The sequence below is a fragment of the Pristis pectinata genome, chromosome 1, assembly GCF_009764475.1.
Source record: "Pristis pectinata isolate sPriPec2 chromosome 1, sPriPec2.1.pri, whole genome shotgun sequence".
In the NCBI taxonomy this organism is placed as follows: domain Eukaryota; kingdom Metazoa; phylum Chordata; class Chondrichthyes; order Rhinopristiformes; family Pristidae; genus Pristis; species Pristis pectinata.
The window spans coordinates 93,575,384-93,719,562 of NC_067405.1; the positions used below are offsets into that span (position 1 = coordinate 93,575,384).

General features: G+C 41.5%; 2 protein-coding genes across 3 annotated transcripts in view; one reads left to right on the plus strand and one right to left on the minus strand.

The window, feature by feature from the left end:
• Positions 1 to 16,125: 16,125 nt before the first annotated feature.
• Positions 16,126 to 99,015, minus strand: LOC127578038 (tetratricopeptide repeat protein 9A). Its single transcript, XM_052029737.1, has 3 exons — positions 98,434 to 99,015; positions 35,598 to 35,780; positions 16,126 to 22,103 (listed from the first exon to the last, which is right to left on the minus strand). The coding sequence occupies exons 1-3, from the start codon at positions 98,831 to 98,833 to the stop codon at positions 22,024 to 22,026; spliced, it is 663 nt and encodes a 220-aa protein (XP_051885697.1). The 5' UTR covers positions 98,834 to 99,015; the 3' UTR covers positions 16,126 to 22,023.
• A 36,131-nt stretch (positions 99,016 to 135,146) lies between these two features.
• med6 (mediator complex subunit 6) overlaps positions 135,147 to 144,179 on the plus strand; it is a 14,914-nt gene continuing 5,881 nt past the window's right edge. For both annotated transcript variants that reach the window (XM_052018266.1, XM_052018277.1), the window contains exons 1-4: positions 135,147 to 135,280; positions 139,298 to 139,457; positions 141,610 to 141,701; positions 143,882 to 143,964. In XM_052018266.1, the coding sequence (XP_051874226.1) occupies positions 135,259 to 135,280; positions 139,298 to 139,457; positions 141,610 to 141,701; positions 143,882 to 143,964 (357 nt within the window). In that variant the 5' untranslated portion in view covers positions 135,147 to 135,258. The remainder of the gene's footprint in view (positions 135,281 to 139,297; positions 139,458 to 141,609; positions 141,702 to 143,881; positions 143,965 to 144,179) is intronic.

Consider the following 144,179-nt stretch of genomic DNA (forward strand, 5'->3'; position numbering starts at 1 on the left):
CTCTGTTTCCTTAAATAATTCCCTGAAGGCCAATTATGAGATGAGCACAGTTGGAGTGCTTTGAATGGAATTACTGGACTATTGAAAACCTTTTCTGTCAACTCACCCAAATATTTTGCAGTTGCATTCATAATGTGAATAGTTAACTTGCCTCATTTCCAAATTAAAATATTTGGTTTTTCATTTGCTGTTCCAAGTTAAAATAACTGACAATCTTAAGACTTGGAACACTCAGGTGAAATTACAGATTAGAGAGTTATTGTGTTTGATGGTTCAGATAATTGAAGAGGTATTTTAACATGTTGATTCAATTTAATTGAATCTTTTATTTCTCTCTGGCCCTCAAGAGACAAGACCAACAACACAATATGTTCAATGTTCGTTCTGTTGTTCCAGTCCACGATCTACGTAACTAATTCTTGCATGATTCAATTAACTTGAATAGACTAGTTTCTACACTAATGAAACAATTTATTGCCCCTAACATTTCAGATCCCTTCCATCCACCTTCCCTAAAAGTTAATACTAACTTGCTTTTCTCTCTTTCCCAGTTCTGGCAAAGGGTCTTCGACCTGATATATGAACTCTGTTTCTGTTTCTTCAGATGCTGTCTGATCTGCTGAGTGTTACTAGTATATTCTGTGTTTATTTCAGACTTTCATCATCTGCAGGTTTTTTTTTCATTTTTTTTTAATCCTCAGAAACACAAGGGTACTTTGAATGAATATTTGGAGGGTGCCTGAAACAAATTGTGGGTGGATCATTACAAGCAGGGCACTGTGATCTTAAGGAAGCTAAAATGGCATGGGAGGAAGCACAAAATGGGTGGAGGTTAGCATGCTTTCTGCCATTACAAAAAACTTTGTAAATCGAGGACTGGCACTCTAAAGAGTCAGTGGTGTAACAGTGAAAATTTGGAAATTGGACGTTCGTTAAATGAGTAATACTTGCACCAGCTCTTCCATTTTTCCCAAACATACCTTATGCCCCACCATTCTCTGAAACCCATGTTTCTGTTGGGACATCTCACCATCTGTGACTTGGTCCTCTCAGATCTCAGACCACATGGTGACACCATATCTTGGGCTAGAAATTCTGGGGGATGCAAATGAGTGCATTGGATGGGTGTTGCAATGGGGAGCAGCTGAACATGTCTTGCATATTATTGTATGGGAGTTGGAGACTAAGGCTGGATAATGCAGGGGTAGTGACTTTATACCTGTTGTGGGCTTTTCAGTGGTGGGGTGTAAGGAAAAAATGATTGCCATGTGTATTGTAGTTGAGATGGCAGATGGTGGTGTGGGAAGGAATGATTGCAGCCTGTGGTGCAGTGAGGAATGATGAAACAATGTTGATTTGCTGTAACATGAACTGAAGGGAGCATATTTCCAAAATATTCTAAGCTAGTAAATCACAAAGCTGAATGAAATAGACAGGTGTATTAATCATTCTGCACTCACACAACCAGTGAGTGGTTTCAGCTTCTAGCAGCAGTGGTTGATGCATAGGTTTCATTATTGCCCAGACTCTCTTTGGTTTCAGCACAGCAGCACTTGCTGATGGAGCTACATTGTGCTGTGGATGTGTGGTACAGTAGCTGTTGAGCTGAGGTGAAGCTGCAGCCCTGAGATGGTGACATTAGGGAGGAGAATAATAATAGAGAAACGTTCCAAGCCACAAGAAGCAGCCAACGCTGCAATGTGATTTTCCACAAAACAGCAGTTTATTTTGCAGAATCAGTTGTTTTATTGTAATAAATTAGTGCTGCCAGATCATTCAAATTTACAGCAGTTTGGTTTTCTCCATAAGTCATTCTTATCCGTACAAAGCCTCTCACCCCGAAATGCTTTTGTACAGTTATTTTAAAACTTGCATATCGAGCAACTGATAAATATAATAAATCAGAGCATATATTTTTATTAATAGTCAGTATTAGTTGTAAGGGCGGATGTGCTTAAGTTACTTAGAATCCTGGAAAATGTAAATTAGATCCTCAATTAGATTTCACATGCTAAAGACGTATGGGTAGGTTAATTTGGGGTTTAAAATGGGTGACGCAGACTCGTTGGGCCGGAAGGGCCTGTTACCACGCTGTAAATAAAATTTTAAAAAATTTGCTCAAGAAGTGTCTGTTATTTTAAATCTATTTCCAGCTTTTTATCTTACAACATTAAAAGTTGCTGGAAAAACTCAGCAGGTCAGGCAGCATCTGTGGAAGGAGAAACAGTTAGAACCAACTGCCCTCATTAGGCCATTTGGACTCAGTCTATCAGAGACATTCCCCTTGTGCTACACATCCTTCCTGCACCTTCTCTCCATCTGAAAGCTAACTTGCATTTCTCTTTTACCCGGTTCTAGACACAGCCAGCTCCATCACGGACACAACCCTCCCCGCCATTGAAGGGTCGCAGACCCGAAACGTTAACTGTTTCTGTTTCCACAGATGTTGCCGGACCTCAGAATCAGAATCAGGTTTATTATCACTGACACATGTCACGAAATTTGTTGTTTTGTGGCAGCAGTACAGTGCAAGACATAAAGACATAAAAATTACCATATAAGTTACAAAAATAAATAAATAGTGCAAAAGAGGAATAACGAGGTAGTGTTCATGGGTTCATGGACCGTTCAGAAAACTGATGGTGGAGGGGAAGAAGCTGTTCCTAAAACGTTGAGTGTGGGTCTTCAGGCTCCTGTGCCTCCTCCCTGATGGTAGTAACGTGAAGAGGGCATGTCCTGGATGGTGAGGGCCCTTATTGATGGATGCCAACTTTTTGAGGCACCGCCTCTTGGACATGTCCTTGATGGTGGGGAGGGTTGTGTCCGTGATGGAGCTGGCTGCGTCTACAACCCTCTGCAGCCTCTTTTGATCCTGCACATTGGAGCCTCCATACCAGTCAGAATGCTCTCCACTGTACATCCATAGAAATTTGCAAGAGTCCTGATGATTTTGTCCAGCATTTTCTGTTTTTATTTTGGATTTCCAGCTATGGCAGTGTTTTTTTATTTTCAACATCAAAAATTGATTTTATGCATATAATTACCCTCCACTAACTGCATTCTTCTGGGAAAATTACCCTGATTTTATTGGGAGAAGTTGTTTTTGTTTCCACCAATCTTTAAATAGAATTTTTTTACTGCTTAAAAAGTCAGCGTACTATTCAATAGATTACTCTGAGTTACATAGAACGTAGAACATTACAGCACAGTACAGGCCCTTTGGCCCACAAAGTTGGGCCGACATTTTATCCTGTTCTATCTAACCCTTCCCTCCTACGTAGCCCTCCATTTCGCTATCATTCATATGCACCCTACACCACCTCCTAAACAATGGTTGCTCTACTGTTATCTATAAATACTCTGAATAAAGGCAGATTATCCATCAGTTATCCTGATTGTTTCAAGGGCCTTTGGAGGTTTTGCAACAATAACTTCATTCAAACATTTTCTATTAGTTTTAAGTGCTTTAGATCAGTTACAGATATGGGCAGAGAAGGGGCAGAAGGAGTTTAATCCGGGCAAGTGTGAGGTGGTGCCGTTTGGGAGGTCAAATGTAAGGGGAAAGTATACAGTTAATGGCAGGATTCTTAATAGCATTGATGTACAGAGGGATCTTGGGGTCCAAGTCAGTACCTCCCTGAAAGTGCAACACAGGTAGATAGCGTGGTAAAGAAGGCATATGGCATACTTGCCTTTATTGCCAGGAGCATGGGGTATAAGAGTCAGAAAGTCATGACGCAGCAATATAAAATTTTGGTTAGGCCACACTTGGAGTATTGTGTGCGATTCTGGTTGCCCCATTACAGGAAGAATGTGGAAGCTTTGGAAAGGGTGCAGAAGTGGTTTACCAGGAGGCTGCCTGGATGGGAGGGTATGAGCTATAAGGAGAGGTTCGACAAACTTGGATGATGGGAGACCTGATAGAAGTATCAAATTATGAGAGGTATAGATAGGGTAGACAGCCAGAATCTCTTGCCCAGGATAGAAATGTTGAATGCTACAGGGCAAAGCTTTAAGGTGAGAGGGGGAAAGTTTAATGGGGCAAATTTTTTTACACAGAGAGTGGTAGATGCCTGGAATGTGCTGCCAGGGGTAATGGAGGCAGGTAAAAGAGAGATGTTCAAGAGGCTTTTAGATAGGCACATAAAAATACAGGGAATGGAGGGATATGGATCATGTGCAGGCAGAAGGGGTTAGTTTGGCATTATGCTCCACACAGACACTGTGGGCTGCAGGGCCTGTTCCTTTTCTATGTCCTGTGTTCTATGTTTCTTGTTCTGTGAAATAGTGTTGGTTGGTTGATCTGAGAGTAAACAAGCACAGTGATTTTTTCACTGCGGCTGAACTCCCTGTGTTGCTCTACCTTCAAGGCCATTTGGGGGGTGGGGGGTGGAAATGCAACATCTGAAAAGTGCTGTGGAATGAGAATGAGGAAAATAATTTGTTGATGGATGTTAACACGTACAAAATTGCTCTTCTCCAGGTTTAGCTGATTTATTTTCAATTCCACAACATTATTTCCTTTGGAGTCACATGAATAAATTTCTAGCCAATGCTCCCTTGAAGGGGTCTTGTGGATTTTGAGAATGGAGCCCTTTAGTATTTTTGCCCCTTGGTGCTCTGTTTCTTGGTTTCCATTTGGCCATTTGAAGTACCGAACTGATCCCAAGTATTTGCTTGCAAACTTCTGCTTTTGGATTGTGGGCAGGAATAATTATACATCAAAACAGTAAAAGGAAATGTTAGCTGTTTCTCTCTCCACAGATACAGTTGACCTGCTAAGTATTTTCTCTTTCTGTACTGTCAAGGTTGTAGAGCTGGCTGGTAGAAAGCCTCCCTTGTGGCAGGTGGGCCATATTTTGGAACCTCCTGAGAGTAACATCTGCCCATTTACATCAAAGTTCACAGTCTTCTTGTGATTCTTACTGGTGAATTCATCTTCCCATCAAAGAACTTTACTTTTATGAGGAATGGGTGTGTTCACTTCTTGGATACAATTTCAGTTCTAGAGCCCAATTACAGCTGTGACCATTTCCAATTTAAGGATAACTATAAAAAGTTCTTTGATCTGAAACCTGAAATGTTAGCTCTACTTCTCTCTCTATTGATGCTGCCTGACCTGCTGGGTGTTTCCAACTTTTTCGGGTGTTATTATTGAGGATAACGTAGACCGAGTGTCAGTAATGGTTCCAGCCAACAATGCACACCAAATGAAACCACTTGAATGTTCCCTGTTTTGCCAAAATGATGAAACAGGAGTGTTCTTTATATTGTTAGACACAAACCATTTTTTAAAAGAGCAACTTCAAGTATCCTATTTTCTTAATAATTTAACAAAATTTTATTCATCTCTCAACCAATGCAAAATGTTGGTGAGTTAAGAAAATATGGCAGGCTCCCATAGGTTAGATTTGAAAAGAAATGAATCCCCAAAGATGCAAATACCACTAAACTTTACAGGAAAGTCAAATTATTAATTTTTTCCCACTGACTCTGATTTCATGCCAAAGTACAGATCCTTCCTGGATGAATTCTGGAACATACTTTGTTCTAATAGATATTATTCATGTGTGAGCCCACAAAGGTGAGTATTGGTAGGATATTCCACTCTGGAGCATTACAGCCAGGCCTGATCCTGTCCTCTGTCACCTTTAGCAGACTTTCTCCCTCAATGATCACTGCATGGGACCGAACATGTGGACCAGAAGGGTTCCACGCTCATTTCCATCCCACCCAAACCTCCACGTAAATGGGAACACCAAGTCCAAGTTTTATGCTCTATTAATCTTTGCATCTGCAGGAAATGTGTAAGACTTTCCACTCTGTTTAATACCACCCCAAGCATGCATTTAAAGCATAAGCTGTCAGAAAACGATGTTAAAATCTTTGAAAGGAAAGCTGTTTCATTGAGTTTTGCTGATTTCTGATGTTCACTGTTTATATATTCAAATGAAACTAATTCAGCATGTCAAGGGTTAAGTAACAATAACCCACCAGTACAAGCCTTTGCGCTGCATGCGAAATTAGGTTGCATAAGAAATAGAAGCAGAATAGGCCATCATCCCCAGAACTGCTCTGCCATTCAGTAAGATCATGTCTGATCTTTTATCACTGCATCAGTTTCCTGCACTGATCCTTGATTCCCCAAATTTTTAAACATTTATCAATCTCTGTCTTGAATATGCTCAGTGACTGAGCTTCCATGACTCTCTTGGGTAGCGAGCTCTCTGGGTGAAGAAATTTCTTCTCTTGTGTGTCCTGAGATGCCGACCTTTTCTTTGAGATGGGGTCCCCTGGTTAAAGGCAGTCCAGCCAGTTCTGTCAACCCTACATCAGCTCTGTATCTGCCCTGCCAAACCCCAGAATAATCTTGCCTGTTTCAATGAGATCACTTCTCATTCTTGAACTCAAGGGCTTAGGTCCCATCTGTTTAATCTTTCCTCATATGTCAAACGTGCCATTCCAGGAATAAATCAGGGATCTTACCTGTTTATTTAAATCCAGAGAGGTATAAATAAGATGCGGTCTGTGCAGGGGATGGACATAATGAAATGTTTGTTTTAATGTGGAAGGTCTTCCATAGAAGTATCTTGCATCATCAAGTTGCAGGACCTTCCTGTAATGTTAGAATTTCTCTGGCATACAATGACCATCAATAGACCACCTTTTAATAATTGTGCTCTCCTTGCTGCTCTGCCATCATAGCAGCAATCATTCAGTTGCCACACACTTCAGTAGCTGGAAGGGTGTTTCTTGCACTGTGGAATGTCCCTTATAAAAGTTGCTCTGCTGTGTGCAGAGATATTGTAGTATTAAAGGAAGCTCTTGTGAAATGATGCCAAGTACTTTTTATAGAGAATCTCTGGTTTAACATCATAAAATAAATTGGAGCTAAAAAGCTAATTACATATACAAATTCACTTTGTAAATTTTTTATTCTCCCTATAACTAACACATACATGCTTAATGCTTATTTATAATGTATGCCATTGGTCTCCAATTTATCTTTATTATAAGTGCCACCCAATCTGAAATAGGCAAGTTGTGCATCTGATACAGTCAGACCTCTACCCAGGCACGTCTGAGTGAATTGGTCAGTAAGCAAATAGACTCCACTTTGAGGTGACGACTTCCCCATTCACATTGGACAGAAGTACCTAGACCACTTTGCTTTGTGAGCTACTCTGTGCATTGAAGAATTATAGGTAGATTAAGTCAAGTGAATGAGCATGCCCTCCAATGCTTGAGGGTCAGCACCCCTGATCAGGAGTGTCCAATTCAAATTTCAAGTTCCTTCCTGTTAACTCTGGAAGGATTTGGTTTCATGTACCTTCAATCTCCCATTATTTACCGATGAGCCTTCACTTACCTGTTTCCTCCTGTCTCCGGTGTTGCACTGAAGGTCACATTGTAACGGTTCAGCGGTCCATTCTTTCTGCAGAACAAGTGTCCCTTGGGATCCAAGATCAATGCTTCTTTCTGAAAGTCACACAAGGAATGTTCTGCCTGGTTCCATTAGCAATCTCTTGAAGCATGCTCTGCTGCTAATGGAGGTCTAAATCGAACCCTTAGCTTGCATCAAACACTTTTGTACCTGAGTTATTTTGGGGATTATGAATATGAGATGGTGACTGATTAACTCAGCAAGGAATTAAAACAAAACTTTGAGTCATGATACGTGGAACTTGTTATTGCAGAGGTTGAGCGAAATAGCAAAGATGTACTTAAGAGGCAGATAATTACATGAGGGAGAAAGGATGAAGTAAAGAGAGTGGGACTAAGGTCAAGTGGAACCTAATCATTAGCATAGATCAATTCACCCAGATGGTTGGTTTCTGTGCTATAAATTCCATGCAACGATATGAGGCGAAACCATAACCTCAAAACCAAAGTAGCTGACTCCAAAGAAGAATCATTTTGATTACTTTTCAGTTTTAGAGGAGGTTTGAAGATCTGCATGTTCTGCACCATGAGGCCTGGAGAATCCTGTGCAAACTTTATGCAGCAGCAACGCTACAAGAGCAAAAGGAGTTAACTCTAATACGTACAGATGTCTTTGTACAATCTTCTGATCTAAATTTAACTGTCCTTTAAAAATATCAATGAAAACTAATCAAAGACTGCAAGTGGAAATCGACCCAAAATACTAGTCAGTAACCTTTCCTGTCTTTCAATTGACTGCAGCCTAACTCTTACTGACCCTGCATAGTTCTCTGATTACTGCACTGGGATTCAGATTCAAGTTCTATAATCTATTGGATTTCTGCTTGAGAATGTTCATTTGAATGGTTTCTATCTACAGAAACATTTAATTCAGGTCACATTGATGGAGATTGGAAACTTAGGCCAAGAAATTGCACTTGCCATATTGTTTTTTCCTCCGACTAATTGGCTCCAAAATGGATTAGAAAGTGACAAAGTTGAAGTAGCAATGGTTTCTTTTTATGGCACTTAGTGCTGCACTGGAAATTTGACCAATAATTCTGCTCTTGTTTTACAATTCTACCGATCAGCATACTTCAATGATATTTACTTTGTGTGAAACCTTCCTTTTGGGCACAGTTGTTCCAAGGAATGATGATTGACAGTCAGTGGTTACTCCTGACTCAACCATAATTTATTAATGTTATGCTGGAAGGGGTTCCCATAGTAGGTAAACCTTTCTAATCACCTTTGTATTGAGGCCCCGACCTTGAACGGAAAAGACCTGACCCCACCCTCTCCTCACCTGCACCCACAGCCCTATCCCCCCCAGATCAATTGCTTCAGTCGCTGAGCACACATAGCTGCTAATTTCCTGCCCCATCCCCTGAGGTTTGACCCACAGCCCATTCAATAAGATGTCAGTTTTAAACCTTTATTATTCCTCCCTCCCCCCCCTACCCCCACCCCAGCACAACTGGCTTAATCAAAAATACATTTTTCCCCCCCTTGGAAATCCGATCTACTCACCAATGCCTTGGCCAATGATCACAGCCCTTGTCCTCCTTGCTAGTGAAGCCTCTTGGACTTTTGAACAGCAACAATCCCATTTCACAAAACACACTGTCACCATTTAACCTTGAACCCAGGATCCTAAGTCCCTGCTGGTCCTAGGAACACCAGCACAGTCCTGGCAGGTGAGACACCTTAGACTCTGGAAAGAATGTGGTGCCTTTTGGCATCTCAGCATTATCCAATATCATGACAATGGGTTCATGATCTAAAGGTTCAGAGCCCCATCAAGTTACTCTTTACCTAACTGTACTACCATTCTCCAATACCTAGGCCTTTGTTGAGTCAATGAATGGTTGCTGTATTACCTGGTGCTGAAAAAGATGCTAGAGTTATATGTGGAAAAGTGGTTAGACTATGTATACCCATAAATAACCAATACTGAAGTGTGTGGTGAGATCAGGCAATGCACAATCTCCATCGGTTGAAATTGGAAGATGTCCACTCTTCCATATACTGTACTCATGATAAAACAGCTTTCTCATCTTCTGATTGGTACAAGCTGGAAAATGAGGTGGATGTTTATAAAATATTGAACAAACAAATACACACAACTTAATAAAAATAACAGGGTTATTATAATGGGAGACTTCAACTTTCCAAATATTGATTGGCACATACTTAGTGCCAAAGGTTTAGACGGGGTGGAGTTTGTTAAGTGTGTCCAGGACGGATTCCTTACACAGTATGTTGACAGGCCGACTAGAGGGAATGCCATATTAGATCGAGTTTTAGGTAATGAACCGGGACAGGTGACAGATCTATCGGTGGGTGAGCATTTGGGGGACAGTGACCATTGCTCCATAACCTTTAGAATTATCATGGACAGGGATAGGAGCAAAGAGGACAGGAAGATATTTAATTGGAGAAAGGCGAATTATGAGGCTATAAGGCGAGAACTTGGGACCACAAATTGGGATGACATTTTTGAAGGGAAATGTACTATGGAAATGTGGTCAATGTTCAGGGATCTTATGCAGGATGTTAGGGACAAATTTGTCCCTGTGAGGCAGAGAAGGAATGGCAGGGTGAAGGAACCGTGGGTGATGAGAGAGGTGGAACAACTAGTTAGGAAGAAGAAGGCAGCATACATAAGGTGTAAGCAGCAAGGATCAGACAGGGCTCGTGAGGAATATAGAGTAGCAAGGAAGGAACTTAAGAAGGGGCTGTGGAGAGCGAGAAGGGGACATGAAAAGGCTTTGGCGAGTAGGGTTAAGGGGAATCCCAAGGCCTTTTTCTCGTACGTGAAGAGCAGAAGGATGGCTAGAGTAAAGGTAGGTCCGATTAAAGACAAAGATGGGAGGATGTGCCTGGAAGCTGTGGAGGTGGGTGAGGTTCTCAATGAATACTTCTCTTCAGTATTCACCAAGGAGAGGGGTCTTGATGATGCTGAGGACAGTGTTGGTGAGGGTAATGTTCTAGAGTATGTAGATATCAAGAGAGAGGATGTGTTGGAGTTGTTAAATAATATCAAGACAGATAAATCTCCGGGGCCTGACGGGATTTTCCCCAGGCTACTTCGAGAGGCGAAGGAGGAGATTGTTGAACCGCTGGTTAGGATCTTTGGGTCCTCGTTGTCCACGGGGATGGTACCGGAGGATTGGAGGGTGGCAAATGTTGCCCTCTTATTCAAAAAAGGTAGTAGGGATAGTCCAGGGAATTACAGACCAGTGAGCCTTACGTCTGTGGTGGGTAAGCTGTTAGAAAGGATTCTTAGGATCTATGAGCATTTAGAGAATCATGGACTGATTAGGGACAGCCAGCACGGCTTTGTGAAGGGAAGATCTTGCCTCACAAGCCTGATAGGGTTCTTTGAGGAGGTGACCAGGAAGATTGATGAGGGTAGTGCAGTGGATGTGGTCTACATGGATTTTAGTAAGGCATTTGATAAGGTTCCGTGTGGTAGGCTTCTTCAGAAGGTCAGAGGCCAAGGGATCCAAGGAAGCTTGGCTGTGTGGATTAGGAATTGGCTTGCATGTAGAAAGCAGAGGGTTGTGGTGGAAGGAGTGCATTCGGACTGGAGGGCTGTGACTAGTGGTGTCCCACAGGGATTGGTTCTGGGACCTCTACTTTTTGTGATACTTATTAATGACTTAGATGAGGGGGTGGAAGGCTGGGTTGGCAAGTTTTCAGATGACACAAAGATCAGTTGTGTTGTGGATAGTGTGGAGGGCTGTCGAAGCTTACAGAAGGATATTGATAGGATGCAGAGCTGGGCTGACAAGATGGAGTTCAATCCAGAGAAGTGTGAGGTGGTACACTTTGGAAGGACAAACTCCAAGGCGGAGTACAAGGTAAATGGCAGGATTCTGGGCAGTGTAGAGGAGCAGAGGGATCTGGGGGTTCATGTCCACAGATCACTGAAAGTCGCCTCACAGGTAGATAGGGTAGTTAAGAAAGCTCATGGGATGTTAGCTTTCATAAGTTGTGGGATCGAGTTTAAGAGCCGCAAAGTATTGATGCAGCTTTACAAAACTCTGGTTAGACCACACTTAGAGTACTGTGTCCAGTTCTGGTCGCCTCATTATAGGAAGGATGTGAAGGCATTGGAAAGGGTGCAGAGGAGATTTACCAGGATGCTGCCTGGATTAGAGAGTATGGATTATGAGGAGAGACTAAAGGAGCTAGGACTTTACTCATTGGAGAGGAGGAGGATGAGGGGAGACATGATAGAGGTATACAAGATATTAAGAGAAATAGAGTGGACAGCCAGCGCCTCTTCCCCAGGGCGCCAATGCTCAATACGAGAGGACATGGCTTTAAGGTATTGGGTGGGAAGTTCAAGGGTGATGTCAGAGGGAGGTTTTTCACCCAGAGAATGGTTGGTGCATGGAATGCGCTGCCTGGGGTGGGGGTGGAGGCTGATACGTTGGTCAAGTTCAAGAGATTGTTAGATAAGCATATGGAGAAATTTAAGATAGAGGGATATCTGGGAGGAAGGGGTTAGGTAGTCTTAGGTGTGGTTTGAAGGGCGGCACACCATGGTGGACAGAAGGGCCTGTATTGTGCTGTATTGCTCTATGGTTCTGTGGTTAACCTATCTCCATTCTTCTCACCTTTCTTCCTCTTTTGTCAAAGAAATACATCGGAAATAGGAGTAGTGAGCCATCTAACTCCTTAAGCTCACTCCATCTTCAATAAGACATTGTTGACCTGATCTTGACCTTGCCTCCAATTTTCTGCCTGATCCCCATAACCCTTGACTCCCCTTTCGTGCAAAAATCTGTCTCAACCTTGAATATATTGAATTACTCATGCTCTGCAGCTCTCGAGTAAAATATTCGAAATATTCACATCCCTCTGACAGAAGAACTTTCTCCTAATATCAGTCTTGAAATTGGTGGGAAGAACCTTATTCTGAAGCTATTCCCATAGTTTTAGATTCCTCGTTGACTCTTGCTGTTCCATAGATGTGTCCGGATACCTCAATGACCTGTCCTCAACATCAAAGAATAAGATGCATATATTAGAATAAAAACAAAGCACTGAAAATGCTTAGCAGGTCAGCAAGAATCTGTGGAAAGAGTTAAATGTTTCAGATTAATGAACTTTCCGGCATTTATAGTCTTTTGCTGCCTGTGATGCCTTCGCCCCAATTGGTGAATGACTTGCAGAGGCATGCATCTTATTGCACTATGAGACTTATTAGCTAAAGTCACATATGCTGAAGTTTCATTGAGTGAGCCACATCCCAGCATCATTAACAATTATGTTGTGGATATTGGCTTTATGAGGTTATTGCAGACGGAGTAGATGGGCATGGTGGCATGACATTATGATCAAGATTGAACTGAGGTTTGTACTTTGATTGTTTCAACATATTTTTTGTACCTCATACTGATAGTACTATATCCTGCCAACATTTAAGTCACATACACAGACATTCAATATGTTGTAGCTTCTGTTTAGAGTAATATTGCAGAAGTGTTACTACTTATTCCAAGCCAAACTGCATATTGTGTATATTGTTGCCAATATTACTGAGCCAATTTGCTTGAATATAACAGGGAAAGGCTTTGAGGGTGACTCTTATAAGAATAAATCTTTGTAGCATGATGTACAGTTTGTATTATTTCATTGCATTCATTAATATACTGGAAGCATTCTTGAATCAACCATGGATACAGTGCATAAATATACAATGAAAATATAAAATCCAAAATTTATTCTGCTCCCCTGAGTCAAAATATTTTATTGTAGATGCAGCTAGAAGCAGCAATGGGTGAACTTGGAGAGCAGTCCATGAAATCGGATATGATGATATTACCCTTGTCAGAAATTTCTGGTCCCAAATCCTAGGTCCCTTACCTCAGGTACTTAACCAACCAACCTTTAATTGAGAGGAAGCCTGCAGGATAGCCAGCAACTGTAATTGATATTACAAACAAATCCCTACAAGTCCCATATTGTTTTTCTGACTGAGCTTTAAACTCAAATCAGATTTTTTTAAAATTGAAGCCCCCAGCAACTATAACATTAGGAACTCTTCAACAAGATTAACACAATCTCATATTTCCATTTTTGGTTCTCTATTTCCAAAGAACTCAAGTTTAGATTCACTTTGAAACCAGTGGCCATCAACAGAGTTTTGCGTTGTGCTTATTTATGCATAGATATGTAATGACATAAACAATGCATTCAACACATGGTTTAGTAATTTCTTGGGCACATATTATACAAATATAGCTATAGTTTAGAAATGTGGAAAATGTACACTCTTAGTTTGAGTATATTTCATGGTCCCTTTAATGAATACATGCTTTGTCTTACCTTATTGATAATAACACCATGACTTGAACTTCCAGAAAACTATATAGTGTTTTACACTTCTTCAGCCTGATCTCTCTCAGATAGCGCTTCTTTTTGGTTTGATCATCTTTAAACACCTGCATACCTTGTACGTTTAACTGTTTCCATATTCCACATGACTCTAAGACTTGCCAGGAAGAAAAAGAAACCCTCTGGAAAGAAATTAACTCAATTTAATACTGATCCTTACAGGTATAACCTTTTGGCCTCATGGTTGAGTCTAGACATTGACCATGACTTCTGGTTTTATTTGGATTATAGACAGAGGAATAGATTGTGACTGCAGTAATCTTCGGGAAAGGATATGTTATTGGGGTCAAAGTGCATTCGCTTTCACTAATCATTTGACTTAAAATGAGAAAATTTCCGTGTGATTGTCCATTCAAATGTGCACTTAGGTTTTTATTCCTGAGCCTTTGCTTCCTGTTTGTTCCACAATCCCAAAAAAATCTGGTTGAATTTCCTGTTTTTGTCATCTTGCCAGGTGCATCCAGAGATGCACACAATGCGTGACACACTGCGAAATGCAGATGTGTCCCTTTTATTGATATTGTTGTGGCAGAAAATCCTGCCACGTGGAACAAGGAAATGATTCAGAGTAAATGCAAAAACATAACACAGGTTCTGAAGCTGAACAAGCAGAATGTTAACTACAGCTATGTAAAGATGCATAAAAATATACTGACTCAACGTAAACATTTCTCCTTTATTATATTAAAAATGTGCTTATTCACCCTGATCAAATGAGCTTACTGGCAAATGGTAACAAATGGCTGCTGCAAGAGAGAGACAGAAAGCTGAGTGATTCTAATTCAGTTAATCACTTACGCTGTGGCACAAATTGCTCGCACAATTTTTTCTCTGCATTTTCTTCTCCCCTTCACTGACTAATGGGTACATGGCACATCTGTACTGAATGCATCTTCATTTACCGTCTGCTTTTAGTCTGTGCAGCAATTCTGATTTAGTGTCTCATCTTAAAATTAACGTTTTTCTTTGTTGAACAATTTATTTAAATACACAACTCTGTAGAGGAGGGGACTGTGCAGTCGGATTGTTGTCTGGCTTATGGGAGCTGATTTCAAATGCAACCCAGGCAATGTGCCTTGAAATAAGATTACTAGTCATTTTCATTTAGAATGGATGGTGATTGCAGTAATTTCTTGGTTGTGGTTGGCAGATTGAATCAGGCCATCAGTCACCAAAGACAATGCTGATCCTTCCTGGATTCCCACCTTTGCCACAACCACTTCCATTATAATATTGGTCTCATGTTCCCAATGTCCTACCAAACACCACTGCTGGTCCTTCCCAATTGTTGTGGCCCCCCTTCCCCCTCCCCCTCCAGGCTGCTAAACATCATCGACCAGTCCTTCTCCGCCAAACGCAAGCACCAATTGCCAGACATCCCTGATCTTGATCCCATACTCCCAACTCCCAACTATGGACCCCAAATATCCCTCCTTACCCCACTACAGCATAGGTCTCACCTGGGGTGCAACAGAAATTTTCTGGCAGTGGCAGGGAGCAGGCCATGGGGTGCACAAGAATTCCTTGGCAATGATCTCATGTCTGCTAACTGTATGATTGTCAGTGTCATTACAATTTCTGATGGATGTGGTCAAACAGTACAAAACAGGTCCACGTTTGGGAAATGTAATACCCATAGGAAAGTAGGAAAGAAATGCAAAAAGAGTGTAACTTTCTAAGGTTGGTGGAGAACAGGTGTGTTGGTGTAATATTAAGGAAGTCTTAATTCCCAAGTATTCTATACCCTGCCACTGATATTCCTTACCTTGATAATAAACAAAAAAGTACACTGCCCACTCACTGAAACAGCCTCTGAAAATTTATGCTCTCCCATTACAAAGACATGCACCATGCTGAAACAAGAATTCTTATCCACATGCCTATTTTGTGAGCCTTGACAATAAGAGGCAATCTGAAAGTCTTGCAGATGCATTGTTCATCAAGTCAATGGATAATAATGGGGATGTTGTTTCAGCTTGCTCCCAGTTATGATCTGTTACCACCTGGATAACAGACACCACGAACACAATGTGAGGCTCTCCAGATGGTGGCGTTTATCTAGTGAGCCACATGCAGCAATCAGTTTACCCTTCAAGAATGTGAGGTACCCCACACTTACGATTAACAGCCTTGCTAAATATTACATAAAGCATAGCAAGCTAGTTAATTATTGAGGAAATCCATTAGCATTCCAGATTTTTGCAAGTTCTTAATGACTCAAGAAGGCAGCATTCATCATTAAGGACCTTCACCACCCAGGACATGCCCTCCTCACGTTACTACCATGGGGGGGGGGGGGGGGTGAGTTACAGGAGCCTGAAAATCCACACTTAACGTTCCCCTCCGCCATCAGATTTCTGAATGGTCTATGAATGCATAAACACTACCTCATTATTCCTCTTTTGTCCTATTTATTTTGTAACTTATAGTAAATTTTACAACTTTATGTCTTTGCACTGTACTGCTGCCACAAACCAACAAATTTAATGACATATGGCAGTGATAATAAACGTGATTCTGATTATCTGATCTCTAAGCAAATCCCATTTCTCATTGTCAATTTGTGTGTGGCTTATGTTAGGCATGAAAGAGTAAAATGTTTTAGTTACAATGGACCACCAGTGACCAAGAAAAGAAAGTGTCTTTACCTGACTGAGACTTACACAGACTGTTGCTGTAATATTCCCCCGTCTACTGGCACAGGCTACTGAATTGACAGTTGGTTTTCATTTGGCGGTCAGAGTCATAATATTAGACAAATGTTTTAAGCTGACTACACATTGATAAGGCATGACAGCATCTTGAGTAGATTGAGAAATAAGCATCATCTCCAACTTTTTTCTGCCTTCAGTGTGGTGCATCATTATTAGATGTCTATGTCAGTCCTAATAATTCAATATAATCTGCTGTTCCCTGAGAAAAATCTGCAGGGTCAGGATTTGGATAGTCTCTTTTGAGCCTTGCTTTCATTTGTGTTCAATTCCTAATTATCTGGTATTAGCTAACGATGAACTATAACATTGAAACCTGCAAGGTTGTTTTCATTGTTGGCAGTCATTTTGTTTATTAGACCAACACTGAACAACTCCTTTGCACATTATATCCCATTCAAAGCTGATGAACCAAATATTCATATTTGCAAAATAAAATGGACCCTGTTGATAATGGCTGTATAACCACAGCCAGCTCCCATAGCATTGCCAGTGCTGCTAAATTTAGGTTCTCCTCAGAGTGCAGCTAAAAAAATTGGGAAGAACTTATTCCTTGTGATTATTCCTAAAAAGAACTTGTCCTTCTGCAAAGAGCATGGCAATAAACTTACCTTCTTTCAGAACTATAAACAAGCTTTTAAAGGCTTTCATTTAGACTATTTAAAGGATTTTGTAGGATTATAGATGAGAACTGTGGTCTAGAAATACCAAAGGGCTTGTAATGGGCATCAGATTTCTGTCCATGTGGACCTGAGTCCAATTCATGCACCAAGCAACAGCTACAATAACAGCAATACACACAAAGTGCTGGAGGAACTCAGCAGGTCAGGCAGCATCCATGGACGGAAATAAACAGTCAACGATTCGGGCAGAGACCCTTCATCAGGACTGGAAAGGAAGAGGGCAGAAGCCAGAATAAGAAGGTGGGGGGAGGGGGAGCAGCACACGCAGGCAGGGGATAGGTGAGTTCAGGTGATAGGTGACGCCAGGTGAGGGGGGAAGGTAGGTGGGTGGGGGAGGGGGAGAAGATATAATAAACTGAGAGGTGATAGGTAGAAGAGGCAAAGGGCTGAAGAAGAAGGAATTCATAGGAGAGGGCAATGGACGATGGAATAAAGAATGGGGGAGGAGAGGAGAGGAGATGGGCAGGTCATCAAGGGAGCCATAGGAATAAGGGAAGACAGAGGAGAGGGGGAGAAAGAAGAAGAAGGGGTGGGGTTACCGGAAGTTAGAGAAATCGATGTTGAGGCCATCGGATTGGAAGCTCCCAAGGCAGAATATGAGGTGTTGTTCCTCCATCCTGCATCTTGCCTCAACGTGGCAGTAGAGGAGGCCATGGATAGACATGTCAGTGTGGGAGTGGGATGTGGAATTGAAGTGGGTGGCCACCGGGAGGTCCTGGCTGTTGCAGTGGATGGAGCGAAGGTGCTCGACGAAGCAGTCACCCAATCTGCATTGGGTCTCACCAATGTACAGGAGGCCGTACCAGGAGTAACGGATGCAATGAATGACACCCTCGGACTCACAGGTAAAGCACTGTCTCACTTGGAAGGATTGGCTGGGACCCTGAATGGTGGTGAAGGAGAAGGTGTAGGTATAGGTGTAGCACTTGATGCGGTTGCAGGCATGCGGCCAGGGGGGTTATTGATGGGGAGGGACAAGTGGACAAGGGAGTCACAGAGAGAGCTGTGACAAGGGAGTCGTGGAGAGACCGGTGCAGGTTGGGTGATCGCTTCGTCAAGCATGGTTTGAAGGGCGGCACAACATGGTGGGCCGAAGGACCTGTATTGTGCTGTATTGTTCCATGGTTCTAATGGTTCTAATTAAAGAGGGGAATGGGACTTGCAGGACTGCTGTGGTGGGAGCCAGCATTGATGGTAATGGACTGAAAGGCTACCTGTGTTGTTATCAGCAAGTTATTTTTTTGTCGTTGATTTCTTGATGACTGAGTTCATCCAGTGATTAGCCGAGTCTGAACCACCCTAAAGGTTTACAGATCTAATTCCAGGTCTAGGCAGAGTTTGCTTATATCAGCAACTGAATGCTGCAATTGGTTTCCGTGCTCAGAGTTAAAAAGGGAAAATAGATCATGATGTTCTTTCCTCATGGTTGTCTATTTAGGTTATTTTCAGTGTGGGGAGTAGTACAACTGAGACTGATCCCACTCTTATCCACATGCCTGCATTTCTTTCTAAGCTCACTAACTAGTGACAAGCAGAAGTCTCACATATTTGCAATCTCATTCCCAGTTGCTGCTTGGGTGGAAATTGATTAACTCAACACAGACTGGCGAGTGAACTCGGGGTCTTCCTGTTCTGTGCACCTCTGAACAATTAACAACACACAATGGATAAGCACTTTAAAATCGATGCCGGTTTTAAAAAAAAGTTTACATCAGCTTCAATTATTTAAAAGCGAACCGAGTTGAGTAAAGGATTAGAAGAAGATAAATCAACTATCAGCCTCACATTGTTTTGTTAATAGATCAATAACCCTGATAACCAGCTTTTTGTCAAGAATTTACTAATTAAGAAGTTCTACATAAAGTAGGGAGCAGTCAGGTGATACTAATACGTCCCTAGCATGTAGTACATATATGAAATGGTTACTGATGAATCTGTAATGAGAAATCAGTATTCTCTTCAACCTGACCAACTGAGAGCCACCACTTCTGGTTTATAGTCATAAATGGAAATAAACTAACCTGATCTGTAAAAATAGGACTTACAGTGTTTCATTTTGAAATGATTGCATTGTGATCTTCCTGAGCTATCATTCCACCATCAGAGAAGAAAGTTCCTTCCACTACGTTATGGTCCAGCACTTTTAAATATTTTGGTGGTTATGGGGTCAAAGGTTCCACTTTGATGACCAAATAATCCAAATGATAGTAGCCTTGAGGGAACGGTGTACTCTTGGATGGTTGTACTTCAGATGATACCTCAAACAAAGAACCTATCCATCTGTTCCACTGATTCAGATGAATGAAGAACCTGACACTCTTGTACACTTCCTTCTCATCGTCAAATAACCAGACTAAGTATTCAGTCTTCATGTTGTTGCTTATGAGAGCATATTGTGTGGAAAATGGGTATTACATTTGCCTAGATAAAATATGATCAAAATTAGGATAGAAGTACAGTATGCAAGTATAAGATTAAAGGTATAGATAGGGTAGATAGTCAAGATCTTTTCCCCATGGTAAGGGTATCAAAAACAAGAGGGCATAGGTTTAAGGTAAGAGGAAGGGGTTTTAAAGGGGATCTAAGTTTTTTTTTACACAGAGAATGGGTGTTATCTGGAACGCACTGCAGAGGAGGTAGTGGAATCAGATACAATTACTATGTTTAAGAGGTGTTAAGTAGATACTTAAATAGGCAAGGCATAGAAGGATATGGTCTAATGCAGACAAATGGGATCAGTGTAGATGGACAAAAAGGTCAGCATGAATGTGGTTGGCTGAAGGGTCCATTGCTGTGCTGTATGACTCATTAGGTGAAACACAATCAGAGCTTTGAGATATGACTGAGGCATTATGTTAGCATGCTTTATTTTCAGCTAATAATGAGACCCTCTTGAAATAGGAAAATACTTGGGGAAGAAATCAAGTTGCTTACTAATTGTGAATTGAGAGGTTAGGAATGTCTACTTTTGAGGAATACTTTTTCACCTTCAAACCAGTATAAAAGATGAAGTAACTTCTCCTTAATCATATGAATATAGCTTAATTCCTGACACAATTGGTGAAGGTCTTGTAACCACCTAAGGATATTGGTATGTTCAGCTGTGCATTTTGTTTGGAATATACTTTGTAGCACACTCCCCCAAATCACCATAGTGATTATTGCCCTATCTATACACAATTATTAATACTGGGATTATAAAAGGACTGATTAACCCAAAGCATTAGCTTGATTTAATAGAGCAACTGTTGAGTGCTGCAGTTATTTTGCATCTTATTTCTCCCTTTAGCAACACTTATTGTACCACTGATATCAAAATTTGCAAATGTGGACTATCATAAAGTAGAAGAGAAAATAGTGTAAATACTCAGCAATTGTGGCATTACCTTCACCAGGCATTACCAGCACGTCCTGTTCCTATGTCATATTAAAATCATGGCTCACTGTGTACACAACAGACTTTTAAAAGATGAATCCTCTTTCCAATTGTTGGAAAATTGACGTGCAGCATTACAAATACTTGCATTTAAATGATGAGGTCATTTTACACTCATTTGCAATAGAGACAGTCTCGCTGTAAATCATTAAGCAGCTCAAAGTCAATAACATTAATGAAATTGTGACTGTTGGCGAACTCAGGCAGTAGACGTATTAACATCCTCAGGCTGCTAGATTTCCAAGACCTGTTGTGTTAGAACTACCTATCTGTAGTTTGTATGCTGCAACTAATGTGGTCTACTGGTGCAGAAACTAATGTTTATTGGTTAAATCTAAAAATACTTGACTTTCTGCTGTAGCTTTTCTGCCAAAATGCTAGCACCTTCTCTCCTTCTCTCGCTTTCTCTCTCTCATTCCTCCAGCTTCCAAATGCACTCTTTTTTTCTAATGGTTCTCCACGAAAATATTTGGCAGAGGAACTTGAGGCAAGTGCACCACGCATGTATGCAATGATGTTAATTCATGCTTCTTCAGTTCTGCGAACAACTCTTGTGCTCCCCTTCCACTTCGTTTTAACCACTCCACTTAGCACATTCAATGTTCATGTCACATCACATCTAGTTCCACTTCAGGAAAAGTTATACTTTTTAATTTAAAGCACAAATATCAAAACTGATAATAGTAGATACTTGTTTTCTCTTACTGTCTATACAGGTTTTTTTAAATTTTAATATAATAATTCATGTGTATTATTTCAAACAAGACCTATTTAATAAACAGTCGCTCTCAGCCTTTCCCGCCATCCCCAAACCTTTAGCGAGTAAAGGTTACATGACAGTGCAAATGTACAAGAATGCACAAACGTTTTGTATTCTTTCTACAAAACCTATTGTTTTAAGATGGTCTCACTTGCACAGTTTTCAATCAGGATATTTGCTGTTGACCATTTTATGGAATTGTTGTGATGTCATTGCAAAAGCACTTCCTTCCCCATTCTTAAAGAATGATACCATTCCGCCTTTTAAGTTTTCAGTAAATATTTGCCAATTCCCATTATAAATAGGACTTTCTCAGCAGTTAACTTTGCTTAACTAGCAAGACAGGTTAAAACATCCCAACCAAGTTTGCCTAAGGTCTTGTAATGACATCACAGCCTGGGCTTACTTCCAATCCATTTCCGATTCCACAAAGTTGCTGAACTTGGTACGTTGTGCAGTGCTGCAGTTCTTCAGCTGAGGAACCAGAGTCAGTGTTGTGCAGGCAAGCATCCAATCCAGGGAACAAGGTTTTATGCTGAAACATAACCCTCCAGTCAGCATTCCAATTGTCCGCTCACAATCCTGGAGTATTAGATCCTTTTACAGTGCTTCTTTCTCCTTCTGCGAGCTTCTGCTGAGTTTCATCTCCGCTAGCTGGATGTATCTGATCACATTTGTATCTGCATTTGAACAAGAAGAGAACAAGAGTAAAGGTGGCCCAATCTGCACTGTTTGCATGCACAAATAATGTTTAAGTTAACAAAATTTCCCCTTCTCCAGGCACCATAGATAAATGCACCATGCTGGCAGGCTGACTCACATTCTTGACCATAACAACAGAGCATGGTCTACCCTCATTCAACTTCCAATCTTGTGCATGTTCAAAGAGGGAGTGAATGGATTGAGCTCTTCTGCAAACATTGTGCCCGAGTTTCCCCACGTACCTTGTCTATTGCTGAGGCCAATTAGAACAATACAATTATCTCCTGCACTTAAAGTATCTACCTTGTTCATAGATCAAGCATCAAATCTTGAACCATCCTGTTCTTACATCTCCTGGCAAAAAAAGATGCTGCAAAAATATTAAGTATTTATATTATGCTCAAAATTGCCAAATACTTCCTGGTGATAGGCCATCACTAGAATGGATACTGCACACACCACCTCTCCTAGGTTTTCTTTGAATGTTGTTTCAAGTCATTAAAACATAAGAATAAGGGTGGAGAAAGAAACACAAATGAATTTAGAGTTTTCAAGGGAAGAAAGCCAAACAGTTTGAGTACAAGATTAAAGATGTCTTACTATAATTATAGAGCCTTGGTAAGATCATTCTGGAGTAGTATGCACAGTTTTGCTCTCTTTACCAGAAAAAAGGGTACATCTGCTCCAGAGTGAATGCAGCAAATATCATCAGACTGGTGCTGATGGCAAGTCTGTCATATGAGGGGAGATTGAGTAGGTGAGCCCTCTATTCTTCAGTGTTTAGAAGAACGAGAGTTGGACAGATACATGGATAGGAAAGGCTTAGAAGGTTGTGGGTCAAACACTGGCAAATGGGACTAGCTTGGATGGGGCATCTTGATCGGCATGGACCAGTTGGGTCAAAGGGCCTTTTTCCATGTTGAAAGGTGACTTCTTATGTCAGAGGTCTTAACAGGATAGATACTGGATGACATTTCCCCCTGGCTGAAGCGCCTAGAACTGGAGTTCATAGTCTCAAGATTAAGGATTAACCATTTAGAACTGTAAAGAAAAGAAATTTCTTCACTCAGAGAATTGTGAATCTTTATAATTTTCTACCCTGGAGGGCTGTGGAGACTCAGCCACTGATTCATTTCAAAAAGAGACTGATACAAGGAATAAGGTATAGGGCAGGAAAATAGTATTAATGTAGAAGATTAGCCATGATCTTGTTGAGTGGCAGAGCAGACTTCAGGGAATGTTCTGGTAACAGAAGTGGATCATCAGTGATTACTGAGAATCAGTTTTAGGTAAGCTCAGTATACATGATATGCGGCAACATAGAGTAATCAGAAGCAGCATGCAGAGCTAGGCAAAAAGTGGCAGGCAAGGTGCCCTGAAAGAGTGAATATTCAACACTATTGGTTAGTTAATTTTCTTCTTGAGTTGATTTTTTTTAATGTGTCACAAGCATGTTTAAAATAGAATGATGGGTTTATGCATGAATGTATTGATGATTTAGATGAAGGCATTGTGAATAACATTAGCAAGTTTGCTGATGATACAAAGTTGGGTGGCAGTGCGACATGTATAGAGGAAGTTAGGAGAATTCAAGGTGACTTGGATAGGTTGGGTAAGTGCGCAGATACTTGGCAGATGAAGTTTAATGTGGATAAGTGTGAGGTTATCCACTTTGGGAGCAGGAACAGGAAAGCGGATTATTATCTGAATGGTGTGGAGTTAGGTAAGGGGGAAATACAAAGGGATCTAGGAGTCCTTGTTCATCAGTCACTGAAAGTGAATGAGCAAGTGTAGCAGGCAGTGATGAAGGCTAATGGAATGTTGGCCTGTATTACAAGGGGAATTGAGTACAAAAGCAAAGAGATTCTTTTGCATTTGTACAGGGCCCTGGTGAGACCACTCCTGGAGTATTGTGTACAGTTTTGGTCTCCAGGGTTAAGGAAGGATATCCTGGCTATAGAGGGCGTGCAGCGTAGGTTTACGAGGTTAATTCCGGGTATGTCGGGACTGTCTTATGCTGAGAGGTTGGAGAGACTGGGATTGTACATGCTGGAATTGAGAAGATTGAGAGGGGATCTGATTGAAACATACAGGATTATTAAGGGATTGGACAAGGTAGAGACAGGAAATATGTTCCAGATGTTGGGGAGGTCCAGGACCAGGGGGCATGATTTAAGAATAAGGGCTGGGCCATTTAGGACAGAGGTGAGGAAAAACTTCTTCTCCCAGAGGGTTGTGAATTTGTGGAATGCACTGCCTCAGAGGGCAGTGGAGGCCAATTCTCTGGGCACTTTCAAGAAGGAGCTAGATAGGTTTCTTATAGATAGGGGAATCAAGGGATATGGGGACAAGGCAGGAACAGGATATTGATTGTTGAGGATCAGCTATGATCTCAAAATGGCAGTGCAGACTCGAGGGCCAAATAGTCTACTTCTGTTCCTATTGTCTATAATAGTGGGTAATAGGCCAGTATACCAATACAAAATAAATACTTTGCACTTTAATAGAATGCAAAAGGTTAAACAATTAAGATATCTTTATTAAGGGGTGTGTTTTAAGGAACATCTTAAAGGAGAAAGAGGTATTGAGGCACGGAGGTTGAGGGTAAGAATTTCAGAGCTTGGAGCCTTGTCAGCTGGAGACACAGACAACAATGAAGAATCAAAGAAAGTAGTGCTCCCACAGTAGGGAAGACTTGGACAAGTGCAGAAATCTCATTGTGTTATGGGGCTATAAGAGGTTATAGAGATATAAAGGGAATGGGACTATGTTGTGAATTGAAAACAAAGATGAGAAACCATCATGTCACATTTTTCATATTTATATTTTCATATTTTTCTACAACACCAGAAGCTGTTTGGCCCATTGAATTGCTGCTAGCTCTCAGATCAATCCTATTTCCCACAGTTCCCTGTAACCCATTCTCTCTCACATCCATCAACTGCACCTTGATTGTCCTGTCACCCACCTACACTCAGGGTAACCTACAGTAACCAATTAACCGGCCAACCAGCATGACTTTGGGAGTCATATGCAAGTTTCTTGTATGGCTATGTATTGTGGAATCAGGATAAAGAAATCAATCTTAACCCAGCATAGAATAGTAGTGAGCCAAACGAGTGATAACTTACAAAGATTAAACCTGCTCACTGTAACCCAATTACTCACAGTGTAATGTCAAAATTGGACCCTCTATGGGTACATTCCAGGTAATTATGCAACAGTTGCCTCCTCCTGAGCATGGGAGTTCACTGGATTAACGTGTTTGAGTATGAAAAGGGATCCATGAAAACCTGCCAACACCTGGGATGTTCTCTATAGTGAATACTCCAAAGCATATGTTTACAATATCCTCCATCTGTACACCAGCTTTTCAAAAGAAGATCCATCTTCATTGTCTTTGCTTCACAAGGCAGGTTGCTGCAGCATTCTACATTCCTATATAATGAAGTTAATGAGGTGATCATACTTCTGGGTTGCAGCTTGATCCCACAACCTTGTAACTCAGAGGCAAGAATGTTAATGCTGACACAAAGGCAGCCCCTCTCGTATCAGTGAATGCTAGTCCAGCGGGATGCTGTCACAGTATCTGAGTTTTATAAGCTGACACAAGCACAGGTGTCCAATCAAAGGGTGAGCAGTGCACATCTGTACTAAGTGACTTACTGGGTTTACAAGGGCCAACTCATGTAACCACAGTCAGTCAGGAAATGAAGTATAAACCAAATGGAATGCAAAACTTCCAGTAAATGGCTCATCTTAGTTAGGTCAATAAAGTTGAGAAGTAACATGGATCCATTTCTATCAATTCTCACTCATCTGGTGTGTATTTCACATCAGATACAGACGTCCCCTCTGTGCAGGTAATGTTCCAGCTATTGTTGGCATTTCTCTGTTGGAGTAGATGGGAGGAACCTCTGCTAAATCTGCATTTACCAAATGTTCAACATAATAGTAGGAAACATCATACTCCATTCTTGAAATTTAATTCCTTGACATCATTGAAGCCAATTTCAGCAGTGGAGTACAACATGCAGGCACTATAGTATTCAGTATCTGTCGCTACTGGCCAACGTGCAGCTATCTTAAAGTTTGAAGCATATTCAAAACCCTTGAGGAAAACTTCTAATGTGGGGCTTATACGATCATAATGAATTCTGGCACAAACTGACCGCAGTGAGTATTTTTTCCCTTTATTTTCTTAGCTGTGAAAAGCAGGGGGAAGAACCTAGAAACTCCACAGGTAAATTCAGTAAAGGAAAGACAGATAGAGAAAAAGTCTCCAAACTCATTAGAGTTCTAAGTCTCTAAAGAACTTAGAGATTTCCTTGTTCCTCTTTATTTAATCTCAGGGTGGTGAGAGTGGATAATAGGGAGGAATAAGGCAACTTTGTTCATAAGATTTAACTGGCAGATGGAAAGTGTACTTGTTAGCCATATTTTGTTTCTTCAGTGTGAGATGACTCCTCTAAAGCACAGCTCCCGGGTGACAACCTCACACTCAGAATTTTTCAGGTTGCTCCCAGAAAAGAACAAAATCCAAAATAGCAAAAAAAAACCCTGAATAGCAGTCATTCAGAATGAACAAAAGTCCATCTATTCTTATTTTAAGGCAATAAATATGGAACTCCAATCATAAATGGCCTCCATCACTGAATACAATCCATAATAAAACCCTTCCACCATGGCCAGCAAACTTTGTCTACAGGTTTCCTGCTGACACATTCTTGTTTGCTGGTTAACTTAGCCTTTAGATTGACGTTAAAAAGAACAGAATCTAAAGATAAACCACTTGAAGGTGAAGTGTGACACAGTTGGGCTATCTGAGGCCAGCTCGTGCAGAACTGGTTTCATCAGCAGAAATTTGCATCTCTGGATTTGACGCTGAGTATAAACATTTTATCAGACCTGGAATCGCCCACTCTAGTTGGACTGCATTTTGGGAGGTGTCATGCCCCCACTTCATCCTTCTCCCATTGGTTCCAAATATATCAGTCAGTAGTAATGGATGCTGTACTCACAATCATTTATGCTCCGCAAACTGCAACAAACCTCATGCAGTTTTACCGAGACATGTTTGCACCTGCACTGCGTTGCTTTGTAGACACAGTTTGGCCCTGTTTGTGAGTGTCCCCATAAGGTTTTCCTGGACTGCTCGCAGGAGTGCTCAGGAATCCTTTAAACTAGGAAAATTCCCAGTAAATGAGTGCTGGCAACCCAAACAGAATCTTACCCTTCAAAATGCACTAGTCCGTTCCCTTATCCCAACTAGTCAGTACTTGTCAGTTTAATTCGACTGCAACTCCTAGAGACTAATGATCCTTTTCCTGCCAGGAACCATATATATTGGATTGCTATGAATCATGGTGTGCACCAGAGAGTGTTAATTCAGGTATATCCTTTTTATACTTGTGCTCAACCCAGAATACAGATGTTATTATAGCACGACAGCAATAGTCATGTAATTGATGTAGAATACTTAACTGGTGGCATCTTGTCCCAAGGGGCATTTCATCTGTCCCTGAAAGCCTAATTTACCAGATGTAAATTGGATAGAAATACATCCGACTCTGGAACCAGGACTGATGTAGCTGCACTGATTAATGAGCCTGGTTGATTTTACAATTCGTTAGTCTGATCTGGATCATGATACAAGTCAAAGAAGCTACATTTAATGTTAAATTGGGGGGAAATAAAAGGAACTTGCTGTTAACACACCTGACGTGGAGAACGTCAGCCAGAACTTTTAGGAAAATTCATTTACCTCCATCAAATTTGCAAAAATAAATCTGAATGTTGCAGAGTGCTGCCTGTAAACAGCAAGGCATTCAAACAATTCAACTGTATGTAGATGGAAGTCTAATTGTATGTTCTTCCCATAGATGTTGAGGTCAGTAAGTGGCTTAAAAGCTCCCAGTCTTGATCTCAATGTTCCCAGCTGTGATGTTCTGCTTTATTCCATAGCTATGAGTAAACAGCTCGTTTTGTCTATTTTTAATCACCTTGAATCAGGGTTATGAGGTGACTAGTTAAAAAATGTTTCTTTGGTATAACATTGCAGAGAATGCTGCACAGTGAAACACATCAAAACTAGATTCCAGCTAAAAAATTAAGTGAGGCTTGAATTTTTCCATTTGCTTCAGTTTGGGGGCATTTTCTTGGTTTTGATTAGTATTTGCCAAAACTGTATATTTTTCATTCTGAGCTTTAGTCTCTATAAAGCACAATTAAATTGAAATTGGTAGTAATTACAACACATACAAAAAGTCATGTAAATTGCCTGTAGCATAGGGGGGTTGTAGGAGAATCAAAGGAGAGTTGATGCGTAAGGGATAGAAAATAGGGGAAAGGGATTAATGGGATCGCCCTGAGAGCTAGTATAGACTTGATGAACTGAAAGCCTCCCTCTATGTCAAAAGGATAAATGAAATAATATTTTGCAACTAACCTGAATTGTTTGCCATTTGCCCCTCTCTGAGCTATCTAATTACATTTACATTGCAGTATTATGGTGGCTTCCCAGGTTACAGGTGACCTGACTCACAAAAATCCAACTTTACGCAAATTTTCCCATCCATTTTTAAAGCATTTTTCAAGGTAGTAATAAGAATTATAAAATGTTTCATGGTGTTCATTAATGACTGGATACAGTATATATTCCATTAGTTTAATTACAGGTAGTGTTACAGTGATTATTCAATGAAATGAAAGAATTATAGTAAGTGTACGTAGAGTGATACAATATGGGTAGGTATAGCAAACGGACATTTCTGATTTATGGAGAAATTGTCACACAGCTCTCAGGAATGGAACACTTACGTAGCCTGTATATTTTAGTGATCTGCTTTACCTTGGTAATGATGAATCCTTGGGAAAATGAGTAAAAGTGATATACAGTGTTTACAGAGAGGTTTAAGTAGTTGACCAACACAAGAACAACTGTGAATCAACCTTGCCCTTAGTTTGATCTGCTCCATTGATAATATGATTGCTACAATCTGCCAATTAAGATAGACTTCATCTGCACATACTTAATTATTATGGCATTTAAAAAAGCCATTCAACCCATCAGATCTGCGCCAGCTCACAGCAGACCATTCCAATTGGTCCCATTCTCCTTCTGCTTTGTAGTTTATTCTCTCTCAAATGCCTATCAATTCTCCTTCTCCTTTCCACGTACCTACACCAAGAGGTCATTTACAATAGCCAATTAACATATCAGCACATCTCTGTGATGCGGGAGGAAATCGTGGCACCCAGTGGAACCCACGTGGTCATGGGGAGAATGTACAAACACCAGAGCCAGCACCTAAGGTCAGGACTGAACTCAGGTCCCTGGAGCTGAGAGGCACTAGCACCAACTGTAAATGATAATCCTTTGCAAGGCCAAGTACCAATAGGAAATTGGTATTAGGTTTTGCCAATGCAACAGTGTCATTCAGCTGCTGGCCACAACATTCTTTACAGTTGTGCTGGGGTTCAACATTGTCAAAAATGTCTGCAATATTTCAACTTGGTTTACAGAATAAAGAGAACATGGCAAAGGTTATCATGAACTCATAAGGTAGGCCGAATACCTAATTAAAGCTCAAATATACACTTGCTCTAGTCTTGAGTGTCTCAGGATTTTAGTACAGCGAATATATCTGTGGAAAAATTAATTGGACAAGAAGGATGATAAATGCAGGGTCCCGTGAACTAATGAAATAAAGAGAAAAGTCAAAGCTAATAATGTTGAAACAAAATGGAATCTCATGTATATTGTTCAGAAGACACGAGAGATTGTTGCTGCATTGGATGGTAATAAATCAAAAGGCAGACAAAGGACAATGTGTCCAGATAATGAGGCATTTTTAGTAGAAATAGAGAGAGAGCAAAATATTCTGGAACCTAATTTTAAAGCAAAATTAGACAATGCATGGATACGCAGATGTACATTGAGAATGAGACGATCAAATTGTTCATTAGATATTAAACAATGTCTTCACAATGTGGAGCAAATTTTCCAATTGCAGCATTTCCTGTAGTTGATCTAACAATCTAATGCTAACCCCAACCTTTATGAACTTCTCACTTAATGGTTGCCACTAAAGGAGGAACAGACACCCTGGGTCAGCAAACCATCTCCATTCCAATCCTAACCACAGTTTTGCCTGTAGATGTCCTTGACTCTTGGCCTGGTAACCAGAGAGGTGCGGTTCAAGTGCTATTAACCACTTTCACATTGTCTCCCCCACCTCCCACCCACCTTTTCCACTTAACGTGCTGGCTCATAACTGGTCCCTTGCCCAGGTGGCCACTACAAACATGCACATGCAAACCTGAAGTTTTAATGCTCATGGACTAGCTGACAACCAAGAGAATCACAACATGTTCCACACAGAGGAAATATGCAAGAGGAGGTGAAATGATGAGGGTCTACACCATTTTGTCTAATGATAACAACTGTGGCTCAGTCAGAGCCCATCCTGCCTCTGAACTGGAAGGTTCATGCCTCACTCCAGAGAGAAGAACACAAAAGTATTGGCTCACACAGGGTGCTACACTGAAGGAGTACAGTGCTGCTTACGAGATGCTAAACAGAGGCCCTGTCTCCTCTTTGGTGGGCACCTGCCCCTATTAGATGAGAACAATTCTTAAACCAAGGCAATTTGGCCCATGTTAACATACTGTGATTTCTCACCATGGTAGAAGAAATGAGTTGGTAAGAGGATTGTGCTGGCAAATAGGGGTGGTGTTGGCAATAGCCTCCCTTGAGAGGATCATGCATGGGGGCAGGGGGTGGGGGAAGAGTTTTATAATGATGGAAATTTAAAGACACATACCTAGAGGAAGGTCAATGCAGCCCTTTAAGTACTTCCAAGGTTGCCTCAACTTTTGGTCTGGACGGCCTTCAGCAACTTGAGTGCATGTTGGAATTCCGTGCAAGTGATATCACATGAACATTATGTGTTGTCTGGCATCACTGCACAAGCCCAGGTGCCATCACTTGCTGGAGTGTCACACAGGCAGAATTTTAGACTTTGTTCATCTGCCCTGACCTTGAAAGGGTACTTCAAAGCCAAAGGTTTGAGCCACAAATATGCCAGGTCCAGTAAAGATGCCAGATGTCCTTCCCTGAAGGACATTAGTGAACCAAGGAAGTTATTATTGATTCGAGCCTTGCATTTTAGATTTATTTAAAGTCAAATGTTTTCCTCCCCTGCCTACTGGCTCTGAAAAATTTAAGATGCAGTTTTTCTCATGAGGGACATTGTGGAATAAATAAAAATGAAAAAAAAATATCAAAGGAGAAAAAATGCATTTATTTTTGTCTAGAACTCGAAAATATGAGAGCTGCTCATCCCTTGAACTATTTATCAAATGACTGAACATCAGTGACAGAAACTTGCAGCTGAAAGTTCCATGGGATCACCTTCTACCCCCAGAGAATGTTTCGGGGGATGGAGGGGAGAGGGCACAGTGAGGGAGGGGGGCGTGGGGCGGGGGAGAGAGAGGGGGCGAGGGGGAGAGGGAAAAATCTGACCTGCATAGCCCTTGTTCAACTCAATGAGCCAATGAAAGTCAAAAAACTGCAGATGCCAGAAATCTGAAATAAAACAGAAAATACTGGAAAAATTCAGCAGCTTAGGCAGCATCAGTTGGAAGAGAAATAAATTGAAGAGGCAAAGGGGCTCCAATCTGAACTTTATTCCAGTTTCTCTTTCTGCAGATGCTTCCTGTCCTGCTGTTTTGAACAGTTTCAGTGAGTTAGGGATGAGGGTGGAATCTTACATTTCTACCATTGCACATCAAGCTTGCTATATCAGGGAAATGGGTTGAATCTTTGTGATAGACTGCAGCTGGATTTAATTTAGCTAAGGATAATTAACAAAGCATGTTGAAACAGAGAAAAGACATTGAAAAACAAGATCTAATTTCAGGCTCTTATTTTCTATAGATAAAGCGAGCACTATTGTGGTCCCCAGATCCTCTTTCATAAGTTTGTGCAGATAAACACTGAACTCAGTTACCATTAGCAATGTTTCCTGTTGTTTTTCTGCATTTAAAATTATTGATGATGTGTTGCCTGGCTTCGACTCCACAGATAATTTGGTGAAAAAGTACAAGCCCTTCATTTAGCATCTGCAATGCAAATGATAATTTTGAACAATGACAATTCTGTAACCTGCAGATTATTCAATAACTTCCACTGGTACTCAAGGTGATGCATGGTGCTGGGTTAACTTCTGCACTGTACTTTTTCCATGGTAAACTTCGGAGTTTACAGCACCATGTTGACCCTAAGTCTGTGTAAACTTGCACAAAGTTGTCAGAAATAATGTTTAGGATTCCAATGATAACTATCCATTTCTATTTGGGAAACCTATTTTGCAAGGAAACTATAATCCTACTGAGCATCACTATAATCCCAAAGCAAGGGAGAGAAAGATAACTGCTTAATCACTGCCTTATTCACCACTGGTTAATTTGCTTCATGCTTTAGAGGTAGCAAGGCACTGCTCTAGAGTAACATTGTGAACTGACGCTGGCACTTACGATGTTATTCTTGACGCCAGAACAAGAGGAGTTTGCTACAAAATGTCATTTTCTCATCTCCCAATCATCACTATCCGCTCAAGGGTCCAACCACGTGACAAGCAGCAATTTGAGGGAGAATGAGAAATGAAAGGATTAAGTCTGAAATCTAATTGACATGGCACAAGAAAACCATTGATAACCAAGAAAACCATTGATAACCAATAAAACCATCAATACACTTGGTATTGAGCTAACTCAGACCATCAAACTCCTAGAACTGGGACTCAACACCTCCCTTTGCAACTGGATCCTTGACTTCCTGACCAATAGACTGCCATCAGTAATGATAGGCAGTAACACCTCCACCACGATTATCCTCAACACTACACTCTACTCCCTATGCACTCACAACTGTTTGGCCAGATTCTGCTCTAACTCCTACAAATTTGCAGATGACACTACCGTAGTGGGCTGAATCTCAAATAATGATGAATCAGACCACAGGAAGGAGATAGAGAGCCTGGTGGCATGGTGTCATGACCATAAGCTTTCCCTCATTGTCAGCAGAACAAAAGCACTGGCCATTGACTTCAGGAAGTGGGGCAGTGCACACACTCCTGTCTACATCTATGGTGCTGAGATCAAGATGATTGAGAGCTTCAAGTTCCTAGGAGTAAACATCACCAATAACCTGCCCTGGTTCGGCAACGTAGACACCATGGCCAAGAAAGCACAGCAGCACCTCTACTTCCTCAGGAGACTAAAGAAATTTGGCACGTTCTGGTTGACCTTCACCAATTTTTATAGATGCACCGTCGAAAGCATCCTATCTGGATGCTTTTCATGGCTTGGTATGGCAAACTGCTCTGCCTGAGACTGCAATAAACTGCAGAGGGTTGTAAACACAGCTCAGCACATCCCGGAAACCAGCCTCCCCTTCATGGACTCTGTCTATACTTCTCGCTGCCTTGGTAAAGCAGCCAGCGTAATCAAAGACCCCATCACACCAGCCATTCTCTCTTCTCCCCCCTCCCATCGGGCAGAAGATACAAAAGCCTGCAAGCATGTACCACCATGCTCACCGACAGCTTCTATCCCACTGTTATAAGACTACTGAACAGACCTCTTGTACAATAAGATGGACTCTTGACCTCACAATCTACCTCGTCATGGCCTGGCACCTTATTGTCTACCTACACTGTACTTTCTCTGTGACCATAACACTATATTCAGCATTCTGTTATTGCTTTTCCCTTGTACTACCTTGATATACTGATGTGATGAAATGATCTGCATGGATGGCATGCAAACAAACTTTTTCCACTGTACCTCTTTACATGTGACAATAATAAACCAATTTACCCAATTTTTATCAGAACTGATGTGGAACTGACAACACAGATCAGCATTGAGCCCAGTATCGAGCGAATTCAGCACAGATTGGGGTTCGAACCTGATATTCAGAAGATTCAGCACAATTTGAACCTCAAATCTGATTTCAACCTAACTCAAACATTGCACTTTCCTCCTTTAAATGTCTCATGTCATCAGCCTCCAGGAAACAAATTATTGCAATTTTTACTTGCAAGTAGAACTGAGAGAGTTTAGTCTTCAGGTAATCTAATCTAAGAACAGGTAAATTTTTCTGTTATCCCACTTTAATACTGCTCACAAACAAAATAGGTGACATTCTGGGGTGATGTTCATCCCTTGCTACAGTAGTGAAATCATACCCCTCAATCCCACACAGTATTTTATTTGTAAGCCAACTTGGTTGTGATTGGCAGCCATGGAGATACCAAATTAATAGGATGAGTTACAAATGGCCGAGTGGGAGGTTAAGAATGAGAAAGTGAAATTCTGCCTTTGTTGCATTGTGGTAGAACAGCTCAGATGGTACAAAAGAAGAAGCGATCCATTAGCAAACATTTTCCAAAGCAACAAGCATCAGTAATATTTATTTCACAATCTTTCCATTACAAGATATTGGAACCAAGTTTCCTGTTCTCTGCTACAGCACTGAACATGTGCAGTTCTGACAACGAATCTCCAACTTGAAATGTTAACTCTTTTCTCTCCCCACTGCCTGACCTGCTGAGCGTTTCCAGCATTGTGTTTCACTCCTAAAAAAGTGTTTTATATTTGCCCTGGTTAATCTGTGACCCAAGAACACTTCCACTTTAGCACAAGAAAACGCAAGCAAATCCCCATGTTCTTGTGTTGGTCAGAGGCTGCTTGGTTCATGTCTTGTGTTTGCTTCAGAAAAGCAATGGCCAAAAGGCTCCAAACCTAGTTACCGTATTACCGTAGGCATCAAACATTTCCACGCTGTATACTTCATATGGCTGGAACCATCTGCCAGATTGGCAGACAGTCCTGAGACAGCTCATCACCAGCTTCTAAAGCACTACTCTAACAGTCCCCTCCCCAACTCACTGGTCCCCACCACCCTACCTGATCACTATGGATTGTGAATTTCCTGCCTCCAGAGCCCCATGCCACTGAGCACAGGTCAAACTCTCTGTACCCAGAAATCCAAGGTCAATGTAATGGAGGATAGCAATAGGAATCCACCCTTCCTTTCCCTAATCTTTGCCCCAGGAAACTTGACCTCCATCTATCCCACAACACAAAAGGTAATTGCTACAGCCTTGCTTGAATCATTGAGAAATTAGTGTCTCGGTTTACTGGCGGATTCCTTCCGAGATGTACCAGTTCTTTGTAATCCAGCCATTAGATAACATGAAACTACTTCAGAGGGAACCACCCTCAGTGGCAAGAAGGCCACGATGATCAGACCTCCTTGTGCATCACATTTTTAAATTGAAGTGTCATATTAGATGTTAGGGTGTATCCCTCTCATTTGGTTCAATATGTCTGTGAATATGTTTACCTGTGCATGTACTTGTATGCATCTCAAATTAGACAGAGGAAAGTGAAAGATCGCTCACCTGTTGGCTCTCGGTTCCTTGCTTCCTTCAGATAATATAACGCTTTGTCGTAATCCCCAAGATGATAGTAGGCCACACCAGAGCGATACAGAGCCTTGAAATTATCCCCCTTCCTTCTTAGGACCTTGAGACAATATTCCTTCACTCGCTCGTAATTCACTAGTTCTGCTTGTAGTAAGCAAGCTTTTGAGGAAAATGAAGAGAGAATACAAGGAATAAGTGATTACAGATTTAACATAGATTGGAACATGTACACAAAAATGAGACAACATGAGGTTTTGCCACACATGGCTTTTGCTGCCCTTGGTATTGTTTGGTTATTGGCTGGCAGGTACAAAGATCTACCATGGTAAAAATGAATACCCATCTGGCTGAGGCATCTTGGTGTGGTCTGCAACAATCGATGCCTGGTGTCCGGTGGAATATCTGGCAAAGCTCAGGTATTTTGTTATCCTGGGAGAGGACAGCATTTACCCCTGTGGAGACAATGTCACTCCCAGAAGTAAAGCTTCATATAAACGATTCCCAATACCAAAGGAGGAGCCTGAAATTCCATTGCCAGAAACGTAGTTGCTGTAGAAGACCTGCCATAATTTAAAGCAATTTGCAGAAGCAAATAACTTGACCCATACTCTTCCCGGTTGTCATAGAGAGATGCAGCATGGAAACAGGCCCCTACAGCCCACCAAGTCTGTGCCGACCATCAACCACCCATTTACACTAATCCTACATTAACACCATTGTTTATTATGCCACATCACAACAACTCCCCCCAAATACTTCCACCCACCTACACACGAGGGCAATTTTACAGTGGCAATTAACTTACTAACCTGCACATCTTTGAGATGTGGGAGGAAACTCACAGGGCCATATGGAGAACGTGCGACCTCTGTGTAGACGGCACCCGAGGTTAGGTCCCATCACCTCATCGCAACAGTTGCTGAAATTTTATGATTTCAATACCTTGCAATTATAAAATGCCTTCAATGGAGTCAAAATGTCCCACGAACTTTCTGGGAGCATTATTAAGCAATAGTCAACACTGTGCCAATGAAGGATATTAGTTCAAGTGAATCAAAAGTTTGCTTAAAGAGGTAGTTTTTTTAAAAAAGAGAATTATACAGATGAGTGGAGGAGATGTTCAGGGAAGGAATTCTTGAATTCAGGCATGGATGTCTGCAGGCCCAGTTGCCACTGGTGCAGTGAAGTCAGGGAAGTATAGGTGACAAGAATTAAAGGAGTGCAGAAATCCCCAAAGATTTCAGGGTTGCAGGAGAATCTTGTATGGAAGACTGCTAATGTATCTCAGAGGATGTTACCATGGTGACATTACTCTAGTATGAAAAAATCATCGCTATACAACAGATCCTACAATCCTTTCACTGAAAGCATATCTCATTGTTGGAAGAAGAAAGGGAGGGCTTTTAAAATAATCTTTCCATTAAGAATGTTTTTAGAATATGGAACACCTTAACAGAAATAATGTGGAAGCAGAATCTGTAACATTAACTAAAAGAGAAGGTATTTATTTTTGAAAGGCACTTGGGAAGGAAGAATGGAGCAGGTTAGCTTCTCTAAAGATCGGATCAACTGCTGATGCACTTGTGTGAGGAGAATAAGGGATACAGGGAATTAAAAGAGAGGGAATGGGATTGATCCATTGGGAGCAAGCAGTGACTTGAAGGGACAAATGGCCCTCCTTCTGTGCAATTATAAATATAGGAATAGAACAGCCAGAGGCTGGTAGGGGTTTGCAACTTGCTGCTTTAAAGTGCGGTTGAGGCAGAAACTCTCATTAGAATTAAAGAAATATTTAGGTGTATACAGGTCCTGCCCAGGTTGTGGCACAGTTCCTTTCCTGTGAACTGTTTGCAAGTTGGAAATGTGGTCACAAATAGAGTTCCCACACTGTAGAAGATGCCTGCAGCCCCACAAATAAGCCTCTGTGTTGTAATTTTTTTTTATGATTCAACCAGGGATGCAATGGGCAGAACAACTCCTGGTAACTGTTAAATTCCCACTTTTGAACTCAATGAGGGGTAAATAATCCCAAACTAAGGGACACCTGCATTCACAACCAAAGAACCTTATGGCACAGAATGTAACTAATGAGCCCATCTGCTTAATCATAGCCATTTTCTCCATCAGTAAACTTACACAGCAACAACCCGACCAGCACCAATCGTATCCATTGATAAGTTTTAATTCTCCAAGTCACTACTTTTCTCAGGAGCCTTGAGCAAACAGATTATTTGTCTTAAAAGATGCCTTTAACAATAATAAGAAAGATACTTAAAACAGTAGCTGATGTGGTAGCTGGCTGTCAGCAGCACAGTAAGACTGTCTGTATAAAACCTCCTACTGAGCAGTGATGGTCAGGGCAGAGGTTTCCTGTGGCTCAATGCATGCTTCAACAATCCTGCTTTGGCAAAAGATGATTGTAACTCCTGCACACAAGGGATGGAATTGCAGGCCAGAGCACTGTTTAGAGAGGAAGTATGTTCACTGCTGATGTACACGGGGATAGCAACATAGCGGTTATGTTACTGGACTAGCAATTCAGAAGCTTGGACTCTAACCCAGTGAAAGGAGATCATAACCTATCATGGCAGACTGGCAATTTAAATCAAATCAATGAAATAAAAAAAACAAAGCTGTTATCAGAGGTGATAACTATGAAACTGCCAGATGGTTATAAAAAAACCACATCTAGTTCATTAACATCTTTGTCCTCCTGCATCTGGACTAGACATGACTACAAGGAGGAGGCATTTTGGTTGATGTTTAATGGCCGTCGGGCATGCCCCATCAAGGCCACCTAGTTCAAGGGACAGTTAGGGAGGATCCACAAATGCTGGTTTTACCAATAATGCCAGATTCCAGGAATGAGTACTTAAAGGAAAAACGTACAGACTTTCTTTGACTGAAATCCCAGGAATGCAGATATGAAGAATCTCCTTTCTTGGCATGCCTTTTCAGTGAAATGTGATGTGTTGAAGCTTTTATACAAATCCATTTGAACAATACAATTATAGAATCTAACGTTCCATTCGTGAGTTGTGGACTTTGATCAACATTATTTCACAAAATTTAAGAACTATCTAAATGCGCATTTGAATCAGCAAGGCGGAGAGAGCTGTGGGACTAAGCGCTAAAAACAGGATTAGTATCGACTTGATGGTTGGCATGCACGTGGTGAGGCTTAAAGGTCCTTCTTTGCTGTATGACTTATCACAGACAAGGCACTTTGATTACACTTCTGTGACTAACGACACAACTTATCTCCGATCAAAAATTAAATCATTTTCACTCAGACAAGTATTCTGCAACTCTCCACTTGAAGTATATCGGTACCTATAAAGAGGTGTTCCACAGGGATACCCAATCTATCCTAATGATGCTCCTCAATGACTGGGGACTCTGGGGTGCAGTATCCAGTTTTCTGATTTACAAATCTTGGGATCATACTGGGTTCTGGATCAAGACACAGGTTTATGCCATAAACTTCCATGCTCAATTTCAGACTGAGGCTTTGAAAACCGCTTTAAAGTAATTGAGTGCCATTTTATTCCCCAACATTTCAAGCCATCTCCACTGCTCTTGTGGTCTGATGGTGTTTCGATGAGATCAGAAGACTGGGGAGCTGTGCTTTTGAAATGCTCGACATCCTTTCAAAGTGGAGGTGGAGGCAGAACACAGAGCTGCCAACTCAAAGCTACAGCAATCCAAGTGCGATCATGACCTCCAGTGCTGTCTGTGTGGAGCTTCTATGTTTTCCCTGTAACTGTGTGGGTTCTCAGAATCAGAATCAGATTTATTATCACTGACATATGTCGTGAAATTTGTTGTTTTGTGGCAGCAGTACAGTGCAAGACATAAAGACATAAAAATTACTATAAAAGTTACAAAATAAATAAACAGTACAAAAGAGGAGTAACGAGGTAGTGTTCATGGACCGTTCAGAAATCTGATGATGGAGAGGAAGAAGCTGTTCCTGAGTCATTGAGTGTGGGTCTTCAGGCTCCTGTACCTCCTCCCCGATGGTAGTAACGTGAAGAGGGCAGGTTCTGGGTGCTCAGGGACCTTAATGATGGATGCCACATCCTGTGTGGGTTGGTAGGTTAATTGGCCACTGTAAATCTCCCCTGGTGTGTAGGTGACTGGTAAAATCTGGGGTGGGAGGAATAAAATGGGGTTAATGCAGGATTAGGTGGTTGATGGTCAGTGTGAACTCCAGCTGATCAGCCTGCTTCCATGCTGTAGGACTCAAACTCTATCATTATGACCAACACAATAATCCTAGGCAAATCTGCAGATGCTGGAACAACAACAGAAATGCTGGACATATTCAGCAAGTCATGGAGCAGCATCTACAGAGAGCAGACTGTCAGAAGTCAGGATTTCAACAGGTTTTTCTAACATGTATAAAGACAAGAAAGCCTTCTATACTTGGTAGAAGTTCACAAATTTCAGATCAGGACCCACACTGGTCCTATTTTTTCACTGTTTGGAGTAATTCTGCTGCTGCCATTACACCTTCCTCAAAGTCATCTTCTTCTTCCGCATTTGGCCCATTACTTTCCTCTTCACTGGCTCAGCTTCCCTTTTTCCATCAAATCCCTTCCCACCCTATCATCAACCTTCCTTTTTGCTCTTTCCCTTTGCCTCCCTGATTCCTTTCACTGTCTCAGCACCTCTGTAAAAGCCATGACAACTACAACTTTTGGCACTCCTTCTACCCCGTCAGTCAAAGACAACCTTGACAGGTATTATGCAGGTTTCCTATGTCCTTGATACAATAGAGTGTAAGAAAAAAAAATCGCCTATGGAGAGTTACAGATTTGGAGAGAGGTTGTAAATAAACCACATTTTGTATTTTGGTAAGTTAGCATTTGAACCGCAATTCAAATGCACAATAATGCTCAAAAGGCACAATATGTTACACACATTCTTCAGCAGAAGAGATCTTTACACAGCAGCATTAACTACTAACTTCTCTCTCATTTCATACCCTGACACTGTGGTGATTACATCAAGTCTCAGCCCAATGAATTGGCAGGTTCATTTTCTTAACAAGTGCTCTGAAATTCATTAACTCCAATGCTCGACCATTAAAACATCATTGAGAAGTGCATTAAATCAGCCTGGTGCACAAGAGTACTGATCTTAGATCACAATCCTAGCCCAGCAGAACATGCATGTTTTCCTAGGAACACTCCCATGCAGAAAGCAGTGTGCAATCTGATACATTCAGCGTGAATTTCCTGCCTCTGCCAGCACGGAGCCCTGCAACAATCACAGCAAGACTCCATCCCTTAAAGGAACAATCTTCTTGGTACCCCAACAGCAGCAACAGATAGCACTGTCAGTAATGAATCAGAATCAGATTTATTATCACTGACATTTGATGTGAAATTTGTTCTTTTGTGGTAGCACTACAGTGCAAAGACATAAAAATCTATAAATTATAAAGATAAATAAATAGTGCAAAAAAAAAGGAATAATGAGGTAGTGTTCATGGATTGTTCAGAAATCTGATGGCGGAGGGGAAGAAGATGTTCCTGAATCGGTGAGTGTGGGTCTTCAGGCTCCTGTACCTTCTCCCTGATGGTAGTAATGAGAAGAGGGCACGTCTTGGATGGTGGGGAGGGTTGTGCTGGCTGAGTCTCTAACCCTCTGCAGCCTCTTGCAATACTGTGCATTGGAGGCTCCATACCAGGCTGTGATGCAACCAGTCAGACCACTCCACCATATGTCTTTAGAAATCTGTACAAGTCTTTGGTGACATATCAAATCTCTCAAAATCCCAATGAAGTAGAGCCGCTGGCATGCCTTCTTCGTGATTGCATCATTGTGTTGGGCCCAGGATAGATCCTCTGAGATGTTGACGCTCAGGAACTTGAAGCTGCTCACCCTTTCCACCGCTGACCCCTCAATGAAGACTGGTGTGTGTTCTCTCGACTTCTCCTTTCAAAAGTCCACAATAAGTTCCTTGGTCTTGCTGATGCTGAGTGATGAAAGACAGAGTGGTAGGAAAGGGGAGGCAGCAAACAACCCCGCCCACCCCCTCAACTTTACTAACCAGGATTTGGTAGTGCTGGTGAAGGAAATCCATATCTTGGGAAAGTGATGTGCTTTGTTGGTCCAGGGAGAGTGACAATAGGAAGTGGCTGGCATCAGTGAGAGGCCGAAAAATATGAGCAAATGTCTATCATGACCTCAGAAGGTGCGTCTTGGTGAGACCCTGAGCACTTGGTCTCCTCTTAAAGATGCTGCCTTCATCTGCAGCACTCATATCCTGAGGCATGCACCCACAGATACTGCCACACCAGCCACACATTCGCAGACACAGCTGTACCATAGTACACTCCATGATATTTCTCACATCATGAGCAAGTTCCTCTCAGAGTCAACCGTGCTTTAAGCATTGTCTAAATAGAGCAAATAGCAGCCCTTTCAATTCATAAAGAGCTCCAAGTTCTAAAGGGGTGTTGCAAGTGCCTCGAATGCGGCCTGAACTTTGGGGAGGCCGCAATGCAATCAAACCCACGTGCTCACCCAAGCCATTGTCTTCATCAATGAAGGGTGGAGGATGTCTATGCCCTGCAGTCGAGAATGTCAGTAACCTTTCCTAATGCCTGTGGTGTGGAGTGAACTGTGAGGTCTGGCACAAATCAACTATGGTGGCTGGATTGGTCCTGAGGCTAAGAGGCTGAGTGTGACCACGACCTTGAATTCTATGGCCAAAGCCGTTCAGGCATGTGTGCACAGCAGCATTGCCCTCCAGTCTCTCTGACAACTGCCTCGTAAGCTTGAGCCGAGATCTCATTCCTTAGAGGTTAAGATATGAGTGGGTGTCACTTCAGACTCCTAGGGATTGGGGTCTGTGAATCTGAGCTCCTCTCCGCTTCCTCCCTAGAGGCCCCCAACCTCACCTGCAATGTCTGGGTTGAAACGCTCTGTTTTAACTGGCCCTTCCGGCAGTGCTTTCCAAATCATATTTGTCCTCTGACTTTTTCCACAAATCCCTTATATTTTTTGCCCAAAATTTTAAATGTGTTCCCAGCCTTTGATGATGACATATTACTCCGTATCTACAGCACATTCTCTCTTTTAAAAAAACTGATTTTACAGTGTAAGAAACAGGAGTACGCTGTATGCGATTGACCTTTCAGTGGAAATTGTCCTTTGAACAGTGCAGCCACAGAACTAGCAGTGTAACAGAGACTTGATTGGTCTGTGGCTGCTAAATGATGGTCGATCCTTGGGCCAATGCACCCATTTCTTGCTGCCAGCTCTCCTGATGTGGACATTGCAAGAGGACTGACGTCACTGTGTCCACTTCCAACAGGGAAAATGTATCAGAATAGGTTAACTTGTGTCACAACCGGAAGTATCAGGTCAAACTTCCTGAGTGACGGGATATGACCCAGAGAAGATCGCATTCTGGTTAAAATCCATTTTCAAAACAGCATTACATGATCTAATTTCTAGGCAATGATATTTCAAAGTCTCATTACTAATTAGACCTGATACTGCTTGGCAGTGAAGTCTGCTTTGTGGTAATGATGTTTTATTTCACAAAATAATTACTCACAATTTACAAGGAAAATGAAAAGCAAAGGAATAATATTATTGATGTGAGCATTCATAAAGAGATTTTTAATCCCTTCAACAAATTCTTAAAGCTCAGAGTATCAACTTGCTTCCCCAGATCACCCCGGTGTCACCTGCACATTTTACATCAGTGCAAAGCTGTTCTGGCACTTTTTGGCTTCATGCTGATACAAATTGCCTCAGTATAATTAGACAGTGAAGTTGCCAGTATTGAATTACTCAGTGAAGTATGGCCACCTCAAAGAAGCCGTCCCTTATCTCTTCAGCACTGTAAGACCAATGGTAAAACTGGTCTAAATTCCTTCAGCATTTTGTTGATGTTCAACATAACTAATATTTGGAGCTCTATCTTCTCTGCCAAATGGAGATACATAATAAAAGCAGAAGTAGGCCGTTTGGCTCTTCAAGCCTGCTCCACCATTCAATACAATCATGCCTGATCCTTTACACGATGTCATATTCCTGCTCTCGTCCCCTACTCCTTGATACATTTTGTGAAATTTATCGCCTTCTTAAATATACTTGGCAACTTGGCTTCCACAGCCTCCTGTGGTAGAAAATTCTACAGGTTCACAGCTTCTGAATGAAGAAATTCTCATCTCCATCCCAAATATCTTGCCCCATTTCCTGAGACTGTTACTTCCCATTCTAGACCCCGCAGCCACAGCAACCAGCGTGTCAAGCCATGCAGGAATCTTATACATTTCAATGTGATCTCCTCTCATTCTTCTAAACTCTATTGAATACAGACCTAGTCGACCCAATGTCTCCTCATACAACATTTGGACCATCCGAGAAATCAATCCGGTAAACTTTTGTTTAGATGAAGAGACTAAAATGACACATCAGTTTACTTTCACTGAGACTCTGTACAACTGAAGTAAGACATCTTGTCTTGTTCTCAAAACCTCTTGCAATGGAGTCCAGTGTACTATTTGCCTTCTTAACTGCTTGCTTCACCTGCATGTTTACTTTCAGAGACTGGAGTACTACAACAACCAGATCCCTTTATACATCAACATTTCCCAATGTATCGTAGAGTTACACAGCATGGAAACAAGCCTATTGGCCCAACTTTTATTTTATTCATTCAAAGGACATGGGCTTCCCAGGCCGAGCCAGCATTTAATTGCCCATCCTTAATTGCCCTTGAGAAGGTGGTGGTGGTGAACTGTCCTCTTGAACTGCTGCAGTCCTTGAGTAAATGGGTATACCCACAAACTTTTAGGGAGGGAGTTCCATGATTTTGACCCAGCGATGGTGAAGGAATGGCAATATATTTCAAGTCAGAGTGGTGTGTGGATTGGAAGGCATCTTTGAGATGGTATTGTTCCCATTGTTTGCTAACCTTGTCCTCTAGCTGGTAGAGGTCACAGGTTGGAAGGTGCTGTCTAAGGAGTCTTGGTGAGTTGTTGCAGTGCGTCCTGCGGATGCTACTGTGTGTCGGTGGTGGAGTGAGTGAATGGTTGTGGATGGGGTGTCTATCAAATAGGCTGCTATGTCCTGTATGGTGCTGAGCTTCTTGAGTGACGTTGAAGCTGCACTCATCCAGGCAAGTGGAGAGTATTCCATCACACTCCTGACTTGAGCCTTGCAGATAGTGGACAGGTTTTGGGGAGTTAGGAGGTGAGTTACTCACTGCAGGATTCCTAGCCTCTGACTTGCTCTTGTAGCCACATTGTGTATATGGCTACTCCAGTTCAGTTTCTGATCAATGGTAACCCCTCAGAATGTTGATAGTGGGGGATTCAGTGATAGCTGGATTTTCTCTTCTTGGATATTGTCATTGCCTGGCACTTGTGTGGCGCGAATGTTACTTGACATCTATCAGCTCGGGCCTGGATATTGTTCAGGTCTTGTTGCATTTGGATGTGGACTGCTTCATTATCTGAAGAGTCGCAAATGGTGCTGAACATTGTGCAATCATCAGCGAAGATTCCTACTTCTGACCTTACAATTGAAGGAAGGTCATTGATGAAACAGCTGAAGATGGTTGGGCCTTGGATACTACCCTGAGGAATTCACCCATGCTGATCAAGTTGTCTACATCAGCTAGTCCCATTTGCCTGCATTTGGCTCATATCCCTCTTAACCTTTCCTATCTATGTACACATCTAGATGTCTTTTAAACATTGTAATTGTACCTGCCTCTACCACTTCCTGTGGCAGCTCATTCCATATACCCAGCACCCTATGTGCAAAAAACAAGCCCCTCAGGTCCCCTTTAAATCTTTCCCCTCTCACCTTAAACCTATGCCTTCTAGTTTTAGACTTCTACCCTGAGAAGAAAGACTGTGACCATTCACCTTATCTCTGTCCCCAGCCCTCAGGATCCTGCACTCCAGGGAAAAGAGCCCTGGCCAATCCAGTCCCTCCTTATAACTCAAGCCCTCCAGTCCCAGCAACATCCTTGTGAATCAATTTTGTATCCTTTCCAGCTTAAAAGACATCCTTCCTATAGCAAGGCAAACAGGACTGCTCAAAATACTATGTGTGGTCTCACCAATGACTTGTACATCTATAACGGTGACATACCAACTTTTCTACTCAACACCCTGACCGATGAAGGCAAGTGTCCCAAACGCCTACTTCACCACCCTGCCTGTCCTGTTATCCTATATAACAGATTCCAGCATTATCCCTCCTTTGAGTGTTTGGTTAACCAGTCTATAGTTCCCTGTTTCCTTTTTCTTTTTCTTTCTCTTTCCTTTAAGTAATGAAGTTCTATTTGTCACCCTCCAATCTCCAGGAACCATTCTTTACCATAGAGAATGATGGAAGATGAACACCAATGTATCCACTATTTCCAGCTATAGAATATTTCCCCAAAATGAAGCCTCCTCCTGACATATTCTATCATTGCCCCAGCCAGATTCCATTCCATATTTCCTTACAACCTAGAAGGGGGCTATTTTGGCCCATTGAGCCGTCAATAATAGCTCACAGAGCAATCCCATTAAATTTTCCCTGCAACTCTTTTCACTCCATATTTCTGTCAATTTTCCTCAGATTCTACCACTCACTACAAATTTCTAGTGGGCAACCTGCACACCTTTGGAATGTGGGAGGAAACCCACATGGTCACAGAGAGAATGTGTGAACTCCACACAGATAGTTCAGCCACTGTGCCACCCAAAGTACATTGCTGTTCAGGAGTGAACAGGGATGTTTCACATGAAAGACAGACATGGTAACTGCGACGCTACAGAAATGGCAACAGTCATTGTAGAGGTGGCACTCTAATCACCAAGCTACTCCTAACTGTTCTGGCCCCTTCTCCTTCCTAGGGCATCTTGCCTCGCATGTAACACCCTCTTTTACTACTGCTCAGTGAAGGACCCAAAAAAAATTCCTAAGTTATCTTAACTGTTTTCCTCCCTCGACTCTTGTTGCAAGTGTCCTCATCCTCAGCAATTTCAACTTCCACCTCAATTCTTCATGCTCCACTCTGAAGTAACTCTTCTTCCTCTTCCCTTAATCTCTCCCTTCATATTGAAGTCACAAAATAGCCGCCCACTGATCTTGCTTTCTCACGTAACTGCCCTACCCACAACACAATAGAGATCAATGCCGTGAAACTCCAATAATCCCAGCAAAGTTAGAACTTTGCTGGTGCTGGACTGCCAGATTTTCTGGCCTAATACCCCTACACACCTTTAATTCTCCTTTTAAAAATGATTATTCTTATGTACTACATTACTCTATAGTATACAATACACGGTACTATACAAGATAAAATTTCTTTATTTATCACATGAACATCGAAACACACAGTGAAATGCATCTTTTGTGTAGAGTGTTCTGGGGACAGCCCGCAAGTGTCACCACACTTCCGGCGCCAACATAGCATGCCCACAACTTCCTAACCCGTACGTCTTTGGGACGTGGGAGGAAACCCATGCAGACACAGGGAGAACATACAGACTCCTTACAGACAGCAGCTGGAACTGAACCCGGGTCGCTGGTGCTGTAACAGCTTTATGCTAACCGCTACACTACTGTGTATATACTGTATTTTAAACAGTATTATATTATATTTTCCAGGGAACCCAGTAAGTTTAAAGGGAGTGTGGGAAACAGGGCTCTGATCAGTTTAAATGGAGCACAGGAACCAGCACCCCAGCTAATTGAAGGATGGCATTGGAACCAGGGTCCCTCTGAGGTGAAGGGGAATGCAGCAAACATCACCTGATATGTCAGATGCCAAACCATCAGGACTTCTAAATAGACGAACAGCAGGTTATCAGGGCTTTTCTGTACACTCCCATAATGAAGGGATTTAGAACACAGAACAGTACAGCACAATACAGGCCCTTCAACCCACAATGTTGTGCCGATCTTTAAACTTCGCCTAAAACTATTTAATGCCTTCCTCCCATATATCCCTCTATTTCAAATTCCTCCATATGATTATCTAGTAATCACTTGAATTTGATCAATGTACCTGCCTCCACCACCGCCCCAGGCAATGCATTCCATGCTCCAACCACTCTCTGGGTAAAAAACCTTCCTCTGATATCTCCCTTGAACGTCCCACCCATTACTTTAAAGTCATGCCCTCTTGTATTGAGCATTGGTGCCCTGGGAAAGAGGCACTGGCCATCTGCTCTATCTATTCCTCTTAATATTTTGTACACCTCTATCATGTCTCCTCTCATCCTCCTTCTCTCCAAAGATTAAAGCCCTAGCTCCCCTAGTCTCTCCTCATAATCCATACTCTCTAAACCCAGGGAGCATCCTGGTAAATCTCCTCTGCACCCTTTCCAACACTTCCACATCCTTCCTATAATGAGGCAACCAGAACAGGACACAGTACTCTAAGCGTGGTCTAACCAGAGTTTTACAGAGCTGCATCATTACCTCGCGGCTCTTAAATTCAATCCCTCGATTCATAAAAGTTAACATCCCATAAGCTTTCTTAACTACCCTATCCACCTGTGAGGCAACTTTCATGGATCTGCAAATCTGGACCCCCAGATCCCTCTGCTCCTCCACACTGCCCAGAATCCTGCCATTAACTTTGTACTCTGCCTTGGAGTTTATCCTTCCAAAGTGTACCACCTCACACTTCTCCAGATTGAACTCCATCTGCCACTTCTCAGCCCAGCTCTGCATCCTATCAATGTCCCTCTGCAATCTTCGACAATCCTCTACACTATCCACAACACCACCAACCTTTGTGTCATCTGCAAACTTGCCAACCCACCCTTCTACCCCCTCATCCAAGTTATTAATAAAAATCACAAAAAGCAGAGGTCCCAGAACCGATCCTTGTGGGACACCACTAGTCACAGCCCTTTAATCTGAATGCACTCCTTCCACCACAACCCTCTGCTTTCTACAAGCAAGCCAATTCTGAATCCACATGGCCAAGCTTCCCTGGATCCCATGCCCTCTGACCTTCTGAAGAAGCTTACCATGTGGAACCTTGTCAAATGCCTTACTAAAGTCCATGTAGACATTTACTTCCATGATAGAAACTTATTTCTTCAGGTAGTGGAGTTTAGGAGTTGGGGCATAATCTAAAAGTTATCACCAGGCTTTTCAGGGAGGATGGTCAGGAAATACAACTCCAAATGGTTGGTGACCTTTCATAATCTAGTTCTGTGGTAGCCATGCCTAATTTAATGCATGAAAACTGTTGATCTTTCGATCCACTTCAAGGGAATGGGATTAATTGGCGATAGTGAATTACCCTATTGTGTAGGTAAGTGTAGGTGAGTGGAAGAATCTGGGGGAAATCGATGAGAATAAAAGGTATTAATGTAAATGAGTGCGAGATGGTCAGCACAGACTTGGTGAGCTGAAGGGCTTGTTTTGGTGCTGTGTGACTGTACGACTCTATGACTCTTAAGCTTTGGAGTTAGTAGCATAGGGTATATCCGTTGGACATCATTTGGGTAAGTTTATTCCATGCACAGTAAATTGAAAGCAAATCTGTTCATTCCATTGCTGTGTTCCAGTGCACTGCAGATTCAAAGCACTGAATTAGTTGCTTCCACATGGTAACTTTAAGTTCACCACAATGCTGCAGCTGCTGCCTAATCGATTGTTGAGTGCACCAACTTTAAATTGCTATCTAATGTATAATGAGACCCTTATTATAACCCTCTTATAATTCATATAATTATGATCTAACAGCTTCAAATTAATTTACTTCCATAATTACCATCTTTTATCATTTTATGGAGACAGTGGCATCATTTGAAGTTGGTGGTTAGTGAGTAATGAGGCCATAGTGTAACCATAGGGTTCAAGTGCACTCACAAACCACTCAAGCTTTACTCTTGTGGCTTATGATGTCACCCGAATTCCTCAAAGAAGCCATTTCCTTCACATGACTGTCAAGTGCTGCTTCAGATCTCCTGGCAGTTGTTTCTCATCCTACAACCCTTTTCCTTCCTTCCTAATTTCTTCAGTCTTGCTTTTAATGCGCCCACCTCAATTTGAAACAGTTGCTTTTAACATCCACGCAACTCCCATGTGGGCTGACCTTTGTTGTGGATCTGTCTGGGCTTCCAACTCAGTGCTGAGGAGCTGGTAATTGATAATTGGTTTAATTATTGTCACATGTACCGAGGTACAGTGAAAAACTTTGTTTTGTGTGCTATCCATACAGATCATTTCACCCCATCAGTACATCGAGGTAGTACGAGGAAAAAGACAATTTTCTTTTAGGCCAAAATGCAGACACACAAAGTTCTTATGCAACAACCAGGATAAGAAGGGACACTTAGACAGCCTCACACAATAGATAAAGCCAAAGCCCATGCTCCTTTCATTAAGAATTTAGGGCTGTGCTCCACAGGATTGTATGTTGAAAATCAAAGGCAATAATGAAAGGCAATAGCATGGGCAGGCACGGTTATGTAGCAGTTAGCATAACACTATTACAGCGCCAGCAACCCGGGTTCAATTCCAGCTGCTGTCTGGAAGGAGTTTGTATGTTCTCCCCGTGTCTGCGTGGGTTTTCTCTGGGTGCTCTGGCGACACTTGCGGGCTGCCCCCAGAACACTCTACGCAAAAGATGTATTTCACCGTGTATTTCGATGTACACGAGAGTAATAAAGACATCTAAATTTAAAATGATTTTCAATATTCAATTAAACACGTTAATTGGGGAAAGTGTCTATTGTGCCCACCCTCCCCCAGCTCTTCTGAATTGTTACCAATCTCTTCTCAGAGTCGTCTTAAATTGTCAGAACTCCCTGCATGATTGAGTATACAGGTATACTTTCTCTGCGACACCTTGGCAACAGCACCAATTGGCCATGGAAGGTCTCCCCTGTTACTTAATTCCCAACTGTCTGCTCAGCAGTGATGATACGACCAAGCAGATTTACTCCATTGGTCTAAAAGTAAAATACTGCAGATGCTGGAAATGTGAAATACAAATAAAATATACCAGGAATGCTCAGCAGGTCAGGCAGCATCAGGGGAGAAAGAATCAGAGTTAATTGTTCCGGTCGATAACCTTTTATCAGAACCTCAATGAGGTTGTTAGTGAAGTGATGCTACTTCAGCCATACATGTCAGGATCAGAATCAGATTTATTATCATTGACTTAAAATGCTGTGAAATTTGTTGTTTTGCAGCCGCAGTACAGTGCAAAACAAAAGGAATAACGAGGTAGTGTTCATGGATTCATGGACCGTTCAGAAATTTGATGGCATAGGGGAAGAAGCTGTTTCTGAACCATTGAGTGTGGGTCTTCAGGCTCCTGTACCTCCTCCCTAATGGTAGTAATGAGAAGAGGGCATTTCCATGACATGACTCTCATTGTCCATCCGATGCTTCCTCAGTTTCTTATCTTGTATACTCCTTGTGTACTGGGCCATGAAAAGTTATACCCAGTAATTTGATTTCTAGAAACACATCCAAGCCTTCATAGCAGTGTACTGTACCACAAACATTGTTGCTTGTCTGATATGTCCTTGTGATATTATTCTTGTTTCTTTGCACTTCCATGGTTCCTTTCAATCAGTTTACCTCTGACATTGGAATATTTTGGTTATTGACATTTTGCATGTTCCAACACTCAGATCAGTATAACAAAATGGAGTTAATTATCATTTCATTAAAGTTTTAGAAAGCTATTGGAATATATTAATTTGCTGTCACTAAAGTAGACTCAGCTTGGGGAGAGGCCTTTTGAACAATTCTCTCCACCAGAAACCTCATGAATTGTTCTCTGACAGAATGGCTGACTATGAACCATCAGATCAAACTGAAAGTTGCTGAATTGCTTAAAATGTGACAAAGCCAACTCAAGTGCATTTGAATGAAAATAATCGGCTGCTTTTTTCACTGCTTCAGTTAGTAAGCCTGAACTGAAATTGTCTGTGTATCTAATAAAAAAGGATTAGGCACCTTAAGCAAATGGGTGCTTTGTTGTGATTGCACGGTCAGTATTTAGATTAAAACTGTAACCAAAATGAAATGAAACCTTGCATCACTCTAAGCGTATAGTAATGTCACTTAACAGTAATGCACTTTCATTCAGTTGCACAGACTATGTAATGCGACAAAAGAAATGTTTAAATATTGCATTCAATACACTGGCAGATAAGCTGAACAGTGCCGTGAATTGAGTGTGAGATCACAATGCATGATTAACCTGCAGCCATCTGACCCAGTGAAGGCAAGACTCCAACTACAAACAGCCTGCGCATTAACATGATTGTGGTTCAGAAGCCACGCTGTTAACTTGGTTACTCCCTCAGTAACAGCCTATTTTCATGAGTGGCCAGCACTAGCTGAAACTTCTTAAAGCAGACCAGCATCTACAAAACAAAAATGTAGGAGCAGGAATAGGCCAGTCAGCCCTTTGAGCCTATTCCGTCATTCCTAGCCAATTAGAATGCTGACATAAAGACCTCCGTGGCTGACTCCAATAAACCATGATTCTTTTTAGATTCTTGATGCTCAATGGCAACCCTTTGACTTAGAGAGGGGCTCAAATGTTGATGGCATTGCAGACTGCTGCAAAGTAAATGCACTCAGATTGTTGCCCAGGTACCGGGCACCAACCTACTGGGTACACTGTCTATGGTTACACACTAGGCATTTAGTTAGCAGGATGTCTTCTGACTGCAGTAGCTCACTGAGCTGAGGTGGTGAGAGTCTGGTCAATGATGCCCTGCAGCTTTGGGATGCCCAGAACCCTGGTGAGAGTTGATGGTCGCTCTGCCCACTGCTCTTTGGCAAAGGGGAGTGAGGTATATGTAGCTCCCTTGGAATGGCAAACATTTGTGACTTCCCTTCTCCAACATGAAAGGAACCTAATTGGTTGGAATTAATGGTAAACTGCTGCCTGAGTCATCATCATCAAAAGAGGTCCTGTGGTTGTAGTTGTGGCTAGGGCATGCACTGCACGTCAGTGTGATGATATTTTCTCAGACCTCTCAAGCATTGTACTATGCAGAGGCAGATGTGGGGCAATTAGTGAAGAGAGGGCCTTTGTCCACTTCATCCCTTGTTCAGCAAGTGGACAAAGGCCCTCCCTCTACACTGAATTGCTTAAACCATGACAAAGCCAGCTCAGATGCATTTGAATGTGCCCTCAATGTGCCCTCTCTTCACTTTCTTTGCAATGTTGAATTCCAAGAGGAATCTCTACTAATACACCCATGTTTTGCAGCCACAAGTGTTATACAGTAACTTTGTCTTCTACACAGACTCCTTGAGCTCGTCATTCTTCTCTCTGCAGACCAAAGAAAATCCTACTATTTGACCAATACTCCACAGAAATCAAATCGGTACCCAACCTCCAAGTAACTGATGAATCTTTTAAAATAGCTTGTTCCTGAACACACTTGGTTGAGTTGGGTTAGGACACGAAGTTAGCTTTAATATCAAGGTCTAGTTTGGCAGTGCTGGTATCAAATCACAATGATTAACCACGCAACTGGTTCAGTCCGCATGCTTCCAGTGGGTGTTGCTGTTGCACGCCTTAACTGATGCAAACGCCTATTTTAGTACCACAATCAGCATGACTTGCCCTATAAACGTGTGCATGTTCATTAGATAACATATTGAAACCAATTCAATGCCAATACCAATCCAGCACCCAAGCAACAGCCACCACACAGTTAAATTCTGCAGGATCTTTATGTTAAAATACCTTTGAATGGTGAAAGTATTCCATGCTGAATATATATTTCGAAGATTTTTTTCTTCTTTTTTAAATTTCACTGCATTATTTATTGTACATGTTCCCAGTGCATTTGCTTTGACTGTACAGATATAGGAGGAATAACTGAACAAGAAAAGGTTGTTCAGTTGTCAATTATGTTTCCAGCATAGACCATGTATATTAATATAATCATGAATTTATTCAAGCCATTTGGTCTCTGGCAAAAAAATGTTTCCCAAAGTTTCTGAAGTGTATTCTCCCTTAAATTCCCAAATAGTAATTTGCAAAACACCATATGCCCTCTATCAGCTCATTTATCCAGAATTACAGTAGTGCTCCTCAGCATAGTGGTTAAGTTACTGGTAGCTAGAATTCTGGACCATTGATCCAGAGGCACAAGTTCAAATCTCACCAAAGCAATTGAGGAATGCATTATTTGAGAAACAATTAAGTAATTAAATGAATCTGGAATTTAACAAAAAAAAAGTTTTCAGGATGGCAATCATAAAGTAAACATTTTGTTACTAAAAAAAAAACAATACATCTTCAATGTGTGCCAGACACTCTTTGATACAGTTTAAGGTAGTTCACAGGACCCATATATCAAAAGATAAGCTAGCTCATTTTTAATCACCATATAAATCCTATATGTGACAGATGTAAATCGAATGTGGCTTCTTTGACACATATGTTTTGGTCCTGTCCTCTTTTGGAAAAATATTGGAAAGACATTTTTAACATTACTTCAAATGTATTGAATATTGATTTACAACCTCACCCTATCACTGCAATTTTTGGATTACCAAGGATAGAGTCTGGCCATTTATCTGCTTCTGCTAACTGTATGATTGCCTTTGTTAAATTAATAGCCAAACGATCCATTTTGCTTAAGTGGAAGGATCCAATACCCCCTACTACTTTTCAATGGTTCTCTCAAACTATATTATGTTTAAACTTGGAAAAAATTAGGAGAGGTACTGTTGATCCTTCGCTTAAATTTGAAGATATTTGGAGTCCATTTATTCAATATTTTCACATGATATAGATCCCCTTTCAATAACTTTCCAATTTAGAGGAATGGAGTTGACGACATAATATTGCTCTGTTTTTACTGAGAAATTTCAGTCCAGTCTTTTTTTTTCTTTTTTTTTGAAATTTTTCTGTTTAGTTTAGTTTGGTTTGGTTTGATTTGATATATTGTTTATAATTTTTCTTATTGATTTGTGGATTTTTCTTTCCTTTCTTTTATATATATAATAAATCTTTTTCTTTTCTTTCTTTTATATTATATTCATTTACTAAGAAATCGTGGGATCTACAGATTTTTTTTGTATTTTGTTGTTCTTTATGATTATGCCATGATTGTTCTCCTGATCTCTTTGTATTACATGTACAAACATTGATGTTATATATTAATCTGTATTAATTTGAAAACTAATAAAAAGATTGAAAAAGAAAAAAAAACCCAACTGGTTCAGCAACATCCCTCATGAAAGGAGATCTGCAATTCTTGTCCAGTCTAGCCTGTTCGCAACTCCACAGATGTGGTTTGCTCTCAATCATCTTCTCAGTTCAGAAGCAATTAGGGGTAGACAACGAATGCCAGCAAGAGCATGAGAAAATAGGAGCAAGAGTAGGGCATTCGGCCCCTCAAGCCTGCCCTGCCAGGCAACATGATCATGGCTGATCGACCTTATCTCCTTTTTTTGTGCCAGTTCCCCATAGTCCTCAACTCCCCTATCTTTCAAAAATTTATCTATCTCCACCTTAAATCCCCGTCATGATCTGGACTCGACAACCATCTGGGGTAGAGAATTCCAGAGATTCATCGCCCACAGCACAAATATATTTCTATGCACTGTCCACATCAGAGAGAATAAATATAAAACCAAATATTGCAGAAAATTTTTCCAAAAATGGTTTTTAGGGTTTTCTCCCCCACTGCTCTCTCTCTGAGAGTCCATTCTTGGGACATATTATTATCTTAATTTACTGTACAAAGCAGTTCAATATATTCCCTTGCAGTATACCAACGCCACTCATGTTTCATCGTTAAATACTGCATCAGTAAAACATTTGATAGGCTGTTACTTGAAGCCCAGCCCTTCAGTGACCAGTGGTGGTAGGATCCTAGACTGTGGTCTTTCCCCACAGAGCCTATGTGGTGGTTACACTGAGCTTCCAGCACATATTCCTGCACCTTGGAATGTGCCAGTCTGCAGCATGCAGTTGTGGACATCTCCTTGCACTGGATGACCAACATGATTCGAGCAGAGCAAAATGCATCTTTCATCGAGTTGATGATCTTCCTGCAGTGGTTGATACTTGTCTCAATGTGACAGCCCATCAAGCACAGAGTCCTATGTTACACAGCTGCTTGGGGCGAACCTCAGCAAAGGCCACTGCTTCCCTTTTCAGACCTCCTTGGCAAACACACAGTCCAGAAGGAAGTGAACAACCAATTCATCTGCATCACAGCCACCTTGAGGACATTGTGCAATGAAACTGAATTCAGGCACAGCCAGAGCCTCAAAGTGTTAATTATGTTTTTTTGTAACTCTCCTGTTTACTTTCTCTGCTTTAAAGTGATAATTTCCAATATTTCTCATATTTCCTTGCAATACAGCAGTCCATTGTCCATCTATCTATGCTGAAGAACTCACAGATATAGATCAGAAATTTGTTTTGTACAAGATTGAACAGATTTTCAGTTTGACTTAACACTTCAATGATCAATGTAGGTGAACCATTACAAAGAGTTAATACTCTAAAAGTTATTTTTCAGTTCCACTTTTTGTGACAAAAGCATGTGTGTTGCAGTAAGGAGTGATGGTATAAATAGAGCTGACTTGCTCATTCCTCTATTATTGCATCTAGGAGTGAAAAAGTATCACAGTTGTCAATGCAAAGAACCAACTTTAGCTGTATTTTTAATCAAAGTCTCTCTCTTCAACTTCTTCAGGCTTAGCTTTTAAGAGAAAAAGCATTACTGATGCCTGCTGAGAGAGAGCGTCACTCAAACAGCAGGGCTGAGAAGACACAGAGTAATTTGAATCAGGGAATTTATAATGTGAGAGAATGGGGAAAGAAGACAAATGCAGAGAGTGTCAGGAAATCCTTGTCAGAATGTGCTTCAAACACCATTAACATTACTGAACTTGAGGGTACGAATGATGCTACTTCTGTACTTCAGTAAACTTGTTCTGCAGAGCAGAGATCCTAAAGCTACTGTTAATGATTCTGAACTTCTCTGAAGGCTGCGCTGTTTGGCAGTCATTTCCACCTCAATCCAAGGAATTTGACAAGAATTTCAGGTATTTACAAACCAGTCTCACTGTAAGATTACCCAAGCCATAATTAATGATAAGCAGACTCTGGCTCTAAAAACCAATATTTTGTGTGTGTGGATTGAAATTCCTCACATAAATATTTTAAATTGTTTTTCATTTTTGATATTTCAGGTTTTATCCTTATTGTGAAGGCTGTAATCTGTATTTTGTAATCTGTAAAATGTTTTAAATGTTGACTGAAAGTTCTGTTGTTTTCCTTCAGTATTTTTGAAAGGGATCTGTTGAAACTGAAGCCTAACAGTGACCAAAATCAGAAACACAGAAGTCAAGTCACTGAGAATGTGAGCAGCAATTCATTCAAAACAATCATCTTACACCAGAATTTTATAATCTCAGAAATAACACACAAAACCATAAACACTCAGAATTTACATGCCACTCTGCATGGTTGGTCTGTGCTCCATCCCAGCCTTCCCCTCTCCTACTTCCTGTCATCCTTTTAGCATATCCTTCCATTTCTTTCTCCACCCAAGGAACTTCAGCTTTGCTTTGAGTTTATCTCTGCTAATCACCTTAACCACTCAGAACTATTGATACTTACCTACTTACCACAGCAGCAAAATTTGGATCAATTCTGGACTTGATGTTGTGCAATGAACCAGATTTGATTAGAGAGTTTAGGGTAAAGGAACCCTTAGGAGGCAGCAATCGTAATATGATAGAATTCACTCTGCAATTCGAGAGGGAGAAGTTAAAATCGGATGTATCGGTTTTACAGTTGAGCAAAGGTAACTACAGAGGCATAAGAGAGGAGCTGGCGAAAGTTGACTGGAAGGGGACCCGAGCAGGAATGACAATAGAGCAGCAATGGCAGGAGTTTCTGGGAGTAATCCAAAAGATGCAGGATCACTTCATCCCAAAGAAGCATCACATTCTGAAGGGAGGATGAGGCAACCGTGGCTGACAAGGGACGTCACAGACAGTATAAAAGCAAAAGAGAGGGCATACAATATTGCAAAAATTAGTAGGAAGCTAGAAGATTGGGAAGCTTTTAAAAACCAACAGAAGGCAACTATAAAAGCAATAAGGGGGAAAAAAGGATGAAATATGAAGGTAAGCTAGCCAATAATATAAAAGAGGATACCAAACTTTTTTCAGATAAATAAAGAGTAAAAGAGAGGCAAGAATGGACATCGGACCACTGGAAAATGACACTGGAGAGGTAATAATGAGGAACAAAGAAATGGCAGATGAACTGAATAAGTATTTTGTGTCAGTCTTCACTGTGGAAGACACCAACAACACACCAGAAATTCAAGAGAGTCAGGGGGCAGAAGTAAGTGTAGTTGCTATTACTAAGGAGAAGGTGCTTGGAAAGCTGAAAGGTCTGAAGGTGGATAAGTCACCTGGACCAAATGGACTACACCCCAGGGTTCTGAAAGAGGTAGCTAAAGAGATTGCAGAGGCATTAGTAGTGATCTTTCAAAAATCACTAGATTCAGGAATTGTTGTGGGGGACTGGAAAATCGCAGATGTCACTCCACTCTTTAAGAAGGGAGAGAGGCAAAACACAGGACATTATAGGCTGGTTAGCCTGACTTCAGTGGTTGGTAAGCTGTTAGAGTCCATTATTAGGGATGAGGTTTCAGGGTACTTGGAAGCACATGATAAACTAGGCCAAAGTCAGCATGGTTTCCTTAAGGGGAGATCTTGCCTGACAATCTGTTGGAATTCTTTGAGGAAGTAACAGGCAGGATAGACACAGGAGTCAGTGGATGTTGTTTTCTTGGATTTTCAGAAGGCCTTGGACAAAGTGCCACACATGAGGCTGCTAAACAAGATAGGAACCATGGTATTACAGGAAATGTACCAGCATGGATAGAAGATTGGCTGACTGGCAGAAGGCAAAGAGTGGGAATAAAGGGGGCTTTTTCGACTAGTGGTGTTCCGTTGGGGTCGTTGTTGGTTCTGCTACTTTTAACATTATGTGTTCATTATCTGGATGGTGGAATTGATGGCTTTGTGGCCAAGTTTGTGGATGATATAAAGATAGGTGGAGGGGCAGGTGGCATTGAGGAAACAGGGAGTCTGCAGAAGGACTTGGACAGGTTGGGAGAATGGGCAAAGAAGTGGCAGATGGAATACAGCTTAGGCAAGTATATGGTCATGCACTTTGGTAGAACAAATAAATGCGTAGACTATTTTCTAAATGGGGAGCGAATTCAAAAATCAGAGATGCATAGGGACTTGGGAGTCCTAGTGCAGGATTCTAAGAGTTAACTTGCAGGTTGAGTCAGTAGTAAGGAAGGCAAATACAATGTTAGCATTCATTTTGAGAGGACTAGAATATAAAAGCAGGGATATAATGCTGAAGCTTTATAAGGCATTGATCAGACCACATTTGGAGTATTGTGAGCAGTTTTGGGCCCCATATCTAAGGAAGGATGTGCTGGCATTGGAGAGGGTCCAGAGGAGGTTTACAAGAATGATCCTGAGAGTGAAAGGGTTAACATATGGTGAGCATTTGATGGCTCTGGGCCTGTAGTCTTTGGAGTTTAGAAGAATGAAGGGGGATCTCATTTAAACCTAACAAACATTGGAAGGCCTGGATAGAGTGGACGAGGAGAGGATGTTTCCAGTAGTGGGAGAGTCCAAGACCAGAAGGCACAGCCTCTAAATAGAAGGAAGTTCCTTTAGAACAGAGATGAGGAGGAATTTCTTTAGCCAGAGGGTGGTGAATCTGTGGAATTCATTGCCACAGATGGCTGTGGAGGCCAAGTCATTGGTATTTTTAAGGTGGAGGTTGATGGACTCTTGATTGGTAAGGATATCAAAAGGTTATGGGGAAAAGGCAGGAGAGGGAAAAATAAATCAGCCATGATCGAATGGCAGTGCAGACTCAATGGGCTGAATGGCCTAATTCTGCTCCCATGTCTTTTGGTCTTATTAGTGATGAAATACTGAGAGTTCTATATGTAGATCTGATATTCAAGCTTTAATTAAATCCCTAGCATTAATAGTTAATCAGGCCAAAAGCTAAAAACAATGTGGTAGTGCTAGATTTATTATAAGCTGTGAAGTGACATAATGTTTTACTTTGTACCAAGACCCAGACTTAGATACCACAATTGCCAAATCTCTCTTATTCACAGACTAATATTTATATAGACCACGAGCATGCATCCAAACAAATAAGTCAAACTCAATATGAGATTTTGGTCCGCTAGGTAAGTGGGCCGAAGATTGGCAAGTGGCTTTCAATTTGGATACGTGTGAAGGGTTGCATTTTGGCAAGTCAAACCAGGGTAGGACTTATGCAGTGAATGGTTGGGCCCTGGGGAGTGTTGTGGAACAGAGGGACCTAGGAGTACAAGTACAAAGTTCACTGAAAGCGGTGTCACAGGTAGACAGAATGGTAAAGGCAGTGTTTGGCATGCTGGCCTTCATCAATCAGAGCATTGAGTATAGGTGTTGGAATGTCATACTGAAGTTGTACAAGACTTTGGTGAGATTGCACTTGGAGTATTGTGTACAGTTTTGGTTAACTTGTTATAGGAATGACATCATTAATCTACAATGAGTACAGAGAAGATTTACAAGGATGCTGCCAGGACTTGAGGGCCTGAGTTATAAGGAGAGGTTGGGCAGGCTAAGATTTTAATCCTTGGAACATAAGAGACAGAGGGGTAATCTTATGGAGATGTATAAAATCATGAGGGGCATAGATACGGTGAATGCACATAGTCTTTTTCCCCACAGACGGGGAACTAAAAAGGAGGAGGCATAGGTTTAAGGTGAGAGGTGAAAGATTTATAGGGGACCTGAGGGGCAAACGCTTCACGCAGAGGGTAGGGATTAAATGGAATGAGTTGTCAAAGGAAGTGGCTGAGGCAGGTACAATAACAACATTTAAAAGACATTTGGATAAGTACATGGATAGGAGCGATTTAGAGGGATATGGGCCAAACGCAGGCAAGTGGGACTAGTTTGGTGGGGTCAGAATAGATGAGTTGGGCCGAAGAGCATAGTTCCATGATATATTACTCTTATAGTCACTGGATGTTAGAACAGAAAATAAAGGAAATGCAAAGCAAGGGTATGAACAGTAGGAAGAGGAAAGATGGGATGAGACCTTGTTCTGTTCCAGTCTCTTGTCCCAACCAAAGAGATGCCCAAGTAAAACATCAACCAGTCTTTTTCCTTTACCAAAAGTAACAGGCCTGCCATATCTTTGCAGCATTTTATTTTTATTTGATTTTCGGCATCCATTAACTTCTTTTAAAATACTGTATGTTTCCTGTATATGATGGTGTGAGGCATCAGGAAGCAGAGGTGATGGTCAGTTTTTCATGTGCATCAGTGCCACAGGATTGCTGTAACAGCCCAGCATGAGAATTGGTGCCTCTTCCCTAACAGGCCATTCTCTAAAATGAGGCCGAATGTGAGCAACTTCTTTTCAAAGGTGTTGGCAGATTGGCACAGAGTACACCTTTTACATTCCTATCATGGGGCAAATTTTGGTATTCCTGCATTCTTTCCCAACATGGATTATTCAGGAGTCCCACTGGGGATTTCCATTCAAATGGTACTTACTGGACTAAGAAGCTGTGTTCAAGAATTCTGATGAACCCTCGGACATCAAGGGGTGGTCCATTGAGCTCCTCCAAGGCATTCACTCCATACCCATTGTAATCCCACAGTAACCCAATCAGGCCACTGAAGTGATCAATGTGGATCAAATAAAAGGAGTTACCTACCTCAGCTTTATTTTATTGGCTTTGGTTTATTGGTGTAATCCAGTGGAGACACGAGCAGGCAAGAGGCCATAGCCATCACTCAACAAAGCCGTTCATCTCTCACCTCTGCTCCATTGAGTCAGACTCCCCAGCTGCTTGCTTAGATACAACTCAGCACACTGCAATCATTTATTCAACCTTGAGCTTTAAATCCGATACCAAGACCAGCCCCTTCCCTCTCTGAACATTGTCTGCTTACATCTGTCAAAACCTACAGTGCTCCTTCCTCATCTTAAGATCCATCTTTTAAGTTCTCTCCTGATGTCTTCTATCCCAGTACTTTTTCCACCAATGTGGCCTGCTGAATCTGCTTTACATTGTTTCCTCTCAAAAGCCTTCCAAAACAAAACCCTACATTTTTGATCCTCAGTTCCTTTGTTGTCAGTTCATAAGCCACCAGTTTAATCATACCCCTGAACACGAGCACAGGATGGTGGAGTGCTGTATCATCTGAATTGCAAACCATAAGTGACTGAACTGAAATCCCATCTGCCTGTATAATTTTGCATAATTTATGGTTAATTTATCTTTTTCCTGTGAATGGTGTGTCTCCAATGCTGTGTGCCTGTGATGCTGCTGTAAGTTTTTCATTGCACCTGTGTACACATGTACTTGTGCATATGACAGTAAACTTGACTTTGACAGTTCAAGGAGGACATAAAAGAACCCTATGAAAAACAGGGAATTCCTCCCAAACTCCTGACCAGCAACCTGCTCTCAAACCACCTTCAGTGATAAATTCATCTCACTGTTAATTGCAGGTCATCACTGTCTGTCTTTTAAGTTAGTCTTTGATCCATTGTGCTTGAGGTACTTTAAGACATACCTGAGTGACTGATAGGAAGCCAATTAAATCCTTTCTTTCTTTGCATTGAAGAATGTTATATAATTTGCTTCATGGAAGCACACAGTAACAGTTATAATATAGATAGTTTCCAAAGTTCTTAACAGAATATCAGTTCATGATGTCTACCATGGAGCTAGAGAATGAATGGAAGTAATATTATCACTGGAAAATATGAGGAAATTGGGGAACATCCCAGGACTGTCCTTGGCAATAGTATGCCATGGAGCTAAGTGACATAAGCGCTGCTGAAATACCTTGCACTGGAGTGTGAAGAGAATGCATGACCAGATATATGGTAATCCTTGAACCAGCTCAATTTCAGAAAATAGTTTGAACTCAGTCCTTTCTCAATTCGAGAAGAGGAGTGGCACTTTAGAGGAATACAGAGGAAGGACTACAATGTGCCATCTTTCAGATGAAATGTTGTTAAATATTGGTTTCAGTATCATGTTTTCAAGCAAAGATCAGGGGACCATCACAGCATCTTTGCCTTTGACAAATACCGTCAAAAACAGATTAACAAAGTAACAATTTTCAGCTGCTTCATCTCCTTCCTTCAATGGAAAGATCAGAAGTGGAAACATTCGGTGACAATTGCACAATGTTCAATTCCATTCATAACAACTCAATCCATGTCTGCATGCAGCAAGACCTCAGTAACGCTCAGGCTTTGACTGATAATTCCAATTAACCTGTGTGTCAATATAGCTACCAGGCAGCAACCATCTGAGACAAATGAGGGTCCAGCCACCCCCCCTATGGCACTCAACCACTTTACCATCACCAAATGCCCCACTACCAACATCCTAGAGGTCACCATAAACAAGAGGCTTAGTTGGACCAGTTTCATAAATAAAGTAGTTTCATGGGCAGGTCCGAGACTGAGTACTTTGAGGCATTTACATCACCCAGATTTGCCAAAGTCTTCACACAATTACCAAAACAGTGGGCATGATTGTGATGGAGCCCTGTTCAGTTGTCTGTGTTGTCCAGCTCCAGCAACGCACTACTCTATTCAGGACGAAGCAGTCCACTTCATTGACAACCTATATACTCCCTTCTCCCACCACTTCCACACCATGGCTAAACCAGCTACAAAATGCACTGCAGCTATGCACAAAGGCTTCTGTGAAGTCACCACCCACATCTTTGACCTCTCCCATCTAGAAGGACTACAGTATTAGGCACAAGGGAACATGACTACCTGCAGGTTTCCCTCCTAGTCCTACACCATCCTGGTTTGGGAACATATCAACAATCCTGGAAAGGCTGACCTAATCAAAAAGTGGATAGAAACAGAAAATGCTGGGGATACTTAGAAGGTCAGGCAGCATCTGTGGAGAGTGAAACAGAGTTAACATTGCAGGTTGATGGCCTTTCATTAGAACTGGGAAAAAGTGAGAAATGATGTGTGTTTTAAAGATGAAGAAAGGGGGGAAAAGGTGGAGTGAAGAAAAGGGAATGTCTGTGATAGAGGAGAGAACAAGTTTGTCCAGCTGACACAATTGCTTCAGTGACATCTAGTTAATCATAGCTGACCTGTTTGGGGGAGTGTAAACAGAGGGAGATAAAAGAGGGCAGATGGAGAGAATAACATCATCATGCTGGAAGATTGAAGTAATGTCACCACACAGGCTGAATCAATTCAAGAAGATAGTTCACAACGCTCGAGGGCATTCAGAGACAAGCAATAAACACGGCCTTACCAGCGCAGCACATTGGTGCAGCTAGTAGAGTTGTTACCTCACAAGCTCCAGTGACCCACGTTCAATTCTGACCTCTGGTGCTATCTGTGCAGCGTTTGCACATTCTCCCTGTAACTGTGCGGGTTTCCCCTGGGTGCTATGATTTCTTCCCACATCCCAAAGATGTGCAAATTGGCAAGTTAACTAGCTGCTGTAAATTGGCCCTGGTGTGTAAATTAGTGGTAGAATCTAGGGAAAATTGGTGGGAATGGGGAGAGAATAAAATTGGGATTAGCAATCCTGGTCTCTGGTGCTGTCTGTTTGGAGTTTGCATGCTTTCCCTGTGACCGTGTGGATTCACTCTGGGTGCTCCAGTTTCCCCTAACATTCCTAAAATGTGCAGTGAATTGCCCCTACTCTGACATTTTACTCTGTACTGTTATTGTTTTTACCTGTACTACATCAATGCACTCTGTACTAACTCAACGTAACTGCACTGTGTAATGAATTGATCTGTATGATCGGTTTGTAAGACAAGGTTTTCACTGTACCTTGGTACAAATGACAATAGTAAACCGATAAACCTAAGTGTGTAGGTGAGTGATATAATCGGTGGGGGGGGGGGGGGGGAGAATTGATGGGAATGTAGGGAGAATAAAATAGGTTAGGGTGGGACCAGTGTAAAAATGGTGCTTGATAGAATGAAAATACATTTTTAAAGACCCTATGAATGACAAAGACACTGAGTAAGCACCTCTTCATTTTCTTTTGCATGGTTCATGCCAACACTGGCAGAAGCTTCTGTTGCTTGGTAGAAAAATCAAGTCCATAAAGTTAATTCTTTTAATAAAAAGCCTGTTTTCTCTATAATTAACAAACTTCTAATTAAATTGTTCTCTGAGCAATCATGCTGTTTCAAAGCCATGCACTTCAGCATGAATTATAAAGGAAAAACCAGCATTCTGCAGTTTCCTGTCAAACAAGGATACTCTCTGTTTCTTACCCAGCCAAGTGACAACAAGCAGTTGTCACCATCTCACAAGGCATGGGTAATTCCAACCTATGTGCTCAGTGGTAGTTCCATGAAAATGAATCAGAGGAAGCCATTGATTCCCTGTCTTGCTTGCAACACAAGTGATCTTGAAGCCTTGTTATTAAACTTAGCTGTTGAAAGTAGTGATTAGTAGAATTAGATTAACTGCTACCACCTCTTGCCTGGTCGTCTAACATCAACAAGAATAATGGTTGGGAAAGAACACTAGCAAACAACATTAGAGATCCCAGCAGTGCTGCCTTATTATTAAACAGAAACTCTGCATTATTTACAAAACAAGGTGGGCAAGTTCAGTGATATTATTAAAATTAAGGCACAGTTCTTCACGCTGCTGGTTTATCCTGCTGATTTTCTTCTGAACTCATCTGAAAGAGATGGCTCACATTGATCTCTAGTTCTAATAGTGGCCAGCCACGTGCCCACATCTGGGCATAAACACAGACAACTGGCTAACTGTGGTGGGCTAGAGCAGCGGAGGAGTGGAAGGTCCCCATTGGTGATGTCTTTTAATATGGAGTAGCTGTTGTATATGAGCTACCCAACGTTAACATAGAGCGGGGGCTTGGTCCAATAGAAAGGGGGTTCCAAGTCGATTACAGACCAGGTTCTGCTACATGGACACTGGCATATATGCATACACACAAGTTTCTCACACATACACAGATGGATTCAGACTGAGACGTCCTCTCCCACTGCTCCTCCTTACTCCCTCACTTCCAGCCCACCCAACCTCCCCTTCCCCTCAATCCTGCTTGCTCCCAAATCTCTTCTCCTTCACTGCCTCACCCACCCTCCCTCCCGCACCCCGCTGCTTGGGTAATGGTTGGACGGTGGGGTACTGAAGGAAGATGGGAGGAAGCCAACCTCCAAGTATTCATTTACTTTTTAGTGAAGCACTTGAGAGGGTCTTACACTTAACATCTGTAAAACAAAGGTCTTTTGCCAGCCTGACCCTACTACACAACACCCACCCCTCCTGCAACAAAGGTCCACAACAAGCCCCCGAAAAACATGGACCCCTTCCCTTATCTCAGGAACCATATCTCAGCGGTCAGACATTAATGATAAAATGCACCATGCCTTTGGTGTGTTATCACAACCTTTGGCTGACTGAGGAAAAATGTGACTAAAGATCAAGAGCCCAAAGCTCAAGACCTACAGGGCAATAGTGATCCCTGCCCTCCTGTACACTTCAGAGTCATGGACTACCTACCACAGGCACCCAGAGCTTTGAACAGATACCACAGATGCTGTTTCCACCAAGTCTTATAAATCCACTGGATGGATAAGTGGACTAACTTCGGCATCTTTTCCCAGGCCCACGTGCCCATCATTCAAGTCGTAATTATGCTCAGTCTACTGGACAGGCTACATCATTTGCTAGCTGACATCAGGCTCCACATAGCAAGAGATTACCAGGTTCACAGACGAAATGAATCAATGATGTTCTGAAAACCTCCTTGGAAAAAAAATCAAACATTCCCACCAACTTGTGGGAAACCTGCCCTTGACCACTCAAAATGGAGGAGCATCCAAGATGGCTTTGAGAGCATTGAAACCATTCTCTGGGAGTACAGAGAAGCCTGGTATAAACAGTGAAAGGAATGCACCATCTCCCAAACAACGCACACTACCTGTCCCATCAAGCACCTTCTGCTTCATCCATGGCTGAGTCTGTGGGCACCACACTGACCTCATTAATCAAGTCAAGACCCACAGAACTGGAGTGGAAGCAAATCACCCTCAATATTGAGGGACTGCCTTAAAAAAATAAACAGCAGCAGCAGAAGGCAGCAGAGTGCTGCTGAGCACATACGGTACCTCCCAAACCTTGAATTCACACACACGGAAGGGTGATCAAATAACTTAACCAAATCTTTTAATACCTCACAGAAGCATTATCAGGCAACATTTAAAAGTGTGACACAAAGATATTAGAAGTGACTTTAAAAAAAAACAATGAAGTTTAGAAAGAGTGAAGGCTAAAGTGGATGGCCCCAAGTAGGAGCACTGTGCTTGAGTAATGCATGCCTGTTGCGTCTGACGCAGCAATGCACCGACTTCAAGCTGCCTAATACTTGAAGTGATTAACGTGTGCAGCTAGCACTTGCCTCACTGTCAACTGGCTGCTCTCCTCAGTAGGGGAACAATGTAGAGAGAAGCTGCCGCCACTTAAAGTTCCTATTACTTAAAGTCAAACTGCACCATTCAAAGGGGAGGTGGACTCTGACTGCAAAGAGGTGGGAGAAGCCAACTTGGAAAATAACGGCATCGCATGGGAAAGAGATTAAAGATTTTCCAGCACTGGCCTGGAGGCAGAGACAGGATGAGATGTCTTCAAACCATAGAGGGCAAAGAAACCCCTAGGCAAATTCTTGTACTCAAATCCTTTTGTAACAAGGACCAATATACTGTTTCAATTTCTCACCATTAAAAAAAATATTCCACCTATTTTGTTTCTATCAGAGTAGATGAGCTCATATTTTTGCGTATTATATCCTACGTACCATGTCCTTGCCCATTCATTTAGCCTGTCCATATCTCCTTGAAGCTGGTCTGCATCCTTACAACATACATTGCCACCCAGCTTCATACCATCAGCAAACTTGGATATATTACATTTGGTCCCCTTATCCAAATCATCAGGTTAGGTTGTGAATAGCTGGGGTCCCTTCAGTGCCCCAGTTGTCCAGCCCCATTTTCTTCCTACTCTGTGTTATCTGGAATTTGAGAACCATCATCCCTTATCGATTCTGGTTTTCTTTTCAGAACTGGCTGCAAGTACATTTTTGAAAAATAAATGCTGATCAAGTAGTTTGCTAAAAGTCTGGCAAGTGTGAACATATGCACTGATTAATGTTTCTTTCTGCATGAAATTATCCAATTTCACTTCATTCTAATTCTAGCTACCTCTTTCTTGCCACTAACTTACATTTTTGGTTTATTTATACCTCTGCCTGATTTCTCTGCACCTCATTTCTATCTGCTCTCTCACCTTCATGCTTCTATCAGTCTCTACACTTTGTATTGCATGTCACTCCTTTGTTGTTTCTTCCTCCCCCCTCCCCCCCACCATTTATTTTCCTCAGCATTTAATTCCTGAGATGGCAGTTTGCCCTTTAAAGAGAGATTAAGCAGACTGGCTGATATTCTCTCGAGTTTAGAAGAATGAAGGTGATCTTACTGAAACACACACAATTCTTGTGGAACTTGAGAGAGTGGATACGGAAATGATGTTTCCTGTGGCTGGGGTGTCTAGAACCCAGGGTCACAGTCTCAAAATAAGAGGTCAGCTATTTCTTCGCCCAGACAGTTGTGGACGTTTGGAATTAATCCTCCGGGGCCCTGGAGGTTCAGTCGCTGAATGCATTCAAGTCAGAAATCAACAGATTTATGGGTATCGAGGAAATCAAGAGATATGGGATTAATGCAGGAAAGCAATGCCGAGGTAAAAGATCAACCATGATGTTATTAAATGGTGCAGCAGGCACAGGGGGCCAAATTGCTTCCTCCTGCTTCTATTTCTAATGTTCTCATGTGGCTCACAGTAAACTAATTTTTGTTGTTGAAATCACACATTAACAATATCCCACCACTATCAGACTGGCTGCCTCTGTGTTAAGGTACAACCTCATTTGGCCAGATTACATTTACATATGATTTCTGAGACCAGTGATTATGTGCCAGAGCGAAATTGTCCTTCGCATCCCTGAGGCTTGCTACCCTACGTTCATAGGCCGTGCTGAAGTATGAAGGCTAAAGAGACTGCAGATGCTGGAATCTGCAACAAAAAGCAGAACGCTGAAAGAACTCAGCGGGTCGAGCAGCATCTGTGCAGGCAAAAAGTGTAAATCGACATTGCGGGTCGAGACCTTGCATCAGGATAGAGGGGGAAGAGAAAAGAATGCCAGTATATAGTGGTATGATGGGAGGGCGGGACAGAGACTGGTAAGTGACAGGAGGGACCAGGTGGAGAGGGGATGATGGCAGATGGAACCAGGTGGATGGAGGGGGAGGGAAAGGTGAACAAGGGGGGGGGGGGAGAAGAGAGAGAGAGATTGAGAGAGAGAGAGAGAGAGAGATTGAGAGAGAGAGAGAGAGATTGAGAGAGAGAGAGAGAGAGATTGAGAGAGAGAGAGAGAGAGATTGAGAGAGAGAGAGAGAGAGATTGAGAGAGATTGAGAGAGAGAGAGATTGAGAGAGATTGAGAGAGAGAGAGAGAGATTGAGAGAGAGAGAGAGATTGAGAGAGAGAGAGATTGAGAGAGAGAGAGATTGAGAGAGATTGAGAGAGAGAGATTGAGAGAGAGAGAGAGAGAGATTGAGAGAGATTGAGAGAGAGAGAGATTGAGAGAGAGAGAGAGAGATTGAGAGAGAGAGAGAGAGAGATTGAGAGAGATTGAGAGAGAGAGAGATTGAGAGAGAGAGAGAGAGATTGAGAGAGAGAGAGAGAGATTGAGAGAGAGAGAGATTGAGAGAGAGAGAGATTGAGAGAGAGAGAGATTGAGAGAGATTGAGAGAGAGAGATTGAGAGAGAGAGAGAGAGATTGAGAGAGAGAGAGAGAGATTGAGAGAGAGAGAGAGATTGAGAGAGAGAGAGAGAGATTGAGAGAGAGAGAGAGAGATTGAGAGAGAGAGAGAGAGAGATTGAGAGAGAGAGAGAGAGAGATTGAGAGAGAGAGAGAGAGATTGAGAGAGAGAGAGAGAGAGATTGAGAGAGAGAGAGAGAGAGATTGAGAGAGAGAGAGAGAGATTGAGAGAGAGAGAGAGAGATTGAGAGAGAGAGAGAGAGATTGAGAGAGAGAGAGAGAGAGATTGAGAGAGAGAGAGAGAGAGATTGAGAGAGAGAGAGAGAGATTGAGAGAGAGATTGAGAGAGATTGAGAGAGAGAGAGAGATTGAGAGAGAGAGAGAGATTGAGAGAGAGAGAGAGATTGAGAGAGAGAGAGAGATTGAGAGAGAGAGAGAGATTGAGAGAGAGAGAGAGATTGAGAGAGAGAGAGAGATTGAGAGAGAGAGAGAGAGATTGAGAGAGAGAGAGAGAGATTGAGAGAGAGAGAGAGATTGAGAGAGAGAGAGAGAGATTGAGAGAGAGAGAGAGAGATTGAGAGAGAGAGAGAGAGATTGAGAGAGAGAGAGAGAGAGATTGAGAGAGAGAGAGAGAGAGATTGAGAGAGAGAGAGAGAGATTGAGAGAGAGAGAGAGAGATTGAGAGAGAGAGAGAGATTGAGAGAGAGAGAGAGAGATTGAGAGAGAGAGAGAGAGATTGAGAGAGAGAGAGAGAGATTGAGAGAGAGAGAGAGATTGAGAGAGAGAGAGAGAGAGATTGAGAGAGAGAGAGAGAGATTGAGAGAGAGAGAGAGAGAGATTGAGAGAGAGAGAGAGAGATTGAGAGAGAGAGAGAGAGATTGAGAGAGAGAGAGAGAGATTGAGAGAGAGAGAGAGAGATTGAGAGAGAGAGAGAGAGATTGAGAGAGAGAGAGAGAGAATGAGAGAGAGAGAGAGAGATTGAGAGAGAGAGAGAGAGATTGAGAGAGAGAGAGAGATTGAGAGAGAGAGAGAGATTGAGAGAGAGAGAGATTGAGAGAGAGAGAGATTGAGAGAGAGAGAGAGATTGAGAGAGAGAGAGAGATTGAGAGAGAGAGAGATTGAGAGAGAGAGAGATTGAGAGAGAGAGAGATTGAGAGAGAGAGAGATTGAGAGAGAGAGAGATTGAGAGAGAGAGAGATTGAGAGAGAGAGAGATTGAGAGAGAGAGAGATTGAGAGAGAGAGATTGAGAGAGAGAGATTGAGAGAGAGAGATTGAGAGAGAGAGATTGAGAGAGAGAGATTGAGAGAGAGAGATTGAGAGAGAGAGATTGAGAGAGAGAGATTGAGAGAGAGAGATTGAGAGAGAGAGATTGAGAGAGAGAGATTGAGAGAGAGAGAGATTGAGAGAGAGAGAGATTGAGAGAGAGAGAGATTGAGAGAGAGAGAGAGAGATTGAGAGAGAGAGAGAGAGATTGAGAGAGAGAGAGAAAGATTGAGAGAGAGAGAGAGAGATTGAGAGAGAGAGAGAGAGAGATTGAGAGAGAGAGAGAGAGAGAGAGAGAGAGATTGAGAGAGAGAGAGAGATTGAGAGAGAGAGAGAGATTGAGAGAGAGAGAGAGATTGGGAGAGAGAGAGAGATTGAGAGAGAGAGAGATTGGGAGAGAGAGAGAGAGAAGAAAGGTGGATTGGTGAGTGTGTGTGGAAGGAAAATGCTGGGGTGTGGGTTACCTGAAACTGGAAAATTCAATGTTCATACCTTGTTGCATCGATATTGGCTCCTGGGCCACTGACACAAATTTAAAATTATCTTTGTGCTCCCTTCCACAACTTCACTCATGAATCTGTAGCCCTTCTTCGGCCCCACAACCCACCAGAACTCCACTCCTCCAACTCTAGCCTGATGTGAATCACTGATATTCTCAGTCCCACGATGAGCAGCTGTCCATTACCAGGCTACACCCCAGGTTCTGAAATTCTCTTCCTAAACCTCTCTCCTCAGAGTCAATCTCTTTGAGGTCACCTGTGCTCACATCTCTTTCTCTGGCAATTGTATCTGTCTGATTATGCATCTTGGGATCTGTCACATGGCTAAAGGCAACATACAAGTGCAAGAAAGCTACAGCAGGCATGAATAACTGTTGTAAGGAGTATATTACCCTATTCAAATTTACTCTACCTTGTGTGAAGTACTAACTGTTTCTTTGTAAAGAGCTGCCATCAGCACTTCTCTGTAATAAGAGCAGCTAACAAACCATTTACTAAAACATTTCCTTGCAGCTTTTGTGATCTACAATTCAGCAATTTGCGAAGAAAATGACTTCAGTGAAGATGACTGTGCAGAGAATTTACAAAGGTAATGAGCATTCCCCGCCAGTCATGCAGTATTTTTTGTAATCATTTACACTAAAGATGGTACATCTCTTCTTGTTTCCCTTACCTCTTGAGCAACCACGATTTTCTCCTCAGCAAACACAGAGGAGAAATATTCATTAAAAATCCCACCCATCTCCTGTGGCTTGAGACATAGGCAGCCCTGCTGATCTCTAAGGGGACCTAGTCTCTCCCTGTACATCTATAGAACCACTTGGGACTTTCCTTAACTCTACCTGCCAGATCCATCTCATATATCCTCTCTTTGCCCTCCTGATTTCCCTCTTAAGTTTATTCTTAATCTTTTTATAGTCATCAAGGACTTCACTCGTCCCTGACCTCCTAAAATTTACTTTCTTTTTCTTGATCAAAGCCTCAACATCTCTCGTCAGCCAGGGTTCCCTAAACTTGCCAGGTTTACCCTTCAACCTAACAGGAATATGCTGCCCCTGGACTCTTGATATCTCAATCTTAAAAGCCTCCCACTTGCCATTCGTTCCTTTCCCTTCAAACAGGCTCACCCAATCGACCTCTGCTAGGTCCTGCCTAATCCCCTCAAAATTAGCCCTGCTCCAATTTAGCACCCTAACCTGTGGACCTGTCCTATTCCTTGTTCATCACTACCTTAAAACTAATAGAATTATGGTTACTAGGGCCAAAGTGCTCCCTGACTGCCACCTCAGATACCTGCCCTACCTCATTCCCTAAGAGAAGGTCCAGTATTGTACCCTCCCGAGTAGGGCCCTCTATATATTGACTCAGGAAGCTTTTCTGGACACATTTCACAAATTCCATCCTGTCCAGGCCCAGTCAGTACCAGGGAAATTAAAATCTCCCACTAATACAACCCTGTTATTCTTACATCTTTGAGCATTTTCTCTAAACACCTGCTCCTCAAGTTCCCTCTGGATATTGAGGGGTCTAATACAGCTCCACTAGAGTGATGCTCCCCTTCTGTTCCCAAGTTCTTCCCGTAGGACTTCACTGGACGATCCTCCAAGGATGTAGTCTAAGCACTGCTGTATGTGCTCCCTTATCAAAAAGGCAACAACTCCTCCTCGCTTACCTGTACCTCTGTCAATGCCTGAAGCATCTGTATCCTGAAATATTGAGCTGCCAGTCCTGCCGTTCTCTCAACCGTGTTTCTGTTATGGCTGTAACATCCCAGTCCCTAGAGCCAATCCACGTTCTGAGTTCATCTGAGTTACCTGTTAAACCTCATGCATTGAAATAAATGCAGTTTAAGTGAGTATTCCTTTTCCTCCCTTTATTATGCCCCTGGCTATCCTGATTACTAAACTTGCTTTTGCAGGCTACAGCTTTATCCCATGACTTACTCCTGCTCAGAGTCCCACCCTCCCCTGCAAAATCTAGTTTAAATCCTCCCACTTACAAAATTTCCCTGCAAGGATATTGGTCCCTCCCTGGTTCAAGTGCAATCTGTCTCTCTTGTACAGGTCACCTCTACCCCAGAAGAGATCCCAATGGGTCCAAGAACCTGAATCCCTGCCCCTTGCACCGGCTCCTCAGCCACAAATTCATCTGGCCCATCTTTCTGTTGCTGACCTTGCTAGCATGTAGCACCCGGAGTAATCTGGAGATCACCACCCTCCAGGTCCTGCTTCTTAACTTCCTACCTAACTCTCTATGCTCATTCTGCAGGACCTCATCCCTTGTTCTACTATTCTACTTAGTTAAACATGTTTATCTTTCTGTTCAAATCCTCCATGGCTTCACCCTTCCCTATTTCTGTAGCCTCCTTCAGCCCTAAACCATCCAAAACTCATGGCACCTATTCCTGTGCTGTACCATTCTCTGTTAATCTACAACAACTAATTCTGGCCTCTTGTCCAAAGCCAGCCACCAACCACCCCACCCAAACTGCTGCCCGTGTCTTTAGCTGCTAAGAATTGAAGTTCCAGAATTCCCTCAAAGCTCAGCTACTGTCTCCTCCATTAGAAGTTGCTCCTTCAGATCCACCTCTTTAGTCACCTACCCAATTATTTCACTTGGTTCAGAGTCAAAATTTGGCTGAAAATGTGGCTTGGAGCATCCACCTGCATTAATGGCGCTGTGCAAATGCAAGGTATATTGTTACCGAGTGTATTTCAAAAATAAAATTGTTCGACACTTTAAAATGAATGAGAATTGAAAGTCAGACAAGGTGGATACAACCACAGACAGAAGGGTGCATGGTAAAGTCAAGCTTACCCAAGCAGAAAAAAAACAAAATGGCCATAGATTATGATAACAACATTGAAGAGGCATTTAGACAGACACATGAACATGCAGAGAATAGAAGGATACAGACCCTATGCAGGCACATGGGATTAGTTAGATTAACATCATGGTCCGCACAGACATGGTGGGCCGAAGGGCCTATTCCTGTGCTGTACTGTTCTATGTCCTATGACTGCAATTTTTACAAATGAGGGATGCAGACAGTAAAGGAGGTTATGGATGAGGAGAGAAGGCATGGCAGATAGATAAATGGATATGCTAATATTTCAGCACAAAGTTTTATTCTTCTGGTGCTTTTCAACCACCATGCATTTTACCAAGTGTTATACTACAAAGGTGAGTATGTATTTGTCACATTCCTTTGCTCTGACAGGTACAGAAGATCCGAGTTAAGGACATTTTTGTTTTAAAACTCCATCTGTCAGCAGGAAGGAATGGAACAAGAGATTGCCTGAAACAATGTGTCTGTTAAAAGGCTGTTTATTAGCCAGTATTGAGCAATAATGTTTCCCCTCTTTAATCCTGTCATTTGAAATTATGTACAGCAGGCATATTTTGTGTCTTAAATCACCCTTGATTCTGAAGACAGCTTTTGCTGAAAAAGACAACCAAGTAGGCAAAGGCAGGTGCCTAGAAATTCCAGTGCACCCTGACAGGTGTACTATCGTGGTCTAGGTGCAACGGCCAATGATATTTTGGTAAATTCTAAATGGGCAATGCATATGTACATAGATGCAAAGATGGGGTTGACAGTAGGACACTTTTCTCTATACGAGAAGATATAGTGTTCTGGTAAGAGCTAAAAGGGGATCTGCGAAACAGCTTTTTGACCCAGAGGGTGGCTGGAGTTTGGAATGCACTGCCTGAGTGGATGGTGAAGACAGGTACTCTCATAAAACTTGTGAAGGATTTAAATGAAGGCCAAGAACCAATTGCTGGTAAATGGGATTAGTATAGATAGATACTTGATGGTCAGCATGGATGTGCAGGGCCAAAGGGCCTGTTTCTGTACTGTGATAATCTATAACAATTTATGTATTGAAAATGTTCTTATCAGTCTCTCTCACTCCAGACTGAACTCAAGACATCGACCAAAGGTCCAGTAGGGCTCATTGTGGTTGCAAATGAAGGGAGTGGGGGAGGGTGGGAATATGGGATATTAGGTGGAAGGGGGCCAGGTACTTAGGGATTATTTCACTTGTCTTCAGACTTCACAGGTAGGTCCTGAGTGATTAAGATCAGATTGTCCTAGAAACTTCCACGATAAACATTCCCAGGACAACATGGTGCAAGTCCTCCTCAAAAGAGGGCAGAACTCGGAATAACCTTACCCCAAGTGTGCCAGTGAGGAAGTAGTGGTTGGAGTGGCAAGGGTGAAGTGCCCAGTTGAATGTTTCAAAATTCGGGAGGGGGAGGGGGAGATATGGGATTTTTCAGGTCGGTTCAAGAACCTGATGGCATTGGGGAAAAAGCTGTTGTTGAACCTTGAGGCATGGGTCTTCAGGCTCCTGTATATCCCCTGCCCGATGGCAGCAATGAGAAGAGGGCACGGCACAGATGGTGGGGGTCCTTAATGATGTATGTCGCCTTCCTGAGACACTGGCTCTTGTAGACGTCCTTGATAGTGGAGAGAGCTGTACCTGTGATGGAACTCACCAGGTTGAGCAGCAACTGATCCATGGAATGAACACCTTCTCAACTTCATCAACTCACCAAGGCTTTCTCCCAAGTGTGTATTGGGGAAAGATGTAGACAAAGTTAGCTTCTCCCCTTCCTAATGTGGATTGACCCAGTTGCACGTACCATCCGTTAGAAGGCCAAGAGTTGGGTGATAAGTCATTTAGTTTTTATATTCATGCTGAACAGTTCCCTTCTCCCCACCAACTCTTTAGAGTTGCTGCTGAACTGCGAGACAATTCTCACCCATTCCCTCATCAGATTTTTACATCTACTTGAATAGGGTAAATAAGCAAATAAGAAAAGGATTCAAAGGAAGCCACTGAAACATGGTAACTAAAAGGTTTAAACTTGGCAGTACGAACAAGTCAAGGTTTTACACTTTGGGGTTATAACTATAGAGGCTGTCTTATCATCTTTCTCATACACTTGGACAGGAAGCCAGTGAACAATGGACCCTCTCACTCTCCACCATCTTCATTCACTGTCTTTCTCATCTCCATTCTAAATCGGGCAAACGGTTGTATGATTTTTTTTTGTCACCTGGTGCCAGCCATGGTTAAGCTCATAATACACCAGAATGAGTTCACGGAGGACCGGGAAAGCTTTGTTGGATATACAACTCTCATCCTTGTAATTCTCACCCTGAAATCCACCAAAAATTCCCCTCTAGCTCTCCCTCAGCCATTCTGCACTCCACCACCTTCCCAATTTTACAAGCAGCAACCTTCTTGGTATACAGGTTTAAGCCTTCTTAGCCCTGTAGACCAGGAAAGTCCCAGGTTTTCCTGCTGTTTGCATGGACTGAGCTGGTCTTAGCTGGCACAGAGCAGAGACTAAGTATAGCTTCAGTTCCTTGAACCACAGAAGAGAAAGGAAATCTGCCACAGTTCTGCCTCTTGATCACTATAATGAGCGCAGATGTCAGAGAAGGCAGAATTGAGTGCAGCTGTGATGTTTTGCTGTGGTTTAAAAAACAACCAATACTTAATAGGAAAATCCACATTTGGAGAATAGTCACTTTATTCATGGTTTACTGCCAGAAATCTGAAATATGAACAAAAATTGCTGAAAATAATCAGCTGGCTAGGCAGCATCTGTGGAGGAGGAAACAGAGTTAATGTTTCAGGCCAAAGACCTTGCAGTGGAACTGGGAATGAATAGACAAGATGGTTTTAAGAGGAAGAATAAGTGGGGAGGGGAATGTGATGCAAGGCAGGAGAGTTAAATGAGTAAGGGGTAATAGTACCAAGTTACAGAAGTCCAGGGGAGGTTATGTTAAATTATGAAAGGGATGTGAAAGAAATATGGGCAAACTGAAATACAAATGCTGGAAATACTTATTGTCTGGAATTACTAAACAAAACAAAGTCTGTAAGCCTATAATGTGCATAACTGGAAATTCAGACATTGTACCTTGAGCTTACTTTGAGCTTTGTTGCAACAGTGACAGAGACCAAGGTCAAGGAGGTATGAGTGGGTGCAGAGAATTAACACTGAGAGTCTGGTCACTCTTATAGACTACTTCAATGTTTCTATTCCAGTGCATGAGCACAGTTCCTTCTCACAATAAAGTAAATGCTGGTTCTTTAAGAAGCTGCTATCTGTTTACAAGTTCCAGTAAGGATATTTTTAGATCCTATTGTGTTGTCAGGCAAGTTTCTGCATTTTATTTAACTACTTTCTGCACCAGCTATTGACACCTATTTTAACACTGAGCAATAACCTGTGATACACTGTTTTGATTCATCTCTCATTTCAACCTGGCACCTTATCTCAATCCTCCATTTCCTTTCCAAAGTCCTTGAACACGCTTTCATCACACTTAATATTCCTGGAACTCCAGGTCTGAATCCCTTCAAATAAGTTTCTATCTTACAACAGTACTGGAACATATTAAAGTCACAAAAGGCATCCAATATAACAGTGAACATGGTAAATGATTTCTGCTTATCCTTCTTAGCCTGCTTCCAATCTTGGCCATACCATCCTCATTCCATGTCTCTCCACCCTTGTCCAGCTGGGGGTGCAAGCAGTCATCATTGTTAAGTATCTGATCAAAGCGAGAGATTACCTTGTGGTGGTGCCCCCTAAGATTTATCATTAGCCCCCTCCCTACTTTCACCTACATCCTTGTTTCAGACATAGAGTCAGAGAATCATAGAGTTACACAGCACAGAAACAGGCCCATTGGCCCACCACGTACATACCGACCTTTTTGCCCATCCACACTAATCCCCTTTACCTACATTAGGACTGTATCCTTCTATGCCAAGCCCATTTAAGTGCTTGCCTAAATGCCTCTTAAACATAGTGATTTTATCTGATTCCACCACCTCCCCGACAGCATGTTCCAGATATCAGTCACACTCCATGTAAAAAAAAATTCCTGATGCCCTTTAAAACTCCTTCCTCTCATCTTAAACCTATGCCTTCTTGTCTTTAATGTCCCCATCATGGGAAAAAAAGATTCTGACTATCTACCCTATCTATGCCCCTCATATTCTTACACACCACTATCAGGTCACTCTTCAGCCTCCTCCGCTCCAAGGAAAACAAGCCCAGCCTATTGAATCTCTCCACATAACTAAAGTGCTCCAATCCAGGCAACATCCTGGTGAATCTCCTCTACACTCTCACCAGCTCAATCACATCCTTCCTATAGTGTGGTGACTATTCTTGCAAAACATTAGATTCCACAAAATAAAAGATCAATTAACTTGTACTCCTTTCAACTTTACACACAGTATTTGCTGCTCACAGTGAAGTCCCCTTGACAATGGGATGATCACGTGCAGATTGGGTGACCCATGTGTGGAACATTTCCATTTAGTCCACTCGTGTGATCACAAACTCCCAAGGTGCCTGCCATTTCACTTCTCTGCCCCACTCCCACTCTGATCCACATCCTTGGTTTCTTACACTATTCGACTGAGACTGAAAATAAACGTATCGAAGATCCAAGTTGTTTTCTAATAAACCACACTTCAGTCCCTAACAGTGTGATTTTAGGCAATGATCTGCTGTTCATATTTACACCTATCTCTACATTGTCATCAACTTTCACCTTGCACCATTATCCCCATTGTCCTCTAGCCAATCACCGATCTTTCCATATGCTCTTTCCACCCCATCCCTCGTGACATATTAAAACCTTTTTCAGTTTGATAAAAAAAATTCATCGCCTACAACATTAATTTGGATTCTGCATAGATGCTATCTCATCTGCTGACTATTTTCAATTTAACTTTAACTGTCACTCCATTCTGTCTGGTGATTTGCATTGAATGAGCAGAAATTTCTTCCAATTAAATTTCAGGAAGAATGCAAGCACTGTCTTCAGTCACTGGCTCTGTTGGTAAAAAATGAAATCAAATCCTCAGCAAGAAGTGACATAGGATCAGAAGATGTAGAATCCTTATGAGTAGAGTTAAGAAACAGCAAGGGTAAAAAGACCCTGGTGGGAGGTATATCCAGGCCTCTGAATAGTAGCCAGGATGTGGGGTACAAATTACAACAGGGGATAGAAAAGGCATGTGAGAAAAGCAATGTTATGGTGGTCATGGGGGACTTCAATGTGCAGGTAGACTAGGAAGATCAGGTTGGCACTGGGTCCCAAGTAAAGGAATCTGTAGAATGCCTATGAGATGGCTTTTTAGAGCAGCTTGGGGTTGAGCCCACTAGGGAAAAGACAATTCTGGAGTTGGTGTTATGTGATGAACCAGATTTGATTAGGGAGTTTAGGGTAAAGGAACCCTTTGGAGGCAGGGATCATAATATGATAGAATTCACTCTGCAATTTGAGAGGGAAAAGCTAAAATTGGACATATTGGTATTACAGTTGAGTAAAGGTAACTACAAAGGCACGAGAGAGGAGCTGGCTGAAGTTGATTGGAAGGGGACACTAGCAGGGATGACGGCAGAGCAGCAATGGCAGGAGTTTCTGAGAGAAGACGCAGAATCAGTTCATCCCAAAGAAGCAGCAGCATTTTAAAGGGAGGATAAGGAACCATGGCTGTCAAGGGAAGTCAAAGACAGCATAAAAACAAAAGAGAGGGCATACAATATTGTAAAAATTAGCAGGAATCCAGAGGATTGGGAAGCTTTAAAAAACCATTAGAAGGCAACTAAAAAAGCAATGAGGGGAGAAAAGATGAAATATGAAGGTAAGCTAGCCAATAATATAAAAGAGGATACCAAAATTTTTTTCAGATGTATAAAGAGTGAAAGAGAGGCAAGATTGGACATTGGACTGCTGGAAAATAATGCTGGAGAGGTAGTAATGGGGAACAAAGAAATGGTGGACGAACTGAATAAGTATTTTGCATCAGTCTTCACTATGGAAGACACCAGCAACATGTCAGAAATTTGAGAGAATCATGGGGCAGAAGTGAATGTAGTCGCTCCTACTAAAGAGAAGGTGCTTGGGAAGCTGACAAGTCTGAAGGCAGATAAGTCACCTGGACTGGAAGCACTACACCCCAGGGTTCTGAAAGAGGTGGCTGAAGAGATTGTGGAGGCATTAGTAGTGATCTCTCAAGAATCACTAGCATCAGGAATGGTTCCAGAGGACTGGAAAATCTCTAATGTCACTCCAGTCTTTAAGAAGAGGGGGAGGCAAAAGACAAGAAACTGTAGGCCAGTTAGCCTAACTTCAGTGGTTGGTAAGATTTTAGAGTCCATTATTAAGGATGAAGTTTTAGGTACTTGGAAGAACATGATAAAATAGGCCAAAGTCAGCATGGTTTCCTTAAGGGGAGATCTTGCCTGACAAATACATTGGAATTCTTTGAGGAAGTAACAGGCAGGATAGATAAAAGAGAGTCAGTGGATGTTGTTTACTTGGATTTTCAGAAGGCCTCTGACAAGGTGCCACACATGAGGCTGCCAAACAAGATAGGAGCCCATGGTATTACAGGAAAGGTACTAGCATGGAAAGAAGATTGGCTGACTGGCAGAAGGCAAAGAGTGGAAATAAAGGGAGCCTTTTCTGGTTGGCTGCCGGTGACTAGTGGTGTTCCGCAGGGGTCAGTGTTGGGTCTGCTAATTTTCATCTTACTGTACATGTTAATGATCGGGATGACAGAATTGATGGCTTTGTAGCCAAGTTTGCGGATGATACAGAGATAGGTGGAGGGGCAGGTGGTGTGGAGGAAGCAGGGAGTCTGCAGAAGGACTTGGACAGGTTGGGAGAATGTGCAAAGAAGTGGCAGATGGAACACAGTGTAGAGAAGTGTATGGTCATGCACTTTGGTAGAAGGAATAAAGGCATAGACTATTTTCTGAACAGGGAGCGAATTCAGAAATCAGAGGTGCAAAGGACTTGGGAGTCCTAGTGCAGGACTCCCTCAAAGTTAACTTGCAGGTTGAGTCTGTAGTAAGGAAGGCAAATGCAATGTTAGCATTCATTTTGAGAGGACTAGAATATAAAAGCAAGGATGTAATGCTGAGACTTTATATGACGTTGGTCAGACCACATGTGGAGTATTGTGAACATTTTTGGGCCCCGTATCTAAGGAAGGATGTGCTGGCATTGGAGAGGGTCCAGAGGAGGTTTACAAGAATGATCTCGGGGATGAAAGGATTAATGCATGAGGAGTGTTTGATGGCTCTGGGCCTGTACTTGCTGGAGTTTAGAAGGATGAGTGGGATCTCATTGAAACCTACAGAATATTGAAAGGCCTGGACAGAGTGGACATGAAGAGGATGTTTCTAATAGTGGGAGAGTCTAAGACCAGAGGGCACAGCCTCAGAATAAAAGGATATCCCTTTAGAACAGAGAGGTGGAGGAATTTCTTTAGCCAGAGGGTGGTGAATCTGTGGAATTCATTGCCACAGACGCCTGTGGAGGCCAAGTCATTGTGTATATTTAAAGCGGAGGTTGATAGGTTCTTGATTAGTAAGGGCATCAAAGGTTACGGGGAGAAGGCAGGAGAATGAGGTTGAGAGGGAAAAATAAATCAGCCATAATCGAATGGTGAAGCAGACTCAATGGGCCAAATGGCCTAATTCTGCTCCTATGTCTATGGTCTCCACCTCAAACTCGTTCTTTAGCCACTAATTCTGAATGTCTTTCTCTCTACCAAATGTTTAATGCTCAACCAAAATGTTTTGACCAGCGCTTGTTACATTTACCAACAAGACAAGTATCCAAGTACATATCTACTCCAATACCACAAGAACCTACTTCCACCTCCATTACCTCGCCCAGACCAGTCACTGCAGCGAGTCATCTGCTGCAGAAAACCTCATCCACTATTACCTCTCAACTCAATGGTTCCAAGAGTCTTCGAGCTGGTTATCTACCTTGAACCCGAATTCATCAATGACTATGCTTCCGGTGTTTTAACTCCAACCCTGAACCTATTCATCCATCATCACTCTCTTCACCATTGGTTTCCAGTTGATCAAAGCCTCAATTTTAAGAATGATGTTGCATGTTCATAATTCCTGCATTGTCTTATGCAGTATTAGAGGGTTCGTTAATGGCGTTTTAGCAAATAATATTTAAGAACGATGTAAATAATCAAGGAAATGAACAAGGAGCTATATGTTTTTGTGTAAAAAAAAGTTATATGTCAATTTCCTTAGCTGATGTGCATGTGTGAGTGGATGAGAGGAGAAGGTGGTGAGGTGGGGTGATTAAAAATAGCAGCAACACACATAGGAGCTGGAGGAACTCAGCGGGTTGGGCAGCATCTATGGTGGGAAATGGACGAACACCATTTCTGGTTGGGACCCTTCATCAAATAACAGTCTGGGTTAACCATCGGTCTAAAGAAAACTGAAGTAATCATTCAGTCACGTCCACTGCATTCTACGTGCCACTTGATTTATGATCTTCAACTACAAGTGCACAAGGTTTTCCATCAAGGAAGCATCCTGCATAATAGTGCCACTATTGACGTCAATATCAAGGCTCACCTTTCCAAAGTCAGTGTGGCTTTTGGGTATTTGGACAACCGTCTATGGATTGGGCATACTTCTGAAAACAGAGGTAAATACCTATAAAGTTTGTCACAGTGCCTGCACTATTATATGACTGTGGGACTTAGACAATCTAACACTGATACATTGTGAAATATGACAGCTTCAATCTGCATACCCTTTTGAAAATTGCATGGTGGGACAAGATTCCATAAACTCCTGTTCCCACAACATCGCTGGTCTCGAATGGATGTTAATTTCATCCCTGCTACACTGATCTGACCACATTGAACGTATGGATTTATACATTCCTAAGATTCCACAATAAAGTTAACTACAGCAAGGAGAGCACTCCAGGTAAGGTCCAATGAAGAGGTACAAAGTATAACTCTGAAGACTTGGGGCATTGATGATAGACATGAGAAGCAGCCACAAAGCACAGAGTTACATGGCGCACAGCCATTAAGATGGCAGCTCATGATTTCAAGTGTTACCAAGTAGGATTTATCAAAGAGGCATCAATGGAAGGCTTATGATATCAACACAATAAGTAGCCATACTTGCAAGAGGTCACAAATGAACAAGATTTGTTATGTCTACAGCTCAGTGCATCTACAGAGGAGGAGGGAGGGAGGAAGGAATTGGGTAGATGTTCCAGGAAGTTGCATGCACTATTTACATCAGCAGCTAGGTTGTCATTTCACAGCTCAACTTTTTCATGGGAAATACTGGTCCCAGAAATAGTTGTCAATTGTGCTTATAACAACACAAATATACAAAGTATGCTTCAGTGACAGTATTCTTTGGACCTTGTCTTCCTCCTTACATCACTACACATAAAAGCTCCTCTTCCACCACTGCTTACATCAGCAACATTCTGCTTGAGCTAACCTCATATTCAATCAATGAAATTCCACGAAAAATAATTAAAGAGACTCAATGCACTACAAGAATTTGATATACAAACAGAAATATTGGAGGTGTGATTTTCCCTTTCACAAAGGGCATCTTGGTAGAATAGTACATGTCACCATAGTACACACAGTTTTGTCCCTGTGATTCCGCACTTCAAGAATTCTTACATCATGTCTACCAGTGGGGATTTAGCCATTGCACACATAGAATGCCAGTCAGAGCTCCACACGTGACCTGGGGCTCTCGTGTTCTCTGCAAGATGTTTACATCGTGGCATAGGAGAAGACCGTGTTCTCAGCCTCTCTCACTGCACCCTTTTCTAAGGGAGCATCACTCTCCAATTCACTGCAGCTGGCTGGCTGTGAAAAGACCACTTTAGGCAGATGCTGGGAGGCTTCATATGGAAAGATTCCTGTGTATACAGATGGATATCTGCAGAAGAGAGTGAAACAAATCTTTTAGATTTTCAGTGAGTTTCTTTCCAGGACCAGTACTTTAGACACTGGAGCTAAGTGGTTCAGTTGCTCAACATCAGACTCAAGGGAATTTTCTCAATAACAAAGCACTTGTGCGCTGCTAGCTGGTCCATGGGCATTTGCACTGGATTTTAAAAAGATTGCCTGAGGTGATCATACAGAATGGAAGGCCTCATACTTAATTCCTGTCCTGAGCTAATCTGGCCCTTAACTACAATGCACAGGGTGGGTGGGGTTTAATGGGAAGGTGGGGAGTATGTGAATAACAGATGGGCTCAGTACTATTGTACCTCTTCTCCTTTCATAAGTGGATAGCTGGTTACATCCCCAGACATTTGGGTGAGCAAACGGGAATCAGTACAAATAGATGCTTGATGGTCTGCATGCTCCCATTTATACTAGTCCTATACTGGTGGGTTGAAGGGCCTGTTTCCATACTGTATACCTCTATGATTCTGTGAACTGCACCTAACATTTATTCAATAACTTCAGGACAAAAGAGTTTAATAAATTATCCCTTCATGAGTGAGGGAGTGATTAGATCAGCTGCTCCTATAATGCTTTACAAACGCAGACAATTTGGATTCCATGGGCACTTGTCCACAGGGAAATTATTACCCAGAGGTCGCCGTGGGGAACCATTGGCTCAAATTCTATTTTAGTTTGAACTTCTGGTGGACTCCCTAAGAATAATGTCCTCTCAAATCAAGTGAAGAGACTGGCATTTGGTAACACACCAGATGCAATAATATATTCAGAATCAGTGGAGTGTCACATTGATAACTTGCTTAAGAACTGCAGCAGTGGTTCAATGGTAGCACTCGAGTCAAAATGCTGTGTGTTCACATATCCCTTCAGAGACGGAAATACAAAATTTGAGTGAGTGTTGTGCTGTCAAAGGTGTAGCCTCTTGGATAAGGTAATAAAAGTGAGGCTTGATCTGCCCTCTTTGGTTGGACGTTGAAGTCCCATTGTATTATTTGGTGGCAGAGTCAAGGAATTTTCCCTAGTATCCTAAGAAAAATGTATTTTCAATTGACAAAACTAAGAATGGATGCTCTCCGCATAAAGTCATAGAGCATGAAAACAGGACCTTTGATCCCCCGAGTCCATGCCGACCATCAATTACCCACATAAACTAACCTCATTTTCCAGCGCTTGGTCCATCGTGTTCTGTGCTTTGCAAATTCAAATTGTCATCCGGATATTTCTTAAATGTCGTGAGAGACTGCCTCCAAGATTCCAACCACTCCCTTGTTGAAAAAGTTCTTCTTCGGATCCCCTTCAAACCTTCTATCCTTTACTTACGCCCTCTGTTTTTGGACGCCTCTTCTATGAGAAAAAGTTAGTTACTATCTTCTCTATCTATGCCCCCTTATAATTTTGTATACCTCAATCAGATCTCCAAGGGAAACAAACCCAGCATATCCAGTGTCACCTCAATACTCAAAATTGACTCAGCCCAAAGTCTAGTCAATCACCTCTGAATCTTTTCCAATGCAATCACGTCCTTCCTAAAGTGTATTGTTTTGTTTCTGGGATTCTTGCTGTGTGTAAACTAGTGTTTCACACATTAGAACAATGACAGGCCTTCGGGTTAGTTCATTAGCCGGAAAGTGCTTTGAGACAACTAGCATTTGCAAAAGTCATGAGAAAAGTGCACGTTTCTTTTTAATCAATGACCTCCAACAACTAATTCCCACAGGGATTATCGGCACCTATTTTAAATTGGCACAAATGGACATACCTGGGAGCTGTGCAGTTTTAAGTTGTGATATTGCTGCTTATTTTTTATTATGCACAAATGGCAGCAGGTCCAATTTAAAGATGAAAAAAAACACTTAGCCGTCAATGTGGGAGGAAAACTCAAGAGCCTTTGAATGCTGTGCCAAAGATCACATCAGCTTGGCAGGTGAGAGCATTCCTGTTCAGATTCACCCATATGGTTCTATGGATTCTGTCGTCTGTCAAACACTTCTTATCGAAGCTTTAATGAGTTTATTCCCTTCCCTGCTTTTCACTGCTGAAATTTCTTGACAAGACACCAATGAACAGGGGGAGTGATTTGTCACGGTTGACAACCAACCACAAATACCTCCATTTAATTCCCACAGTGCCATTTACTGCTTGAAGTTTTTGCTTAATATTTCCTGGGGGTGGGGAGGGTGGGGATTAGATTTAAAAGGCAGGCAGTGAGTGAAAGGTAGAGCGAGTGTAGTGTCAAGGTTTTGAGTGGCTAAAATGAACAGAAGCAAGGAAGGGAAAGCTCTGATAGAAATTAGGCCTGAGTTACAAATTGTCTCCGCAATATTTGCTACTTTTTAACCAAAACAAATGCTTTGCCAATGAATAAAGGTTTCTTCTGTATACAAGGAAGACGTTCAGAGGTCAGAGTCAACTCCCAGAAACCACAGTGACAGCTCTACTGTAGAATCTGCTTGGGTCAAAAATTAAAACCCAATCCAAGCCAGAGTACCTTTTCCATACTCGACCTGGAGCCAGTTACAGGAAAGGTCTTGCTACAGTGTCTACACACACTGCTACTGATCAAGTACAGAGGGTAGATGCAAAGAAAGTCACCCTGACTTAGATGAGTCATAGAGATATGCAGCATGGAAACAGGCCCTTTGGCCCAACTCATTCATGCCGACCAAGTTGTCTACATGAGCTAGTCCTGTTTGCCTGCATTTGGCCCATATTCCTCTAAACCTTTCCTATCGATGTACCTGTCTAACTGTTGTTATTGTACCTGCCTCTACAGCTTCCTCTAGCAGCTCATTCCATATACCCACCACCCTCTGTGTGAAAAAGTTGCCCCTCAGATCCCTTTAAAATTTTTTCCCTCTCACTTTAAACCTATGCTCTCTAGTTTTAGACTCCTCTACCCTGGGAAAAATATTATGACCATTCACCTTATCTATGCCCCTCATGATTTTATAAACCTCTATAAGATCATCCCTCAGCCTCCTACACTCCAAAGAGTCCTGGCCTTTTCAGCCTCTCCTTACAACTCAAGGCCTCCAGTCCTGGTAACATCCTCATGAATTTTTTCTGCACCCTTTCCAGCTTAATGACATCCTTCCTATACCTGGGCGACTACAACTGCACATAATACGAAGAGGTGTATGAGAACGTGAGAAAGAACTTTTCATGCAGTGAATGGTGATGGCCTGGAACTCGGTGAAGCAGAGACAAACAATGATTTAAAAATGAAATTATGGGCCAAATCCTCAAGTCCTCTCTATGGTGTAATGACTATGACTCTGCAGATCATGGTCTGGACTGGGCTAGCACTATCCAAATCAGAACATACACCTGACATATAGTTGAGTTTTGTCAATCTAAACTGCAGCAGCCAAGCCCTGTTGCACCCTAAAAGTGAGCTCGCTTAGTTCCACTTCTCTTTCCTGTCTTTCTTCTGTCACTTCCCATTTGCTTTTTAACTTACCTTTCCTCCACATAAATGGATCTATAAATGATCTTTTGTTCCTCACTGGAGAGTAATCTAAAACAAATTGGAGTGTGGGAATCCAAAAATACCTATTGGCCCAACACCCACCTGTCCCCATCCAAATGAAGTAACCACTGGCATACAGAAAGCACAGATCTTCCTGTAAATCAGACAAGTAACCATTCTTCCACAAGCCTGGGTAATTGGTGTCAGCCCACTGCGTCATTGCACTCCTGCTATCAGGATCAGTCCATAATGATTGAGAGCAGGCATCCCAACAAAATCTCCTCCCCCCCTTCTGTGAAATAAATTCAGGAGATCGGTTAGGGATCAAAATCTGGGAACCATCTTGGTCCACATGGCTCCCTTTCACACAATGCTTTTCTTGAAAGAAAACCTGCTGTTGGGGTAGGGGAGAATTCAGGTAAAATATTTCCCTTACATTCCCTTTACTCACACGAGGGGCACAGATAGAGTGAGTGTGCACAGCCTTCTTCACAGGGTTGGGGAATCAAAAACTAGAGGACACAAGTTTAAGGTGAGAGGGGAGAGACTTACTAGGAACCTGAGGGGCAACCTTTTCACCCAGAGAGTGGTCAGTATATTGAACGAGCAGCCAGAGGAAGTGGTTGAGGCAGGTACATTAACAACATTTAGAAAGGTACTTGGACAGGTACATGGATAGGAAAGATTTAGAGGGATATGGGCCAAACGCCGGCAAATGGGACTAGCTTAGATGGGAATCTTGGTAGGCATGAACCAGTTGGGCCGAAGGGCCTGTTTCTGTGCTGTATGACTCTATGAAGTCCAAGATATATATGAAAAAGAAAAAAAATGTTAAGATCTTCTTAACACACAAGAAAACAAGAGCATGGGTGGGCCACCTGAGCCCTTAAGCCTGCCCCACACTTCAAAACATTACATAACTGCTTCTCGATGAATGGAGGCACAAGAGACTGTTTTTTTGCTCAAGATTCCAGCATCTGCGAACTGCTGGAAGAACTCGGCAGCTCAAGCAGCATCTGAGGCGGCAAACAGATGGTCAATGCGTCAAATCGAAACCCTGCATTACTCAGTCCCGATGCAGGATCTCGATCCGAAACATCGACCATCCCTTTCCCTCCACAATGCTGTTCGACCCACTGAATTCCTCCAGTGGTTTGTATTTTGCTTCTGGATGAAGTTTCCTTTCACATCCTGGACTTCTGGGGCTGTATAGATCACCCCATTTTGTAGTGAAATACACATCACTGGAACAACAACTTGCTAATGATCAAAAGAGAAAAGTTCATTGATGATTCGTTGGGGTTTGGGGGCAGGGGGTGGGCTGATGTGAGGAGATGCATCAACCCAGGGCAGCCAGGAAAAAAAAGTTTCTGTCTCTAGCATAGCTCTGGGAGAGAATGATAGCCTCTAACTAAAGCTCTTCCTTCTTACAACTGAGCTGCACTAATCACTGAAGTCTGTGTTTTCGACAACTTGGATTTCTACCAGTGCTCTAAACAGGCTATTAAAATGACAATAACTTACAGTGGTTAAACTGACATCTTTGGGAGAATGATGAAAAGAAGAATTTTCAAAAGGAAACAACAGAGGCTTTCAAAATTGTCTCATTGGTTCAATTTGCTGCAAATGGTTCACACTTAACACAGGAACATTACCCACTTAACAAGATCAGCATTCCGCCAAAATTAATGAGACGTGCACTGAACAGGTGCCCTCTTAAGTGGAATAGGCTGGATTCCAAGAAGTGACAAGCAATTCAGTAGTGAAACTCGTATTACAAGGAGCTGTCCATAATCCAAGAAAAAGCCACACAGCTGCCATGAAAGAGCAATAAGGAGAAAGTAACTCGAGGGCTGTAAACTGTAGCCATGCTCACCTCTTCACAGCCTGGATTGCAGCATTTTAAATGGACTGAAGAGCTGCCTAAGATCTTCCCCATGGCAGGTGCTGTGGACTTGATCGCTGATGCTAAACTGTGACTGCTGTTGCTATTGCAACCATTTCCCACTGATTGCAGCAATTCTTTCTCCAGTTACAAAAAAAAATGTTAGCTCTAACCTTTGCTGATTCTCAGTTATTTCATTTCTCGAAATTATTAATTTTTTTCTTATTTATTCATTTCTGGGATGTAGGTGGTGCTGGGCTAGGCTAGCAGTTAATGCCCATCCCCACATCCCAGTCCAAACATTGTGTTTCAGCAGCCCCAATACATCAGAGCTCCTTGCTCGGCCTCTTCAGAGGCCAGACTGGGTAAAGTGTGGCCAACTCCCTTCCCTCAAAGGACTGAAGTGAACAAGATGGAGTCTGAAGAAAATCCAGTGATTTCATGATCACAATTACTGATGGCAGCTTTCTTTAAAATTTTCAGATTATTTAATTAACTGGAATTAAATTCCCCAGATATCATCTGGGATTTGAACTCATGCCTCTGGATTGCTAGCCCAGGCCTCAGGAATGTATAGCTTTCCTTCTCTTGCTCTTTCCCCTTCTATTCCTCCCTATTTCTGTTTCTCTTTTTCCCTCCATAACCACTCCACAACAGAGATTGCTAATCACCAGTCTACATTATTGACCCGAGCGCCAGCTGTTACCTCTCGCAGTTCCAAAATGTGGCCTGATCATGACCTTCCATGTGAGATAGTTATGGATGAAGGTCACCCCACCCATCTGAATCCAATAATCAAAAAAAGATCCAAAAATCTCTTTATTGCATCCTCCAATTGTTTTCCAAATCTTTTCAGAATCTTCTCCTGCACTAATCAGTCTAGAAATCTATTCCGTAGAGGAAATATCTGTTACAAAAATAACTGCCCAATATTAATCCTCCCCTCCCCTCACCCAAGTCATTTGAACCTGCATTACTCTGTTCAACTCCCAAGCCATAATCAAAGTAACATTCTAATTTATTCCTTTCACTCCTATTAGTACCTGGCATCACCCAATGGATCATCTCTCAGCTGTTTCTGTTTCTTTCTGTAAAGCCAGAGTCTCTCCAGTCCTTCCAAATAACACAAAGCTCTGACACCAGCAGACACTCTCATGAAGATCCAGGTCTCCAAGGTTTCTTGCACTTCGACAGTGACCTAGGTTCGATCCTGGTCTCCAGTGCTCTCTGGGTGGAGTTTGCATGTTCCTCTTGGGGCTCTGGTTTCCTCCCACATTCCTAAGATGTGGGGGTTGGTAGGTTAATTGGCCACTGTAAATTGCTCCTAAGGTGTCACTTTATGGTAGAATCTGGGGAAGGTTGATGGGAATGTGGAAAGAATAAAATGGGATTAGTGTAAATGGGTGCTTGATGGTTGGCATGGACTCAGTAGACCGAAGGGCCTGTTTCCGTGCTTTACAACTCTACAACTCTAACATCCCATTTAACATTTTGGTCTGCTCCGTGGATTACATTTTAATACCATAGAGGAAGGCTCTGCCAATTTATCAAGCATTCATTTTGTGGTGGGCCTAGAAATTGCTTTTGGCATAACTGTTAGAACTATTTACCTTATGTGTCTTGGTTAGGCACATCAGCAAAAAGAAAATCAGACTGTTGTGTCCATTGTGAATCCACAATGAATCCGCTGTGGATAACTCAGTTTGCTGTTGCCTAAATCACCCACTTAAATGGCTGTGAAAGAGCACCATTGGCTAGGGCGAGGGAAGCAACAGTTCAGGCTGTCCATCCCTTCAGAGGGATCCAGGAAGGAGAAGGGCATGGGAAGAAATGCCAATGGAAGCAGTCTTCTCTTTTTCAACGATGATTCATCAGAATGGAGAGCTGGATTTCTTTGTGCTCAAGAGAACATAGGAAGCAGGAGTAACTATACAGCCCCTGCAGCCTCTTCTCCTCTCTGTTGGACCATGACTGATCTTTTGTCTCCTTCATTTTCCCACATGGATTCAGATCTCTCAACTTCCTCTTGGGTAGAGAACTTGAACTCTTGAGCAAAGAATTTTCTTCTCATCACAGTCCTTAAAAGTTGATCCTTCATTCATAATTCTCAACTCTTCAGCCAGGGGAAACAGTTGGAGTCTATCCTGCCAAGCTCTCTAAGCTTTTACAAGTTTTAAAGCAATTTTCCTCTCAGTCCTCTGAACTCCAGACACAAGAGACTCAGATGCTGGAATCTGGAGCAAAAAACTGCTGGAGGAACTCAGCAGGTCAGGTAGCATCTATAGAGGGAGCAGACAGTCAACGTTTTGGGTTGAGACCCTTGATCTGGACTACAGATGCTGCCTGACCCCCTGAGTTCCTCTGGCAGTTTGATTTTTCCTCCAGATACTATAGTTACATTCTAATCAATCTTTTACCCTTGGACTACCATCTCATGTGGGGATCCATCTAGTGAACCTTTGTTATGCCCATTTTAGGGCACCCATGTCTTCCGGGGTAAGGAGATCAAAATATACTTCGGTGCGGTTGCACCAAAGCACCAAGTAATTACAGCAACAGTTAAATAGAAGCTAATATTCTCTTCCCTTAGTTCCTTGATGCTGCTGGTTCCTTTAATCAAAACTACAATGCATTAGTAAATGTTTAAATAAATGTGACTGGAGCTTCAACTAAATAGAAATTAGAACTTTTATTAAGGACCTAAAGACATAATTTATTACAGCATCTTATTAAGGTATTTTCTAACTGGTTGCCCACAATTTCAATGGTGATGACTATGACATGTAGAAAACCTTCAGTACTTCAATACTTTGGTCAGGTATTAAATCAGTGAAGCTCAGAATCCCACACACTGCTATTTGGATGTGACAGCCTGGAAACTTACATCTTCCTGGAAAGAAGATCTTACATCTTCTTTCATCTACTTACATCTACATCTACATCTTCTTACATCTACTTACATCTTACATCTTCCACTGCCCAGAATTAATTGGAAATCTCCAAATCTTCAGTGATAAGAACCAACAAAATAGTAGCGTTTTGTCACAGCTTTGACTGATAGCCAATCACCATGGAAATTGACTGATAGCCAATCACCATGGAAATTGACTGATAGCCAATCACCATGGAAATTGACTGATAGCCAATCACCATGGAAATTGACTGATAGCCAATCACCATGGAAATTGACTGATAGCCAATCACCATGGAAATTGACTGATAGCCAATCACCATGGAAATTGACTGATAGCCAATCACCATGGAAATTGACTGATAGCCAATCACCATGGAAATTGACTGATAGCCAATCACCATGGAAATTGACTGATAGCCAATCACCATGGAAACACTAGTGTGCCAACAGGAAAGCAAACCTATTTTGCTGGTTCTTTTTCTGACTGCGCACACACAGTGAATTAAACAATTTGTCTTAGTAAAACATAGCAAAAAGATTTCGGAGGTGAATGCGCTTCTCACTATGGAAGAATGTAACATTTACATGTGGTGAAAGGGTATGAGCTTATCAACCTTCTGGATGGGAAAGTCCTTCCTGGGTTAACTGCCCACCTTCCTATCTGCTCTTCTGGACCTCTATCCTCTCTCTTCAGGGGAAAAGTTTGGTCCTCCCAAACTCCAATTCCAATGTCTTGATTCATTCCGTTCGACGTACCACCCTGAGCAGTCATATAGTACTACAGCACAGAAACAGGCCCTTTGGCCCATTTAATCTATGCTGCCTGATCTTCTGCCTCGTCACATCTACCTGCACCCAGACCATATCCCTCCAAACCCCTTCCACGCATATACCTATCCAAACTCCTCTTAATTGTTACAACTGAACCCGCATCTACCACTTCTGCTGGCAGCTCATTTCACACTCACACTAGCCTCTGAGTGAAGAAGTTTCCCCTCAGATTCCCCTTAAATATTTCACCTTTCACCCTAAACCTATGCCCTCTAGTTCTAGTCTCACCCAACCTATAGGGAAAATGCATGCATGCATTCACCCCATCTATACCCCTCATAATTTTGTATACCCCTATAAGATCTCCCCTCATTCTCCTGAGCTCCAGGGAATAAAGTCCTAACCTACTCAACCTTTCCCTATAACTCAGGGGCCTCAAGCCCCGGCAACAGCCTTGTAAATTTTCTCTGCACTCTTTCAAGCTTATTGATATCTTTCCTGTAGGTAGGTGATCAGAAATGTACACAATACTCTAAATTTGGCGTCACCAATGTCTTGTACAACTTCAACATAACATCCCAACTCTTCTACTGAATGCCCTGATTTATGAAGGCCAATGTGCCCAAAGCTCTCTTTACGACCCTATCTACCTGTGACGCCACTTTCAAGGAGCTATGGATCTGTATTCCTAGGTCCCTTTGTTCTGCCGCATACCTCAGAGCTCTACCATTCACAGTGTAAGTCTTCTCCTGGCTTGTCCTCCCAAAGTGCATCATCTCACACTTGTCTGCATTAAGTTCCATCATCTATTTTTCAGCCCATTTTCCTAGTTGTTCAAGTTCACCCTGCAAGCTTTGATAGCCTTTCTCGCTGTCCACTATGCCCCCAATCTTGGTGTCATCCACAACTTTGCTGATCCAGTTTACCACATTATCATCTAAGTCATTAATATAGATGATAAACAACAACGGACCCAGCACCGATCCCTGCAGCACACCACTAGACAAAGGCCTCCAGTCAGAGAGAGAACCACTTTCTGGCTTCTCCCGCTAAGCCGAATGTTGTTATGTTATTAATGTTGTTATTTTTTTGTTTATTGTGTCATGTAAGTCATGTATAATTTATGTTAATTTAACTTTATGTAATGTATGTTTGTCACGTACTACGCAACTGCTGCAAAAAGCTAATTTTCATGGTATTGATACCCTGGGTATGTATGCCAATGACAATAAACTTGAACTCTAACTCTGTAACCAATATGGGGAACCCAATCTAGCAACTCTGAAATATTCACATGCATTTTCAAATCCTTCTGTGGTCTTGCCCATCCCCACCTCTGTTGTCTCCTCCGATACTACAAATAACTCTGCTCCACCAATTCAGGCCTACTGCACAACCTCAAGTTTAAATTGTTCTCCCACTGGCATCTATGGTGTCAAGGCCCCTAGCTCTGGGTCTGCATTTCTAAATCTCTTCCCCTCCCTATCTCATTCTCCTGTAAGATACCTCTAAACTAATACCAATACTACATAGCACTTTGACTCAGCGTTTTGCAACCTGTCCTAATATTTCTCTATCTAGCTAAGTATCAAATTTTGTTTGAGGATTCTCTTGTGAAGTGCTTTGGGAGATCTTCCTGTGGCAAAGATGGCATGAAAAAGCCAGCTGTCAATGTTGTTTCAATATCTGCAACAATTTGTGCTTTAAACTGTAACCGAGTTATCTCCAGGTCTCTCTTGCAGTGAGAAAACTCAGTGTAATGGCAAGAGTTCCTAATGGCAAGGGTGCACTGATAAACCAATCCTCTGGGTACAAACACCAGCAACCTCTTTTGCTTTGCTAATGACTATGGAGACAGCAGGCTGCCGAGTGTCTGTAGCATTGTATGGAGAGGGACTTTGACACAAGAGCACCATCTAGTGAAATCTTGCAGATCACATCAACTAGTAACTTTGTCATAGCAGTTGAAAGTCCTCTATTGCATTTTGTCTTCTTTTCTCTTCGCCAAATCCTATTTTCCACTCTGACCCAACACCACAAGCATGTGCAACCTATTAGACTTCTATGGAGATTCCAAACCACAGCACTTCTGAATGGCTCTCTGGCAAACAAACAGTGTTATCATTCAACAGAACTGGTTTTATTTCTGATAATGTTCTCACGCTAAACAAATCACATTATCACTGACTGCTCTGCCATGATGTCAGGCTAGTATTGCAATAAATATTCAGGGTGAATTGCAATTGAATTTAGAATTTATGAGTTAAGCTACAATGAAGAACATGAGGTGAATTTACAGAGTGCAGACGAGGTAATGGGTTGAGAATCAGGGAAAATAGAAATCAGGTCAGATTGAATGAAAATGTAACTATGAACAAATGAAATGGAAGCAAGATATTTTAAAAGGTGATAATTTTTTTTACAAGGTAAAATCAATACTGAGGAAATGTTAATATGTTATAAGTAATTCAATTCTTCCTGTTTCCAATCTTAACTGTTTGCCTGATCAGATTTTAGTTTGTGTGATATTATAAGCAATCACTTGCAGTTACAAGACTATTGAACAGTCCCTTAGTATGATGAGATGGACTCTTGACCTCACAACCTACGTCGTTATGGCCTTGCATCTTATTGTCTGCCTGCACTGCACTTTCTCTGTAACACTTTATTCTGCATTCTGTTATTGTTGTCCCTTGTACTACCTCAGTGCTCTGATGGGGTGAAATGATCTATATGGATGGCATGCAAAACAAAGTTTTTCACTGTACCTCGGTACATATGACAATAATAAACCAATTTACCAAATGTTAACTGTAAAGCACAGTTCATCTTTCAATGATATTTAATGTTTGTAGGTTCACAAAAGATTGGAATCACTTCTGATCACCCGATCTTCACACACTGCATTTTCCAGCAGAGGTCAGAGAAGAACCCCTGAGGACTACTTGCCCCAACACCACCAGCATCCTCTTGGAACAATGAAGTAAAGTTACAAATGCAAGTAAATATCCAAGTCTGGAAATGATGCAGGTGGAGATCTCACACTGGCCTTCAGCAGGTCCGAACCTCCATCCAAAGTTGGCCTCACTCCCTTGCCAACCAAATTCTGGGAACACTGCAAAGAACCAATGTTAGTTTTGCCATTCGTGATACACTTCTTCCAGTTTGTGGTTCCTTGACTTCACAAGGCTGGGCTGTTTTTAATTTAAGAATTTAGCCTAAAATTTACACAAATCCACTGGGGTATTTTTAAATTACCTCAAGTAATTACAAATATCTGCATTACCTGCATTTCTCCATTCTGAGCACTTCTGCACAGAGAGTACATGAGTCAGCTAAATACTGCAACATGCTCTTTAGTATAGTGGATCTACATGCAGTGCACAGTAAGATATAACACCATGATGTTAAATTAATTCCACTAATATTCTATTATTACTATTATATTTTCTTCTATGGTTGCTTTATTGCATACAGAAATGCAAGACCGATTTTGGAATTCTCCAATATATTAACTTCTCATGATGTCTTTTGAAACTGACTGTGGTTACAATACATTCTCAACAATTTAGTGTCACTTCATCTTTTGCATGTCGTAACAGATAGGTGTCTGCTGATGATATTACCATTTCGCTAAATAGACCATCATGCACTCATCTATATAGAGACTTGGCAAAATTTTGCCTTGCTTTATCTCCTTACAGTAAAACAAGATAAAGTGATCATACATTTTGCATTATGTTGGAGATCAATAAGGCTTTTTCTTCAAATTGCACAGTAGTGGAGAATGCCCCAAGCCTTATATGAAATATGCACCAGAAACAGCTTTTAGTACAAAACTGCGGCAGCTTGAAGAAGAAAATCTCTGGTGTGCACAGGCTGGATTAAAACCTTCTTGCAGTGCCTAATTTATAGGTCAACCATTTCTTGGTTGGATGGATGAGCAGATCTAACTCTGGCCACCTAAAAATTACCTTTCACGTTCTTAATGGTCTAATGTCTAACTGTTATTACCACTGTAGAGAATTGAGACAATTTTTTTCAATGATATTTCAGGATTTCCCATGATCAGGCTGAAGCTTCTCTGCACCATGCTAATGTATTTATTTTGCATGCAAACTATGACACTAATTAATGCATGATCTCTGCTTGACATCATTTGAATTTGCATGCGATCGTTAACTGTCTATTTTAGATGTTGATATTGAGTCATAAGCACAATGTCCAACACATTTAATGCTAAAAGCTACCAGCATTTTGATCTATTATATCTTTTGGAGTTTTCCACTTTCTTCAAAGACTTTTAGTTCTTTCATTAATATCTTTCAAAATATTCATAACATAGAAAATACAGATTTTACTCAATGAATAGCAATGGCTCAGAATGAAGGCCTGGTACAAATCTTATATCAATACTACAGCACATCTTGCCTGTACCCACAAGACATGTAGCAACAATATGGGTGGACACAGGCTTTAAGCCTTGTGCCGCAAAAGCAGAGAGATCTTGACATCCTTTGTTTTATGCTTCATGCATGGGTAGTCTGCCTTGCATAACCTCTGGGTGTTGTAAATTGTTTCATGTGCCACATCACCAGTTGATACTGATACCACATGTAACCAGCACCCTTCAAAAACACTTATGACGAAATGGTCGAACTTGAATACTGAGCCAAGCAGTCTAAACTCAAACTTGCTTTTGATTCATAAATTTGTAATAATGTATTAGTTCTTGACAGAGGAATTGCTACTTCCACTGACATTGATGTATTTATCAGTTTTGATAATGACGTTCATGTGATGACGAATATTTCACTGAATAACATCCATGTGAATCATTTCTAATGGTCGATATCTCTAAACCTTCGCTGAGTCTCACACTAATCTACACTGAGTGATGTCACTATTTCCACAATATGAGATCTCTGCAAATCCCATTAGCAAATGTCAACACCCAATACAGTATGGATGATCAAAAAGCAAAGGAACAGGTGTAGCAAGGTACAAAACAAAAATGTGCATTTCGGTTCAGCTTCAATCTCACTGCGTTCGCTTAACTGTCTTCGACTGTGATTTCCCCGTTCGCTGCTTCTAGCCTGAGCAAACCAAAACAATCTGCTGAAGGGGCAGTGAATGGTCTTAACTCCTTCTTCTCTTCCGAAAGTAAAAAAAATGAACTATTTCTCTCTCTCTCCCCCTTATCAAAACACACGGCAACAAATTGGGACCTGAGCAGATCGCGCCTCACCTGCCAAGCTGTTGTAGCACTCGATCTCGCTGTTCTCCACTACCTTCCTCTCCTCCTCGGTCAGTTTCACGGACGTTCTCCCCGGGCCAGGGTGCACCTGAACGGCAGAGGACGAGGACTCGGATTCGCTCACTGCAAGGAAGCCCTTCATCTCCAGCAGAGCCCGGTGATACTTGCCGATGGCTTCCCGGAATTTCTTCTCCTTGTAGCACTGGTTGCCCTGGCTCTTGAAGTCCAACGCTCGCCGGATGGTCTCCTGCGGGTCGGACTGGCCGTGCTCCCCCTTGATCACACTCAGGTCGCACTTGGACACCTGCACGGCGCCGCCTCCTCCCCCGGGTCTGCCCGCATCCCCTGGCTTGGAGATGTGCCTGATGCCAGCTGGCTTTTTATCTTCCATCTCTTAGCTGCTGCTGCTGCTGCTGCTGCTACCGCCGCCGCCGGACTGTTTCATGGTGCTGGGAGCTGCAAACAAACAAGCCGCCTGTTGGGTGTGTGGTGGCGTGCGGGGAGTGCTCGCGTTTGCCTTACACCGCTGACTGGACTTGTCCGACAGATGCACCACCAGCTCTGCCGCTGTGTTTTTTTTTGGGGTGGGGGGGGGTGGGGGAGAGGTGGGGGCAGATGCCTAGGTTCGCTCTGTGTTTCTGACCCGGAAGAGCTGGAACAGTCCACACGTAATCCAACCTGATGCGGTGTCGAATTAAAGCTATAAACCTCCAAAAAAAAATCAGGGATCGAAAAAAAAGCGTGAGGGCCAGTGGGTTGAAGATGTGGTCAGCTAAAACCTGGAAATCTAATCTCATCACTGCAGCAGGGGACTGTGCATTCCGAGAGTCTGTACCCTAACCAGGCGGGAGTAGAAAGGGCGACCCATTACTTACATTGCAAAATCAACAGCTTTTAGTAATTATTTTTGATGCACAAGACCCATGTTTATCTTCAGCCTCCCTCTTTCATCCTGCAGGGAGTAAGTGTTGGTGTTCTGTGTTGAGGAATAGGCAATAAGCTTTGCCCTCCACCATCACCCGGTCCCTCCCCCTCCCTGTACTACTGCCACCTATAGTGTTCAGGTACTAAATGGAGGGAAAGCCCAGCCCACCTTCCCCCACCCCACTTCTTGGAGAAGGCAAACCCCAATTACTCAAGCACCCTCATCCCCAATCGAAGAGCAAGAGCGGCAACAATCAATGATAAATCACCAGATCTCACTGGTTTTCATGATTCAATGGGGGCATTTCCTTCTTGATAGTTTTAGCGAGGTGTTAATCTCAAATAATTTAACTTACCAAAACCTAAATATTGCACATGCTGGAAATCTGAAATAAGAGTCACAGCATGGAAACAGGCTCTTCAGCCCAACAAGTCAGTGCCAACCACCAAATATGGACTCAAACCAATCCTATAATCCTATTCTAATCCTATTTTATTCCCTCCACATTCTCATCAAACCCTACCCACCCCCACCCCCACCCCCACCCCCACCCCCCAGATTCTTCCACTCACCCACACACTAAGGGCAATTCAGTGGCCAATTAACCTACCAAGCTGCACATCTTTCACATGTGGGAGGAAACTGGAGCGCCTGAAGGAAACCCAAGCAGTCACAGGGAGAATGTCCAACCTCCACACATACAGCATAGGACGTTGGGATTGAACTCAAGTCGCTGGAGCTGTTCTGTTGAAGAATCTTCAATTGGAAAGGTTGACTCTGTTTCTCTTTCCACAGATGCTGCTTGACCAAATTGACCCTCCTGCTCTCTTATGGCAAACTCTACTTTTGGACCATGTTCTTTTATCTGCAGCCAGCTAATGAAAAAGCAATGTCAGACCTTCCTTTTGTTCCCTCATATATTTCTCATGACATTGAAGGAGACCATTTGGAGTCTATTGCCAGTTCTCAGAATATTGCCAGCAGCCCTGTTTCCCATTTATTTTCTCCTCATTGTGCCTCATTCATTCCTTGTGGTATGCTACAGCTTTTATATTTGCTTAGACCCTACCTGCCTAAATAACTTTGTTGGAATGGATTCCTATAATTAGATTAATAGCTTTTGGAATTGATTTTATATTGATATTTTATGAATATCTTTTGGATAATTCCATGCAATAGGCTCAAAATTACACTACTTAGTACAGAAATGCTTGGTTCATTCATATAAAATTAACTTGTTTGTCATCTTAACAGCTATTACATCTTTTATTTTGAAGATAAATTCAGATTTACGTTGTTTCCCATCATTTACTATCTTGATACCTTGAGAAACAACAGATTAGTAAGGAGAAATACATGGAGCATCAAATCTGTTAAAATATCAGATCAGATAGTTTTATCTGAAGGTGTTAAGTATTGCTTAGCTAATCCTGCATCATCTACTTTATAGTCCAATGTGATGTCTTTCAGTCTTGGGTGAATGTGTGATGATGTTCAGATTCCTAAATCTAATTTGCAGGTGTCTAACAATGCTTTCCAAAGAGATAAACATGTGTAATACGATGCAGTAATCATCTAACTCTAAGTGTCTTTGGAAATATGACCTGCTTCCATGTTTCTTAAATATAATAGTGACATTGAGTGCCAGACTTTAAGTACTGTAACACATCCATTTATTTTGATTACTTTGAAAGATGATGTGTAGAAAAAAAAACATAAAAGAAAATGGAAGTTTTTCATTGTTAAGAGCTGACTGTTAAAATACCAGGATACTAGGATCCCTTTTTCACACTTTGCTACTGATCTGCTTTGATGCTCCATGTATTTCTCCCTACTAATCTACTGTCTCTCAAGGTATCGAGATAGTAAATGATGGGAAACAACGTAAATCTGAATCATCCTTAATGTTAAGGCTTGGCTATAAGATGAAAGGCATGAGCTTGAAAGCAAATTTAGACCCAAGATCAGGAAAAAATTCACGGTAACTGTAATCAACATTTGGATTTTCAGAATCAAGTAGTGGGTCCAAGAATCAAAGCGTTGCTTAAGAACATGATTCTGTGATGGAGCTACTCTAGGCTTTCCTAAGTGGAAGAAGTTGTGTAGGCTGGATTCTCATCTTTGTTCATGTCAATATGGTAATTTAATATAGCATTCCTCCTGTAGTTGCTGAGAAGTGAAATTTCTGTTATGCAACATTGTCTTTCAGAAATGTTCCAATGTGCTTCATGTATAATTAATTTCTCTGAAGTGTAGCCGCTGTTGTTATCCAGAGGGCCTGAGCAGAGTTCTTGACTGATCAATGTCCCACAAATAGCAACGTGAATGTTTTAACCTGTCTTGGTGGTGTCAGTAGAGTAAAATGCTGCACACCTCAATGTGCCAAGTGTACAAAGTTTGACTTTATATTTTGTTAATATTAACGTAATGTGATCTGAATTTTAAAAGTAGTCTGACAGTGGCTTGAAATAAAGAACAGTAAGGTCATACCCTAATGTGCTTTTTTTGTGAATTTCACATCTTCTGACAAGCATGATAAAGATTACAATAACATTATATTTCTCTTGGCCATGTTTCTTCCTGTATTTTGAACTAATCACTGATTATACATCAGAGCCTCTGTTTGATAAACACTCAGTTGCTAATCATGCAGTGCCATTAAATGATTCAGAGAAATATAGTTCTTATGAAATTGAATTTATATCGTCATCCATAGGCTGGAGTATTTGTCTCCACTACCGGCCTGTGTGTCCCATATTACTTTTTATTAGTGCTGTGCATCATGATTTCTTTGCCTGGGTATTAAATGGAGTTGATAATCCTTAATTAGGATCACCATAATCCATAATCCGTGTGATCCATGATGTTAGCTGTCTATGTATTATGAATGGTGAAGCCTTGTATAATACTGGCGTCTCTGCATACCTCAGTGGGGTCTTAGATTTGTGATGTAACTTAACTGAGAAGCTATATAATGCACACTGCAAATGGCATAGTATCAACCCACCTCCATTTATTATTTAGAACAGGGTAGAGACAGAGCAGCCTAGAGTACTTACAGTCAAAAAATAATCATGCTGTAAATGTAAAGAATAAAGGCAGAAAAACAGGAACAAAGAAGGAAAAATATTTTTGCAGCGCTTCACCACAAGAGGGTACTGAGGTAGAGACTACAATCTTATTTTAAGTGGAACTAGCTAAGTATTTGAAAGGGATGGCCATTAAAAGAAGGGAGATTAAGGTAGGTAATTGCAGTGAATAGTATAGACACATGAAACAGAATTACCTCCTTCTGCTCTATAATTTCCTGAATTGGGAGCTAGAGTGTTTTGATGATGGACACATCATTTAAATTGTAGAAGGAAAGAACATGTCTTGGATGCCATGCCTTAGTGTCAGATATGTATAATGCTTAGTATTTATTTTATGTCTCCTTTTAAAATAGCAGATGCATGTCTCAAGAATCACACCTGAGCATATGACATAGTGTTATTTCCAGTATGAAGAGTTTGTATTAGTGGATATTGCTTGTTCCTAGCTGTATGATCACCATCAGTAACAGTGCAGTAGAATTTTGAGAGTGCACATCTGTATTTTTTTCTTACCAACTTTATAAAGATCTGCATAGTTTTGAAACTGCTTATTGAGGAAAACAATAGTTAATTCTGTCCTTGACTGGCATGGATAAACATGCTTCCCTGGAGACTGATCAGGAGTCAATTCTGTGAACTATAACTAATATTTTTCTTTCAAGTCCGGGGCACTGAAGTCATTGGGGATATCACAATTGCTACCTAAGCAGAGATCATTTGGTGGAAAGTGTTGTTGACAGTGCTATCAGGCAATGCCTCGTCGTTAATAATATGCTCACCAATGCTCAGTTTGGGTTTCACCAAGACTACTCAGCTCAGACCCCATCACATCCTTGGTTCAAACTTGGACTAAAAGGGTATAAAAATAAGACAAAGCAGTTGAAGTGAGATGGGAAGAGGGTGGTAAATGGCATTTGGGATTATTTTCCAAATTATTTCCCAAAGAGGGTGGGAAAGTACTAATAATGATTTGGACAAATAGCCTTTCCAATGCCATCTATTCGATATATTTCAACAATTTTACAGTATTTAATGCATAATTTATGGATAATATAGTAGCTGGAGAAGCCTGCAGCAGATGGTGATGCTTGTGGCAATTGAGTCAGTTACTACAGTTATATAAGGCCACAGTGAAACCACACCTGCAGTATTTTATGCCATTTCAGGCTCTTTCCCTAAGGAAGGATATACTTGCTATAGAGAGAGAGCGTAGTGAAGGTTCACCAGAGTGATTCCTGGGATGGTGGGATTGTTGTAGGAGGAGAGATTGGGTTGACTAAACCTGTATTCATTAGAAGAATGGGAGGGGATCTCATTGGAATATACAAAATTTTAACAGGCCTTGACAGATGGGTGCGAGAAGGAAGTTTCCTCTGGCTCAAGATTCTAGAGCCAGGAGTCACCAGTTTAGGATATGGGGTAAGATGTTTAGGACTGAGAAGAGAAGATATTTCTACATTCATTGGGTCGTGAACTTGTGGAATTCTCTGCCCCAGAAGGCTGTGGAAGCCAAGTTGCTGAATATATTTAAGGAGGTAGGCAGATCTCTAGACACAAAAGACATCTTGGTATGGGGAAAGAGCAGAAATATGGTATTGAAATAAAGGATCAGCCACAATTGTGTTGAATGGTAGGACAAGCTTGAAAGGCCAAATGGCCCACTCTTGCTCCTATTTTTCTATGTTTCTACTCAGGAGGAAGTTGGAAGTAAACTTCATTATGAGTAAAGAGTAACTCAGTCTATCATTACTTGTGGATCTATATTTACTGCCAAGCCAAGAGCTGGATTGAAATTGTGTATATTTTTAGTTCAGCAAATAAATAACTTGAAATAAATTTCAATAATAATTTGATTCACTGAGATATCTTTTGATGATTCCACATAGGACCATGTTAAAAATTCATAAAGAGTTAGAGAAGAGTGAGTTAGTGTTAAGGAGCCTCAGAAAAATAAACTCGTTAATTTATCTCAAAGATTTGTACAATTAATTCTGTATTTCCACAAATACAGCAGAACACATATATGCAACTGTAAAATATGGTTTGATAAAATATTCTTAAACTATCTTAATTATTAATGCACTAGATTACAAATATTTTTCCATTTAAATCACAGTGCTAGTCAGCAGAACTTATCTCCAGGTGCAGAGTAAGGAAAACTGACAGTAAATAATAACTATTTCAAATTTTTCCTAATACTTTTTACTTGTGTTCAATTTAAAAGCCAACTTCCAAAGACAAATCTACTTACTTAAACTTCACATACTGCATAAAGTGACTGAGTTAGCATTATACCTGCAAATTTATTTCTTAAGGGATGAGATTATAGAAAAGCAAAAATGCATTGGCAGATTGGAAAACCACACACACTTTAACTTTCAATGATGTTACAATTGGTTTTCTAGGTCCAACATGATCAATGTAATAGGATTTGAGTCTTTTTACAAGAACCCTTATATGTGTTTTAGTACAATATAGCTAATATTAGAAAGGTCACTGAACACTGGTGGTGAAACAAAAATATCTCATTAAAACAATTGATCAGATCAAAGTGTAGATAAAGGTTACTCAGCAACTGGAATTTAGAAACAGCACCTAATATTGATTTTCTATGATAAAGGTGGATAAAAAGAAGTTGTATAAATTATTGCAGATTCTGCTTTTTAGTTCTCTAATCTTTGCTGGGTTGCACAAAAGAAAAATAATTAAATATCCTTGACATGCTCTAACTTCACCAGTGGAGCATATTGTTACACCAATGTTACGATGAAAAACTGAGATTAATTTTCTACAGAAGTTATCCTGATTCATGTTGTAAATTCAGTCAAGGTTCTGTGGTGAAGCAGCACAAACCCTTATTCGTTTCTACCTTTTCTCCTGATTCACTTTTGAAGCAATCCCAGCCAAAGCTCAATCAACATCCTCTGTGACAGTGGTGCATTATCTCTTCTGATTCCCCTCAACCCCTCTGCAGCCTTTGGTATGGCCAATTTCACCAGCCACCTCCAACACCTTGGGTAACTTGTGTTTGATTCTCATCTTGTGGGTAAATTGGTGACAAACGTGTATCACATGCCACAATGTTAATGTGCACCACACAAATTAATTTCATTGGGAAATCCTTCAGCGTGATCTGGCACTTAGTATGTGCTCCACATCATCTTCCTTCAGCACGGTTTATGTACTAATGCATGGAGAAGCCCACATGCATGAAGGCATTCAACTGCATTCACTGCATGCCTCATCAACCTTCCTGTGATTTTCAAGCTTGTGTGTCTGAGGAAGATGCAGGTCAACCACACAGGAGGAGGTCTTCACAATATGGTTAAATGAGTCTTAGCTGAGCAGGTCCTGGGCTGTTGGGTGCAGTGTTGGGTTCCCATTTCAGGAAAGTCCATGATATTAAAAGCTTACTCCTTGTGGTCACTCTTGTGCAGACATCGGCCTCACCCAGCTCAGTTGCAACACCCAATTCTCTCCATTCCAACTGTGAGGCCAACTTTCCTTCCTATAACCTGACCATAACCCTGACATCCCTTCTCAGCAGCCAACCATGGACCTTCCTCCCAACAATGCCCCAATTCAACCCTTAAGGGCCTGATTTCACCCTGCACCTCTGAACTGATGCCCCTCTATCTCTCCCTACACCCTCCTCAGCCTTTCTTCTCACAAATTACACCGTTTCTGCCACTCCTCACATGACCCACAAAATGGACCAGAGACTAATCTGTTCTCCTTTGTGCAATCCACCATTTATAGAGAGTGCAAAGAGAAGGTGCATGCAGGACTGGTTCTATAATCCAAGGGATCCTGGCCTGATAGGCTGTACAATTTTGCAGTGGCAGCCTCATGGGAAAGAAAGATCTGTGATCTGCCATAGTCCCCTCCTCATTTAGCATTCCATTCCAGTCACTGCAATTTCTTAAAGGCTTCTCTTTCTATCCATGCACAATTAATAAATGTTCCCCCAAAGACCCAGCCTTCGTCCCTTCTATTCTTCTTCCACTTGACAATATCAAGCAATGCTATATTGGGTCAACTTTGACATTCTGCACTGCTCTCCTTCTCCCCAACTTCTGTCCATCCTCCAGTGTCTCCATGTACTCGGACTACTAGTTCAATAACCGTTCTGTAATTAGCTGTAATTTCCTACGGTTAAACATGGGAAGATCAAAACAATAATTCCTTGCCTTACCACATATTCCATACACATGCCACCAACTCCATCCCATCTTGGCCACTGCAGCAGAATGAGACGTTTTTCAGCACTTGCGTTCCGTTCAACTCCAAGCTGTGTTTCTGCCTCCATGCTCTTCTCAGCACTGTCATAACATCATTCATTTCTGTCCCTCTGCGGTCTACATGCTGCTGAAATCCTCATTCATGCAGTAGTCACTTCCAACATTAACTATTCCAGTGCTCTTCTGCCACCCAGGGCTCCCCTCCTCCACCCTCCATAAACTTCAGCACTATGAAAACGTCTATCACCCTGAGTTGTATTGTTCTCCTTTCTCAAGTTCCATCTGTTGTCTGTCAGGTTCCCGAGTGCCTCCAAATCACCACCCCTGTATCAGGGTTTCACTTTCACCCTAAGTTCTTTTAACCCAGCAAGTGCCCCTGCATCCCCCCCCCCCACACCAATCTCACAATTCCTCCAAACGTCAACTCTTTTGCATCCTCCCTATCCATTAAGAATCTACAACCGCCTAGATCCCCTATTCAAATGGGTTTCTTTAAGCACTTCTACCTCATCTCCCTCCTCCAAAATGACGCTCCTTAAAATCCTCATTAAAAATTCACGTAAAGTTATCTCTCTCAAAGTTTAACTTGCTTCCCTTTCCACGGATGCTGCTTGGCTTTCTGTATCCAGCATCTCCTGTTTTATGTTTCAGATATCCAGCATCTACAAATACTTTTTTTTGCTCTTTTGATCATTCTTGCTAGTTTCCCCTTCTTTGTCTCAGAATCTCTCTTCCTTGTGCCTTGAGTGTTCTCTGTGTTAGAGCTGGAATATAAATGCAAGTGCTTGTTGCTGTTTTAGATGTAGAAAATATCATTAGCGATTCACACTCTGTGGATTACTGTGATATAAATCTAAATGTTAGAAGCAAATGAATGGCAGGAATTGCCAGCAGCTGTCATTTTTATTTCCAAGCTGTGTGGTCTCCGGAGATATAATTGTCCATCAAAAATCAGAACAAGGACACAATGGATTATAGCTCATGTCCCGTTGATTGGCAGTTAACCCTTGGTGACTGTTGCAAACAGGGAATGCTAATTGCAACATCATGGGTGCCTACCTATCTATTTGAAAAGTCTTTTTTTTTGATGGTTCATCTATCAGAGGTAACAACTGCACTTCCATTGGCCGTGGCAGCATTACATGTATTAACAAAGCAAATACACTGAAACTGGGCAACCATCTCAATCTGATGGAGAACTGCTCATAAACAAAGAGCAGACGTACTTCAGAGTATGGCAGCTTCAAGTGTTCCCGTCTTCACAAAGAATGACCTTGAAATTAAAACACAGAAACAGGCTGTTTGGAACAATTAATCTGAGTAGGTGTTGCTCTTCCGTGACCCCAATCACATGTGCTTGCCTGGTCTTAGCTTTTTATAGTAGCTAATGCATTGTAAGAACAGTCGTGTAATGATTATGTTACTGGACTCAAAAGCCGGGACCAATTGAAGAGTGTGAATGAAATACCACAGCAACAATTTTAGAATGAATTCAGTATTCAAGAAATAAAAAGCTGATATCAGTAATACACAGCCCTACACTGTTATCTCTGGTGTGTCCCAAGGAAATGTCCTTCATTTCTTCCTATTTCCCATCTACACACTGACACTCAGTAACACCATGATAAAACATGCCTACATTCTACATTGAATACATTCAGTTGTATCTCAACACCACCTCTCTTGACTCCTCTCAATTGTCAAACTGAGATACAGCAGTAAATCAACAGAAATTTTCACCAATCAAGAAAAGGGAAAGTCAAGGCTGTCTTCTGTGGTCCCCAGGACAAACTCCATTCCCTACCTATCGACTCCATCCCTCTCCCTGGCCTATGTCCAGAGCTGAATTGTTTGCAACCTTATGATGATCTTCTGGCCACATAGCTTTGCTGTTAGAACTGCCTGCTTCCAGCTCTATAATATTGCCTGACCCTACACTTGCTTTAGCTCAACTGCTGCAGAAGCCATTATCCATACCTGTTTACCTCTGGACTTGTCCATTCTTGTCCTTCTTCTACTCACTGTAAATTTGATCCAAATCACTGATATCTGTGTCCTACCTGCACCTATTCCTGTATACACATTACTTCTGTGCTTGATGACTGCTGTTGGCTCTGGTTAAGCCACGCTTCAGTTTTTAAAGTTTTCGCACTTATGTTCAAATCCCTCCATGGGCTCACCCCCCCCCCCCCTCTGTAATCTCCCTGCCCCTAAAACCTTCTGAGATTTCTCTGCCAGTCCAATTATGTCATTTGATCATCTGAAAGTTTAATTGGTCCACTGTTGGTGGTTCAAGCCTTAGCTACCAAAGCCCTAATTTTTTGAAATCCCTCCCTAAACATTTTCACTTCTTTCCCTCTCTTTTCCTCCATTAAGATCCTCTTTAAAGCCAAGCCTTTGGTCGTCATATTAATCTCCTATGTGGCTTGATGATATTGTGGTTTTGATTGATATTGGTCCTGGGAAGCACTTCAGAATATTTTGCTACAATTAAAGGCACTGTAGCTATGCAAGGTACTGTTGTTGGCTCATTCCCACCATTAGAAAGAATTGGGTTCCACTACTCTGACTCATTTTCGTATGGTTTTGAACAACTCAATCACATCTTGTCCATTCTAATGAAACCACATGCAGAGAAAGTCCTGAAAACACTTGCAGGAACCATTTCTACATTACTACAATACAAGGCAATGGCTACAGACTATTACATCACAAGAAAGGGTCAAGAAACTCTTATAATCTGAAACAGGACAGATCCTGAGGCCTGGGACAGAGGTTCTATTGATGGGTCCAAACCTGTAGGTTGACATGTGTCTTTCTTCTCTCTCTCTCTCTCTCTCTCGATGCTGACTGGCTAGCTCGGGGGAAAAATTTACCATTAACGTGCAATGCTAAATACATATGAGAAGAACAGTCATAGTTACACTAAGTACTGCACATCTGTCAATGGGACAGAATGTGTGGAAGACTGTCTCATAGGCAGCTGATATCGTCTTACACAGTTAGCATTGATAGCCAGAGGTAAACATTACCCCCAATCGTCATGTGTTTGGCAATTTTAGCTCAGATGGTCACCTCTGTATTCCTTCCCCTATCTTTCTTGTATATCTTTCTTTTTCTCATGAGGTGCGATGTTGGAGAACATTTTCTTCAGCGTCACAGCACTGCAAGTGCAATTGTGCTTCTAATCGCATAAGACGCACACCCAAAATATTAAGTGGTATGGTAGTGTAGTGGTTAGCATAATGTTATTACAACACCAGTGACCCGGGTTCAATTCCGGCCACTGTCTGTAAGGAGTTTGTATGTTCTCCCTGTGTCTGCGTGGGTTTCCTCCGGGTGCTCCGGTTTCCTCCCACATTCCAAAGACGTATAGGTTAGGCAGTTGTGGGCATGCTATGTTGGCGCCAGAAGCGTCGCGACACTTGCGGGCTGCCCCCAGAACACTCTACGCAAAAGGTGTATTTCACTGTGTGTTTCGATGTGCATGTGACCAATAGAGATCTTATCTTAACTTTTCCGGTATGCTGGAAGAATCTGCAGCACATTTTCATTGTTTTCTCAGTTTAATTTCCGAGAAATAACTGGGGGAGCTCTGACTCCATTTAAGCAAATGGAAAGCAAAGCAATTTTTTTTAGAAAATATACTTAGAAATTCTACCATGTAGCAGGAACTTTATGTGCATAATAATTAGTATATATTTAGCGTTTTTACTTGGGTAGTGACATGTTCGGCACAGCTTTGTGGGCCAAAGGGCCTGAATTGTGCTGTAATTGTTCTATGTTCTATGTTCTAAATATGCATTCCACGAATCGTGTGACATCTGATACATTGTTGTATAAGCCATTATTGTTCATTAAGTGCTGTTTGCCTTCAGTAAAGGATGCCTGGTTAGAAGCTCTATTCTGTAGCTTGTTTTATGGAACAGTAACATCGAAGAACTTGCAGAAGCTGCATTGGTGATTAGTTTGGGATCTTGCTGTTCAGGAGAGTAATCGAGTGTAAAGTGGATGAAAACAGGGGTCTCCGGGTATAGCAGCAACAGTGGCTGGCAGCAGATGTGTGGAAATGTTGGTGAACTGGATAGGTATGAGAGGTTGCAACCTTTTGTTCTGTACATGGAACGGGTGCCAGTGTATCTCTGAGCAAATTATTTTGTTGGGGTCCCAGGGGAGGACAGAGTGCAGAACAACAAAGCTGTACATTAAAAAAGGAAGCCAATAGCAAGACTAGTAGCAGGGCTGGAGAAATATAAAACAGGAATGTTTATTAGCACCACAAACCATGGATGATACTTCTTACATCAGCATTGTAAAAACTTTGAAGGCGTATGATAATCCAGTCATTTTGGAGATTTTCAGGAGTTATATATTAGGGATATGCAACCAGAGGCCAGAAGAAACGGTTACTGACTACATTCTTATAAAAGGTCACCAGTATGAAACATTAACTCTTTTTCTCTTTCCAGAGACCTTGGTTCAATCCTGACCTCAGTTGCAGTCTATGTGAAGTTTGCACGTTCTCTCCCTGACTGCATGGGTTTCCTTTGTGAGCTCCGGTTTCTTCCCACATTCCAAACACATGTGGGTTGATTGTCGGAGCGGAGCTGATGGGCTGAAGAGCCTGTTTCCATGCTATATCGCTCTATGACTCTATGACAGATATATAAACTGCATTGAACTAAGTTTAGCAATGAATCTTCTTCTCTCTTTTTCAGCTTATTGTTTTCTGTTTTTCTTTCAGATTTCTAATATCTGCAGCTTTTGGATTTTCTGCCTGAAATCTCAGCTTACAGAATCCAGCATTGGCGAACTGCTTCAGGTAGGTGTCTTTCAAATGGGAAAACCACTATGGGTGCAGCTAGTAGAACCCCTGCCTCACAGTTCCAGAGACCCTCGTGCTGGTTACATGCACTTTCTCCCTGTGATCATTTGGGTTTCTTCTGGGTGCTCCAGTTTCCTCTCACATCCTAAAAGCATGTGGGTTGACAGGTCAATTGGCCACTGCAAATTGACCCTAGTGAATTGATGAGGGGTGGAGTCTAGAGGGTTTGATGGGAATTTGGAGAGAATTAAATGAGATTAGTGTAGGATTACTGTAAATGGGTGCTTGATGGTCAGCCTGGTCTGATTGGACCAAAGAGCCTCTTTCCAAGTCAAGGCAAGTTTATTGTCTTGTGCTCAAGCACTTTGAGGTACAGTACAATGAAAACTTGCTTGCAGCAGCATCACAGGCATGTGGATATAAACAACACACAGAATGTAAATTATACATAAATAACACAGTGAAGAAAGGAAAAAAAAGACAATGCAAAAACAAGAATTTAATGGGAAAAAAAGACACAATCATAGACAAGTCTATGGTAGTGCAAGAGGTGGTCCACAGTATTCCATTGTTGAGGTAGGATTAAGAAACTGATGGTTATAGGAAAGTAGCTGTTCCTGAACTTGGTGGTGTGGGACTTCAGGCTTCTGTAACCCCTGCCTGATGGTAGCAGTGAGAAGCAGAGAACCCAGATAGTGGGGATCCTTGATGATAGATGCTGCCTTCTTGAGTGCTGTATCTTTCTGACTCTATGTACTGGCTCTCTCTCAGCATCCCCTACAAGCATGGCAATGATCTGACCCTCCATCCCACAAATGAAGAACCGACTCTCCTCTCCCTGTCCTATCCCTGAGTCTCTCACTTCCATTGACCTCTTCAGTAACCTACAAACCAGACCAGTAACTTATCTGTTTGCCTCCATGCAGTCAATAATGGCAGAGGAAGCAGAAGAAAGACCTTGCAGCATGTTAAACATGCAAGGCCTGTTCTATTTCATATAATGCCCAGGACCACATATCTAAATGTATTTTGCAGACGTGTCCTTTCTCATAAAACTATCACACACACTTCACCTTTAACATGTCTTTCCTGGTGCTGAATAATCTCTGGACTGAGAAATATCAAACCTGGTGATTATTTTGCACTAAAATGAGTACAACTCACTCCAATAAGGAGAACTGGTAGATATTAGATGTGCTTCAGCTGCTGTGGTTCTCTCTAGAAGAGCTGTAAGGCTAATATGTAACCTCGAACCATCACTCAATATCAGGGGCTATATCTCTTTCTACCAAGACAAAAAGCATTGCTTTATAAATAGGAACATTTCAATGGCATTCCAAACAGCATGCTGGATGCAGAGTAATTAGATTCAATTACCTAAGGCAGTGATTTGCTATTTTCTTGCCTTTCACTAACAGTGGCCTGCAATCCCATTCACGTGCTATGAAGCTCAAAAGGAAAACACCGAAGTGTGCTGTAATCTGATTCTCAATGACAGGTCTTCTGCTTCAGTTATGCTGGTAGATCCTGTCAAACTAAACCTCACTTTAATTTCTTTTTTATCTCCAAGCTCCGCTTTCTGATCTAACACCTTAAATTCCTTTCACAAAACTGAAATTGATAGACTTTTGCTAAGCAGAAGCAAGGTGGGTAAATGGGACTAAAATGCTGCTCAGCCACATGGCAATTAACTTTGATCCTTGTCATTGCTCTAAAATATCCCCATCACTAGGCTGAGTCATGTTTGTCCCTCTCCCTTTTTAGAACAAAGATATAATATTTCCAATTTTTTGGTCTTCGGATCCCATTCCCATATCAAAGCAGCTTCTGCAGTTTCCGCAGCTTCTCTCAACAGCCTGGGAAGTATCCCTTTCTGACTTTTCAAATTTGAACATTGATAGCCATTTAACTACATTCATTTTGTTTTCTATTACTAACCTTTCCAATTGTGTGGCTTGCTCCATCTTTACTTGGATATTGGCAGCCTCTTCTTCTCTAGTGAACCAAGTTGCAGAAAAGAATGGGATAAATGTCCAGATGCTGAAAATCTGAATTAATAATACTGCTAATGTTCAGCAAACCAGGTGAAAAAGTTAATGTTTTGCATTGATGGCCTTTCTTCAAAATTGGGAAAAGTTAGAAATAAAACAAATCTTAAGTTGCAGAAAAGTGGGGAAGGATGGAGAGAGCAAAAGAGGTCTGAGATAGGATTGACAGCTCTGTCAATGAAAGTGGAGGGGAATCCATGGTTAAGGACAAAGGAAGACCAAGAGGGATTGAATGATGGTGCTGGCTGAAAGAGGGTGGGGAAGGGGCATCTGGAGGAGGTGTAAGTAGGAGGAGATGAATTAAATCTGAAATACCAAAGGAGTAGAAAATTTCAGAAGTGTGAGATACAAGGCTGAAATGGCCAATAATCTGAAATTGTTTGAATTTATTGTTGAGTCCTGAGGGCTGCAATATGTCCAGTCAGAAAATGAGTCACTGTTCCTCGAGCTTCCATTCAGCTTCACTGGAATAGCGTAAGACACCAAAAACAGAGTGCTCGGAGTGAGAGTGGGTTGGAGAATTACGGTGGCAGGCAACTGGAAGCTCGGGGTTACCCTTGCGGACTGAACGGAGGTGTTCTTCTAAGCAGTTGCCCAATCTGCAATGGTTTTAAACAACTCTATCAAATTTCTCCTTAATTTTTATTCTCTCTAAAGAATGGAATAGATTGTTTGGGCCAAATGGCTCCTTCCTGTGCTGTATATCCTGTGAGATTCTATGATAAAACAAATGGATAGTAGTGAGCCAAAGAGAGGAAAGAGGTTACAAGAGGTGGCCAATTGCTTACTCACAGGTATTTGTAAAGAGACCCTTGACCAAGAAGAGGGAGATGGAAAGGCAAAGAGAGATAGTGGAAATAATTCCAGCGAGTTTGTCCAAGGTAATTGATGGTGAAGAGTTGCAGAGCAAATTGAATGGTCTCTCCATAAAGACTGACATCAGAACAACAAAGCTGAGTGCAGGTTGCAGACTTTGAGGATGCAAGGAACTGGAGAAATTTAAAGGGATCAATAAGAATATGGAATTGGAAATTAATGAACCAGGAGCCAGTGTATTTTGGCAAGGTTTGATGGATGGACCAGAGGGCACAAGATTGAATAAGAGAAGAAGAATTTGAGGTGAGGTTGAGGCTATGATGGGAGTAAAGTGGCAAGCCAGGAAGGAGATCATGTGGACATCAGTGTGGATATGAGGCAGAAATAAGTGGTTGGACCAAAGTAGGGTTGGGAGCAGGACATATTGTAGAAGAGAAATGGAGGTCTTTATGATAGAAAGGAAATGAGATGAACATTTAGAAAGCCAAAGCAGTCATCATGGATTGTAAAGAACAAGTCACACTTGCATGATATATGGATTTTTTAAAAAGAATACCTTGATATGGGGAAAGTGATGGATATTATGCAAATTAATTTTTCAGCCTTTATGATAGAGAGGAAATGAGATGAAAGCTCAGTGTAAATTGAGTTGCCAAACTACTGCATAGTCTCACTTTGTCTGTGGTTGGGGAATTTAGCTTAGTGATTGACAAGAGAAGATGTCTGCAGTAGGAGGTAAAGGTCTTTCAATACCTTTGCAGAGGAAATTAAGGGTAACTCAAGGAGCAAAGCTAAGTGCTTTCACAGGACAGAGGAAAATAGAGATGGAAAAGGTGGAGCTTGATACTGTCAGCGCACAATTGGAACCAGATAATATCGACAATAGTAATAATAAAGAGAGGAAGAGGTGAGGCAATGATAGAACCTCAGGGGACACCAGAGTTTGTTTTAGGACTGCCAAGTTCTTGATATATAGATTATGGTGATATTGAAGACCTGCCTGTAAAATGCAAGGGGTTTGGTGAATTCAGAAGAAAGGAAAGAGGATGAAGGGTGTGAGGAGATGTTGAAATCAGAGAACACAGGAAGAGACAAGGAGAATATTTTGTGGAGGAGGTTGGGAGGGTGGTGGTGGAATTATTAGATAACAAAATTTTAAAGGAAAAGGAAACAGGAGACTGAAAAAACACACAGAGTCAGAGACAAGAATAACAGTAGAGGGCTCGGGGCACAGTAATATCCAACTTTCACATGCAATAAAGAATTCATCATTCTTGATAACATTCCCTAAAATACCTAGACATTAGCACTTCTCCCCCTTTGTCTTCTACTCTCTCTACCTAAAATCACTTGATTCTTTGTGCCACGGCATTACTTGTGATTTTCCTTTCTGTCACTGTCCCTTGACAAACAGTAGAATCGTGTTCAGCACACCCTCAGTTTCCCATAATGTACCCTGGCTGAGCAGAACCCCCTGCAAGTAGCATAAAATCATAAAATCACCCAGCTGGAATCCATAATATGACATGACATTAATGAATATTTAGAAAGCCAAAGCAGTCATCATGGATTGTAAAGAACAGGTCACGCTTGAATGATATATGGATTTTTTTCAAAGAATACCTTGATTTGGGGAAAGTGATGGATAATATGCAAATTAATTTTTCACAAGGCATTTGATAAGGTGCCTCGTGAAAGATGCTTTATTAAAATTAAGGCACGTAGAATGCTGCCTCAAAGATAGAGGAAAGGATAGTGGACGGAAAGCAAAGTGTAGAAAAATGAACATTTCTTGGATTAAAGTAGTCATGGTACAGCCTAGAATCTGTGCTGAAATTACCTGTATTTTCTAGAAACAGGGGAATCACACTGAAGTTTGCTAATGATACTAAGACAATAAGATATGAAGCCTTGAAGGAAGAATGAGAGAGGTTGAAGGAAGACTTTCAAGGTTGAGGAGATTGCTACAGTTAATGACAGAGAAATAGTTGATTTGGGGGAAAATGACATGAAAACAAGTATAGATGAACAAAGTAGAGATTTTCATCATCATTTAAGCAACCTGGAATGCACTGTCTGAGAAGCTGACTTGTTGTGAGAGGCAAGTGCTCTCATAACAATAACTGAGTGAGCGCTTGTATCTCCAAAGCATAGTAGGATTACTATAGATGGGTACTAGATGGTCAGCATGGACATGGTGGGCTGAAAGGCTTGTGTCTGTGCTGTATGACTCTAATATGACTTTGAGACCGTAGAACCGTAACATATTCAATATTGGTGCAAAATTGCTCCTCCCACCCCCAACCACTCCTTCCCCAGCAGAGCTCTGATAATAATTGGTGAATTGTGAGAGAATGCAATAAAGCAAGCAAACTTGAAGCAAATTGCAGAAATAAATACTAAAGAGGCTGTAAATGCACATCGAGGTAGTTTTCCTCACTGAAGAAATGGCAAGTGCCTGACAGGCTAAGCATGCCACCTGGCCTGGGTTCTTTCTGCACACTCACTGCAGTAATGGATCTCAGCCAACCAAGCTCATTGCAGCTATTTTTCCCCTGCCTCTGTATAATAATATTGGTGCTTAAGTATTCCACAGGGAATTCAGTCTAGTAAATGACTCGAGTTTCTTACTTGCAAACACTAAAATAGATTGTTGCTGCTCTGTGTGATGCTATTGAGATTGTGCTAGCTTTTATGCACCAGATCCAAAATGCATCCAGTAAAGATGTCAATACTCTCCCTCTAACCTGGATTATTCATGACATTTAACCACCAGAACCACCCACTTGCCACTCCCTCACGAGAAAACATTACTTGAGATTTGACGTATTATTGTTTAGACTGGAAGTAAAATCATAGAAACAAGACCATTTACAGCAGAGGAATAAGCCATTTGGCCCATCATGTTCAATCCATCCATGCAGGTCAAACTCATTTGATGGAACCTTTTGAACTTAGGCCTTAGGGTACCAGCAGACTGATTTCATTTGATAATAGTTGTAAATATGCCTCAGGTTCATTCAAGAAACTCCTTGCATATGAGAAATTGCAAAACAAAACTAAGCTATTTCTGCCAGTGAACTCTGTTAATTTTGTCTGGTCACTCTTCCCTTTCCAATTATCTCTGGGTTTCAGCTGACCAAGTTTCCTCTCTCTGCTAGATTAGTGGCAATTAACTAATTTAAAATAAATCTGTTAGCTTCTCTGCTGACACAGAGGAGAATTTAATTTTAAAATTACCAATTACAAATTATAAATGCACCAGGATTTGATCTGACCTGCAAGATGCCCGCTGTGGCAAGGAGAGTAGTATTGGACAGCAAAACCAGAAGTATGAGTCTCCCAGAGGCCCCACGGTTTTTAACTGAGAACAGCTCTTGTATTTTTTCCCTGGATTTCTTGCCCGGCAGCCAGCCTGACTGACAGACTGCCTTCCATGTGGGAACGCCTGCAGGGAAAGGATGCAACAGGACAGTGGGAAGGGAGCGATCACTACTGGAGTTCTGGGTGGGGGAGGTGGCTGGAGTAGATGAAATTACATTAACGTCTGTTGAGTTGCAGTTCCATGTATGCATGAAGTTCCTCACCAAAAGTATTCTGTCTTAATGTGTAAGCATGCATTTGGAGAAATAATAAACAAGACAGTTGCAGCCTTACCCAGCATCAACAAAGACAGCAACCCTTTGCTCAGTGCATATCAATCAAGAATAGACCCTCTGAATGACACTCTTCCCAGCTTAAAGGCTGCTGAGCTCAAATACAACTACCAACATGAACTAGAAAGCTGGCCTTGGAACTGACAAGCACTTTCCGTTTTTTATTTCAGATTTCCAGTATCTGCAGTTTTTTTTTACTTTCATTTACTTCAAAATGACTAGTAAGTTTGCAGATGACACCAAAATTGGTGGCAGAGTGGACAACAAAGAAGGTTGTCTAAGGATACAGTGGGATCTAGATCAATTGGGAAAGTGGGCAGGGAATGGCTGATGGAATTTAACTCAGACAAGTGATACATTTTGGGAAGTTAAACATACACACTGAACGGCAGGGCCTTGGGGAGTGTTATTGTACAGCGAGACCTTGGGGTACAAGTACATAATTCCCTGAAAGTGGCAACACAGGGAGACAGAGTGGTGAAGAAGGGGTATGGTACACTTGCCTTCATCGGCTGAGGCATGAGTATAGGAGTTGGGATGTCATGTAACAGTTGGACAAATTGTTGGTTAGGTTGCACTGAGAATATTGTGCGTAGTTCAATACTACACTATAGGAAGGATATGATTAAGCTATAGAGAGGGTGCAGAAAAGATTCATAGGAATGTTGCCTAGACTGGAGGGCTTGAGCTATAAGGAAAGACTGGATAAGCTAGGACTGTTTTCCCTGGAGTGAAAGAGGTTGAGGGATGACCTTAGAGAGGTTTATATAATTATGAGGGGCATAGATAAGATAGTTGGTCACAGTCTTTTGCCCAGGGTAGGGGAGTCTAAAACTAGAGGGAATAGGTTTAAAGTGAGAGGGGAAAGATTTAAAGGGGGCTCTGAGGGATAATTGTTTTTCACACAGAGAGTGGTGGGTATACGGAAAAATCTGCTGGAGGAGGTGGTAGAAGCAGGTACAATTTCAACCTTTAAAAGACATTTGGACAGGTACATGGATGGGAAAGGTTAGAGGGATATGGGCCAAACACAGGCAAATAGGATTGGTGTATATAGGCATCTTGGATGGCGTGGATGAGTTGGGCCTAATGGCCTGTTTCTAAGCTGTATAACTCTCTGAGTCTATGAAACAATAGTCTCCATTGCTTATTGCCACTCATGCAGTATGTAACCCAAACAGCCATCAGAAGAGCTAGGTCACACAAGTAGGATATACTCTTAGCCTTTGGTTTACATAGTCTACTGGCATGTATTGGGCCCCAGAGCAGGAACAAGTGGATGGACCCAAACGCCTTGGGCCTCATTTATTGGTGAGTCGTAACAATCTGCTGGATGTCACTTGGCAACTGTCCAGCAAAGCAACTAGAATTCAGGTAGCTCGTGGAAGAGGAGGTAAATCATTGAAGAGCAGAGAAATAAGAATGGGAAGCAATCTGGAGAGGGGTTGGTAAGGAGTGGTTGGGAGATATTGGTTTGGCAATATTGTTAGTGGGAGGGATTCTTTCAGCCTGGATGTGCCGGGGCAGCATTCATTATGGACATCTGGTTGTACTGGAAGACCAACAAGTTTCAGGTAGATCAAAGTGCATCTCTCATTGAGCTGATGATCTTCCAGCAGCACTTGATGTTTGTCTAGTGTGCATCTCTGAGGAGAGCCATAGATTAGAGAGTCTTCTGTTAAGTAGCTGCTCAGAATGAACCTCAACAAGGACCCTTGCATCCTTTTCCAAACATTCTTTGCAAACATACAGTTCACAAAGAGAGGGGTGATTGTCTCCTTCTCGTCGCAGCTGCCCCGAGGGCAGTGTATACTGGGAGTGAGACTCCAACCATACAGGAAGGATCTGATGGGGAGGGTCCCTCTCACAGCAAGCAAAGTGATGGCTTGGTGCTTGTTGGTGAGTTCTACTAAAGAGGCCTTCTGCCAAATGGTTTTGACAGTCTGTTTTGGAAACCATTTCACAGAATCCATTGTGTTCTCCCTTGGTGCCTGCAGGATGTTCCATGCTGACCACTTGCTGATGGACGTGGTAAAAGGTGTTTCCTGAAGGAACTTTTTCTACAAAGGACGGGTCTGCAGCAAAGTCCCACGGAATGGAATATTGCGCGGCAATAAGGCCAGACCCATCTTCGCAACACCACGGACAGGTAGAACCTCCGCACATAGTATTTTACACACAGCTCTACACACAGTTCTACACATAGCTTGATGCAGCCACACACACAAAGGAGGCCATCAGGATTCTCCCGTTCTTTAGAGACCTGTGCTTCACGACCCATCAGATGTGCTCCATCTTAGATTCCCACAGCAGAGGAGCAGGATATGGGCCACACCTGCATCACGCACAGCAACACGAAAAGCACCACTCACTTGATGACCAGGTTCTTGCCTGCTATCGAGAGGCAGCACCGCTCCTACGTTCCCAATTTTTGTTGGACCTTGCCCATCCGAACTTCAACTTGAACCAACTGTAGCAAGTATCAAGTGCTACAGAATTATAGAAGGAAGGAATCAAATAGACACTATCCTAAGGTAGTGGATACTCCCTTTAAGTAATACTTGCTGGAGTCCTTCTTGGTACTGAACACAGTTCAGCCAAGCTTGTTTAAGAGAAAGCATTAGCTAGAGTCTTGAGCTATAATATGGCTCTGCTGACATCAGATCAGCATTGCATATTGATTGGTGCCACGATGTGCATTCAGTGCACACATGCTAATGTGAATACTAATAATGTGACTCATGCCATCAAAGCGCAAGCATGCCACAAGTGCCAATTTTTGGCCTCTAAGTGCTCTTGTAGCACTCAACATAGAGGTACCAGTCCCTGCTCTGTATTAACAATTTTTATTTAAATTAACAGATTTGTTGTATTGCATTGCTATTTGATTTTCACTGTTTTGGTTGACTCTGGGATTCAATGTACTCCTGGAAGTTTCATCATTTGACCTTCTGATTCCTTCTTTGAACAACACATCATTTACCTTTGGGTCAGAAGCCATGCGCTTTTGATCCAAATCTCTGTCAGCTTGCCTCATTTTGGTCTCCCATGATATCACCTTCTCCTTCAACCTCAGAAATATTGCTCACTCTAAGTAAAACATCATTTATTTAAATCAAGTTGATTATAGTTGCATCCTAAAAATCATCCTTTATTTTTAGGAGACCTTAGTTACAATCCTGGAGTTCCAATCTGCAAAGATGCAGCCTGACCTGTTGTTCTTTTCAAGCATTTTCTGATCTCAACTTATATTTTCAGCATCTGGTATATTTTAGTTTGTATTACAGGAACTGACATACTTAAAATTGTTAAACACTTGATCATTTTATAAATTACAAATAAGTTTGAACTGGATTGTTTCACTACACAACCTGGGCACTCAGTTCATGAAAGAATCCCATTAGGTGTATGTCATCTCAGGGTTACTCAGTTAATTTTTGTCGAGAACAACCACATAATACTTGCTTTGTGTTGAAAACACTGACACAACTTTTGAGCTGGAACACACAAACAATTGCTATGAAGAATATCACAAGATTCATTCAATAGGTAAAATGTATTTCACAATTGACAAAAATCTGAGATCTCATTGCAGAAACTGACAGGAGCAAGTAACCTTACTGAATTCAATGGAGTCACTCAGGGCTGGGGTAATTTACTGCTGGCTAGAACAGTTAATGCTGTTGAGGCAAGCTCATCAGGAATGCTGAGAATGTGCACTTACTTCAAAGCTTCCTGAATCAAGATACAACATGGATTGGACTTTAAGATCGGATAGCAAATATGTAAAGGTTTAACAATGAGCTATGTTGATTGTGGGAATGCCTGGTTGCTTCCTAAGCATGGACTGCAATTGAAAGCACTTCTGTTGATATTGTGATTGTGCAAGACCTAGTCTTTTTCACTGTTCCAGCAAAAGGGAGCAGATTTTTCTATTAATACTACAGATGTTATTCAATTGATTTCAATTTCCATTAAATTACCCTGCTTAGAATATTAACCCTACATTAATAAATACCATTGTCAGGAAATTCCAATATTCAGCTGCCTGGGCTGATGGTAACTATGGAAACATGTGCACAACAGTCAGCAAGCTGCTCAGTGGTTAAAAATGAAACTGCTACTGTGGCAATTTCAAATTACATGCTATTCAGGCGAAAGGAAATGATTTCTGCTATTCATGCAAAGCAAATATTTAAATGCATCTGCTTCTCTATTTGTCTACTTATAGATCTCCTTCAATGCATCTTGTCTGTTTGAATCTCTTCCTCTTCTTTGATCAGCACGCAATCAATAATTAAGTTTTAGAGAATGAGTGTTAATGACCTATCCAACTACGTATTGATTTGTAGTTCAAGTAAAATTCCAAGCATATGATTCTAGGAATTTGTCTGCCCCTGTTAATGGGTTAAACAGGCTCAGAAATATCCATTAAGGTGGCAGGAAGTATGTGGTCATCTTGGGCATAGCTCCAGAGGTGTACAAGACGCACGCAAGAGCTATTTAAAGGAACAAATAACATATTGAAACAGGGGTCAATATTGAACTGCCCTAGCCTGATTAGCCACATGATGACTTCATCTAGAAACGTGGTGACAACAGGCAGGATGATGCCTTTACTTGTTGCATTTTTATATGTGTAAAATGTAACTGGACTGGGGTGGACTGATGTTCCACATGAACTCAATCTGTTTTCTAACTAGCTTCAGTATGTTTATGAGAAGTGAATATAGGTATCTGACATTTGTGTAAAAGTTGACATGTCAAAATGGACAGTTATTGCTTTCCTTCAGGAGTTCACCATTAAAAAAAAGTTATGGTTTATTGAAATTCATGCTTCTTAATTTAGAAGCCTAAACAATACTGACTGAAAACTTAAAATTATATGTCTGATCCTTTCAAATTCAACAGTTGAATAGTGGGCTAGAACTTGCCGGAGGCAGCGGGCTGTCTTTGTTTGCAGCTGACATACACACTGCTCTTACCGACAAACATGCGGAGCTTATCATTTCCAGATCTCTCATTGTAGACTTGCTGGTAATTTCCTTCCCAAAATAAAGTGGCAAGGTTCTACCATGCAGCATAACCTTGTACGACGTTATCCATCACATGGATGGGACAGAACAAGGTATACAAATGAAATGGCTGAGAAAGCTTTGACACCCTTAAAGCCATGCCTCCTAGGTTTTGCCAGCTATCAAAACTGTCGAGGCCTTTCAATGCTTCTGAGTGTCCCTGATTCTAAAACACTTAAAAACTATTACAAATCAATTAAGTTTTTAAATTAAAAACTTAAATCATACAAAACACTTTAAAACAATTAAAGTATGAAAACAATTAATACAAAAAAACTAGTATTAGTTACTAACTTTAGTATAGTATAGTTATTCTTCACCTCATCACCATTCATGTGAATGAAGTTGCCGTGTCTGTGGCAGGCCTCTATTCACCATTCAGAAGGGTGGGTCCTCCTGTGTAAATGCTGGGAGTTGCAGCTAATTTGTGCTTTGTCACAGGGCTACATGTGAAATCCGACATCAGGGCGCAGCCAATGGACCAAGGCATCCTTCACACCTCAGAATTGAAGTGGAAGCATGTCATTCTCAACTCCAGGGGACAAAAGAAGAAGAAGAAGGAAGAAGTAAAAGAAGATGAATAGACTCGTCCTGTAAGTTTTTTCTGAATTTCTTGGCACTTACCAAGGTAAATGCTGGCAGTGTGGCACAGAACTGCTAGCTTTCAGTACCCAGTTCAATTCTAACATTATCAGACTTGATTTGAAAACTTGAAAAACATATTGAACCTAAAGATGAGAACAAATTTAAAAAAATGTTGTTTCCTGACATGTGAAAATGTTTCTATGGTTCCCTGTTGATCAGGTGCTTTAGTACAACTGAAGACTTCTGTTAGTGTTCATTGGATGTGAACTTTCAAATACATCTCTGACTTAATGTGTCAAATCAGATATGCTAACACTTCACAGCAGAGCAGCACAATGTTAAACAGCTAAGAGAGAATCGGATATCTGACTTCAAAGGTTAAAATTGATGATAGTCAACCTGAATGTACACTCTTTCAAGGCAGGTATTAGTTTTTTATTTAAAATGGTTTAACAGCTCAATTATGATAGTCAATAAAGGATAATTAGATAAAAAGATAGTGTTCATCACTGGCATAACCAAGTGTAATTTACTCCATTCTAGGAATCAATCATGTGAACTTTCACCACACTCCCCCTATCGGAAATGTATCCTTCCTTTGGTAAGGAGGCTAGATCTGTATAATATATTCCACCAGGGCTATACTTAAATGAAGTAAGACATTTCTACTTCCATATGAATCCTCTTGCAATAATGGCTAACATACCATGTGCCATCCTAATTGCTTGCTGTACCTGCTTGTTAGCTTTCAGTCATTTGCATACAAGGACAACAGGGTCCCTCTGAACATCAACAGCTTTCAATCTCTCACCATTTAAAAAATACCCTGGCTTTCTACTTTTTTCAACCAAAGGGGATGAATTCACATTTTTCCACTTTACATTCCATCAGCCATGTGCTCACCCATTCACAGCGAGTCTGAAGCCTTCCTGCAACCTCCTCACAGCTAGCACTGCCACCTGGCTTAGTATCATCTGCAAACATGGACTTGTTGCACTTGGTTTCATGCTATTCTTCCCCATCCCAAATTTAATATAGATTGTGAACATTTGAGGCCCCATCACTGATCCCTGTGGCAGGCCCCCTAGTCACAGCCTCCAGGATGACCCTGAAACCAGTTACCTGGCTAGATTTATCATCATTCTTAGTTATATGTGTATATTGATAAGTTGTTTGTACCTCATTTTTGCTTTAAAAAAGGAGACTCTCGTGCATTGTTAAGAATTGATAGGCTGTTCTCTCTGGATCCAGATAGGTGTTCATACTGTGATCCTGTTGGACAACAGAGTCATATAGTATGGTCGCCTTGCAGCAATGTATCATTGACACAGAAAGTCTGGACCATTCAGTCTGCCAGCTTAAGTTCTCGTATAGTTTAAGTGTTATGCCTTTCAAATAAGCCATTACCTCTTCAACATAAACATGCTGTGTCCCAACGCCTTTGAGAGGAGTTTGCAACAAGGAGTCTCACAATTAGCTCCCCTTTAATATTTAAAGATGATGAAGCAGAGAGAGGGAAAAGACAGGCACCAAGCCACTCGGGAGTGGGAGCGTGTTGAGCTTGGGGAACTGGTGTAGTTAACCTGGTTATGAGTGGCAGCATGAGCTGTAATATGGGAAATACAGCAGACAATTTACATGCAGTGAGCCTCCACAGTCAGCAATGTGATAATAACCAAATAATCTGTTTAAGAGGGAGAAATATTGGTTAGGATTACTCTGCTGAAAGAGGGTCATGGAGCTCCTGTATCACCTAAGAGAGTAAATACTGTTTCAGCATTTTATTCAAAAGTCAGCACCGCCAACAGTGCAGCACTCACTCAACACCGCACTGGAGTGCCAGCAAATATTTGCATTCAGGTCTGGAGTGGGTTAGGGATATCATCAGTTACACAGAAAATATATGGTTTAGGTTTTTCAACCAAGGCTGGAAAGTTTAAAAGACAGGGTAAATAAAGTAATGGTAACCTTGAGTAATAAAAATAGGAAAATTATACGAAATCCCTCTCCAATTTTAAGATTCTCATTAAACCCAGGCCCTGCTGTCATCTGCTCTAACATTGTCTTCTATGTCTTAGTATCAGATGTAAATATGCTCTTGTGAAATGCTTTGGGGCACTTTACTCAGGTGCTGCATAAATACAAGTTGCTGTTATTGGCAGGATGACCAAGGATAATAAGAAATTCCAGAGACACTGGGAAGTGAGTAATCTGATCTCTTGAGTTCAACAAAAGGGTATTCCAAGAATGTGAGAGAACATAGGATTTGGCCTGCTTGGATCAGGGGGAGGAATGAGAAAAGAGCATTCTCAGATCAAATGAGCAATGTAGTAATCAAACAGAGAACAACATGAAAGAATTCAAATGAAGTTGGAACTGGTTGTGACAGGGTTACCAAGCATTCAAGGTGCTTCCTTTATGTCCTTCCCAGGAATTCCAGAAAGTTGAAGGAGTCTCCAGGATAAATAAAACTGGGATTTGGGACCTGTATGCCCTTTTACCTAGACTCCTCAATTACTAAAATGGATGAGATTTTGGTGTAAGTAAAACTTTATCTAAAAACCCTGTGAAAAAAGTTACAAGTGCATTACTGTGAAGAATTGTGTAGAGCTAGTGTTGCTTTCAGATCTATGGAAGACCCCATACTTTCACAAGTGCTTTCTACCAGTGATCAATCAATCGTGCCTCACCACTGGCTGCCTCAGTTATTAGCATTCCACATCAGTGCAATAAATAGCAACATCAGTCAAAAACTCACAAAATGACATAAAAACATAAAATGCAACCATTCTTAAGAATTGTAGCATATCCTTGTATAAGTGAACTTTAATTCATATTGTGTTGTGAGGGAGAAAGGGATTAGCTCTCAGAACTCCCAGATCCTGACTCCACTTACTTGAAACAATCTATAGCCAACATGCCTTCAATGAAAGTCTGTCAGTTTTGCTGCAGCTGACATCCTGGTGCCATATGGACCAAAGATTGCATTACCCGAGTCTGAGAAGTCAAGCTGGAATACATGTCTGGCTTGCGAGATAAAATCTCTGCCAGCATTAATGTATTCTCCACCACAACAAGAACATAAGATGGGCAGTCCATAAGCTGATTAAAAATCTTCCAGATGAAAATCCTGTTCCTATCCACGGAGAGGAGGGGACTGCCTGGGACATTACATCCTCATTGCACCACCTACTGGCTCCTTCTTAATTGCAAAACCTTTCATTTACTGCTGTTGGATTCCAGGAAAAGTTCCTTGAAAATATTCCTGTGCAAATAAAATGAATTGTAGCACAATGAGAGCAGACAGCTGTTAAAATGCAGTGAAGCAGTGTTCATGAGGTAATACAAGAAGTTGCGTATGCCTTCCTTTATTTTCCACACCCCTTGCATAAGTATAATGTCCAGTGAATCAAAAGCAAAATTTAAAGGCCAAGTTCAAGTTCATCGAAGTTTATGGTCATGGGTATATGCACACAGGGTATAGATGCCATGAAAATTAGCCTTTTGCAGCAACAGCACAGTACATTGCAAGATAAAGTCAACATAAACTTAAATTAAAATAAATTGCTATAGCTACATGTTTACTTTCTGTGTTTCATGAACCAGCACATCAAGGTTCCTCTGCACACCAACATTTAAGATAAGTTTCCTATCATTTAAAACATATTCAGTTTCTCTGTTCTTCCTATCAAAATGAATAACATTTATCCTTCTTAAGTGCCATCTTCCACCTTCTTGCCCACTCTCTTGGTTTGTCAATAACCCTACATCCTCCTCTTTCTTACCTAGCTTTGTTTCACCAGCAAACTTTCATCTGAGTCATTAATATAAATTTAAGTTACTGAGGGCTCAGCACACCTTGCTGTGGTGCTTGACTGAAAATGACATGCCAAACAGAAATGGGCTTCTTTATCCATATTCTCTGATTTCAATCCTTTAACCAATTCTCTATCCATGCTAATATATTACCCCAACCAAGTAATCCCCTCTGTTATGTGGTAACCTTTTACTTTTGTGTCATGTCAAATGCCATTTGGAAAGGGTGATGCACCGCATCCAGTGATTTTCTACCTTACTAATAATGCTGTCAAAAAGCGTTACTGTATTTGTAAAACAAAATTTCCCTTTCATAAATCCACGTTGATTCTGTCAATCCAAAGTAGGATATTCTAAGTGTCTTGTCAGGATGTCCTTAATACTAGGTTCCAGAATTTTGTGATAAGAGTCAGGCTAATTGGTCTGTAGTTTCTTATTTCCCCCTCTCTTTCATTCCTATGCAAATATAGCAATATAGCAATGCTGTATTTGCTACTGACCAATCTGCTGGCACTGCACTGGAATAAAGAAAATTTGAAAAAAAATTATCACTAATACATCCATTATATTGGCAGCTACCTCTTTTAGAATCCAGGGATGCAGACTATTCATTCCAAGATATTTATTGGCTTTTTGTCACCTTTATTCTCTTACACATACTCTTTAGTGATAATAATCACTTTAAGTTCTTCTCTGCCATTAGATCTTTTGGCCACATTTGTTGTGACCCTATTTCTCAATAGTGTGCACATTTATTGAGAATTCTGAAACATTTTATTAAAGTTTACCACTGTTTTCTCTACAGGCAAACCTCTTAATTAGGCTTCCAACTAATAAGACCATAGGACATAGGAGCAGAATTAGGCCACTTGGCCCTTCGGGTCTGCTCCGCCATTCGATCGTGGCTGATTTATTTTTCCCTCTCAACTCCATTCTCCTGCCTTCTCCCCGTAACCTTTGACACCCTTACTAATCAAGAACCTATCAACCTCCACTTTAAATATACCCAATGACTTGGCCTCCTCAGCCATCTGTGGCAATGAATTCCACAGATTCATTGACTAAAGAAATTCCTCCTCACCTCTGTTCTAAAGGGACATCTTTCTATTCTGAGACTGTGCCTTCTGGTCCTAGACTGTCCCACTATTGGAAACATCCTCTCCACATCCACTTTATCCAGGCCTTTCAATATTCAGCAGGTTTCAATGAGATTCCCCCTCATCCTTCTAAACTCCAGTGAGTACAAGCCCAGAGCTATCAAATGCTCCTCATATGTTAACCCTTTCTTTCCTGGAATCATTCTTGTAAACCTCCTCTGGTTTTCTTGTAAACATCCTCTGGACATTGGTAAGACCAAACGCAGACTAGGTGACCGTTTCACAGACCACCTGCACTCTGTCTGTAACCGTGATCTGCATCTCCCCGTTACCAGTCACTTCAACTCCCCCTCCCAATCACTGATATGTCAGTCCTCAGACTCCTCCACTGCCAGGAGAATTCCAAGTGCAAACTGGAGGAACAGCACCTCATTTTCTATCTTGGAACATTGCAGCCAAATGGCGTGAACATTGAATTCTCCCATGTTAAGTAATCCCACACCCCTTCCCCTCACTACCCCCCCCTCCCCCACTGTGCTTCTTCTCTTCTTCCCTTTCCTAGCCTATCTCTTTTTTCTACCTCTTTTTTCCCTTTCTCTCCTCACCTTTGACCCATCCCCTGGTGGATCTGCTCTCCCCTCCTCCCCCGCACCTGCTTATCACTATCTCTAATCTGCATCTTCCTATCACCACCTTGTGCCCACCCTGCCTTCCGTCTTTTGTCACCTATCAGCTTTCCCCCCCTATATATTGGGCTTCCCCTTTTCCTTTCTTCAGTCCTGAAGGAGAGTCCTGACCCGAAACGTTGACCACCTGTTTTTCTCCACGGATGCTGCCTGGCCTGCTGAGTTCCTCCAGCATCATCATATTTTTCATCTAGATTCCAGCATCTGAAGTCCTTTGTTCCTCTAGGGCCCCAGACGGTCCTTCCAGGTGAGGCACCGCTTCACCTGCAAATCCAAGGGTGTCATTTATTGCATCCAGTGCTCCCGGTGCAGCCTCCTCCACATCGGTGAGACCTGATGCAGATTGGGTACCACTTCCTCAAGAACCTTCGCTCCATCCGCCGCAACAGCCAGGATCTCCCGGTGGCCAGCCACTTTAATTCTACTTCCCATTCCCATACTGACATGTCTATCCACGGCCTCCTCTACTGCCACATTGAAGCCAGACGTAGGTTGGAGGAACAACACCTCATATTCTGCCTTGGTAGTCTCCAACCTGACGGCCTCAGCATCGATTTCTCTAACTTCCGGTAACTACTCCCATCTTTCACTCCCCTCTGTTTTTCACCCCCCTTTTTCCCCTCCATCCTCCCCCTTTGTTTTCCCTCATTCCTGTGGCCCCCTCACCCCTTCTCTTTCTCCTCCTCCACCCTCATGACCTGCCCACTACCACCCTCCCATTCCCCACCTTCTTCCCTTTATTCCATTTCTACCAGATTCCTTCTTCTTCAGCCCTTTGTCTCTTCCATCTACCAGCTTCTTGCAGCATTCCCTTTCATCCCCTCTCCATCACCCATAACCCCTCCCACTTTCCCCTCTCACCTGGACTCACCTATTATCTGCCAGCTTGTTCTCCTCCCCCTCCCTCTACCTTTTTATTCTGGCTTTTGCCCTCTTCCTTTCCAGTCCTGATGAAGGGTCTTGACCTGAAACGTCAACTGTTTATTTCCCTCCATAGATGCTGCCTAAACTGCCGAGTTCCTCCAGCATTGTGTGTGTGTTAATCTCTGTCAATAAGTGTTAACATTAATACAATTTAATGCTGTAAAGAGATCTCTGACCTCACTATGTAAGTACTGTTGAAATGGTCAGTGCGGTCATATGAGTTGCTTTGATTTTCTATTATTCGGGATAATTCCTGGTTGCGTCTTCGAAGAAGTACCAAAACAAAACAATGCATTATACAAGAAACTTGCTTAGAAGTTTAGTGGATTTACCTTGTTTCACTTTAAGTATAAGTTGACTCCTCTTTCTGACAAGATCTCAGTTTGCGTATTATTAAAGAGGAATTAATACCAACATATTAATCACATATATTAGAGCTATAAAAAACTAAACCAATGCTCTTCTGTTGATGGTGAACTTTGACCAACTGTGGGGTTTCATCAGATTTCTTCAAGACAAATGTTGATGGCAAAGTGCTTTTGGTGGATTTTGAAAGGGGCTCCTACCACATGGCCAATCTGTCCATCACTGCCATTTCCTCTCCTGCCACTGACTTGATAATACTTACCGGCCCAAGCTGTGTTCGAAACTGATAATTGCCTCAACGCATTCCAGAGACCCAGGACAGCTTGCAAAATGGACTTGGACAGAAGCAGTAAGGAGCGTGGTATGAAAGACACAAAGAGACTGCAGTCACTCAACCTGAGCTTGAAGTATCAGATTAAATACTGCCCATGTCTTCTGGATTTCTGGGCCACGTTAATCCAATTCTGACATGGAGAAAACAAAGTCTTGTGACAGCTACCTAAGATAATTACTCTTGTCTCAGACCCAGAGTTATTCCCTCTCTCTCCATCCTAGCATTCAATTTGTATTGTGATACTTCACAATACATGCCATATGTAATTCATAGGAGTGAATGTCTCAACTCTATATCAAACTTTGGATCAAGTGTCTATGATAAAGCAGCTTCTACAAAAGGTCACATTGTATTCTTTCTTTAGTCTTGGCTGAAATGAAGGAAGTGTTACAAATGCAAGTTCTTCCCTTTGATGTAAGTTTATGCAAAAGAACTAATTTAATGCATTGGTGTTCTGAATACAGATCTCCTGTCTCCTGGGAGAGCACACCAGAAATTTTGGCATTCAGTTCCTATTATTTTCTAAACATTAAATAGAATAATCGGAAAAGCTATGAGGAATATGTCCTTGAATTTCAAATATGCCTTTCCTGGGGACAAAACTTCAGGAGCTGTGCTGACTCAGAAACTTTGTCCCAATTGTTGTCAGTCCAAGGATGTGAATTTTCGGTTACCTAATCAGGGACTATAAATGCACAGAATTTTCCATTGGATCACTCACATTTAAAGGCAAAGTGTTTTCCTTTGGACCATAAATACTGGATTTGACAATACAATTAAAATTGAAATTAGTTTTAGATTAATTATTCTTGCTCTAATTTCCCAAAATGTCAGTCAAATCATTCCTCACAAGAGCGTAGGTTGTCCCAAAAAGCTCCAGTGATTGCTGGCATTGGAGGCAACTTGTGATGTCATTAGCGGCACGATTGATGCTGGGTAAACATGTTGTGATAAGTTGAATCACACACAGTGGTCCCTAGGCTAAGGGTCATTTTAACCGGAAATAATCATAGCGCAATCTACCCCTCATTAAACCATATTTCTGCAGGATTTGTGCATAAAAACTTCACACAAATGGATCCATTATCTAGGCTCTTATTTCTATACATCATGCAGCATAGACTGCTCTACCTGAGACCGCAAGAAACTGCAGAGTTGTGGATACAGCTCAGCATATTATGAAAACCAGCCTCCCCTCCATGGAGTCTGTCTACACTTCTCGCTGCCTCGGTAAAGCAGCCAACATAATCAAAGACCCTTCCCACCCTGGACATTCTCTTTTCTTCCCCCTCTCCATTGGACAGAAGATAAAATGGTCTGAAAGCACGTACCACCAGGCTCAAGGACAGCTTCTATCCCGCTGTTGTAAGATGATTGAATGGACCTCTTATACAATAAGATGGACTCATGACCTCACAATCTACCTCGTCATGGCCTTGCACCTTATTGTCTGCCTGCACTGCACTTTCTCTGTAACTATAACACTTTACTCTGCATTCTCTTATTACTTTCCCTTGTACTGCCTTGATGTACTGACGTGATGATATGGTCTGTATGGATGGCATGCAAAACAAAGTTTTTCACTGTACCGCAGTACAAATGACAATAAAACCAATTTACCAATTTACAAGGTGAAAAGTAACATTTTTCACTTTAAGAAAAGTACTTCACCTTGTCGATTTATATTTTGCACAGCCGCTCCTGGACAGGACCTAAAATTGGAATGGAAAATAACCCAAGTTATTGACGTTTTTAAAGTAGTTCCAATGCATTCATAAATGTTTAAAAGAAAAACTGTCATGAATTATTTAGTTCTCTATGACATTTAAAAGAAATGACCTAGAAATCCCGTCATGCAGCTTCATAAGAAATGGTGCTGTGCAGTTGAAAATGGGCTTAAACTAGAGAAATTTGCACATATTTCTGGGTACCTTAGCATCCACTGGGACATTCATTACCTTATATTTTGGTGGGATTTCCATTCTCACTGGCACATTTACTCCACTGTAAAATTCATCCAGTGCTGCCACTTGCAAAATATGTCTGCAATGAGATCTTAAATCTCACTGGTCTTATTTACACACAGAACGGCCAACTCTTACTGACACTATTTCCCCCAAAACCATATTATTTAAAAAGCCAACCCTTGAACTGTGTTCTCTGTCCTCACTTAGATTTGTGACCTACTGCAATCCCATATGAAGTCTCACTTGTACTTGGACTGCTATCCTGTGAAGGTCAAGGTCACAGTCAATCAGCTTCATAACTTCAGGATAATTTCATGATGCTGCTGCTGATCTCTTCCATACGTCACAGTTTGCAGAGATCACTCAAAGTCTATACTCAAGCAGAGAATATTTCACTTCTTTTCCTTCAGCCTATAGACAACACAGCAGTCATAGGTATTTGCCTGCATTTCAAGCTTCCTGAACTGGAAGCATTCACACTCTGCACCCATGTATTACAGGGATTTGTACGGCTATCTTGGCAGGAATGTCTGGCTATTTTCCTGGAGGGTCTCTGTGCACAAAGAACATGCATCCTGCAGGCAATGTTTTTCACTGACCTATCCAGGTCCTTTTGACTCCCTGGGAGCACTCTCCCATCCCCTCCCCATAATGGCAGCATCTGTTCATTCATAAAATTCCAGTAGCTGGAAGAGTGTTGTTTGCTTTGTGTTCTGTCCCTTTAAAAGGTGGTTACAAAGATCACAGCTGCTGTGCTAAATGCCGGCAACTGCAAGGACTTGCAATGCATCTATAGAGATGGCCAGCGTACAGTGTTACACAGAGAAACCCAATGTTTTTCTGTGAACTTCATAACTGAAGATCTTATAAACACTATTGGGTGATGCACAACACCATTTTAATGTCATTAGAAGGTAGCAATGCAATTCATAGTCCCAGACGGTTTGGCTCCAAAGGATTTCACACATATAACCACTTGCCTCCTTGTTGTTGCTGAAATCCTGATCTGTCTTCATCACTTAAGTCCAGTTTCTCAAAAGCCTTCTTTGCTGACCAGTTCACCAACTACCCAGCATAAACTACAACTTATCCAGAATATGGTATCTACTCCCAGTATCTAAATCAAACCTGGTTTGTGCTTAATTTCTTGCTGGTCAACCTCTAATCACTTTTTATATCTAAGGGGCAATTATAAGATCCCTTTTCTTATGGTCAAAAGCTTACATGGCTATCTTCTGGCCTTTCCAATCTCCTCATCCACACAACCTTCTTCTGCCTTTTTAAAACAAACCACTCCTTATTTGCTGTTCAGTGCAACCTGTAATTAATAGTTGTTCTTTCGTCTACAATACCTGTTATTTCCCTCACTCCTTAGTGCCTTGAAATTGGATCTATTTTTGCATGTTTTATGTAATAATTGCCCATAAAAACCACATTGCATGGGTTAAATCACCACAGTGCTCATTTCAGGGCTGATTATCAAGCCTTGAGAAGTTGGCCTGCACAATTACCCAGAGTATGGCTGAAGTTTCCAGCCTCAGTCACACAGATAATGCCACATTTTTTGCTCTGGGTCTATTGTTTGATTATAGGAGGTTGTTTTGGAGGGGTTTCTTTGACCACCACAGGGGTTTGCTCTGGGCCAGTGTTTGATCACTCCATGGGGGAACTGTTTGACCGCAGGGTGTGGTACTGGGGCAGTGTTTGACCAAAGGGGGTTGCGGCGGGATAACCACAGGGAGATGCGCTGGGGACTGTCTGTCCACAGGGAGTTGCACTGGGGTATTGTTTGACCACGGAGAGTTGCGCTGGGGCATTGTTTGACCACAAGGGGTTGCGCTGGGGCATTAGATGATCACAGGGGGTTGCGCTGGGGCATTAGATGATCACAGGGGGTTGCGCTGGGGCATTAGGTGATCACAGGGGGTTGCGCTGGGGCATTAGGTGATAACAAGGGGTTGCGCTGGGGCATTAGGTGATCACAGGGGGTTGCGCTGGGGCATTAGGTGATAACAAGGGGTTGCGCTGGGGCATTAGGTGATAACAAGGGGTTGCGCTGGGGCATTAGGTGATAACAAGGGGTTGCGCTGGGGTATCAGATGATCACAGGGGGTTGCGCTGGGGTATTGTTTGACCACTGAGGGTTGCGCTGATGCACTGTTTGAGCACGGGGGTTGTATTGGGACATTGTCTGACCACAGGGAGCTGCACCGGGTCTTTGCTAACTCAGAGCCCGCCGCCCCGACACCAGCCCGCCTCCCGCACCCGCGCTCCGCCTCAAAGTCGGGGGTGGCCGACTCATGCGTCATCCGGACGCGCTATTTTGCTGGTGACGCGTTGATGGTGCGCCGAGTGTCGGTGTTATGGCGGCGGTGGACAATAGAGGTGGGTGGCTGTCGGTGTGGAGCAGGAATCTCCGGAGGTCCTTCCCCGGCGATAGAGTCCGTCTTATTGGACTGCGGTTCATGGATTTAGCCCCCGTTTTGCTCATCCGTTGTTCTGAAGCTTTCAATCAATTGGCAGCCCGTTTGCTTTTTATTTATCGAGCGGTTTCACCAACTTCTGTTTCCCGAGGACCCGTTGGTTCTGGTCACAAGCGGGCCCGGGTGGCAGTTCACTTATTATTTTAGGAAACAAAGTTCCCTCCTGTTTGTTTCTCTGAGCTCACCTTCTCCATTGAGACCCACCTCCGGCGGGTCAAGCAGCATCTGTGGGGGTGAAGGGATGGTCGGCGTTTCGGGTCGAGACTCTGCATTTTTGCTCCAGATTCCGGCATCTGCAGTCTCCCACCTTCTGCTCCCTGGACGCCCCCACCATCGCTACCGCTGTACTGCTGATTACTGATACAGTGTTGTATTTCAAAATTAAGAGTTGAAGGTTGTTCCTCACTTCTTATGCTTGCCGCCACCACCCCCCTCCCCAACTTCATTGAATGAGTTGCAGTTGATGGTAAGATGAAGTGAAGTGTTCGGGCATGGGGTTCACAGACTACCTGCAGTTCCTATTATTTCTCACACTGAGGGCCTATGTGTCCAAAACCCCTGTCATTGTGCACTTTGGCTCTTGATCACCCCGTTCTGGTTATTTATTCATCATGCCATCATCGTCAGCAGTTGTGTTATCAGGACATGTTGTCTGGAACTTGCACATAAACTTCGATCTACCTTGTTGCTCTTGGGTCTTCTTGAAACCTAGCCCCTTTAGTTTTTGTCCTGTTTTCCTTGTCTATCTATCATATGTCTTGGGATTTTTTTCCTCCAAAATTCAGGACTTTGTTGTTGCTGTTTAGAGTTCTGGTGATAAAGTAAAGATTGAGATGGAACTGTTTGTTGATAATTAACAGTGAGTAGGTTGAAACCCACTGCTTTCATTTATAGAATGGGTGCATCATTGGCAAGGCTGGTGTTTGCTGCCATTTACTAGTTACAGAGGGAATGTTGTCATGATCCCCATTGTTGAATGCATTTATTGTGTGAAACACTCTGCCATATTGTGTCTGGTGAATGGGGTCAGAAAATTGAGGTTTCAGCATGGAAAGTCTTAAATGATCTATACCAAAAAAAGAAACAGAAGTGATAATGTATATTATGAGGGATTTCACACCTGTTGTCCTTAAGGCATAACTTGGCTGTTTATTTCAGCACAAGTTACTACAATTCAGCACACATTTTAATTTGCCCAATGGGCAAATCTTGATTATACGACATTATTTGTATCATTCCACATTTACACAAGGGATTATCTTGGAGTATTAGGTGATTAATTATTGATTTAGTGTATAGTTGATTGCACTGCCAACACTTAAATTCCTTTTGGATAGTGTGATTCTGCCATAAAGTACAAATTAAAGTGAGTTTATTGTTGTAGGTTGTATGGATTCTTAACCTCTTCTTTCTTCCCTAGTTTTTTCATGCAACTGAAGCTATACATCACTGATACCAAATTAGTAAATACCTTGAGTGAAAGCTGAATAGGCTCTTTCCATGCTATAATAGTTCTATGATTTAATGTGTCCTTTCTCTAAAATATCAATGTGGTGTCAGAATTGAATTCAATACTCCAGCTAGAACCTATATTAAGCCAAGTGGCCTCGGGGTTCAGTTAAGTCTTTTCAACGTTTCCTGCAAAGATTTATGTACTGGGTTACTCTATGCATGTGTTTTATACTGATACTATTTAGTAAATATTGCCTCTTCACATTCCTCTTACTAAATGCCATGAGCTTCCATTTTTCTAACAATAATGTTGTGATACTTTAGCAAATGGATTTTGATAATGTTAATCTTAACTACACAAAAAAATCAACTAATTTAGTCAAATAGAATGTGCCTTTCCAAAAAAAATTGTTTTATGCTAGTAAATTTAGTCTAGAATTATTGGATTTAAACATTTCCACAACAGAAATGTTTTTTTAAGAAGTTCACTTTAAGAGAGCATGGGTAGCATTTGGGGATGGAACGTTTTTAATTTTGGCACTTGGGTACTGCATTGATTTTAGTTTATAAGTTCAATTTAATTGACCTAAAGAACTTTCTTTATTCATCAGTGGGATTTTTTGAACTGGGAGAGCCTTTGATGAGGCACTGTTTCCATATTAATTCAGAAATAGAAATTACTGGACAGAAAGTACAAGGCCAAAAGAAAGATGCTGGTCATTTTCCCATGGGTTGAAAGGAATATGTTCTGACTATTAATGAGAGAGGGAAGAGTGAGTACAAGATATTTTGCCACATTGGTGGATTCAGAAGGCTTTGAGAGACTGAACATTGATGGAGATTTTGGAAAGATTGAAGCAAGAAAGAATGAAACCTTGCATATACCATGTCTTTTGTGGCCTCCATAATGTTCTAGAATATCATAATGTTCTAGAATATTATAATGTGTCACAGAGTTGGTCAACAAAGTTTAGAGCACTTGGAATTCAGGCTATGAACTGCTTGGATTAAGAATTGGTTAACTAAAAGAAAGAAGTGGGAATACAGAGACCTTTCTCAGACTGCAGGCTGTGATTAGTGGATTACTGTTGGTATCAGTGTTCAGGCCCCAGCTATTCACAATCTACATCAACGATTTGGTGCAGGGGACCAAATGGCATATTTCCAAGTTTGCTGATGATACAAAATGAGGTAAAATCATGAGGAGGATGTATGCTCCTGAAGCCTCTTTATAGACAAGCTAACTGGGTAGGCAGGAACAGTGCAGGTGGAATATCATATGGAAAAATATGAGGTCATTCATTTTGATGTACAAAAAAAAAACAGGTTTCGACCCAAAACGTTGACCATCTTCCATGGATGCTGCCTGACCCACTGAGTTCTTCCAGCAGTTTGTTCCTTTGCTCTCTGTTTTCAAATGAGAGCAGATTGGAAAATGTTGGTGTTCAAAGGGACCTGGCTGTCCTTGTACACAAGACACTGAAAGCTAATGTGCAGGGGCAGCAAAGTTGAAGGCAAATGGTATGTTGGCTTTTATTCCGAAAGGGTTTGAGTACTAGAGTAGAGAGGGCTTACTACAATTATACAGGGTTTTGGCGAGACCACACTTGGAGTATTGTATACAGTTTTGGTTACCGAAAAAAGAAACATTTGCCATTGAGGGAGTACAATGAAGAATCACTGCACTGGTTCCTGAGATGCTGGATTTGCCATATGTTGAGAGATTTTCGAGGCTAGACCTGTATTTTCTGGAGTTTAGAAGAATGAGAGGAGATCTCGTTGAAACATAGAGAATTCTTACAGGGCTTAATAGAGTGGATGCAGGGAGGATGCTTCTGCTGGCTGAGGAGTCTAGAACTGGGGTGCTGTCTGAAAATGAGAGGTATGCCATTTGGGACGAAGATTTAGGAAAACTTTCTTAATGCAGAGGGTGGTGAACATTTGTAATTCTCCACGTGTGAGAGCTGTGGAAGCTCCGTCATTGAATTCATTCAAAACAGATCGATAGATTTCTGAATATTTAGGAAATGTAAGGATACTGTAGTAATGTGAGGAAAATGGTGAGAAAGCAGAAGATTGCCCATCATCTTAATGAATGACAGCAAACTTGAAGGACTTATTACTATTCATATGTTGTGTTTTTATAACAATGGGATACTTCTGAATTGAATTCACTATTATAATCTAGGAAAGTCCATGGTATGTACAGTAAAATACCACAAACTCTAGTGATGTAAAGTTATTATTTGGTATCAGCAGATAAATATTGGGCTGGACTCTGCATTCCAAGAAGTCGTATCAAATGTATAACATCAACCAATGACTGTTAGGTTTAATATCTAGTTACCTGAACAAGTAGGTATAGTTAACATTCTGAAACAACTTTTTTATTTTCTCCTTGTAATAGTTAATCAAATTAATGTCTTTTTTTAAAAGTCTCTTATGTGTGCTCTTTTGTTTCCTTCAGATAACCTTCTGGGAATTTCATGGGTAGACAGTGCTTGGATTCCAATTCTAAATCCAGGGAATGTGCTCGACTACTTTTCTGAAAGAAGCAACCCATTTTATGATCGAACTTGCAACAATGAGGTGGTCAAAATGCAGCGGCTTAGCCTGGACCATCTACAGTAGGTTTTATTTGATCAATATGCTGTGAAGTGCAGTTCCTTTTGACAATTCCTTTGGATTACTGCATAATAACTAATGGGTGTTGGTGGTTAAAGTTAACGGCATACCTATCTGCTGCTGTCAGTATGTAGTCATGTTATTGGTCAACAAGAAGAAGGCTAGAGAAAAGATTACTAATAGATCCAAGCAGTGAAACTTAAGCAAATTTGACATTATTTCTTAAGTAAAGCTAAAGGTTTTTCTTTTTTTGTCCAAGGTAAAAATAAATTACTGACCATTTCAAAAGATAACAAAATTTGTCATATTATTGTGAGGCGCAATTTGCTTTATTGGTTTGAACTGCAAACACTTAAATTCATTTTCCTATTTTCAATGCTCTTTTTTGCTTTCTGTTTAAATTTTTTTTCCCCTGTTGATCAATTTTGGCTTTTGGCTTCTCACTTTGTTTCTTTTGTATTTGGTATAGATTAATATTCTGAGCCATGCATTGGATTTGCATGGAATGCTTTTGCTGGCTTTAATTATGCCTTCGTCTGAGAACACAGCAACCATGTTAGATATCAAAAATAAAGAATTACTTAAGTTTATTTATTAGCCATTAATAATTTCTGTTTTACTGCTGAAACTCTGGCCTATCCACAAATAATTCAAGGAGAGGACAAGGAGTGTGGATACGTTGTTCAAGTGCATTCACCATGGGGATTGATTGCAGTATTTGTCAAAATTGTTACAAGATGAGGTTGCAGTTTTTTTTAATGAGTTCAGTGGAGCCTGAACTATCTATTTTTTAATGTGCTTTTCCTTCTTAAATAAACCTCAAAGTATGTAAATCCGCAAGGCAAGACATAGACTGATATGGATCTGGTGCAGGCAAATGGATTTATGTAGATGGGGTAAACGGTCAGCATGGGCATGGTGGGCCAAAGAGCCCATTTCTGTGCTGAACGACTCGACTCTATCACCTGTTATTTATAGGTTCAAAGATTCTTCCATTCCCCAACAAATTAACATTTCATGTTGGCCTTTTTGTTTTGCTAGATATTTCATTTGGTTTCAATGTCACTAACCACTTCCATAAGTGAACCATTATGATATGGAGTGTACCGTTACTCATCAAGTATCTGGGTGAGCAATACCAGGGCCATGGATCAAACAAAATGCTTTTCCCTTTTTCAGCCTTGTCCAAATGTACCAAGTGTTGCCATGTTAGTCCCCTCATATTTGGTAGAAGAACCTACATTAGCTTGAAGTTTGGGCTATAAAGCAACAAATTTAAACAATAAAGGTAAATGAATGATATTCTGTGCCATATTTTGTATCTTGCAATAATGCTGTTCAATGTCATTTTTTTTAAATGAAGCTTGAAAATGTGTGCTGCGTGAGGTATTTATAGTCAAATGAAATATTCAATTTTTGCCATATATTTTGACTTGCTAAATCATTTTTCATCCATATGCAGTACCAAGGATCTGACTCTGCAGGTAGTTCAGTTCAGATTGGAAAAAATAATGTATGAAATTTAAGTATTTGCAGTTCACACTTGTAAAGCAAACTTGCAGAGCCATGAATGTGTCTGCCTTACCCAGAGCTAGAAGCATTAGCTAAACTGTGACCTAAATTGCCTTCGGCTTTCAGGAAGCAGCTGGTAATAATTGATTTCAACCCTGTATTTTTACTGTGGCTATTGTTAATGGACCCATTAGGTAATCTTAATGAGAACATTGCTTCATTTTTTAACACTATAACAGCATTGTTAGTAATTGGATCATCCAAATGTAGGAAGTAATCCAGTTATCTGCAGTGTATGTGATTACAAATGAAAATTGTGTAATCCTGTTATTTATCCTCCATCTACCTGACCCTTGTGTGAATTTGATGGTCAATAGGATAGCAAGCTCCTTTGCTATGTCCTTCTGAGCACTGGGATTACATTATGGTTGAGTGTCAGATTCTGGGGAATGGTGGGTGTTGCAGAATTATTTGATGGTTTAAAATTAGTTAATTTACCCAAGGACCTTGCATTCAACCCTTCCTTTCATTTGCAACTTTTGTGTGTGTCTAAAGCAATTTGACAACAGTGATTGCCATTGCCGGTGATGAGGTAACCTGGTAAAAGAATAATTTCGCTCTCTTGTTTTTGTTGTGTTGCAGTAACATGACTGGTCTGGAATACATTCTGCTTCATGCTCAAGAACCTATATTGTATATTATTCGAAAGCAACATAGGCACACTCCAACACAAGGTAAGAAGTTTCTCTATCACTGAAGCTGTCATTAAAAATAGCTTTACAATGTTTCTTTGATGTGCTGGATAGAGTGAATATTTAGAACTTATTGTGGAAACCTTTTCAGTAAAACTCAATTGCAAATACCTTTCTGTGCTCCAACTTGCAAAGACAAGTACTGTAAAGAACTAGCTGCAGCAAAGATAAATTTTTTGAAGTTTTGAATGGATACTAAATTCTCTCAGAATTGATTAAAATTTTGAATTTTCTGACATATATGAAGTAGGGTTGCAGAAGGTGAATCCACACTCTTGTATGTCCACCCACCGCAACCTCTGCAAAGGATTTGTTCCATGCCACTGCTCCTGATTTATCTTCTTTTTAGTTACTTATTTCCTGTCATAAGTTAGTCATAGATTCTTCTCTCTGCCTGAACTGCACTTGTTGAGGAGCAATACCTGCCAAAATCTATCATAGCTCAGCATTCAAGAACTGGCAATAAATTTATCATAAAGGTATATTTGCCATCTGAATTCTTCATTTCCTAATAATGCTAAACAAAGTGGTTATAAGTGTCTCACTGCAAGGTAAGCATTACTACAAGCTCCCACAGCATACTTTTTTAGTTCATTAAATCTGACCAATTCTGTGCGATGCATATGTACCTTCCTAAAGTTTTCATGTTCTGTTTTCACTAAGTGCCAATAATTAGTATGCATGGCAGCTGACCACATTTTCTAATAAATTGACTCTGTAGCACGTAACTAAGAAATTCTTCAAAAGAACAGTTATGGTTGTAATCCAGCAGATAACTTGTACAGTAGTAGTAAGGACCCAATAATATATTCAGCTGGGATAGTTGAGGAATAAATGCTGCCTGGGGTACTGAACAAAGAACCCTAGTCATTGAATGTGGAGTCATTCACAAAGGCAGAAAAGACCTCATTTTCCAAAAGTTGCCAATTCTAATGGTGCAGTGTTCAGATAGCAAGATCATGCGTTCATGTATGTGGAATTGTGCAAGATCCGCAGCCTTCTGATTTAGAGCCTAGGATGATTTTTAACCCCCCAAAGAAATATCAGGCTCAATCATGCTGGCTATAGCCATTGAATCCCTTTAGGATGGAAGAAGCTCAGCCATTCACGTCGAAGTAAGTTGCAGACTTCAGTTGATCTGCTGTAAGTCTAGGGCACACTGAGTGACAAATGCCACTGCATCTAAACAAAATCTTTAAAAGATGGCATTTGTTGTTCCTCTTTCTCTCAAATTCAGGCTTCATTACTTTCTTCGCTCTTGTGCAGACATCATTCTTCCTCTGCAATTAGGCAGTGTTTTGAAAATTCTGTTCATTTTGGATAAGGAATTTGTTTTCCTTCTTTAATAGGGATATGGGAATCAGTACATATCTATTGTGCATTAATAAGAAGCAGAGATTACTGTTTGTAGTCCAAAAGGGAACTGTCCATCTTCAGCAATAAGCTCTGGCAGTCAAAATATCCTAGAAAGCTGAATTACATAAAATAACCATCTTGTGCACCTCTTGAGTATTTTGAGAGGTTTGAGCCTATAATCAAGTTTGATTCTTCAAGCTTAATATATTGTGAGAGCTCTTTATTGGCAGAAGCTATTTGGAGTTTGTGGATTTAAACTGAAACCTTGCTCTTAGTTCGGTTGGTGTTCATATGAATGCTAAAGAACACAATGTTATTGGTGGAACCCAGCTTCCCTATAGAAATAACAAAAGTGGTCATTCACTTCATTTTTGGTGAGATTTGTTTTGTTGAAGAAAGCTCACATTTCCTAGTATAAGTTATTGTGCCTCGATTGATTGTGAGATTTGTGCTGTTGTATCATATAAAGCCAAATATATCTGTCTCATTTTTGTTCTGGTCGTGAGTAGCTTGGAAGAAAATAGACCACAAAGAACATTTGGGTCCTGTGTATGTGGGTCTGTTTCCCAGCTGTCGTTCCCTAATAAATCAATCCATGGAATTGTATTTGTGACTTCTATTATCCAAGGTTGCATATGTTGAAAAGATAGGATTTCAAGTGGCATCACTTCATGATACAAATTGCTTCAGTGTTAATCAAGTTTAAAATGTGTGTTAAGATTATTTATCTTCTGTACCTATTAGAAAATTTACTGTAATATGAGAAATTAACTTCTGGTGATGAGCTTTATTTTTCTCCTTTCTAGCTACTCCTTTGGCTGACTATTATATAATTGCTGGAGTGGTGTATCAGGCCCCTGATTTGGGATCTGTAATAAACTCTAGAATGGTAGGTTATTTTTCTTTGTTTTTTTTTGCTATTCCAATTAAATATACAGTTGTCAATAAGGTGGCTACATCATCCATCTAGGCCATTTTGTTGTGGATTCAGTTCAAATTGCCATTTCTCTTTCAGAGAAGAAAAACAATATGCTGCCTTTTCTCTCTCACTTCCTGCTATTACATCTCATAATTGGAGTAACAGCAACAGTTGTGAAATGGCTT

Excerpts from the sequence above, each read along its gene's own strand:
- LOC127578038 (XM_052029737.1), bottom strand. The coding sequence starts at position 98,833 with ATGGAAGATAAAAAGCCAGCTGGCATCAGGCACATCTCCAAGCCAGGG. Across the intron at positions 35,781-98,433 it reads GTGCTACAACAGCTTGGCAG|CTTGCTTACTACAAGCAGAA; the intron begins GTGAGGCGCGAT and ends TTTCCTCAAAAG. Across the intron at positions 22,104-35,597 it reads AAGGAACCGAGAGCCAACAG|ATACAAATGTGATCAGATAC; the intron begins GTGAGCGATCTT and ends GTTCAAATGCAG.